The 124,479-nt window shown below is 43.8% G+C and overlaps 11 protein-coding genes across 26 annotated transcripts; 4 read left to right on the top strand and 7 right to left on the bottom strand.

Annotated features, from left to right (window-relative positions):
• Nucleotides 1-2,883: 2,883 nt before the first annotated feature.
• Nucleotides 2,884-23,035, bottom strand: LOC110538535 (ras-related protein Rab-37). Of its 2 annotated transcripts, none has more exons than XM_021625419.2 (9): nt 22,519-23,035; nt 16,205-16,315; nt 6,718-6,759; nt 5,758-5,824; nt 5,611-5,663; nt 5,186-5,251; nt 4,622-4,678; nt 4,291-4,367; nt 2,884-4,093 (listed from the first exon to the last, which is right to left on the bottom strand). In XM_021625419.2, the coding sequence occupies exons 1-9, from the start codon at nt 22,681-22,683 to the stop codon at nt 3,985-3,987; spliced, it is 747 nt and encodes a 248-aa protein (XP_021481094.1). In that variant the 5' UTR covers nt 22,684-23,035; the 3' UTR covers nt 2,884-3,984. The 2 variants fall into 2 exon arrangements, with proteins under 2 accessions (XP_021481094.1, XP_021481095.1); XM_021625420.2 differs by lacking the exons at nt 16,205-16,315; nt 22,519-23,035 and adding exons at nt 10,738-10,848; nt 14,381-14,979.
• A 380-nt stretch (nt 23,036-23,415) lies between these two features.
• LOC110538534 (xylosyltransferase 2) lies at nt 23,416-37,071 on the bottom strand. Its single transcript, XM_021625418.2, has 11 exons — nt 36,896-37,071; nt 31,945-32,476; nt 31,226-31,401; nt 29,945-30,147; nt 29,269-29,349; nt 28,313-28,529; nt 27,850-28,026; nt 27,464-27,720; nt 27,043-27,238; nt 26,433-26,766; nt 23,416-26,173 (listed from the first exon to the last, which is right to left on the bottom strand). The coding sequence occupies exons 1-11, from the start codon at nt 37,025-37,027 to the stop codon at nt 25,845-25,847; spliced, it is 2,634 nt and encodes an 877-aa protein (XP_021481093.1). The 5' UTR covers nt 37,028-37,071; the 3' UTR covers nt 23,416-25,844.
• A 2,129-nt stretch (nt 37,072-39,200) lies between these two features.
• Nucleotides 39,201-48,965, top strand: LOC110538533. Of its 2 annotated transcripts, none has more exons than XM_036938612.1 (5): nt 39,201-39,569; nt 42,071-42,162; nt 45,174-45,260; nt 46,668-46,838; nt 48,097-48,965. In XM_036938612.1, the coding sequence occupies exons 1-5, from the start codon at nt 39,362-39,364 to the stop codon at nt 48,289-48,291; spliced, it is 753 nt and encodes a 250-aa protein (XP_036794507.1). In that variant the 5' UTR covers nt 39,201-39,361; the 3' UTR covers nt 48,292-48,965. The 2 variants fall into 2 exon arrangements, with proteins under 2 accessions (XP_036794507.1, XP_021481092.2); XM_021625417.2 differs by lacking the exon at nt 39,201-39,569 and adding an exon at nt 40,690-41,167.
• Nucleotides 48,966-53,053: 4,088 nt separating this feature from the next.
• LOC110538527 (butyrophilin subfamily 1 member A1) lies at nt 53,054-57,142 on the top strand. Of its 3 annotated transcripts, none has more exons than XM_021625400.2 (7): nt 53,054-53,163; nt 54,732-54,812; nt 55,237-55,335; nt 55,456-55,557; nt 55,666-55,941; nt 56,060-56,138; nt 56,242-57,142. In XM_021625400.2, the coding sequence occupies exons 1-7, from the start codon at nt 53,059-53,061 to the stop codon at nt 56,826-56,828; spliced, it is 1,329 nt and encodes a 442-aa protein (XP_021481075.1). In that variant the 5' UTR covers nt 53,054-53,058; the 3' UTR covers nt 56,829-57,142. The 3 variants fall into 3 exon arrangements, with proteins under 3 accessions (XP_021481075.1, XP_021481078.1, XP_021481076.1); XM_021625403.2 differs by having other exon boundaries at nt 53,120-53,258; nt 55,669-55,941; XM_021625401.2 differs by having other exon boundaries at nt 53,120-53,258.
• Nucleotides 57,138-58,947, bottom strand: LOC110538532 (nucleoplasmin). Of its 3 annotated transcripts, none has more exons than XM_021625414.2 (6): nt 58,803-58,947; nt 58,057-58,172; nt 57,871-57,953; nt 57,525-57,735; nt 57,306-57,365; nt 57,138-57,206 (listed from the first exon to the last, which is right to left on the bottom strand). In XM_021625414.2, the coding sequence occupies exons 2-6, from the start codon at nt 58,106-58,108 to the stop codon at nt 57,187-57,189; spliced, it is 426 nt and encodes a 141-aa protein (XP_021481089.1). In that variant the 5' UTR covers nt 58,109-58,172; nt 58,803-58,947; the 3' UTR covers nt 57,138-57,186. The 3 variants fall into 3 exon arrangements, with proteins under 3 accessions (XP_021481089.1, XP_021481090.1, XP_021481087.1); XM_021625415.2 differs by lacking the exon at nt 58,803-58,947 and adding an exon at nt 58,293-58,748 and having other exon boundaries at nt 58,057-58,169; XM_021625412.2 differs by lacking the exon at nt 58,803-58,947 and adding an exon at nt 58,293-58,747.
• LOC110538529 (ATP-dependent DNA helicase Q5) lies at nt 58,597-75,157 on the top strand. Its single transcript, XM_036939533.1, is given in 16 exon segments — nt 58,597-58,640; nt 58,875-59,025; nt 59,027-59,065; nt 59,222-59,651; nt 59,654-59,733; nt 60,618-60,709; nt 62,149-62,231; nt 69,980-70,193; nt 70,540-70,648; nt 71,309-71,367; nt 72,269-72,362; nt 72,490-72,660; nt 72,897-73,531; nt 73,619-73,664; nt 73,792-74,186; nt 74,264-75,157. Coding segments are annotated over 13 exon segments (2,046 nt in total). The 3' UTR covers nt 73,377-73,531; nt 73,619-73,664; nt 73,792-74,186; nt 74,264-75,157.
• A 126-nt stretch (nt 75,158-75,283) lies between these two features.
• LOC110538526 (cerebellar degeneration-related protein 2-like) lies at nt 75,284-86,516 on the top strand. Its single transcript, XM_021625399.2, has 5 exons — nt 75,284-75,878; nt 81,758-81,870; nt 82,918-83,066; nt 83,385-83,549; nt 83,724-86,516. Exons 1-5 carry the CDS (start codon nt 75,800-75,802, stop codon nt 84,709-84,711), a joined length of 1,494 nt encoding a protein of 497 aa, XP_021481074.2. The 5' UTR covers nt 75,284-75,799; the 3' UTR covers nt 84,712-86,516.
• LOC110538530 (rho GDP-dissociation inhibitor 1) lies at nt 86,476-102,278 on the bottom strand. Of its 6 annotated transcripts, none has more exons than XM_021625411.2 (6): nt 102,174-102,278; nt 91,365-91,560; nt 89,715-89,798; nt 88,903-88,979; nt 88,628-88,691; nt 86,476-88,210 (listed from the first exon to the last, which is right to left on the bottom strand). In XM_021625411.2, the coding sequence occupies exons 2-6, from the start codon at nt 91,552-91,554 to the stop codon at nt 88,011-88,013; spliced, it is 615 nt and encodes a 204-aa protein (XP_021481086.1). In that variant the 5' UTR covers nt 91,555-91,560; nt 102,174-102,278; the 3' UTR covers nt 86,476-88,010. The 6 variants fall into 6 exon arrangements, with proteins under 6 accessions (XP_021481086.1, XP_021481083.1, XP_021481081.1 ...); XM_021625408.2 differs by having other exon boundaries at nt 89,715-89,801; nt 102,174-102,275; XM_021625406.2 differs by lacking the exon at nt 102,174-102,278 and adding an exon at nt 101,928-102,065 and having other exon boundaries at nt 89,715-89,801.
• Nucleotides 102,279-103,068: 790 nt separating this feature from the next.
• Nucleotides 103,069-106,503, bottom strand: LOC110538528 (THO complex subunit 4). The gene is made up of 6 exons (XM_021625404.2): nt 106,114-106,503; nt 104,510-104,665; nt 104,241-104,388; nt 103,802-103,868; nt 103,539-103,710; nt 103,069-103,384 (listed from the first exon to the last, which is right to left on the bottom strand). The coding sequence occupies exons 1-6, from the start codon at nt 106,357-106,359 to the stop codon at nt 103,370-103,372; spliced, it is 804 nt and encodes a 267-aa protein (XP_021481079.2). The 5' UTR covers nt 106,360-106,503; the 3' UTR covers nt 103,069-103,369.
• A 1,314-nt stretch (nt 106,504-107,817) lies between these two features.
• Nucleotides 107,818-110,900, bottom strand: LOC110486564 (mapk-regulated corepressor-interacting protein 1). Of its 5 annotated transcripts, XM_036938607.1 has the most exons (5): nt 110,165-110,579; nt 109,386-109,419; nt 109,097-109,215; nt 108,791-108,895; nt 107,818-108,685 (listed from the first exon to the last, which is right to left on the bottom strand). In XM_036938607.1, the coding sequence occupies exons 2-5, from the start codon at nt 109,388-109,390 to the stop codon at nt 108,621-108,623; spliced, it is 294 nt and encodes a 97-aa protein (XP_036794502.1). In that variant the 5' UTR covers nt 109,391-109,419; nt 110,165-110,579; the 3' UTR covers nt 107,818-108,620. The 5 variants fall into 5 exon arrangements, with proteins under 5 accessions (XP_036794502.1, XP_036794501.1, XP_036794504.1 ...); XM_036938606.1 differs by lacking the exons at nt 109,386-109,419; nt 110,165-110,579 and adding an exon at nt 110,594-110,900; XM_036938609.1 differs by lacking the exons at nt 109,386-109,419; nt 110,165-110,579 and adding an exon at nt 110,588-110,898.
• Nucleotides 110,901-117,196: 6,296 nt separating this feature from the next.
• Nucleotides 117,197-120,020, bottom strand: LOC110538524 (protein phosphatase 1 regulatory subunit 27). The gene is made up of 3 exons (XM_021625396.2): nt 119,144-120,020; nt 118,615-118,765; nt 117,197-118,331 (listed from the first exon to the last, which is right to left on the bottom strand). The coding sequence occupies exons 1-3, from the start codon at nt 119,646-119,648 to the stop codon at nt 118,211-118,213; spliced, it is 777 nt and encodes a 258-aa protein (XP_021481071.1). The 5' UTR covers nt 119,649-120,020; the 3' UTR covers nt 117,197-118,210.
• Nucleotides 120,021-124,479: the final 4,459 nt, after the last annotated feature.

Here is a 124,479-nt window from a genome sequence, read left to right as displayed (position 1 = left end):
TAGACTCAATGGGGAGGGAGAGCTAGATTCCAGGTACAATGCTGAGCCAGGTACAATGAGTAATGGGTGTTCTGCCTGGCACCACCATCTCCACTACAGACTCCACCATCCAGGTTGATATAGCCCTGCAACTCAGCTCAAACTGAACCTCTTTCGTACAGTACAGGTAAATAACCCTTTTCATATTACAAGGCTGTGAGGATTCCCATAATCTCACATTCATCTCTATGTAACGGATGTGAAACGGCTAGCTTAGTTAGCGTGAGCGCTAAATAGCGTTTCAATCAGTGACGTCACTTGCTCTGAGACCTTGAAGTAGTAGTTCCCCTTGCTCTGCAAGGGCCGTGGCTTTTGTGGAGCGATGGGTAACGATGCTTCGTGGGTGTCAGTTGTTGATGTGTGCAGAAGGTCCCTGGTTCGCGCCCGGGTATGGGCGAGGGGACGGTCTAAATTTATACTGTTACATCTATATGTGGTGGTTTGAAATGAACATGTTCCGTCTGTCTCAATAAGTGGATGTATTACTGGCTTGTTTTTTTTTATTTTTTATTATGATTCAGTAGGATGTATTTCACAACACAATCCATCCAGTCCCTTTGTGACTTTGTGTGTGTTTTGAGCTATTTGTGTGAAACAAATAACGAGTGATGATATTAAGGAGCGACTGCCTTTAAAAATAAACGAATCCATTTGAAAACGGCCTATGTGGCATTGATATGAATCAGAAACAGTGTATCAAAATTGACTACAAAGTGTAAATAGGATAATTTTGGTCATAAAGTCAGTCTTGTCTAAAACTGAGTGTGGAACATCCGTGCGTCACAACTGGTAATGAAGGTTGGGTTTTGATTTGACGAGTTTCATTTGCCTACTAACATGGGGTGAACAGCTGCAGCGGTTGCTCTCTATCCAATAGCAGAGACAGTGAGACAGGCCTGTCCAGCAGCTCCGACTTTGTTTACATAAGACAACGTGTGTTGCATTTCACTTGAGAAATATTGAACCACACACTTCAGTTAGACGTAAAATCACACAACTAAAACGTCCTAGGCAAAAAAACGTTAAAATGAATTACAGATTTCTTGAGTAATATTAGATTCATTATGGGGATTTTGAGGAAGTGAAATCGGTTTCTGATGGCGGACAAACATCATTAACCAAACGCGGAATCGGTCAGGAAACATCCCAAGACTGAAATCTTGTTTTTCTACAGAAAAATCAGCGTGTTCAGTGGCTCTTTAACAAGTAAAACTGAGCCAGCAGTGGTAAATAGCGTAACGCCCTATTATTATTTGAAAAGCAATGCTGTCACCTGGCGGGAGGCAACTTCAGTACATCACATCCCATTCACCTACAGCAGGGATCATCAACTAGATTCAGCCGCTGGTCGATTTCTTCTGGAGCGGTTGGTTGGGGGCTGGCACATGATTACAAATAATTTGTAGACTGCAAAAAGCCCAAACATACACAGTGTTTGACTAAAACTTAGTACTTTCAAACCTTACTTTCATTTGTATACGATCATGTGTCTCTATTATGCGTGGGAATACTTAATTACAGATTTCTTAAATTAAAATCACCTGAAGCTGGTTTCCTGGTATTTTTAGTATTTTATGTCCAACAATGAAAATTCTACCCCCCAAAAAAATATACACAGTACCAGTCCAAAGTTTATGAAATGCTTACTTAAAAGCTCTTAACCAACAATGCAGTTTTAAGAAAAACAAGTGTTAAGTAAAAAATAGATGAGTAACAAATTAAAAATACAAAAAATAATTAAAGAGCAGCAGTAAAATAACAGTAGTGAGGCTATATACAGGGGGTACCAGTACAGAGTCAATGTGCTGGGGCACAGGTTAGTCAAGGTAATTGAAGTAATATGTAGGTAGAGTTAAAGTGACTATGCATGAATCAGAAACAGAGAGTAGCAGCAGCGTAAAATAGGGGGGGGGGGGGGGGGGGGGGGACACACCAAGGAACTTGAAGCTCTCAACCTGCTCCACTACAGCCCCGTCGATGAAAATGGAAGCATGCTTGGTCCTCCTTTTCCTTTAGTCCACAATCATCTCCTTTGTCTTGATCACTTTGAGGGAGAGGTTGTTGTCCTGGCAACACACTGACAGTCAAGGGTTTCTTATAAGTGTCTGGGAAGATGGATGGAGCCAAATACAGGACCATTCTGGAAGAAAACCTGATGGAGTCTGCAAAAGACCTGAGACTGGGACGGAGATTTGTCTTCCAACAAGACAATGATCCAAAACATAAAGCAAAATCTACAATGGAATGGTTCAAAAATAAACATATCCAGGTGTTAGAATGGCCAAGTCAAAGTCCAGACCTGAATCCAATCGAGAATCTGTGGAAAGAACTGAAAACTGCTGTTCACAAATGCTCTCCAGCCAACCTCACTGAGCTCGAGCTGTTTTGCAAGGAGGAATGGGAAAAAATGTCAGTCTCTCGATGTGCCAAACTGATAGAGACATACCCCAAGCGACTTACAGCTGTAATCGCAGCAATATTAACTTAAGGGGGCTGAATAATTTTGCACGCCCAATTTTTCAGTTTTTGATTTGTTAAAAAAGTTTTAAATATCCAATAAATGTCGTTCCACTTCATGATTGTGTCCCACTTGTTGTTGATTCTTCACAAAAAAATACAGTTTTATATCTTTATGTTTGAAGCCTGAAATGTGGCAAAAGGTTGCAAAGTTCAAGGGGGCCGAATACTTTCGCAAGGCACTGTATATATATTATTTTGCTCTGAAAACTTGGGGGGGGGGGGGTCAAATAAAACCACCAGTGGGGAAACCCTGACCTATTTCCCCCTCCCCAGAGACTCAAAGAACAGATATACAAACACACACTGCAATAAAACACCACCATCTTCATTACAAAAAATAGTTTTTATATACTGTACGATAACAAAGCACTTTTCCATGGCACTTTGTGATCAATGTGACACCTCCACAGAGAGTGACAATAATTGTGACATCAAGCAAATTCAATAAGCAAACATTCATAATGAACCAAATACAAAGGAACATTTTACACAATGCAACCCATGAACAACCCATGTACAGTAGAGACACAACAACAACAATGTCCATTAATGATGACTGATAGAGGCTCCACAACAACAGTGTCTGAGGGAGCTCTCTCATTGGTGGATGGCACGTTTAAAAGCAAATCAAAACTCATGCTGGAACTGACCACCACCTCAATTAACATTTGACCACAACATTTCAGAAAATAATTTTAATTTTGAGTATAATTACAAAATGACTGTCATTAGACATATTTTTAGCCGGTAGAGGCCGCATCTGGGACAGGCTGTGTATGACACCACAGTAGTAGAGGGTACTCCTCATACAACATGTATAATGGCATTTAGTCCTGAATAGAATGTGGTGAAACATATGAAGCCGTGAGCCCCAAAAAATCTGTATTTTATTCCAGCTAACATCTTTACTTAAAGTGATCAGATCATTTCTTCATTTCTTTGTAAATATGGCAATATTGGGGCAAGAAATTCCATTTCGATTTCCAATCCTTCCTTATGGCAATAATGAGTACGGCCGACAGGCTGACAGGCTGACAGGCTGACAGGCTGCAGCATGTGATACACATGAACTAAATGATCTGAGCATGTTTCAAATATAATTTCACATTTTAAATACACTGGTAAAGGATTTCTATCCAACTGAAAACACTGACATGGTTTTTCTCCTGATCGGGGTAGAATGAGGGTTGTCTAGTTGCCATAGGCTTTCCAAGTAGGTGGTGAGCAGACCAGGTGCTCTCTTTTTCACGATGTGGTTGCTCTGCTCTTTTTGACTACTCGCTATCGGATGATGCTATTTTAGGGGGACTGTCTCTCTACTGCTCTATGTCTCTTTCTCTTTATTTCCCTCCGTAGATGTTTGTATCTCTCTCGCTCCTCTCTCACTGTGGCCTGGTGTGGTGTAACAGTTGGTGAGAGGTTCAGCTACATGTAGCCACCACAGCAGCCAGACTTCTGCTTCTCAGACGCAATGTAGTCGTGGATCTGGAACTTGGGCTCGTTGGGCTGCTGGGCAGCTCTGTGCTTCAACTCCCTGGCAGAGCGAGCGAGAGCGAGAGAGAGCAAGAGAGCGAGAGAGAGCGAGAGTGTGGGATGGAGCAGTGCAGAGCAGAGAAATTGAAAACATAAGGGAAAGAGAAGGAGAGATGAGGAACATAATTGGGCAATATGTCTTTGCCCTTTCACATACAGTGCAACTTTCATTTAGAAATAACATGAGTCGTGACTTACTTTGCTACAGCCAGGAAGGCCAGTTCTACGTTGACTCCAGTCTTGGCACTGGTCTCCATGAAAGGGACTCCATATTCCTGAAAAGTATCCAGGGCTTTTAATGGCACTACTCAAGTACACCACATTCATCGTATGAATGAACTCACTACCAAACACTCAGTGATACATCTCTCCATCACTTGAGGGAACATCAGTTCACAAGTACAGTATATAAATCAACATTTCAAGCTTGTTTTCATTTCACAGTGCTGTACAGTTGCTTTTGAAGAGGCTACTTTGTGTTTTGTGGTAGGAGAGTGGAGCAAACCCTTAAGTGTGCCTTGTCTCTTACCTTGGCCAGCTTCTCTCCCTCCTCACGCTTGATGACCCTCTCTCCGGCCATGTCCGTCTGTTTGGGCAGAGCAGAGGAGAGTCATGGACACAACTAGTCCATTAGATCCAGAGAGGCACCACTACATCAGCCCACACAAGCCACAGCAGTTCCCAGGGCAGTCTCCAGGCTGCCTGAGTCTCTGACCACAGGACAAACATTGCTCAGAGAGAGCAATGTTGCTCTCCCCAGCTCTGGGAATAAATTATGTCTGGGGGAACGTGACAGCAATGACCCAGTGTCTCTGTAGTAGCACCACCAGAGGGGGCACATGATCTATGGGTGCTGTTGAACTGGAGATGCCACCAGTTCTATTTGAAATCATCACAACACATGTAACGTTCTAATTCAGCTTCAATATAAACTCAGAGGCTGAGACACTGTGTGCGTGCATGTGTAATTAGGCTACAAAGTCAATAGCAGAGACAAATATGTTTCTGTGTGTGTTGTGTTCTTATTGTTACTTTTGGTATGATGACTTCTCTTGGAACACTCTACAAAACCAAAAGGATGTATAGCTCACACCTTGTTGCCGAGCAACATGATGACCACATCCTTCTGAGCATACTCATGAATTTCAGTCAGCCAGGCCTATATGGGAGGGGGGGAGAGAGAGATTTAAAACGGAGATTAGTCAGTAAAAATGTCAGTGCTAAAGGAGATCCCCTCTACAAAAACGTAATACATTTCTCTGCTCTGCTGCTTTGGTAACAATTCTCCATTCTGCCATTCTGAGCTGCACTTCCTCTTATCCCCTAACCTTCGAAAACTTAAAAAATGGCTTCTTGGAAATGTCATGAAATGTCATTGTGGAGTTCACTTCAGTAATGTAATGTGGAGGCCATATATTACTTGGCATGTCAAATTAATTCTGGGTTCTTCCTCTAAAAGGGGGCTTATGAGAAGACATGAGGAGATAAGAAGGAAGAGTGACATGACAGGTTTCTCACCCTGATGTTGTCAAAGGATGACTTGCTGGTGATGTCATAGAGCAGGAGGAGGGCTGAGGAGAGAAAGGCAGAGTCTCACACAGCCACGTGTTCTTAGCATTCTACAACACACACAACCAGGAAGTGTTTTAATAGAGCAGAGATTACCCTGTGCGTCTCTGTAGTAGGCGTGCGTGACACTGCGGAATCTCTCCTGTCCTGCAGTATCCCAGATCTGGGAGAAAGAGGTGAAACAAATTAATTATAACAATGTAATAAACCTGGAAAAGGGGACAATATCCCAACCAGCAGCAACCAATGAGCATGCAAGTCATAATGGTAAATACGTGAAATTAATTATCAATATATATTTTTTGATTTATATATATTTATTAATACATTAGAATAGTCAAGTGGCTTATTTATTTTACCAGGTAAGTTGATTGAGAACATATTCTCATTTACAGAACTGACCTGGGGAATAGTTACATGGAAGAGGAGGGGGATGAATGGGCCAATTGGAAGATGGGGATGATTAGGTAGCCATGATGGTATGACGACCAGATTGGGAATTTAGCCAGGACACTGAGGTTAATACCCCTAATCTTACGATAAGTGGCATGTGATCTTTAGTGACCACAGAGAGTCAGAAGACACCCGTTTAACATCCCATCCAAAAGACGGCACCCTACACAGGGCAACGTCCCCAATCACTGCCCTGGAATCTTTTTGTTTTAGACCAGAGGAAAGAGTGCCTCCTACTGGCCCTCCAACACCACTTCCAGCAGCATCTGGTCTCCCATCCATGGTCCAACCAGGACCAACCCTGCTTAGCTTCAGAGGCAAGCCAGCATTGGGATGCAGGGTGGTGTGCTGCTCAGACAAAACCCACCGAAGGCATTTAAATGTTTGGCACCTCTAAGCCAGCATTGTCAATAAAACAGGATATGATAACAACGTATTTGCAATAGATAAGCTACATAGGGACACTTGCGTGTTGACCACATACACCACTGCCCACTGTGTAATATTATGATACTGACTGTGGTTTAATGAATTAGACTGGTAGGGATAGGATCACAGGAATAGTGGCATCAATGTTGGGTGTAGAGGTCCCTGCTCTCTCACCTGGAGTTTGACCTTCGCGTTGTCCACCGTCACAACTTTATTCTGAGGAGAGGAAACAGTTAACCACAGGACTGTCTATGGGGGTCTTTTTGCATAATAGAGACACTCATACAAAACAATCACAGGTATTTAAATATTAAGAAGCTTCAGAAAGCAAGAATATTCTAAAGAACAAACAGACCGGAAATGGCACAGCATGCTGTATAGCAGTGGCGACCCGTCATTCAGTGCAGGTGGGCCTGTGAGCCCCACCTTTTTTGCAAAACATAAATAAATAAATATATATGTATATTCTGTTTTTTGGGGGGGCTTGCCTGTTTTGCATGTTATTTTGGCATTAATGTGTCACATAACAGTTTGCAAACAGTGTAAAAAAATAAAATAATAATATATATCTCATGGAGTTAATAAAGCTGCATATAAACAGGCAGCTCTAAAATGCAGGTGTTTCAGCCTAGCTCAGTGCTTTATGTGGTGGTGGGGCAGGCCAGCAGAAAATAGGAGCATTGCACTGTGATTGGCTCAGTGTTCTGTCACTCATAGGGACACACTGTCACCCACCTTTAGTAAGAACAGACATCAAGAATGTGAGCCCTTTGGGTTCTGCCATAGACTTAGACTAGAAGTGCCCTTCCAAGAAGGCTCAAGGTCATTGGCCACAGATAAAATGACGTCAAATAATGTTATATCTACAGTAGCTTTGATCGGACTGATCATGTCAACATCTTACTTTCAAAGTCTTAGCTAGCAGTCATCATCAGTTGTCATCAAGTCGACAATCTACTGGCAAATCCTTTTTAATCCTTGTCATATGAAGAGAAATAATTAAGAGAAATTATAGATAAAACGTATCGGTGCTCATCGGCCATTGGACGTAAAGATTACACAACAAGTTGGAAATCGCAAATTCAACAAGGAGTCGTTTGGAAGGAATCAGTGGCTGACTGCAAGCGTTGCAAAGAAACCACTAACGTTAGCCTGCTATTCAATGGAGTGGCAGTACCCTCCCCCCCCAGTTCCCACCATAAATCCAGAGAATGACAAAGTTTGATGACAACATTTGCGCCACCTTCACAAGGTGAGTCCAAAAATGTATTCTATGCTGCCGCATAAATTATGTAATATGCAAGGGAAACATGTATACTGTAGCTAAGAAAGTAATACTAAGTGTTTAATGTGTAGTAACCTGTTAGTAACCCATGTGCTTCACCATAATAATTTGCTGTATTTTCACCAACGCGGTATTGTAAACACATCATTCGTGGCCCGGTGTGTGCTTGTTTAGCTATTGTTTTGTACAGCTTTCACCCAAACGGCATTCAATGTGCCTCACCCTAATAATTTGGTCTACTTTCACCTCTTAATTTCGCCTACTGTTCAAACTTGGTGGTGCACATATAGCCTATAACCTGTTTTGGAGAACTGTAATCATTGAATGTTGTAAAAGCTTTCATTGTCTGTTTATATGTCCCCTTTTTTAAATCCTACGGTTCTGACTTGGTGTACAGGGAGTACACTGTAAGAATGGCCCATGTTCTGAATTCTGTCGCTGTACATTTCAAAAGAACTGAACAAATAGTTATATTGACTACGTCTGTCGTCGCTTGCTCATAAACATCTTAATCGGAATTACGGATTGCCCCTTATGCCATAGTTTGTACATCTCATTTGTCAGTAGAAACCACATTTGTTTAAGCAAGACAGCCATGTCTTTTTTAAAGGCAGTAAATGAGGCTGAATGAAGTGTTTTGCTGCCAGACAAGGCTCTCCGCTGAAAGCCAGGTGTAACAGTGGTAAGGTGTTGGGACTCCGCTGTTGGGACAGCTTTATGTAGGCCCTAACAGTTTGTGGGCACCGTTTGTCACCGTTATAGTGCAATTCATGTAGTGTTTAGTGTTGTGTTATGGCTTTGATGGCATGCATCCCACTTTTTTTTTTTTGGGGGGGGGGGGGGGGGGGGTACCAAGATTTACATGCTAAAATCGCCACTGCTATATAGACTCATACAGACAACATGAAAACTAAGAGGAGCTTCAGAGGCCAGCAAAGAAAGCCAATTGCTACACCCACCCCACAGAGGTCCTGGAATTAGACTTAATTGCACAATAGTGAGAAAGAAGACTGGCAAAATAACAACCCACTCCCCCGCTAATTTCCTGTGGCTGTCAGGGACACCATGTGATTTCCTGTATAGGCAGGATTCTAAAATAGTCATGAGTGAAAAAAAGAATATTAGCTACAGATATGGATTAGTGAAAAACATATCTTGTGAAAGGTGCTCTTCAAGACAATATAGAAGGAATATGGAAGATTGAGGAGGAATAAGATGCTTCCAAGTGAAAAACATATATTGTGAAAAATGCTCTTTGAGGGAGTATAGAAAGAATATGGAAGATTGAGAAGGAATAAGATGCCTAAGTGATGTGAAATGATGTGTCCCTTCTAAACTAAGTCCCAAATATGTACATACACCCACCCACCCACACATACACTCACGAACAAACCCAATGATACACATTCTAAAGGTCAACCAATAACAGCTTGTTGTAAGGTCAGTCGGCTGTGTAGGTGTCATTATTATGCAGGTAACTGAACCAGTTAACCTCAACCTGGCCTTTTAAACTTCCTGTTTGTATTTCAGGGGAAAACAGGAGGAAAGTCACTAAGTGAAAACATGACACAAGCAACAATGTTGAAATGAAGGAAGTGAACGCTACAAATCACTTCCTCTAAGCTAACCTCATTACTCCACTATCAGTACCCGGGTACTGTCAAGCCCCTGCCTTTCCTGTGAGCACACTGTGACAGACACACACTCTCTCTGAAGTGAGTCCAATCTTCTAAAATGGGCCCTCTCAATGGGAGTCACCACCCATTGAGACGTCCACCTTGGCCGAACGGACATGGTCCAACCCCTGCATTAGTTGCCATGGGTTTCCATTTTTCCCTCTAATTATTACGCAGATTGACAAGCCCGCATGCTGAGTAACTGCTACAAGGAAGCAGGGCCAAAATAGCCCTGCCACGTTAGAGCTAGTCACAGCAGTCTTCCCATCCACACAGGGTATTGACTGGTATAGCTGGAGGCTCAGCAAGGAACATATTGACTGATCCTGTATCAGTCTCAAAATCATCTCACCTTATAATCTTCTGTTCCATACAGATGCAATGCAAGTAGCCGTGGTGGTCACTGCACACAACTCATTGTTATAATGCACTTATTTATGAATCTCATGAATAGTTATTACCTGTTGCACAAGCATGGAGAAAATAATCTCCATTTGTCTACATAAACGCTCCACACATCCCTATCCATGTTGTACTCCCATCCCAGGCAGTCCTAATGTCTACACCATCAACACAGAGTGAGTGGTAATACAGTACTCTGCCTTAATGCAACATCATTTCCTCCACAACCGCCTTTTTACCAGCCATTAGATAGAGTGTTTTCTTTGGAGGGGGAGCGGGACCAAATCCACTGGTGCAAGAGTCTTTCTTTCTGTCCATATTCTCTCTCTTTTTGTCCATATTCTCTCTCTTTTTCCATCTCTCACTCATTTTCTCTATCTTTTTCTCTCTGTCTCTCCAGCAGCTGGTTGGTAGCTATGGAAATCTGTCCTCCACATGAGAGCTGCTTGTGACAGAGCATCGTTTGTGGGGGTAACAAAGTACAGCTCCTCCAGGCTGAAAACAATGATTCTGGAGCCATATGTGGTACAGTAGCAGAAGTGCTCTATGGACTTGACTGATTTGTGAAAGGGTTTGTACATTTTGAGCCATCACTGCATGAAAACACTTTAAAGTGGTTATTGGATTTACAGATTTAACTGAAATAGGATGGGAAAATATTTTATGTATGGATTCTTCAACATTCTAGCGTTTATCTTGTAAATAGACAATTTAGAAATGAGAAAGAACAGATAGAAACAGCAGACATAATGTATACATTATGAATGTATAGACACAAAGAACCTTCCAACCCTGAGTTAACCCCACTGAGTCTACTGACATCTCTCTCACCCTAAAGTCTATTCCCACGGTGGCTATGAAGTTGCCTCCCAAAAAGGCCCCGTCTTTAAAGCGCACCAGCACACACGTCTTCCCCACCGCAGAGTCTCCCAGCAGCATGACCTAGAGAGGCATCACAGCCAGAGGTCAGAGAGAAGGATTAGGGGTCATACCTGGGCCCAACACACTGACATCAACCCTCACATGACCAGAAGAATGGTAATAACTCCAAACAAGCTTTCACTGAACAATGTTTGGTCTTAAGAGATGAATCGTAGAGTTCAACTGGTTTATATGCAAATGACTTTCTGAAAGTCATCTGTTGATTATTTCATGATGCTGTGCATTCATGAGAAGTGAAAATTATAAAACTAGAATTTCACGACATCATGATGACTAGTGTTGTTAAGTGTCAAAGCACTGACTCATGATCCTACTGCAAAATGTTCTTGTTGTTTTAGCCTCATCTGAACTTCCTGGTTATTTATTGGGCGCCTGGTTTAGTTTGGATATTTTATCCATCCGTTGATTTCATCTTTATAAGGTTGTAGACTAAATGATGTGGTTGATGTGTGGGACTTACCCTTATTAATTTCAACATGAGTAGTGTTCTGCAGTAAAACAGCTGAGTGGATATGTATGAGAGATCATATTTGCACAAACCATCATGGGACTGATGTGAAACTACTTGACTATGTGAATGACCTGTTGTACTTCTGCTTGGTCTAGTCCATTAACCACTCCTGATTCTGATCAATCCCCAAACGCTCATGATTAAAAGTACAATGTAACAATATGCACCTTTACTGTAATTACATTTTAAATACAATAACATGGACTTTTCCCCCTAAGATTTTCAGAGAAATGTACTATTACGTGGTATGCAGTTAACCTGTATTACCAAGTGCTATATTCTTCCTTGAGCCAATATTTAGATATCACTAAGAATGGGAGGACTGAATAGAGTGATTCATATCAAATTAACCTGTGTCACATTGGATACATTATCCAGTTGTGTAAAGTACTACTTAAGTAGTTTTTGGGGGCATCTGTACTTTACTTTACTATTTATATTTTTGCCAATTTTTACTTCACTACATTCCTAAAGAAAATAATGTACTTTTTACTCCATACATTTTCCGATACATTTTGATAGGTAAATGGTCCAATTCACACACTTATCAAGAGAATATCACCGGTCATCCAAACTGCCTCTGATCTGTAGGACTCACTAAACACAAATGCTTAATTTGTAAATTATATCTGAGTGTTGGAGTGCGCCCCTGGCTATCCGTCAATAAAAAATAAAAACATTTAATTGTGTCCTCCCTCTGGTTTATACTTTTACTTTTGATACTTAAGAATCAAAAGTAAATGGAATTGCTCAAATGTACTTAAGTATATTTAAAACCAAATACTTTTAGACTTTTACTTCAGATGTATTTTACTGAGTGAATTTCACTTTTACTTGAGTCATTTTCTATTAAGGTATCTTTACTTTTACTCAAGTATGACTGTTGAGTACTTTTTCCACCACTGATATTATCCATAAGGGAGGGGTGAAATTGGTGTGCACTTGTGTGGCAAGGCACATAATTGATACTGGTGTGGTAATTAAGAGCAATGTAAACAGAATAGAAGCTTGCCACAATGATAACAGCTGTTCTTATTCCATGTGGTATATTGTGCTGCATTAAGGGGAAACTTCACAAAAGCAAGGGCTACCCTCTTAAAAAAAGGGGCTATCTAGAACCTAAAAGGGTTCTTTGGCTGTCCCGATTGGAGAATCCTATGAAGAAACCTTGTTGGTTCCAGGTAGACCCGTTTTGGGTTCCATGTAAACTCAGCAAAAAATGAAAATGTCCCTTTTTCAGGACCCTGTCTTTCAAAAATAATTAGTAAAAATGCAAATAACTTTGCAGATCTTCATTGTAAAGGGTTTAAACACTGTTTCCCATACTTGTTCAATTAACCATAAACAATTAATGACCATGCACCTGTGGAACGGTCGTTAAGACACTAACAGCTTACAGACGGCGAGCAATTAAGGTCACAGTTATAAAAACTTAGGACACTAAAGAGGCCTTCATACTGACTCTGAAAAACACCAAAAGAAAGATGCTCAGGGTCCCTGCTCATCTGCGTGAACGTGTCTTAGGCATGCTGCAAGGAGGCATGAGGACTGCAGATGTGGCCAGGGCAATAAATTGCAATGTCCGTACTGTGAGACGCCTAAGACAGCGCTACAGGGAGACAGGGTGGACAGCTGATTGTCCTCGCAGTGGCAGACCACGTGTAACAACACCTGCACAGGATCGGTACATCCGAACATCACACCTGCGGGACAGGTAAAGGATGGCAACAACAACTGCCCGAGTTACACCAGGAACGCACAATCCCTCCATCAGTGCACAGACTGTCCCCAATAGGCTTAGAGAGGCTGGACTGAGGGCTTGTAGGCCTGTTGTAAGGCAGGTCCTCACCAGACATTACTGGAAACAAAGTCTCCTTGGGCACAAATCCACCGTCGTTGGACCAGACAGAACTGGCAAAAAGTGCTCTTCACTGACGAGTTGTGGTTTTGTCTCACCAGGGGTGATGGTCGGATTCACGTTTATCGTCAAAGGAATGAGCATTACACCGAGGCCTGTACTCTGGAGTGGGATCGATTTGGAGGTGGAGGGTCCGTCATGGTCTGGGGCGGTGTGTCACAGCATCATCGGACTGAGCTTGTTGTCATTGCAGGCAATCTCAACGCTGTGCGTTACAGGGAAGACATCCTCCTCCCTCATGTGGTACCATTCCTGCAGGCTCATCCTGACATAACCCTCCAGCATGACAATGCCACCAGCCATACTGCTTGTTCTGTGCGTAATTTCCTGCAAGATAGGAATGTCAGTGTTCTACTATGGCCAGCGGAGAGCCCGGATCTCAATCCCATTGAGCACGTCTGGAACCTGTTGGATCGGAGGGTGAGGGCTAGGGCCATTCCCCCCAGAAATGTCCGGGAACTTCCAGGTGCCTTGGTGGAAGAGTGGGGTAACATCTCAAGAACTGGCAAATCTGGTGCAGTCCATGAGGAGGAGATGCACTGCGGTACTTAATGCAGCTGGTGGCCACACCAGATACTGACTGTTACTTTTGATTTTGACCCCCACTTTGTTCAGGGACACAATTCCATTTCTGTTAGTCACAGGTCAGTGGAACTTGTTCAGTTTATGTCTCAGTTGTTGATTCTTATATTCAAACAAATATTTACACATGTTAAGTTTGCTGAAAATAAACACAGTTGACAGTGAGGACGTTTATTTTTTTTGCTGAGTTTAGAACCTTTTCCACAGAGGGTTCTACATGGAACAAAATAGGGTATCACCTGGAACAAAAAAGGGGTTCTTCTATGAGGACAGACTTTTTTTTATTTATAAGAGTGTACTGGTGTGCAGAGTAGACAGGCTACTGTATTTTAATAGATTTTCCTTAATTTGTTTGAGAGATGGACACCTGTACCACCAGTGAAGCGTCTCAATTAGGCTACAGTCAATATTAATACCAGCAGGCAGCGCCATAACATGATCATAAGCATAATACTGTTAAGGACATAATAAACATAGCCTAATAATATATATCCCAATAATAAGAATAGCCTAATACAGACCTTGAAGGCAATATCAAAATACTCGCAAACCGAGGCGCATCTCTCCAACACATATTTTGATGTTCCATTTTTAGTCTCTTTATCCTTCAAGGATGCCTTCTTTGTGGACATCGCAATGACTATCACAGTATCACCGAAATCTGTCAGCGCGCCGCGCGATGTTCCTCCCGAGATGCCAGTTACTCAAAACCAGTTAAGACGAGCAATGAGTCCATCGGCAGTCATTTAGCGATGTCCAAAACCACCCAGCGCTTTCTGAGAACAATTTATTGACGCTGAGTCGTGGTTAAAACTTAAAGGGGGATTCTCTTGAGGACGCGGCTACATTCGTGGAGAAAATATGATCGATATGCGGAAACATTTCTCATTTATGCAGAACGTTGGAACGGATCCGCATCATTCTTTACGCGTTGGCAGATGAAACGACGTTGCTATTGTCATTTGTCCAATGAAGATAATGTTATTTAGGCCTATGAAATGAGGCCGTTTTTTGTCATTTTCATAAATGAAAACAACTAGGTCTTCAAACGAGCCACGGACGCAACAGGCAGTGATGGCACGAGTTATTAGTCACAGGTGGTACTGAACTCGTTGATCATGAAAGAGGAGGAGTTCAGCGAACGAAAAAAAAACGTCTGTCAACATGTTGCTACTGAAAAATACACTTTTCGGTTTCAATCCTAATGATATTCCAGTGATTTCAGAATTCTGAAAAATTCCTACAATTGAATCCACAACATGTCAGGTAGGTGGGCTTTCCTCACCAATGTCTACTTTTCAAAGGATGTTTGTAGCCTTGAGAAAATACACTATAAACAGACAGTGTTCATATGAGAATCTCATTTTCTTTCACTTAATTGACATGACATAATGTCAAAAATGTTCTCCTAATTGCCAAGCCATGTATGATCATGTGGATGGATACCAGCTGAATCTTTGACTAAGAGTTTGTCTCCCCCCAGTGTTCAAAAGAGAGAGACGAGCAAAAGAGATGTTTGTGGGTGTATCTCTCTCTAGCTCCATCACTTCACATTACAGACAGTTGTGGGCTCAGACAGACAGACAAACAGGCAGACCGAAAGACTGGAGAACCTTGCTTAATCTTCTATCCAAAGGTTTCTGCAAGTGCCACCAAACCTTTTTATTCCCACAGCATTTTCGTCACAACCTCTTACTGTATGACAAATCATTTTTCGTATCTCCAAGGTAAGCAGCTTTGTGTGTCCGTTTTCTGCATTGCTTTTGTGTGGCTTATATGCCTTCAGACAAACAAAGCCTTCGTCATCACTGTCTGTCACATCACGAAACAGTCAGGTCTATTTCTGAAAATAGCATCACCCTGAGCTTTATATCTTTTACAGTCCCGTTCTTTCTTTCTTTCTTTCTTTCTTTCTTTCTTTCTTTCTTTCTTTCTTTCTTTCTTTCTTTCTTTCTTTCTTTCTTTCTTTCTTTCTTTCTTTCTTTCATTTTCTCTGCGAATGGAAGCCCACCATACATCACCACAGTGATAATGTAGACTGTATATGCAGACAATCAATCACTCCAGTTCACATTCACAACAGTGAGTGATACATCTGTGAAACACAGCTATCCATCAGGGAACAGACCAACTGGTGCAACATTAACTGTAATCATACAGCCGCTATCTAGCAACACCCAACTGTGTGCTAAAGATCATTATGATTGGCACCTCAGACAACAGCATTCAGGGACCCTGGAAGGGAAGACACTTGTTGTCCCATCAATCCCAGTAACAAAGTGATCTGGTCCTTCATGGTCACTTGTCCCCTATGTCTCATGGCAGACAATAACGCAGAGACTCACCGTGAAGCCGATGCCCACAGTGGCAGAGAAGGAGCCGGGTATGAACTTGCCTTGGTCATACTGGACCAGCAGAGAGGTCTTCCCCACGCCGCTGTCTCCCACCATGATGGTCTGTGGATAGCAAGAAGAACAGAGAGCAGGTTAGCCACATCACACCACTACACAGCACTACACAGCACAGCACTACACAGAACAGCATAGTGCACTCTTATAAAAAGGGTTCTCAGGCTGCCCCCATAGCATAACCCTTTTTGGTTCCACGAAGAACCATTTTGGAACCATTTTTTGTAGAACACTCCGTGGAAAGGGTCCTACGTGGAACCCAAAAGGGTTCTACCTGGAACCAAAAAGGGTTCTTCAAATGGTTCTCCTATGGGGACAGCCGAAAAATCATTTTACTTTCTAGATAGCAACTTTTTTTAGCACAGTACAGAACAGCACAGCACACTGCTCATCTATAGGCCTGTACAATGAGTGGGTGTAGCGTACCCTACTGTATATGTGCATCTGTTGCTTAAAGTGCGGAACATGCCCTTGCCTGATGCCATATAATGTGTGTAATATAATGTGATGCTATGAAGGTCAGTTGGGTAAATACCCGGCGGGAGGAGGGAAATGGCAGTGGATGAGTCTGAATGTACCAGGGATATAAGGCAGCTGCAGCCTGAGCATCATGTCAGCCATGGCTACTTGGATTCAAGACGATGCTCTCTGTGCCCCAAAGGGAGCATTAAGAGATCTCTCCTTGCCCACTCAACTGAAAAACCTCTTGCACAATGACACACAGCACAGACAAACACGCATCAGCAGGCTACACACACACACACACACACAGTGGTGTAGTAGAGAGTATACGCAGGTATACGGTGTATACCCACTTATTTTTTAGTGTGCCTTGTGTATACTCCCTTCTTAATCCCCACGATGCATATCAAAGTAGTGTAGTGGAGGTATATGCTGTATCAATAAATAAGTCTGATTCAACAGATCTGAATGTTTTGCTTAAAATGTTGATAAACTATTATTTCTTTACATTTTAGGCACAGCAATGTGCACACGGCGGTAGGCCTATATTTAGAAAGAGGGGAGATCTAAAGATGTAACAACTATCATGGGTTGCTAATATGACTAGGATAATACCTTTGGCTGCTAGACAATGAAAGAAAGCTTAAAGAAAACCAATAGAACAGGAGTACGCATAAGAGGAAGTCTTTAGAAAATAATTACCTCTAGGTTTCTATGGTGGGATTTTGGCTATATAGGCTACTTTGAAGAAAGTAAGACGTGCCTCGTAATATAAAGTGATATCAGAATGATATCATGATTTATTTACATAAATTATTGCCATTTGTTTTGCGATCTCCATCTTGTGCTATATGTGCTACAGAAACACCACTAACCAAACAACAGTGCTAGGTGCCTGCACACTTGAATTAAAGGGTATCTACACAAACAAATCTAAATGTCTTACTCGGTTGACATCCTCATTTATCTTTCAATAGTAGGCCTACTATTAGCCTACTTGCACAGTACAGATTGGGTACCTGACTGTGAAAGACCAATATGGGATTGATAATTTTAGGTCAGTCAGAGTGTATGTCACTGTTTCTCATATAATTTTTCACACAGGGTGCCTTTCCTTCACTGGCCAGGACGTTTGGGAAAAGTTTGGCAAAATTAGAGTATACCCACTTCTCCAGGCACCTCTGCACACACACACATGGAGCGAGAGAGAGAGAGAGAGAGAGAGAGAGAGTCCTCTTATACGATAGGAATGATTTCCCATTGCTGTGGGTCATGCTTCATCCCAACGGGGATCTGCTGTTGATTTGAGAGGGGAGCATTGCACGTGGGCATCAATAAGGCCCTGTTGCTATGGTTATCAGGTTGGTGGCTGGCGTTGTGTGGCTAGCCTGGGGCTCCGTGGCAGCAGTCAGCAGACGCTCTTCGCCTCTTTTGTTGACATTTATCACCTCCCAGCAGGCGGCCCCACTGCCTCTTATCTGCTGGCTCATAGAGCCTCACAGCCCACTCAGCTCTCCAACACTAATCACTCACATCCCTTTCTCAACTTTCTCATTTTTTAGGCCTCAGAAAGAAAATGTTAATTTCTTCATTACTGTCTCACCAGATATGGTAGATTTAGCTAAAATACATTATTTCTATTCTTCACCCAGATTAACTCTTTCTCTTCCTACAGAATACTGTCTGGAGACTGGACTAGATATACAGTGCCTTGCGAAAGTATTTGGCCCCCTTGAACTTTGCGACCTTTTGCCACATTTCAGGCTTCAAACATAAAGATATAAAACTGTATTTTTTTGTGAAGAATCAACAACAAGTGGGACACAATCATGAAGTGGAACGAGATTTATTGGATATTTCAAACTTTTTTAACAAATCAAAAACTGAAAAATTGGGCGTGCAAAATTATTCAGCCCCCTTAAGTTAATACTTTGTAGCGCCACCTTTTGCTGCGATTACAGCTGTAAGTCGCTTGGGGTATGTCTCTATCAGTTTGGCACATCGAGAGACTGACATTTTTTCCCATTCCTCCTTGCAAAACAGCTCGAGCTCAGTGAGGTTGGATGGAGAGCATTTGTGAACAGCAGTTTTCAGTTCTTTCCACAGATTCTCGATTGGATTCAGGTCTGGACTTTGACTTGGCCATTCTAACACCTGGATATGTTTATTTTTTAAACATTCCATTGTAGATTTTGCTTTATGTTTTGGATCATTGTCTTGTTGGAAGACAAATCTCCGTCCCAGTATCAGGTCTTTTGCAGACTCCATCAGACTCCATCATTCTTCCAGAATGGTCCTGTATTTGGCTCCATCCATCTTCCCATCAATTTTAACCATCTTCCCTGTCCCTGCTGAAGAAAAGCAGGCCCAAACCATGATGCTGCCACCACCATGTTTGACAGTGTGTTCAGGGTGATGAGCTGTGTTGCTTTTACGCCAAACATTGCATTGTTGCCAAAAAGTTACATTTTGGTTTCATCTGACCAGAGCACCTTCTTCCACATGTTTGGTGTGTCTCCCAGGTGGCTTGTGGCAAACTTTAAACAACACTTTTTATGGATATCTTTAAGAAATGGCTTTCTTCTTGCCACTCTTCCATAAAGGCCAGATTTGTGCAATATATGACTGATTGTTGTCCTATGGACAGAGTCTCCCACCTCAGCTGTAGATCTCTGCAGTTCATCCAGAGTGATCATGGGCCTCTTGGCTGCATCTCTGATCAGTCTTCTCCTTGTATGAGCTGAAAGTTTAGAGGGACGGCAAGGGCTTGGTAGATTTGCAGTGGTCTGATACTCCTTCCATTTCAATATTATCGCTTGCACAGTGCTCCTTGGGATGTTTAAAGCTTGGGAAATCTTTTTGTATCCAAATCCGGCTTTAAACTTCTTCACAACAGTATCTCGGACCTGCCTGGTGTGTTTCTTGTTCTTCATGATGCTCTCTGCGCTTTTAACGGACCTCTGAGACTATCACAGTGCAGGTGCATTTATACGGAGACTTGATTACACACAGGTGAATTGTATTTATCATCATTAGTCATTTAGGTCAACATTGGATCATTCAGAGATCCTCACTGAACTTCTGGAGAGAGTTTGCTGCACTGAAAGTAAAGGGGCTGAATCATTTTGCACACCCAATTTTTCGTTTTTTGATTTGTTAAAAAAGTTTGAAATATCCAATAAATGTCGTTCCACTTCATGATTGTGTCCCACTTGTTGTTGATTCTTCACAAAAAAATACAGTTTTATATCTTTATGTTTGAAGCCTGAAATGTGGCAGAAGGTCGCAAAGTTCAAGGGGGCTGAATACTTTCGCAAGGCACTGTAAGTGCTGACATTAGTGTTGACCTTTTCAAATCTGGGATTGAAAATATCAGATCGATTTAAAATCTCAAATCATCCAATAGACCTTTTGAAGCGACTTTAAAATTCACTTATAGAAAGCTTTGGAATAACGTGCCATAACATTTCTTTGTATTTTCAAGTTTTATATTTTATTAAAGGTTAATTGTGGGGGTGGATGCTTAGGAAATGATAGCATTCATGGATACACGGTCACAACACCAACAACAGTCTGACGCAGACTTGCGGCTTCGTCTGATGACGCATGAAGCACAAACACACACAGTGGGTGTACCCTGTGTGAAGGCCTGAGCAACCAGAAGCCACTGTCAACCAACTACATTACTATTTATTGTCATCCTCATCCAACTTTAATGTCTGTATGTGGGGGGGCAACAGGGGGTGGGGAGAGTTTGGGAAAATGTAGAGGAAGTGGGGGTGTAGCATACCACAGGGGGCAGGGGAGCAATGTTTTTACCATAGCAACACACAAGCTCTCGTAGTAAGAGAGTACCAACTCCCCCCTGAGTTGTTTTAGTTAATCAGGCATGACCCCCTAACCCTGTCTGTGTACTCCGTTTCTTCCAACAACCAATGAGCAACTCAGCCGTAATTCCAGCTGCATATTGAAGGTAGAGATTGGTGACAGGCCAGTCTCTGTGGCAAAACATGTATTTTTTATGTAACCTTTATTTAACTGACAGGAGTGGCAAGGAGTGGAATGATAGATAAACAGACTGGTACCCAGACTAATAACCCCCACAGATGTCTCACAATTAACTAAGTCAAAATCAAACTATAAGGCTATGTGATTCTGTCAACCTAGAGGAAACACCCATCTCCCAGCACATCTCTCTCTTTCTAATATAGCAAAAGCTTGTTGTTTTCCTTCAGTTAATGAGAATCTACCTCTGGGGATGTCCTCATACCCCCACTGAGTCATTACGCTGCATTGTTTGTGAAAGTAACACAGAGGGTAAATGGAAACATTCAACATAAGCACTTTCTGTTCCTACACTGGAATATTCTCAGTCAGTTGGCGTGCGGGCTGGATTTATCTAGCTGCTTTGGGGAATGGAGTTGTTATAGAATGATCAAATTATTAGCATAACACTTGATGCCTATGGATAAATAATATATACTTTCTATTAATTTAAATACTTGCCCTAAAAATAAAGTGTTATGAAAAAGTATGAAGTTAATATTAGATGCTGCTTACTAAAGCAATTTACCCCAACAATGTTGATGAGTATAAGTGGGTGTATTGTGAAAAAAATGTGGCATTAAAGTGAATTTGGTCTCCAACTGTAAAGGAATAACATGCCCCAAGTCTCATCTTTCTTTCATGACATTTCCGCCCATCTACTTCCACCACACACCCACATATTTCCTGAGGTAAAAAAAAGTCATTAAAGATGCAAATTTCTCTAGAATAACTTAACGTTGGCATCAGTGCTAATGTCCTAAAAAGCAGCCTTGGTCTTTAACAGGAAGATGTTCTATCAAGGCTATGAGATTACACATAGGAAGCAACAGAGAACATACAGGAAGCATACATATCAGGGTTGGGGTCAATTTCCTTTTAATTCCAGTCAATTCAGAAAGTAAACCATATTCCAATTCTAATACCACATTTTTCTAATTGAAAAGCATTGAAGAGAATTGGAATTTGTATTTATGCGTACTTCCTGAATTGACTGGAATTTAAATGGAATTGACCCCAACCATGATACATATCCCTTTAATTTCCAAGTGTCCTCACATGAAGTACAAATAAAAATGCAGCCAATAATGACAAAGTATACATCCTATGAGTAGGCACTTGCTGGTGTATGCGTGTTGCTGTGGCTCACAAAAACAAAGGGGGAGCAGTTCAACCATACATTCCACGTTAGAAAGTGATAGTCAGGTTACATTTTCATGATGCAACCTGGAGGACAAAGTTCTATCTTTTTTTTATCCCATTGCCATTGGACATGTACAGCTGTCAGCCTGGCTGTCCAGGGCCCCTGAAACCTGGCAGGTGCTGATTCAGGTGAGAGAGATGAATGAAGTCATGGAAGCTGGCAAAGGGAATGGGTTCTCCACAAGCAGTCAACCCACACTGCGATGTCCCTGCAATGCGCAACCATTCCAAATTGCTTACCTACATAGTCCAACTTTGATATTATTACCTCTACATTACACATACAACTGAAATATCCACTCAAGTAGAATGCTGACGCTTGTAGGACCTCCCATGTCACATAATGAAGGCATTGTTCACGCAGACAGAAAAGTTTACTTGTATACTATTACACACTTAAATATTAAAATATTTATTTATAAAAGAGTACAATTTAAAAGGTAGATTCTGTATAGAGATAGACTTCCCCAGTAGAATTGGCAAATTTAGCATATCTTATGTAAGTTAGCCTAAGTTAAGTTGTGAAAAAGTAGCCTAATCACCTTGTGCATTAGGTCCTCGTTATAGGGGAAAGTGATCTCGAGGGGAGTCAGGCAGTCCTCTGTATCCGTGTCCACCGCAGATGACCCATAGGCACTGTCCGAGTGAAGCGCCTCGCCCTGGTCAACACATTCCATTTCAGGGGTATTCTCCATAATGATATCCATCTTCTTTTTTTGTTCCTATAGAATCTTTTTGTCAAGGCACGAGTTGAGAAGCTTTATTTTTTTTAATAAGCAGAGCTTTTAGACACGTCGCCGCAATAACTTTATCTCCCTTCCCCGCTCTCTCTCGTTTGCTGTCGCTCTTCTCTACACTCACCGCCCCCTCCTTGTCTAAATCCCTTGCACTTGCAGGTTTGATACTGATGCTCCTGGCAAGAACTATAGCCACCTAGGGGGATCATTTCCGCAGAGTCGAATAAAAATTTAAAGCAAAGCGCTCCTACTGGAAGCGGACACGGAGGTGTACTATAGTATTTATGAAACTATGTCAACTGTGTGCGTTGAAGTGGAGGACGTGCATAGTGTTCAGCACCATGGTGAGCGCCTTTCTTCAAACGCAAATCATCACGTGTCTTCTCTTTGGGATTACTGTGAATTAGCTATATACTTTTGAGGGATGGATGAGGCATATTTTGAGTCCTATCCTAAACCTGCTTTTAAACTAGTAATTGTAGCCGAAATATTGTATATCAATAACTAATTTCACACGTGAACACACACGACCCCTTAACGATTATTGATACTATCCAGCCTCTCAGAGCAATGGGAACCTGTTAAAATAATCCCATAAAGCACTGATATTACTCACTAGCAGAATACATTTCATTCAGCTATTTGAATTCAATAAACTAGTCAAAAACGAAATACCCCAAAAAAGCAAGACTGGACAAGATCTGATTTTTTTTATTTTTATTGTGCCACCAGTCAACCTGTTGCCATGTTTTACCAGAGGCGTTCTGTGATTGGCCAGCACTCCCCTCTCCAGTCCAGCACTGTCATGCCTCAGTCAGGGAGCCAGTGCCACTATGTCATCATCATCAGAGTGAGTCATGAGTGGGCTGTGGGGTGATACAGCGTGGACGGAAGTGACATTGAACGAAGTGTGATGTGTCCAAAAAAATAATAATATAAGTGGTTCTCAATAGTTTGACAGAGGAGTTGATATTGAATGGATGGACATATATATTTCTCAAAGACTAAAATATGAATAACCTATTCCCTTTACACTAAACGGTGCTCTGCTATTCTTTCTGTTAAATGGAAGCTTCACTGAAGCAAGTGTGCAAGGGAAACAAGGTCACTTGTAAACTCAGTGGCAGAAACTGAAAAAACAATAAAAGTAGGAGTTTCAGCCAGTTTAGTTTTAAAACATTACAATTAAAAACAAAAAAAGGTATAGGGTAGGGTTTCCGAATTTTCTAAAAAGGAAATAAGTGCACGTCTTGAAGCTATTCTCCCATTATAAACAGTTCATAATAACAAAGTAAAGGCAGCTTCGATTTCTTAACCAGACCGTGAAATAGTCATGTTGACCCCTCCTGGATGGGAGTTTCATTGTTGTAGAAATGCTTATGGACAACCAGTAACATTAAAGTGGTAGGTAGATGACAGAAGACTCTTCACTTTGTTGGCATACAGAGCATAGACCACATGGACAGTACTGCACTGCATATACACTGATACAGAAGAGGCAGCTAGCCCAGAGCCATGTACTTAGAGAGTTGGGCCAACAAGGTTTCTGCATTATAATATATTTGCATGACTGTCTAGTATTAGAACAATAGTCAATATTCTAAAAATTTGCCTAACTCTAAATATATGGCTCTAGCTAGGCCTATATAGCATAACTGTGACTAGACCCATTGAGAAGTGATGTAGTCCACTGTGAATGATGATGCCACACTGGAGAGGCAGGCCACTGTAGCCTAGAATATTACCTACATCAGTTAGGCACTTCCTCTGACACACAAAACCCCCGGTGGCATTGCTTTGCAGTGATCATGGACAACAAAGACATTTCACATCTCAATGTTCAAGAAACAAACAAAAATGTAAAACATGATAATGTCACAGTAAACAGAACTCATGAGAGAAGAGGACTCTCTCCCAACTTTAACTTGTCTCCCAGCTGGTAACTCAGAACATTATTATTCTTCCTCCTCCAGGTGAGCTAGCTGGGTCAGATATGTGATAGTGACGCCGCAACGTTCTAGCAGCACTTTTATACAAAAGACATGTAAGTAAGTGAAGAGGATGCCACGTCACCATTGTGACGACCTCCACCTTGACCTTTTAAGCTCCTAATCCTCCTCGTTGTCATTCTCCAACTACTGATCGACCCTGTCCTGTGTAACCTTAGTCTTACAGTAAAGTGCACTTCCCCCCCATCTGCTGTTCTGATAATGCTTGAAAATAAGCATGAAGATACTAGTCCAGAGGACCCACTGCCCTCTGACAACAATACAACACAGCATTTAGCCACTGTCAAAATGTTGGCCACTGCTTTAAATTCCTTAAAGCAGAAGAAAACTGTGCATTGAACAGAGTTCAAACATGTGCGGGTGGGGTTCTCCTCTTTCCAAAGTTCTACCCAGACAGACCCTGAATGAAGACATATGCAGTCGGATAACATAACAGAAATTGTCCATGTAACGAGAAATGACGTTCAAACACAAAAAAACCTTTGTCTTGCAGTCTTCATGTGCAAATTTCCAGCACGCATCTCCTCTGAAAAGGGCATGTAGCCTCTAAACTGGGAGCATAGCCACTCCTCAGCTTATGTAGAGAGAAGCCGTGTCTATTTATGTGCCTTATGAGTTAGCCTTAGAGACCAGAACCCTCTCCCCTCTTCTCAGGGCTTACATATCCTCCCCTCTTCTCAGGGCTCACATATCCTCCCCTCTTCTCAGGGCTCACATATCCTCCCCTCTTCTCAGGGCTCACATATCCTCCCCTCTTCTCAGGGCTCACATATCCTCCCCTCTTCTCAGGGCTCACATATCCTCCCCTCTTCTCAGGGCTCACATATCCTCCCCTCTTCTCAGGGCTCACATATCCTCCCCTCTTCTCAGGGCTCACATATCCTCCCCTCTTCTCAGGGCTCACATATCCTCCCCTCTTCTCAGGGCTCACATATCCCCCCCTCTTCTCAGGGCTCACATATCCTCCCCTCTTCTCAGGGCTCACATCCTTCTCTCTCTTCTCAGGGCTCACACATCCTTCTCTCTCTTCTCAGGGCTCACACATCCTTCTCTCTCTTCTCAGGGCTCACATATAATCCCCTCTCCCTCTACTGTAGTCCAGCATGCCTCCTGTCCGGGGGGCTACCTGATTCGGCCATCACCTTTGACAGGGCCAAGTTCTGACTTAGGGTCTGGGGCGAGGGAGCTCCAGGTGGACTTGGTACAGGGGCCCAGGGAAGGGCAGGGGCCCGGGGAAGGCAGGGTGGAGCACAGATCCCCGGTCACCCAGAAGGCCCCCACAGTGCGGTCCACCCAGGCTTCCAGGGGTTTGCCCACCAGCTGGGCCCTCTGCTGGGCCTCCTGCAGGGCGGGCTCCTGTGGGGGCAGCTTCAGAACAGATCTCAGCTGCTGGAAGCCCTGCTCCAGGTACAGGTTGCCTGGTGGCCCCGCGTGCAGCCAGCTGTCCTCCTCTGGATCAGGTAGGGTGGCAGAGAGAGGAGGAAAGGGATGGAGAGAGGACTGTTAGGGATCAGTTCGCAACATCCTCATCTGATACATAAATACATACTGAGAGTCTTCCAGTGACTTGAATACAGAGGCTGAATGGCTGCACTGAATCAAACAGAACACCAAAGGGGCAAACTACCCTGAACTACACTCCCCTTGGAATCACTTCACTTTCTGGTAAAAAAGTAATGAACTACCAGACCCTCAAACCACCAGGCTCACCTTGGCGTAGTGGTTCTCGTCCTTTGAAGGCCAGGGGCATGACGAGGAAGCGAGCCTCGGCCACGCGCTCCCAAAGCCTCAGCACCCTGACTGTCCAGGCCCCGGGGCGTAGCGGCCGCTGTAGCGGGGGCTTGTACTGCGTGTACTCTGCGTCCACATCCACACCGATGTCATAAGACGCCGCCACCGTCTGGGCGGGGTCGATCCACACAATGGTGGCAGTGAGGTTGGGCCCCCGAACCCACTTCTGTACCGCCACCGGCTCGTCCAGCGGCCCGATCACACCGCCAAAGTTCCGGAAGATTCTCTCCTTGGGGTCCCACTCTGTGCCCACCTGAGGGGGAAACATAAGCACAGAAATTTCACATCAATGTGGTAGGGTAGTCTTGTATCCTTGTTGTCCTATTGGTATTCTAACCTGCTCTTTTGTATCCAACATCTAGTCTACAGTATGTACTGGTATTTCATCATCAAACTAGCTCCACAAACTTGTTCACCCGTAGTCTCAGCCCTTGTCATACACCACTATCTAAACTGCAACAGCCTTGACTGTACACAATACCCATAGAAATACAGATAGATAGAAATATGTATCTCAGGTCCCACCCACCTCCAGGTTCTTGAGCCTCTCAAACTCCCTGAGGTTGTTCTCCAGCTGCATGGTGGCCTGAGGCACGGCCCACACCTCCACCGTTTCCCTGACCCTTGACCCCACTTTCTGCACCTCCTGACGTACCAAGTAGCCCTGGAAACGCTCGTCGTAGAAATAGAGGTGCACCGACACCGGGTAGCCTATTGGCTCATACCTGCACAAAAGGAGAAAGAGATATTTGAATAGACATGAGATGTGAGATGGTCAAATAAATTGAGATATCCTTTTAGTGTGTACATCAATAATTAAACCCAGACTTAAGTTGTCCTTCTTTTGAAGAAATCAATCTATTGAGTCTCAACTAGTCTAAGTAATAGTGAAATCTTCCAGTCTGAATCTACCATTTGGAAGAATTGTAGTATTCAGGGCAGGGCCTCACCTGCAGGTCTCCAGGCTGGTCTGGCTGCTCTCCAGGCTCCTGAGGCCCAGGCGGAAAAAGGAAGAGTAGGCCGTGAGGGCCACGTCACTGAGGGAGCCAACCCCGTCCGCCCGCTCAAACAGGCTCTCCCAATAGGCCTTGATGGCCACTGTCCCTGGGGCGTAGTGTCCATACAGGTGGGTGTCCAGGATGTCTATGGCCTCTTGGTTCACCGTGGACTCAAACTTTCGGGCAAAGAACGTGGGCCGGGTCAGTTGCTGTTTGGGAATGAACACATGAGAATCAAGGTTAAATATTACACTTGTTGACTGAGGAGGAGTGCAGCAGTTAAGGACACTCAATTTGAAGTCTCATGATAGGTACAACAGTGCCCTCTGCTGGCTGACCTGTATCCTGACGAGGTCCTGTGGTTTGAAGTCGTTGGGAGAGCAGCCGCACCAGTCCACTATGTGTTTGTACTGGCACTTACAGCCCAGCTTCCTGTTCCAGTTGGTAACACGCAGGTTGTTGTCCACCAGAGAGTCACACATGTGACTGTTCCCCAGCACTGTGTGGAAGAAGGACTGGAACAAAGAGGGATTATATTCATATTTCAAACACCGGGATGTGACATTACTGGAAATAGAATTGCAACATTTCATCATCTCCACAGGGATTCCTGAAAATCAATTATTTTGACTCTAGTGTACAACATTCAATATTAAGATATGACCTCAACCAACCCACTTTAACTGGCAGCTAAACTCTCCATGACCCCCTCTTCAGTCTAGCACCTCTACTGCCCAGAGAGGCTGTGACTTAAGCAGTCACATTGTCATCTTCACCATCGTCATTTTCCCTGTCCATTACCTCAGCGGGGAGCAGGGCGTAGGTGTAGAACTGTTTCAGGCCCGCCACCAGCTCATCCTGGGAGTTGATGACATACTCTACGAAGCGCCTGGTGAGGGAGAACCAGTCAGAGCCCCCAGACACCTCCAGGCCCTCTGGGATGGTCCGCTCACCCAGCCGCCACATGTGGTTGTCACACTCATGGAACAGCCGGTCCAGACCCTGCTTCTTTATGAACCTGGAGGTCATAGCCAGTGTTTGTTTCAGCAACAACTATGACAGAAGATATTCATTAACAAACTATTTTTCCTTCTTATCTGTTTTGTCCAATCATAAATATGCATGCCTTTACATAATATAATGCAATCTTCTCATTGGTCTTTCAGTTGCGCATTCTGATTAAGCTGATCAGCCTGGCTCTCCCACACACACAGCTACCAGGCGGCCACTTCAATCTAGAATTTTAAACTGATAACTAAAATTAGGAAGGATGAAATTACTCAAATTGGTCATTTTAGTAATAGTTAAAGCTATTTTAGTCAAAGGGCTAAATCTAAAATAGCTGCCAAAATTAACACAGCACAGGGAAGGACAGTGATTAAGAGTTACTCATTTATCTAACCACTATTTTACAAGTTCATTGACAACCTGTTGCCTTGTTTCCAAACTTCCGCAATAATAACTGATCTTAAATAGTTTGTCAGAGAGCTGTCCTTGACTATATGGGAAGTAAACATCAAACAGAAGCTTTACAAAATAATAATTCCTTTAATTTTCCCTTCCAACATCTTAGTCCTGTCCTCCAATATGAAAGCTTAACCATTACATCATCCTGAGTGAAGCTAAGCTCAATGAGAAGAGCAGTGGAGGAAAATCTCATCCGATGTGAGCAGTGTCAGACACTAACAGTGAGAGCCAAGTGTGTCAGACAGACTGACGAGGCTGTGAGTCAGAGGTTTCCTAACTAAGCTCCCTACCTCGCGTTCTCCCGCCCATGTGACTTGAGGAAGTTCTGGTCTCTGTGCTGTGACAGAAAAGCCACCAGTTCATCGTTGGTCCTGCCGGAAGGCAATAGGCCGGGGAGAAGACAGAAAGAAAGGAGTGAAGGAAAGAAGAGAGGATTAGGTTGGGAATAAAACGCTGACTGGAGCGTGGCGCGAGGAGCAGAGAAGGGGGGACGATGACTTTCCATGGGTGGAATTAGCCACTGCCGGCAGGATTTGGGAGGCAGTGGCGGCTCCTCTGTGTGCATTTATTCCCCCCTTTAAACCCTGGGATGGTTCAGGAGGATTGGCCACTGCTCTGGAAGCAGCTCAGAAGGGCCTCAGAAATCCACCCCAGAACTGATTGACAAGAAAGAGACGATTTAGGAGTCTGTCTCTGTGCATCAGTGACCAAAACAGTCCATGACAGCATGGGCTTTCATCTAGAAGGAACCGTGGCTCTCCTTTATCTTGTAGCTATAGGAGTCAAAGTCACTGCAGGTCAACGGAATATTTGTTTTTTTTTTCATCCAGAGCATGTTTCTTCTAAACAGACTGAGTTGTGTGGTAGGAGGAATACAGTCTTCATTACACACATGCCAATTAACCATCAAACATTAAACAATAGTTTCAAAGCTCATCATATGACAGTGGTGTTGTGGTCACTGACCTGGTGGGGAAGTCAGTGGCACTGAGGTTGATGAAGAAGTCCCAATTCCAGTCCAGCATGGAGAGCAGGTCCTGCATGCTGTGCAGGTAGGCCTTCAGCAGGCTGGCACCGCCCCAGATGGTCACCATGCGCCAGGGCGTGGCACGCACATTGGGGTACTGCTGGGCGATCTGCTGCACCTCCCGATGCAGGTAGTTGGAACGCTGGGGGGGGGGGGGGGGGGACACAGAACGTTTACATGCACAGTAATAATCTGATATTAAATTGATTATGGCAGTTGGCCGATTATGCATTAGTCACGTAATCGCCTTACTTATTGGCATACGGTCAAAATCAAAGTAGGCATACACCGATTAGAACACCTGGTTTTCTGATCAATCTCTCAAATTATTAGGACATGTAAACACCTTAAGGTAACAATCTGCCTACTGCCATAATCAGTTTCATATTGAAATATTAGTGTGCATGTAAACATACTCATTAAATCAAAAACATGCATGTGCATAGAAATCTCCTGGTATGAAATAGCTGTAGGTTCTTCTGGCATCAGGACATGAAGAAAGAATAAGAAGAACTCAGCTAAGAGGCTACTTCCAAACCGCAAAGAAGAGGATTAATCACTCAGAGGGAACGATGGATGGGGGCGGACTGCAGCAGGGTTGGTGACAAACAGGCCTGAGAGATCAGATTCTTGCATTGAGAAGAGGAGCAGGTAGAAAGTACTGTGACAGGACCCAGCTCCAGGCTAATACAGGGAGAGAGTGGCCTGCTCTGCTGGTACAGAGACAGAGAGGCAGAGCGAGAGAGACAGAGAGCGAGAGGAGGGCTGCCTGGTGGAAGGACTCTAGAACAGCCTGACCTGCTTTCCATCCTGTCCCATCCCTCAAGGCGCCTGCCTACCCGTCCCAGTGAGAGGAGCGATAAGGTGGTGGGCCTTTAGCGTCTAGCGTAGTCTCGACAGTGGGAGCCCATTGACTCCTCATTTATCAGTGCTTTCCCTTCCCTACTGCAGTGTTAAACTGTTGCTCCGAGCTCTATGGCTCTGCAGCTGTGTAGACAGCCACCTCTTAAAGCTCCCACACAGTAACCAGACAAACCCCTCTATCCTGTCTAATCCTCCAAACACTTCCTTACTTGAGGGTTATTTTAGACTCTACTACACACGAAAAACAGTGACCTTATCAAGCATGCACGAGTCAACGTTTTTTATCGGATGTTGTTATTCAAGATGAAATCCTTCTTGAAGCCATCACAGTAGTGTGTACGTCTGCCAGTAGTTACCTTGTCCACGTGGATGTAGTAGAAGTGGTCTCGGTGGTATATGGCTTTGATGAGGCGTTTGAGCTGCCTGATGGCCCGGCCGTGGACCACCAGGACGAAGGCCACCCTGACCGGGTTCTCCACCTTGGACGGGTCATTGTCCAGCTCATCAGCTGTCTGGACCGGGCTGGAAAAACCTGGCAGGAGGACACCATTTTTTAAATGTAACCTTTATTTAACTAGGTAAGTCAGTTAAGAACAAATTCTTATTTACAATGACGGCCTCCACCGGCCAAACCCGGACAACGCTGGGCCAATTGTGCGCCACCCTATGGGACTCCCAATCATGGCCGTTTGTGATATAGCCTGGATACAGCCACAACACAGGATGAGAGAGAGGATCATGGGAATGAGTCTCTGGATAAAGATTCTTTGGATGATACACATGGGACTGATTAACTGTCCAATAATGGAAAATATATAGTCCTCAAACCCCTGCGTTATAGGTGGATGGGGGGGTTGAGGACATCTTTTTACATTAAAACAAGAAATGGGACTGCAAATGAAATATTCATGCACAAATTTAGTCTTGGGAGGCACTTCAAGACACAAATAAAAAATGTACCAGGGAGAAAAAATATCCCATAGATCAGTAAGAGTCTGCAGTGTGTGGTCTGTTTGGTTGTGCTGCTAGTCTCTGATCTCTAGAGGAATGATGGCTAGGTAGGGGTGTGTCTCACCGTGCAGCGGGCAGAACTGAGGCAGTGCCCTTGGCATGAGCTGCCCGGCCTGATGCTGGCACACAATGTTGGCGATCTCCTGCCGGCACTGCCGCGAGCCTGCGCGGTGCAGGGCCGACAGGGCGTCCTTGCCCATGATGTCACACTTGGGCACAAAGTCGCTGCTGGGGGCTTGGGGCGCCCCCTCCACGCTGCCCGGTTCCCCTGGCATGGCTGGAGGGGGTAGTCTGGCCGCCCCCTCCCCTCCGCCCCGGGTATCAGTGAAGTTACGGCTACTGGAGGGGTCATGGGGGGGAACGCCATCAACTGCTACACCCTGGCCCAGGGGCATCTTCACCCTGATGGTGTGCTTCCCCCGGTGCTTGGTGCCCCTCTGGAGGGCGCTGGCAGCCGTGGCCCCCGTCCTCTCCAGCCTGCTGTTCCATCGGGCCCCGCTCCTCCCAGACAAGGCGTTCTGTCTCTCCCAGGCCACTGCCTCCCTTTTGGGGTCCTGGCTGTTGTGGTCAGGTAGCTTGGACCGCCGCGTTTTCCTCTGGGGAGGGGGGTGGGGGGGGAGAGTTATCACAGAGAAGATTCTCATTCTCCTTTCCTGCCGATACACTACACAACATACTGGGACCAATCAAATTACTAGGAATAGTGTTTGTGAAATGAGGAGATGATTCACCATCTAAGAACGAACAAAACAACAAGTCGACATCAGAGCAGGAGCACCAGAGGCGAGATGTGTTTAGAGTGCGTGTCGTTTCTTCTCTGGGTTATTTTTAGCCTCTGCCTTTTGTTGAAGTAATCAGGGAAAGACAGAGTTCAGAAAAGGCACAACATACAGATGGGTAATGAAGGCAGTGAAACCGCAGTGATCTCAAAAAAACACTCAGTCAGACCCTGGGCACAGTACAGAGCACACAGCGCATGCATGGACTGTACACATTCAGTCACACCACATGAAATTGGACATATGCTCACATCTACAATGAGAGTCCTTATCAGACCACTAAGGGGAGTGTGTGTGTGTGTGTGTGTGTGTCAGACAAAGAAGTTCTCTGATGTGTAATTAGTGAGACTTGTAAATGGGCAACGACAGGCAGGAAGGGGAGCTGCCACACTCTGAGCTGCCCAATAAGATCAGTCGGCCAGGGGCCAAGTGGCCTTATCAGCAGCCCCCCCTGCAGCCCCAGGAGCGCTCAGCGCTGCCCACTTCGCCACCCAGCCCTGAGCCCCTGCCACTTCAACTGCACAGTGCACAGCAATGGCCCTTCACCATCACTAGGACCAGGGCTACCTGGGGAGGAGGGGATGTAGTAGGTGGGGATGTATGTATGCGGGATGTGTGTGTGTGTTTTGGGTGGTGGGCAGGGACATTCATTTAGAGCAACTCTAGCAAATCACAACACAAAAAAACATCATGACTCTTCTTGCTTTAAGGGTGTTTCTGGTGGTTAGTGGAGATAAACAGGGGGGGGGGGAACTGCTCACCAGACTCTTATTGGAATGCAAAAAAAATGGGGCCTCCACAAATGGATGTGTCGCAAGAATCAAACCCCCAGCTATTTTCACTTCTGGCATGAAAAGATCACAGCTTATTGGAATTGTACAGAAAGGCCCCCAAAATATGCACCCGGAGAGTGGATAGAAAAACAGGGAGTGGGCCGTGCGTTTCCTGTCCCTGTCAGACGGCATGGCCCAGGGCCCTCGCCACACGCCGCTGGCACAAACACAGACCAGAGCAGACTGTGGGAACAGAGGCTATGGCCTGGGACAGACAGCACAGGGAGCTAGACCAGTGCCAATCAGCCAGACCAGTGCCAGTCAGCAGCCAATCCAAACAACACAGCTACTGATCACTCAGTGGACCACAAATGGTGTTCCAGTTTTTTTTTAAAACATTTGTCGACAATGATATTACAGCCCAGACCCATTGAATGTGTTTTGCGTCATGGAGTCTACTGAAAAGCATCACATTGGGCCAAAAAAAAGAGTTGAGTTTGGAGAGAAAAGTCCATATTTTAAAAGACTGTTACTCTACTGGTGATTCACTGGTTCAAAACTGCTACCAAATTGTAAGTGGATTTATCTGGGCAATGTTATGTTATCATATTGAAGAAAACCACAGCGATTTCAATTAAACTTTTCCCTATTTTTCATACTTTTTAATTAACGCCCTCACGTCAGAAATACTTCGACCCAAAGGCGGGTTTTCTTTTCTTTTTTTCGTTCTAATTAGTTGAAGCCATATCACTGCCATCACCATGTGAGGAGAGCGGACCAGCACGCCCCAGCAGCTCTTTATGAAGTCACTGACTGGGGACGACTGAACTGAGTGTGCGGTTTTCTTCACTTCTTCTCAAGTCATTTTCTGTAGGGGCTATAATAGGATGCATGTGGTTGTGTTCAAACATGCAGAGCAAGCAGCCAGCTTCTGATTAGAGCAGATGTGAGTTACATTGAGGCCACTGAGCAGAGAGGGATTCAGTCCAATCACTCAGCCCTACATAGAGTTGGGGCCTATACCCACTCACTCAAAAAAGCGAGGGCCACTGCCATTGTGTTAAATAATTGTTTTCCCATTTCAGTCATTTAGCAAACACTCTTATCCAGGGGGACTTACAGTAGTGGGTGCATACATTTTTCATACTGTTCCCCCAATCACGTTTCAAGCGCCATGCTCTACCAACTGAGCCACATGGGAACTGTAAAAATGCCTCCTCCTGCCTCCCTATTACCTAATTTATCACATGATTTACCTAACAAAAAAGTATGTCAGCAGTAGGTATAAGGTTCAAAATTATGTTAAACCATTGGGCAGTGTGCCTTTGTTTAGGCTGGCTGACTAAGGACTGAAGTGATAGCAAGAGCTGGATGCATCCTCGTGGAATGAACATGGAGAGTAACATGATTTAAAGCAATCTACTAGAGGTCACAATGGGAACATCCAGCTCTCAGAGGGATCTCATGTCATGTCACATTTCCTGTTTATACTGTGTCCGTCCAAAGGGAAATGCATTCATTGCATCTTGATTCAGACAGATGATGTAATGTTTCTACTGGTCCAAGTACTAACATCTTCTTGATTTTGAAAAAGGACGAAACATAGAAACACAATAAGCAGAGAATGGCTAATAGGGGGTTTGCTCCATGAAATAACAGATTTAAACCATCACCAGTGAAACACAGAGTCCAGAGAGTCCCAGAGCAAACCTACCCACCCTATGCAGAGTACCTCTTCTGGGTCCCTCAGATGCTCTCTCTCCCTCCAGGTATGCACAGCTCAGTGAAACGGCTCTGTGTGACCACCCGAGCCACAGGCTGTTCACCACAATACCATCCAGCACGAGGTCAGAACAGGTGCATCAAAGCTGGGACCGAGAGACTGAAAAACAGCTTCTATCTCAAGGCCATCAGACTGTTAAATAGCAATCACTAGCCGGTTACCACCAGGTTATTCAACCCTGCACCTTAGAGGCTGCTGCCCTACATACATACACATGGAATCACTGGTCACTTTAATAAGTTTACATACTGTTTTACTCATTTCATATGTATATATTGTATTCTACTGTATTTTAGTCAATGCCATTCCGACATTGCTCGTCCTAATATTTATATATTTCTTAATTCCATTATTTTAGATGTGTGAATTGTTAGATACTACTGCACTGTTGGAGCTAGGAACACAAGCATTTCACTACACCCGCAATAACATCTGCTGAATATGTTTATGTGACCAATAACATTTGATTTGATCAGTCTGGAGGGTTACGCACACACGTAACACAAGTCACATCATGAAAGGCAGAGCGGGACATTAGACTCTTTCAGCACACATTCCTGAAGCAGAATCTGTATCAATACCTTAAATGATAACTAAATGCAAGCCCCCGGGGCTAAATCTGTTGCCAGCTCACAATGACTTTATTTGAAGAAGAAATGGGAGGTTCCACGCCACTGCCTCTAGGGTAGTGTTCCAGGTGTGCATGTGAGATTGGAGAGCCAAGATTCCCAAGGATACGTATGCTACAGGTCGGTTCAGATGCTCTACTTCAATGTGCTTTAGAAAATATAGACCAAATTGGCTAAATGTGTTGTTTACCTAGAAATAGTTCAGGTGTAGTTTTATACTTGGAAAATATACCAGTCAATTACTATGCTTATATCAAGACCAATAAATTGTGAATCAAACTAAGAGAGTAAATTACTAAGATGACTATGGTATGAAAAAGACCCATGAGCCAACTCAGATAACTTGGTCCAAGGATGATAAGTAAAGATGAAGGGAAGCCTGACCGCACATTCCATACGCTCGCTCCAACTCCTTGCATGTCATAAATGTACATTATACTGGCTAGTCTTGACACCTACTTTGAATAATCACCGAATCTATTAACCCAGTTGGCAAGCCCGATAATCAACTTCGCCATGTATTTCCGTTCTCTTCATCACTACAAGACACAGTCACACAATACTAATTGAAGTGACAGTCGCAGAACCAATCAACATTCATCCAAGGACATGCCAAGTCACAACATAATGAAATGAGAGCCTAAACAATGCGACCTGTTTTTAAATATTTGCTTGCTAGCTGGTTGGCAGATTACAGTTTACAACACAATGACCTCATACACAAGTTCTTATGAGTACACTCGGGAAACGTCTAACCTGAATTCTGGAGACAGGTTGGCCAAAGAAATGGTTCACTAGTCTGGTGTGGTTTATCTAGCGAATTGGTTTAAATGTGCAATTCTAGCTATAATAAGCGGAATAAGCTTACTATGAACTAGCATTGGTTAACTACAGCATCTTTACTGTAGTTAGCTACAGAGTACTAGAAAAAGCTAGCTAACGTTTACGTTAGCATAGTACTGTACGCTAGCTTGCTAACTACCGCTACCAGCTTTACAGAGACCAAACATTATTTTAACCAGCTAAACAAAGTCAAATTAAGCTTTCTTACCTCTGCCTCGCCCTCTTCGAGACTTCTCAGACTCCATACTACTAGCCCTTGAATCAGAAGAATCGTTAACGCGGCGGCAATCGCTAGTTTGTATCGTCGGAGGAGCTTCTGCACTCTGACGCTGGCCACCATTTTTCCAATTCTAGTTTACTTGAGCGTTTGCTAGGGGAGGAGAGAAGCAAGTCTGAGCAACGCGCACGTAATAGACTTGCAACGCGCACGTCATAGACTTGCATTTCCTCAGGTTAGAAGTTGTAGGCAGGCTACTGATTGCACAATTTTGGTTTAATTCTGAGTTTAAGTCTTATACAATACGTTTGATAATGGTTTAAAATCATTGTTTGTTTTTTTTCTTTCAAGAATGTTATAGGTTTACAGCTATATAGTTCTATAGAACATGTGTCATTTATATGATGAACATAATCAAAGACCCTGTGTGAAAAAGAACAAATACAATTAAAGTCTATCATTAGTAATAACATTGCATTGAATGTATTTAAATGTTAATACAAAATGCTATTTGCGTGTTCCTAATTACATATAAGGATGAAAAGTGCGGCCCTTTCTACAAACGTTTTGTCAATCCTCTTATGGTTTATTCGATTATGAGCTAGTATGATAATTATGGATCCTTTTAAAAATATAATGATAATCAGATTCTATAATTTTGCTATAGCTTGTAGCAGCTCAGTGCCATATCTTTAGCTACAGTGCCTTCGGAAAGTATTCAGAAACCTTGACTTTTTCCACATTTTGTTACATTTTAGCCTTATTCTAAAATGGATTAAATAAACATGTTCCTCAGCAAACTACACGCAATACCCCATAATGACGAAGCGAAAACAGGTTTAGACATTTATGCAAATGTATTAAAAATAAAAAACTGAAATATCTTATTTACATAAGTATTCAGACCCTTTGCTATGAGACTCGAAATTGAGCACAGTGCATCCTGTTTCCATTGATCATCCTTGAGATGTTTCTACAACTTGATTGGAGTCCACTTGTGGTAAATTTAATTGATTGGACATGATTTGGAAAGGCACACACCCGTCTATATAAAGGTCCCACAATTGACAGTGCATGTCAGAGCAAAAACCAAGCCATAAGGTCGAAGGAATTGTCCGTAGACCTCCGAGACAGGATTTTGTCAAGGCACAGATCTGGGGAAGGGTACCAAAAAATGATGCAGCATTGAAGGTCCCCAAAAGCACAGTGGCCTCCATCATTCTTCAATGGAAGAAGTTTGGAACCACTAAGACTCTTCCTAGAGCTGGCCGCCCAAACTGAGCAATCGGGGGTGAAGGGCCTTGGTCAGGGGAGTGACCAAGAAACCGCTGGTCACTCTGACAGAGCTCTAGAGTTCCTCTGTGCAGATGGGAGAACCTTCCAGAAGGACAACCATCTCTGCAGCACATGACAGCCCGCTTGGAGTTTGCCAAAAGGCACCTAAAGCCTCTCAGACCATGAGAAACAAGATTCTATGGTCTGATGAAACCAAGATTGAACACTTTGGCCTAAATGCCAAGCGTCACATCTGGAAGAAGCCTGGCACCATCCCTACGGTGAAGCATGGTGGTGGCATCATTATGCTGTGGGGATGTTTTTCAGCGGCAGGGACTGGGAGACTAGACAGGATCGAGGCAAAGATGAACAGAGCAAAGTATAGAGAGATCCTTGATGAAAACCTACTCCAGAGAGCTCAGGACCTCAGACTGTGGGCAAAGGTTCACCTTCCAACGGGACAACAACCCTAAGCACACAGCCAAGACAACACAGGAGTGGCTTCGGGACAAGTCTCTCAATGTCCTTGAGTGGCCCAGCCAGAGCCCGGACTTGAACCTGATTGAACATCTCTGGAGAGACCTGAAAATAGCTGTGCAGCAACACTCCCCATCCAACCTGACAGAGCTTGAGAGGATCTGCAGAGAAGAATAGGAGAAATTCCCCAAAGACAGGTGTGCCAAGCTTGTAGCGTCATACCCAAGAAGACTCGATGCTGTAATCGCTGCCAAAGGTGCTTCCACAAAGTACTGAGTAAAGGGTCTGAATACTTATGTGAGGATTTACGAATAAACAATGGACATGAAACAGACCAGGAACAGCGTCCAGACAGGGGAAAAAATAATGACATCAATGCTGACACAGGGATCTGACGAGGAACAAACAGATATAGGAGGGGCAATCAACAAGGTAATGGAGTCCAGGTGAGTCCAATGAGTGCTGATGCACATGATGGTGACAGGTGTGTGTAATGATGGGCAGCCTGGCGCCCTCTAGCTCCAGAGAGAATAAGTGGGAGTAGGAGTGACCTTACACCCCCAGGGGCGCCACCCGGGGTCCCACCTGGGTGAGCCCGATGGACCGGCTTAGGCGTGGGAGCCCGACGAGCCGGCTGAGGTGTGGGAGCTTGACAAGCCGACTGATGCGTGGGAGGCCGATGAGCCGGCTGAGGCATGACGTGGGATGGGCGCCTGCCGAGCCAAGGCAAGAAAACCTTTCGAGCCAGCTGAGCCGACTGAGGCGTGTAAGCCCGACAAGCCAGCTGAGGCACCCCCGGTTGCATCGGCGACGGCACCCGGACCCGACGTTGCCAACAAAAACAAGAACTCCCTGATGCTTCACATATTGGTGTCAGCATTCTGTGAGGATCAACGCAGGAGACGAGAAGCAGGTACAGGGGGTGAACATTTAATAAACAACAGACATGAAACAGAACAGCAACAGCTTCTGGACAGGGGAAAATAAAGACATCAATGCTGACACAGGGATTTAACCGAGGAACAAACAGATAGGAGGGGCAATCAACAAGGCAATGGAGTTCAATGAGCGCTGATGTGCATAATGATGGTACATAATGTGTGGCCATGATGGGGAGCCTGGGCCTCCCGAGTGGCACAGTGGTCTAAGGCACTGCATCACAGTTGTTAGCTGTGGCACTAGAGATCCTGGTTCGAGTCCAGGCTCTGTAGCAGTGTCCAGGTTATGGGAGGGCTTGGTCGGCAGGGATGTCTTTGTCCCATCGCGCTCTAGCGTGGAGGGCCGGGCGCATGCACGCTGACATGGTCGCCAGGTGTACAGTGTTTCTTCCTACACATTGGTGTGGCTGGCTTCCGGGTTAAGTGGGCATTGTTTCAAGACTTGGTTGGGTCATGTTTCTCAACATTTGCCTCCGTATGGGAGTTGCCAATTGGATACCACAAAAAAGGGGTAAAACTATTATTTTAAAAAATATTAAACAAAATGATAGGCAGCCAGAGAGGAGGAACGTGAGCATTTACAACTTATGTAAAGGTAATATTTCGTTTTTTATTTTTTTTAAATAAATTAGCAAAAATGTCTAATAACCTGTTTTTGCTTTGTCATTTTGGGGTATTGTGTGTATATTGATGAGGGGGGGAAATATTGAATAGATTTTAGAATAAGGCTGTAATGTAACAAAACGTGGAAAAAGTCAAAGGGGTCTGAATACTCTCCGAAGGAACTGTACATGTAGCAGAGATGTGGTTTTGGACTCCACCAACAGGCTGTTCCCTCTCATGCACACTATCCCATCACAGGCATCTCCAAGGTAAACTGTGACTACAACGCTGGAATGTGATGTCCTCCTGGCTGATTTGGACCCTAATATTGGGATTCCCAACCAAGATAACTATTTAGGCTTCTTACTTTGTAAACTTTACGATATTATAAAGCGTGATGTTGTAAATGTAGTCAATAAGTTACATTTAATCAAATAAATAAACTATTTGCATTAGTGTGTTATATAGTCTGGTTGATGGTTAAGCCTATCTAGTCTGTCATGAAGAATACAAACTAGCACTCATAGCAGCACTCGGTGTGCTGCTATGAGTTCAGTGGCTACTTAATAACCAGTGTCAACCAAGTTGCCTCCTTGGTGACTGCGCGCGCGTGTCTATCAACATCGTACAAGGAAGGTTTGTTGTCCGGTGCCCCGCGACGTCACGGAATTTGGGAGCGCGACAGTGCGCCCTAGGACTCAAATACTGTGGCATGTTTACCGACGTGAGTTTTCCTGATCCGACTCTTGTTTGGAGCTCGTCTCTCTTGCATTGGAATAGTACAAGGGATAAGGAAAATAATCCGAATCTATGATCTCGGGCCCTTTGATGAAAACAGTCCCATTTTACCCTCCGACTTCATGATCCAATTGGGTGTAGATAGTCTATTCGCCAGAGATGTCCACCGCTGCAACTCCAACCACCCCCTCTCAGTTAACATCGGATCAACTCACGGTCATTGTGGCAGCATGTAAGTAAGATTATAATCTCTCAAAATGTCAAATTTTCCATGAAACTGATGGTGGCATTTGAGCATAGATCAGAATCAGATATAATCTTAGGCATGTTTTTGTAATTAACCCATCTGTAATGATAAACAGGCGTATTGGCATGTCACTTTTGCCTGTTACATTAATAGCAGTTGTATGTGTTCATTCGTTTTCTTTGGACAAAACACAACTATTGTAAAGTTGTAGAAAACTGCAACAGTGAAGCCTATGTGGACCACTGACCTATGCTATAGATCTGGATGGGGAGTCTGTTGCCTCAGCAGGTTGTTCACACCAGTGATGGATCCTTTTACTTCATCAAATCACTGCTGTGGTGGTGTGATAAGGAATATGTTGAATACACTGTTCGCCAGCTGCTGTCACTGTAGATAGCAGCCTATTTGCCTACCACATTAGATATGAAGCTTTCTATTTTTAGAACCTATCTGTATTATCTTGAAGCTACTAGTGTTCCTCTTGGACTTGTTTTGTATCAGAAGATGAATTACATGGTTGACTTCACATTTATATTTGATAGTAAATTAATTTTAAGTGTGGAAAATCGACTGCGACTAACATTATGATTGCCAATTATCCCTGTCCACAGATTGAGAAACATATTGTAAAACAGCGTTCCATTAAATAGTCTACGCAGTATGTCCACACAGCGTTTCAACTTAATTACCTGTGACCTGAGCAGGAAAAGCTCTGTCCCCTAGCAACTGCATATTACAGTGTTCTGAACACTACAATAAACTATTACTTTACATTCATTAGACTGAGGCATTACATAATGCACCTTTTGTACAAGTGCATGTCCATTATCATTTTGATGCATTGTTAACAGCGGGTGATGAGTTTTCTCTTCTCCTCTCCTTCACTAGTTTCAGGTCTGGTGTTCTTTGTGGTGATCGTGGTGCTGCTGTCCATATACCGGAAAGAACCTCACTGCTGCAAGGACACCCATGGAGACATGGTAAGGACCTTGAGCTCACTCACTATATTTCATTGAAAGATACAATTAATGAGAAAGTGTCACTTGTAAACAAACCATAAATTCAAGTTAGGCACAGATACAGATTAGATGTGACTGAGGCCAAATGTACCATGCAAAGTAAATGTAGCGCCATTAAGAGTTGGCACGTTTAATTTGCATGGCTAGGGGAACAGGCCCAGAATAAACTTGATATGATCACTGTAAAACCATGCATTTGCATTTCATGGAATTATTAACAGTGCTTTGGCTATGAGCTCCAGCTTCCATAACTATCCCTGAGTGCCAAAGCAATCATGGGCCATAGTGTGTGGTGAGGCAGCATTGACAAATGCTATTGATACCTGCGCCAATCTTGTGATGTGTCAACACCACTACAATGAGAATATTACAAACAGATTGTTTAGCTAAACATTTGACTCAAAACATGTTGTATGAAAACATATGAAAACATATGACTGGCTAACACAGGGCGGAGGAAAATCTGATCTTGACTGCAGACAAGCATATCCTGCACAGCCTACTGGCAAATCTCACCCAGAAACTGGATACAATATTCAGTGTTCCCCTGAGTGAGGAACACAAACACTGGCACAGAGGAGTCTTCTGTATCATGTTGACCTCCTTTCCCCTCCCTCCCAGAGAATGGAACTTAGCAGACAAGAGTATCTTATATGAATGGTACCATGATGGATGCCCAAAGTATGGAGGTTCATACATATCAATACCATTTAACAACTTCAAACTATGACCAATATTCAAGTCCCTAACTTGGTACAGGAAATAGGGAACAGGACGTATATACTCTCCATGGAGGTCAGTTTTTAGTTTCTGCCCATCCTCCATGTTTCCTCTTCCTGACCTGCGTCCCTGGGGTAGGGTTAGTATGTTATCTCTGGAGCACAGGGACACTACTCATACCTTCCAACTCTTTCCCTTTCTCAGAGAGACAGGAAACATCAACATATCCTTTGTCTCTGCTATGTTTGGCTCTGGCCTGAACAGATTAGAGAAAAGTTTTGCTGTCTCTTGTCAGGAATAGACAGGCTTGTCCTCTTGTACATGTCAGCCATTTTGACCTGCTGTCAGCTAGAATAACCCACACATGACACATCAGACAACATTGCTCGTCACTATTTCCTAACATATTGTCAGTGTGGGGAGTGGAGTCTAGTCTATATAGTAAACAGTGGGTGACAGGGTGTAAATATGGAAAGATCTTGGTGGGTATGGAGATGACCTCTGGGATCTGTACTGGGTGAAAGAATACACAGCTAGCTGGTGGTGTGTGCAAAGTAAAAAATCAAGTTTCCTGACGATTTAAGTTGTTTTTTATATAGAAACCGATTTGTTGAAATCAGTTTGTTGTTTTTGGTGTCCCTGTTATGTTGTTCACACATTCCCTGAAATCCTATCCAGTCACCCATATAGTCATAGTGACTGGTTAACTGAGGCATGTTGCAGAAGAGGGTGGTTTTGTTACAAGATCATTACAAGGACACCAACCTGAAGGCAAGCCAGATTGCGAGGGAGGCACACATGGAAAAAATCCTCTATTGTTTTCTATGGAACGTTTACTTTCCTCTATATGTGTTGTTGCCACATACCTTTCCCTGCTTCAGTTTGAATAATGGCCAGACCCTCCTGTGGGTGTTGGGAACAATGGCTCTCCTTCAGGTCGCGGCACTGAAAAAGGCACACTGCCGATGGGATCCTCCCCCCACTTCAGCTCTGATTTTACACGGTTGTGCTTTTTCACGCTGGGTGAATCAGAGGCAGTAAACAAAAGGACATTTCCCCTTTTTATCCTGAAGACTTTTTTCGCCCCTTGAAAGTGCAACCTAGCGAGGGAAGGTGACCTTTGACATCAATGTTTCTGTGGCGTCTCTCTGTCACATGCTGGAGGGGTGGTGACAAAGGTCAAACTGCATCACTGGGAATGTGAGTGATGTCCCTGTTCAGGCAGGCATCAAACTGGCCCTGATGTTTTGAAGGTGACCATTTTGTCAATATGAACAAGCCTACTTCCCTATGCGTGATTCGCAGTGGGGCAATTTTCCTATGTAAATTGCTACAACCGTTCTCCTACTCATCACGCATCCTGATTTTTATTTATTTTATTTGACCTTTGTTTAACTAGGCAAGTCAGTGAAGAACAAATTATTATTTACAATGACGAACAAACCCTAACTCGGATGACGCTGGGCCAATTGGGACTCCCGAGCATGGCCATTTGTAATGCTGGATTGAACTCTCTCAGGCAAAAAATTCCTTTGTTGTAATGCCGTCCAAATTAACTATGGGGGCCATAATGTGTATTTGAGCATGCTTGTTAAGAGGAACCTGTTACAGTTACAAGGAAAGAGAGAGATGCTGAAAAGGTCACACTGTGTGGTTTCTTGCTAGGGACCCTGGTGGCACAATAGGACACTGTATTGTCCCCAATACAAAGAGACTCATTTAGGCCCAGGGTAATCACCTAGTTTTCCGGCAGTGCTTTTGAAGAATTCCAGCACCTCATACAGTGTGAGCCTGCCTAATCTTGTTTGAAATGGGTGGGACTGGGAGGAGGCACAGAAACTGTAGGGTGGTCGTCTTATTGGCTAGATAATTTATGGTATTGCTAAAACAGTCAGGTCAAAAACGGTCAAAACGAATGAAACAAGGCATGACAATTGGTCAATGAGGCTGAAATTAGGGAATGTCTTCCTAATTGGGACGTTGGGCTAGCCTCGCAATTACCAGACTGATTACCACTGTGTTATCAAAACAGAATGTAACCTCGCAAGACTTTTGGGATGTTGTACAAGGTTAACGTTGGGCAGATCGTCGACATTCAATCTCTACTTTAATTAGATTCTTGTTGAATCTCAAATTTAAATGTAGGCTTGTTAGAAGTTGCTCAGTCATCTCTGTAGTTAATGTGCTAATGGAGGGTTCATCATACTATAGTCTAACTCAGATTAATCACGGTTCCCTCTGTCCTCCTGCAGGATGCCCCTCCTCAGTACTACAGCAGCAGACAGACACTGGTGGGAAACCCCTGTCTGGAACAGACTCACGACAATACACGCTCACAGGTAAAAAGGCCCAGCACTGGATGGGTCAATACATTTTCAGTCAATACGTTGTCAGACCCAGTGATACCTGTGTGTCAGGCGGAGCTGGGGGGGGGTTTATAACTTCCAAAGTAGCTGGTATCATAAATGCATTAATATTTGAATGGTCGTCAATCATCATTAAGTAGTTTATACCTGCACCGGGATTATTAAGCGCACAGATTGATACAAGGCAATGTGCAACGAGCAGACAAGTCAGAACCATGGATAAAGAATTAGGCCTAGGCTACACCTTGCTCTTTAGATAAGTCAGACAGTAAACTAAATAACATCAATCATGCATGATCAGGTAGACCGCAGTCTACAACATAAGCAGCAAACACATCCACATCAATTTGATAGGCTATTGCTCTCTGTAGTCAAGCACAGGGAACTGAATCCCATGTGTCTACTACTGTCATATAGTTCAACCTAATTATGTAATATAGAATAGACTACTTTTGCTTTCATATGCCATTTAAAAACAAGTTACAGGGAAGAACATTATAGTAAACCTACTCACCAAACAGATGTGTCGTGTCATGGGGTCATTCATGCGTAATCATGCAATGTAAAATTGTAAATACATTTTGAAATGTCCAAAGAACAGGCAGAACCTAATCCGAACTAACATCTATGTATATTGTCGAAAATAAGAAACGATACGGTTTATATCCCTGAATAAATTCTCTTTCAACTTTAAATTGAGCTCATGAGACCCTGCTCAAATTGTCACTCTTTTTAAATAGTAACCATTCCAGTCATGAGATGTGCATCTCACTTCGCACTTGCAAATCTTTGCTTTTCAAAAATATTATTTTCTATTTATTTTGTTATATATTCCATAATATTTTACTTATAAAATAGAGGTGTCTTGACTGTGATAAGGGCACAGGAATATAAAAGTGTATTTTCTACTAAATTAACAAACAAGGCTATTGCCAATGAAATTTCATATAGCCATAATCACCAGCAGCTAACCAGCAGCGCAGCGCCAGTCTCATGCCAGGGTCCCCTCAAGAGGGTATAGCGACACACATAAAATAAGCAATACCAGCTCAGACCAATTCCAAGATTTGATAAAATCATATTATACAGTATATCATATTATATATACATTTGTCATGTTTTATAATGTTAAATAATATTTATTTTATTTGTTTTTTTGGTACAATGTTTTTCTTGTAAAAAATCTCCAGGAACAGGAGGCCCCGCTACTGCTGTGTGTGGATAGGTTTATTGCTCTGATGTGTATAGTCAGCAGTGATGCACTGACAAGGATTCTCCATGACCAAACAGACACCAGCAGTATCTTCCATCAAAGTGTTTGTGACATCTCTCTAACTGTTCCATTGTGTTCCCCGGCTGTCTGCTTCTTCTCTCCATCAGTCAGGGCAGCTGTTCCTTATCGGCCTGCCCTCCAGCTACCGCCTGCCCTCCCTGGAGGCGCCCCTCCCCAGGCTGCCCTCCTACGAGAGTGTCAGGAAGAAGGACCGCCAGAGACAAATACACATGATGATCGCTGACCGTTTCGGCCTCAACGGCGCCATGCTGACTGAGGTAAGATACCGGGGGGTGGACGGGTAGCATTGAGATAAGTGACATGTGTCCTCATAAGTATTGAACGCTGCCTGAAAGTGTAGGTTATTGAAAGTTACCAAAGTCAATCTTTAGTCCATTATTAAAGAGCCTTACAAATATAATCTGTTGTTTACTCCTAAGTGCAGTGACCTATAAAAGAGAATAAATGAGGTTTTGTTCATTATGAATGTGCTGTCACAGGATAACTGGAGCTTGTTCTAAGATGAAACTACTCAGAACGCCGTAAATAGGAGCCCTATCATCTCATCTTCTGCTGTAGTGATGCACAGACTGCACATTCCCAGGTTTTACCGTGTTGATCTTTCGCCAGGGCTTTGACTTGCGTAATGCTCGAGCAAACAAAGTAATGAGAAAAAGGCAAATCAAACACAATTAAAGCTTGTGTCCTCAGTGTAAACAGTGGCAGAGAATGCAGCTTTGTGCTTTTTTCCTCCTTTACTTGTCTTTTTTTGCTCCTCTTTTTCTTTAGTAAACGTCCCAGTGAATAAGTGCCCTCCCATCAGTCCCCCATCCTGTCACCGGTAGCTCAAAGTGGCCCCTGTCAGACTTTAGAGGGGGTCTGATGTCCCATAATTGCCCTGTCTGTGCTGTGGCCGTAGGGGCTGGAGTGAAACTTTGTTGCATTGTACGTGTGTGGTGTTTTTATAGGCGCGCAGGGCTGTCCTTGCCGCCCGCGGGGGCCCCAAGCAATTAAAAGATAAGGGGTTAGTCAGGGAGTGAGGAGCTGGCTGATGACGGAGATAGGCTCTGTACTGGAGGAGTGATGCTAAAGGCAGCCCGGGTGCTGCCAACCTAATCTGTCATGTAAACGCTAACATGATGCCATTAGGTTTGATGTTAGAGATCATGTATCAGCCAATACACGCTAGGAAACACCTACACCTGGGAAATGGAGTCTCTAATCTTAGATGGGATGTAATTTTAGAAGGTCATGGGTTATTTTGTTGTGTGTGTGGAATATATAGCGTTTAACATTTTCAGTATTTTTTATAGCCTCTCAATTATGAGTGTTAGCATTTATTTATTTATTTTTTATTTAACCTTTATTTTAGGAAGGTGACTCATTCTAAGTGGCTCACTTTGTCACAAAGTATAGCTTGATATGATGAGCCGCGACCCACTCAAATCAAGCCATCCACTCACCCATTTGACACGTACCCACCTACCTTAGGTTCTAAAGCAGTGTTAACCAAAGCTTACTCTTTCTCTCCCACAGCCCCCTCCAACGTATGAGGAGAGCATCCGCCACTCCATTGAAGTGCCCTTTGACATTCTGGGGTCTGTAATAGACGCCCCTCATCCCCAGAACATTTACCCTGCGCACACTGGCACAGACCTTACCACTCAGTCAGAGGTAACCACTCAGTGCCCATCCACTCAGGATGCCAACAGTGCCACCCTACCAGTCTGAATCCTCAGACTCGCTACTGACACACGATGACAAGGACAACTGGAGTATTGATGCTTTTTATCCATCTTGATGTGCCAAACTGGTCAGAGGATAACAGACTGGGGAAATGCACACATTCTCAATAGGTTGAATCAGACCCAGCAGCCAATGGGTTGACTGTACTGTAGGAACATCCTGCAGTGACAGTATGCTGGAAGATAGTGAAATTCTACATTGCGGGTTACTCCATACTGACAAACTTGAATGTCTAAACACCTCTTGTCAGTTGTGATTTTAAACTGGAGCCTAAATAAGATTGATGAACTGGGAAGACTTGGATTGCCATTCTTCAGTGAAAAGGGAAACCGTCCTGTAGATGACCAATACCATGACAATATGTGTCTGAGGTGGCAGGTTCTAATGCCAAAGTTAACTGTAAGAGGAGACAGGCCAGGTAGAAAGACACTCCATGACAAATGTGCTGCTGAAAAACAAAGACTATTTTGCTGTGAACAGAAAAAGCACCAAAAAGGGAAGAACGATCTTTAGATTTTTTAAAAATGTTTCTCATATTTTCTACATTTGATCATTTTATGGATTAAAGTAATCTGGATTATTGTTTTTTAGGGAACTGTGTTGTAGCAAGTTCTTTTCTGAGTAAAACCACTCTCCTCTTTTAGTGCAATGTCCCAGCCGTTTTTTTTTATATCAAATCATTTATGGGTAACAATAATGTACCTTACTGTAATGGTTTTCCATTAAAATTATCAAAATAGTTTTTTTTGTTACTTTTAAGCATTAAATGTTTTAACAAGCAATAATTGTGGTCTGAGTGGGGAGGAGAAAAGGGAAAACTAGTTGTTATTGTTAGAGGTTTGGAACTCTTTATTATTAATCTATTAACTAATTTACCACCTGGTGATGTCACCAGGCAAGACGAAACTTCACCATGCAAAACCTGCTGTTTAGAAGGTCCTTTGTTTAATGTATTTTCAACCAGGAAATAATACTGATCAAATCTTGTTAGTTTCATCAGCTGTTGTACAATATGATGCAAAACACAAACTGAATTTTGACTGCACGGGGCCTTTAAGATACAATTCAGCATTGGGATTGTGGGAAGCGGTAAGGAGCTAGCTTTGTTTATTCAAGACCTCTGTGAACAGTGAATGAGAATAGTTGTGTAAAAAGCTTATTTTTTGTTGTTGATTAACTGGGCTGCCTGTTTTAACAGTCCCTGCACAAGCTTGAGAAGAAACCAGTATGAATGACAAGAAAAAGTATGTAATATTTCCCTCACATAATGTCTGAAACAAAAGTATGAGGTTTCAACAGCCGTTAGCAAGTTCTATTCAAAAGACATATAAATTCCTGTCTGTCACGTAAACGAATTGAGATGGTGGTGGCTTCTAGATAAAGACATGTTTAACATAGCGCCTGTGTGCTGTCTCTGTCTGGCCTTAATGTCCACTAGTTTCCTTTTCACCTCATTTAACACATGATTTACTTAACAAAAGGCACATCTCAATAGGTGGTCCAGGTATGACATGAACAAGCAGGGGGAGGGGCAGGTGGTACTTTCCTCTTTTGTTCTCTATTGTTGCTCAAACAAGGAGGAGGCTGATGACATCACATCTGACCATCTCCTTTTATTTTATTTATTTAAGTCAGTTAAGAACAAATTCTTATTTACAATGACGGCCTAGGAACAGTGGGTTAACTGCCTTGTTCAGGGGCAGAACGACAGATTTTTACCTTGTCAGCTCGGGGATTCGATCTAGCAACCTTTCGGTTACTGGCCCAACGCTCTAACTACTAGGCTACCTGCCGCCCCAAACCTGCCACTCCAAAATCCTTGAAGTTAACTTAGTTTGCGGTTGTCTCTAAAACACTATTTTGCTCAAAACATCTTTTTTTTAACCCTTTAGTGGGTGTATTTATACTTGGGATATTTGAACAGGAAAAGTAAAACAAAATCACTGGAGGACGTCTAACTTTCACTTTCCGAACCCTCTAAACTGCACTTTACATTGGTGGGAGCAGTGTTTTTGTGCATTTTGAATGACCCTGGAACCTAACGATTATACAAGTGAATTAATGACCTGTAAGTTTACTTTGAGCCCACCACCAAGTTACATCTGACCTGTACACACACATTGAACATATGTATGTAAATAATAAACTGTTATTCAATCCAATTGTATTAGCCACATTCACCGAATACAACAGGTATACCTTACAGTGAAATGCTTACTTACGAGCCCCTAACCAACAATGCAGTTGGATATACGGATAAGATTACGGATAAGAATAAGAAATAAAAGTAACAAGTAATTCAAGAGCAACAGTAAAATGACAATAGCGAGACTATATACAGGGGGGTATTTTATATTTTCTTAATCATGTAAATTGTTACTTGCAATGGGTGAATTGTTTTTAAAAGTCATAATGACAGTCTAAGGAGGAAAATGGATGCGCCTGTTTCTGTATTAATGAACATATGTTACCTCTGTGCCTTGTCAAAGTCCTTCTCCATCCATTGTCACTCAAAAGCTTGACCTCTGACATCTGGTGGCCAGCTATAGAATTGCAGTCTTGAAGATTACACCATATTAACTGAAAACTGAACGAACCCACCCCATACTTTTGAGACAATACTCTCACATACACATAACGATGTCACAGTCAGTAATATATAGAACTCATTAGATGAAGTGTCCACAAGGGTTCCATTGTCCTGCTGTTGGGTGTCTAATGAGAGAGAGAGAACAAAAAGAGGTCATTAAGCTCCTCACAGTTGGGCAGCACAGCTGGAAACAGCCTAAGGGCAGAATGAGAAGACACTACAGGATGAACAACTTCCATCACCGTCTTCTGACTGACAGACACAAAGTGCAACTGTTTGGTAATCCCCTTGAGCTCTTGTCCTAAAAGATGAGCCCCATATAGTTAATTAGGTCTTATGGTCGTTTGATCCCTTAAAATACAGACCACAAAAAGAGGTGACATGGGGTGCTCTCTTCATCATTCACATCTCACCAGCTAATTAAGCATACAGATTTGGCATTTAGGGGATTAGCACATGCTACATTGAAAGACAGGCTTTGTTCAATTTACAATTACTTTCTGATAACCCTTCAGATTTCAATGAAGGAAAGCAAATAGCAGTGGATTTTTTCTTCAATAAATGTCCTAATCTTTGTAGCCCTTTACACTCGTACCTGTATATGGATTGAAAATGACAGATTTGGGCACTAATAAGTGCCTAAATTGGAATGCAGTTACTGTACAGTAACATGCTATACATGACATCAGAGCTCTGGCTCTGAACTTCACAGTGCTGTATGGGTTTTGACTGACAGCCGTTCTGAACTTGAGCAACACGCGTGCCAGAGGTCTCCTCAATCACTCCCAGTAATTGGGCAACTTTTACAAATACTTTGTTGTCTGAGTGAGGGAAATTATGTAAATGAAGATGAATCAATGTATTCTGAAAGACGAGATGTTGAGGAATATAAGAAATACAGCTTTGATGTCATACGAGCAACACAAACATCCATGAGACCAAATGTGAACTTCACATTTCCAAATCATAAAACTGTGTCAGTGTTTATGATCACTTTGTTTGATGTATAGTTAGTTACCAGATGACATGGCATCATACCCTGATTTTTTTAACAGAAAGAGACGATTTGTTTGTTGGGAAGAATATTTGCCGCAGTACACACACCTGAATGCACTCATGAATATTTTCTGTGCGTACCAAGATTACAATCCGTTTCTCTGAATTGTCTTGTGAAAGCCTAACACTGTAAGATGTTATCTTATAACTTAGCTAGTCATGTAGGCAATAGAACAAGCTTTCAAATCATGCCCACCTGACCCAGATTGCGATTTATAATGGACCGTTTTTGGATTGCGTAAACAACAACAGTAATTGTGTGATGGCAGGAATGCAGGGTTGTGTTCCAAACTAAACAACTACAAGTGTGCTTGCTCTAGTTCCTCAACAGCACAGCTAGGAGAGCTAAACAAAATCATTCTGGTTGAAGACTCTTCTTTGACTCATAAAAGTGCATTGAAAATGCTTAGGAACTGTGCACACTTTGGAGAGGTGTGTGGCCACTTAGTCCTCTCGAACCTACTCACTCAGACCCTTGTAATTTTGGGGGGGTCTTATGTTACACCTGCCCCATATTCTCCAGGAATAGTCTTATCATGTTACAGAATGTATCCAGAGTAGTTTTAGATTTTGTTATCAAGAAATGCGTCAAAAAGTACAGTAAATGTAAAATGCACAGAAAATAAAGTGTAATGTTTGGATTCAGTCTTGTGTCAGGTGAACTGTTGCATCCTCACCTTTGATCTAATAATTTTCCCATCATCTCCAAGCTGTTCCCTTTCAAATGCAACCATGGTTATGGATATGCATTTCATATAATTTATATTGTACACACACACACACACACACACACACACAAGTATTTGAACCCACGTTTACCATGTTTATTATATTAAAGACACATTCATTCTCCTCTACTATATAAGTAGGACAGGGTGACATCCCGCCAACTTTGAGAAAAAACACTTTATATCAGTTGTCTCGAGATGGCTATGCATATTCATGAAATTAGGCTAGTAGCATAGTATCTCTCTCCATTGCATTCAGGCGTTAACAAATCTCATCGAATATTCAAAACGGGATTACAATAATGCTATGTATCCACCAATCCAAAGAAAGGATAGGCGGGAGCTAGACAGCCCGCAGTTCCACTTTGTGGACAACTGATGTACCACAACAATCATGGCGGCGCTGTTTGTCTGCCTTCGGATTCAGAAAACGGAGAGAGCCGAACCATCTTCGTTCCTAGGAAAATCTTGTATGTAAACAAGGTCAGTCATACTGCAGCACAGTCAACTTGTTCTCCAGTAGAATTACTCCTGTGTATAGAAGACACCAATCGGCTTACATTACAACATTGTGACAGGTATGTCTAACAAGTTTGTACGACTCAACTGCATGATTGTGTCAAATTTGCCATAAAATATAATAAATTAATTTCGATTGCATGAAAGTCCATAGACGTCACATAACAGCATGGCATTGTTTAGTGTCGCAAAAATAACTTAACTATCATGCATAGTGCAAAATTCGACATGTTGCAATGTCAACCAAGGATATATAGGATCAAGCTCTCTGGCAGTGCCGCAAAGTCACACGACCCTACTCATTACTTTGTGCGCAGACTGCGTGTGTCTAGACTGGTCTGTAACTGGGTCACTGTCACTCAAACAAAATATGTAATACACATAGGCCTACTCTGAATACCTGAACAATGTTTCCTGTTTTTGTTTTCATGATTTAATTTGCCTACTCACATTTTTGTTGCATTGTATTCCACTTCCTTCCATTGTATTTATTTGTATTCTATTAAAGGTTGACATGAGTTTACCATTAATTTTATAACAAATGCCACCTGGTTTTGCGCTCCACAATGTGAGCTGATGAATATGCATTTCATTTATCAATATTATTATTATTTTGCGCCAATCATTATTATTTGGTCTATATTGTGCTTGCCATCCTCTATCTGTTTGTGCTTGGCTGTATCAGGACCATAAACCCTGTTTGGAAGTCCTCCTACGTAATCTGCTAAGGGCTTCAGTGGCACACTGACCTAACTCACGTGCCACATTTACCCTGCTGCTGACAGCAGACTTACTGGCTTAGCCCACAAGGTGTGTGTTTGTGTGTGTCATGGAAAAACAAAGGCCAAACACATTACTGCTGGCAGATGAGACAGCAGCAAAGAGCATGCAGGGCCAGTCACGTTACAGAGGACCAAGTAACCTCTGCTCTGACTCATCACTGATCCTAACCAAGTTACTGATCAGTTGATGCCCCAGGCTCTAAAAGTGGGTAGGATCCCATGCTTACCTCACAATGATAATATGACTTTAATAACATCCACACAATAACTAGGTCAGAGTATCATTAAAGATACCAAAGGGGAGGTATTCTTCATGTTATGATATCCACAGAGGTGTTGCTGTTATGATTTGGTCCAGTACGATTAGCCATGTGTTGCCTGTCCTCCGCACGATGATTCATGATTTAAAGCAATCTTCTTAACAGGGGAGCTGCGTTACTCCTTTGGCCATGATGCCAATGTCTTTTATCTTGACTCGGGGCAGAATATAGGGCAGTAGGGTGGAACAGCTGACACATTTCTAATGAAAGTAGGGCAGGGGTAGTTTTAGATTTCAAACCATTTGAGTCCCCTTAGAGTATTTAGGTGGTCCTGCTACCACTGAATCAGATTAGTGGTGTGGTTTTAGTTCAGCAGTAGCACCTGTATACCTGAAATCCTTACACGGGTAGTGTATATTCTGTCAAGTAGAGGTTCCCTGTCTGTCAAGGTACATTTATAATGCTATTTCATCTGTCTTTTTCTTTGTAGAGTCTCAGCACAGTTTCCAAGATGATGCAGTGTTTCCACTTTATAGTCGAGCCGGTCAAGAACATCACAGCCAAGCTTAAGGTACAGTAGGTCAAACTCCTGTCATGCATTACAAATCCTCCAAACAACAAAAACACCATTTACATGTTTTTTTGTTCAAATCTTTTTTGCTACGGTCAGAGATTTTATCATAAAGGAAAGTCACCTTGAAACGGCTGTGGTGGGGTTGTCATGGTAGCGTCACCAGTCACATGCTTACTCAAGTAGATAGGTTTTAAATTGTTCCTGTAGTTTGATTTAATTACCTATTGATTTATATTTAAAACAAATTAAATCAAAGCTGATGGGTCCTTTTCTGGGTTGACCTTATTACTTTCTAAACCACTAGTAAAACACTCATTTCTGTCCTAAATCTGTTTCCTCTTTTCCTAATATTTATATTTCATTGCTACATTCTATGTGTTCTATGGCAAACTCTTTTCATTCTTTTTTTTTTGTCTGTCAGGAATCTCGCAAGAGGGCGAAGAATGAAAAGCGAGAGCCACTGGAAGAGAATCAGCTGTTTATAGTGGAGCTGGCTAGAGATCTCAATCGAGTGTGCCAGGTACACTGAAATATATACACACCTTTTGTAACATCCATTATACAAGTATCCACTGTCAGGTCTAGTTTGGAGGATAAACAAGTATCCTAAATCCCCCACTTGTCTATGCCCTCTCTGCAGAGGTCTGAGGTGCTGGAGAACATCTTGAAACTAGAGGACATCTGGCCCACTCCTCTTTGCAGGGCCTTCATCCTGGAGTGGGCATCTCTGCTGGAGAGCAAGGTATGGAGAGCAGGAGCCAATATACTGTAACAGCTATTAATATATACTGTATAGCTTGCAGGTGACTTTCTCCAAACACGTGTTGAATGAGTCTTCACCTGTTGTCAGCAGAATAGGCCCATGCAGTCGGATGGCTGGCCAGAGGAGAGCGAGTGGAGGGAGCAGGACCTGTTCAGTGAGAATGAGATGGAGAACGCTAAGAGGACCATCATCAACTGGACCAAGGACCTGAGAGCCCAACCTGAGCAAAGTGTGTGGCCTGGGGAGGCTGTGGCTCAAGTTCTGGAGGACCTCCAGGCTGCATGGAGGAGTCGCCACATGCCCAACCTCCTTACAGCCATGGAACTGCTCATGTGGGTCTTACTGACACAGGGCCTGGACAAGGTGGGGGCCTCCTTAAATATCAATTGTCCCCCTTTAATTTATTTTAATGTATATTCATGTTAACAGCTCTGATATTTACCAAAGCCGCTTTTCTCCCTCTCCATCTTTGTGCTTGCAGGAAGCCATCCCTCAACAGTGGCTCATATGGAAGCAGAGGACTCAGAAGATAGGTGCTGCCCACTACATTCCTCACTCAGGTATGCGATGCCTTGGACAGGCATTGACAGAGCCAGGTGTGATGTTCACAGAACGTATTGTTAATTTGACCATTTTTTGTTACTAATCTTATGTATATTCCAGTATGGGACTGGATCTCTAATGCAGCAGTGGAGATTTCCCTTGACCTGGACACGGCCAACCCTGACCTGCTGATCTCCAACGACGAGAAGAAGATGCGCTGCGGCTTCGAGAGAAAGGATGTGCCAAACTACCACCAGCGATTCGATGGCTGGTGGTGCGCCACAGGGGTGGAGGGTTTCAACTCTGGCCGCCACTACTGGGAGGTGGAGGTTGGGGAGCGGGACTTTCGGCTGGGTGTGGCCAAGGAGTCAGCCCTGAGGAAGGGCTTCAAGTCCCTGAACACAGATACGGGCTACCTGACCCTGCGCCTGGAGAGGGGCACGGAGCTCAAGGCCCTGACTGTGCCCTTCACTGCCCTGCCGCCTGGTCTCATCCCCCGCAAGGTGGCCGTCTACCTGGACTACAAACAGGGCCAGCTGTCCTTCTATGACGTAGACAGCCGCTCCCACATCTACACCTACAATGAGAGCTTCAACGAGAAGCTGTTCCCTTTGTTCGGCACGACGGAGATCATTAAGGACCTGGTGATCAAGTCCCCTGGGAGCAAGGCCTATTGCCTCTGTCCCTCCCTGTGCCTGTGGGGCTGAACTTTCCCTCTTAACACCATCCCTCCACCCTATGGTTACCCTCTCACCACTCCTGTAGAGTAATCAGAACCTTCATTACTGTAAAGAACTAGACCATCATGATATTGGATAGCTATGTGACCACTGATGCTGCTGCTTCTATGTGATTCTTTCTGCCTCTTCCTTACTCCAGTTATGCTATGCACTCACATGCTCTGTATTTTCGTACATTTGAAAGAATACCGTAGTATTATTGTAATCTATTGTGAAATATTAATCCTGCAATAACAATGCACTTTCCGTGATGAATAAATATACGAAACTCAAAGGTTCTACTTTTAGTGCTGTGTTTTATTGAAGTCCTTCAAATTTGATCATGTTATTGAAGAACACTGTGATCTGAAAAAAAACAACACAATAACTATTTCATACTGAACTGTACAATGTCATAAGGTAATCCTGTTATGAAGCTTAGAAGTTCTAGATTTGTTTACTTACCAAGTGGGGGTGTTGATGAGAAGACCTCCTCCTTCTCCTCCTCCTCCTCCTCATAGACCACTATGACAGCACAAAAATACCAGGTATCATTTGAATTGAACTTAAAGCCAAATAAAAAGCAGAGTCCCAGAATTGACATACAAATAGTTTCTGATTAATATTTATTTTCTTGCCATTCTCTCGACAATAACATCATTTTCTCATATCTCAATTACTTACATGTCAAATGCTGTCCAGAAATGAAGAGGGGGCCCTGCCCAGAGCGAAGGTTGAAGATGACAGGTGGGATGAGCTCAAACCCACTGAAACTGACCATAGGTTGGCACATAGGGTGAAGTGTGGCAATGGGCACTGGCTTGCAGCATTCCCCAACTCTGTCCTGTACCTCCACCACATGCATCTCCTTACTGGCCTCTGCACTCAGACACATCTATACACAAGGGGAGCAGAGATTAGGGGTTGGGCTGTCATTGGACTATGTTTATTTTTCAAAGTGATTTCAAAGTCAAAGTGATCTCTGCTAATGGGGTGTGTGGAGATGGACTAAAGACTTGAACAGACTGACCGTTCGGATAAAGAACTGATGCTCCAACAAATCCTCCGCTATTTCAAACACTGCCTTTCTCTGGGTGTCATTAAGCTCACAGCCTAGTCAGAGGAGAGAGGAGACCCTGGGTTTACAATACATTGTTGTGCATCTAGGTCACCAATTTCAAACCATCTCAAAGTGGCATTAACCTCAGTTACATACCCCAGAGCACACAGACAGTGTCAGAAACAGAGGGTGAAAGGGAGAGATCCATGGAGATGAAGTGGAGTGGAGTTATCCTCTTAATATTCTGCAATCCTTTGTCTCTTCTCTCCCTGCTTTATTGATAAATAAATCAGGGTTTTTGATTGTGTCAGTGTTTTTGGTTTGGGTGTTGATAAAGTGGTCTATGGAGGTCACCAAATTCAATTAGAACTCAAACGTAAATTGTAACTCACCTCACTGAACAAGACAACAAAACAATTCTAGCATTAAAATCTGTCCTGGCCTGGGTCGTGCTAATCAGGTGCTAATCACAGCGCATTCGACTCTCATTGGCCAGGAAAACAAAGGCGTGTACCCATGGATGATGTTGTTGAGTTGTGTGTGTTTAAAGTTTTTTGCACAAAACATAAACAGATCTGTTTCGGGCATTTGACATTAAATAAAAATCAATATTTAAAAGAAAACCGTAGATAAAATATGTTTATAGAGATTCACTGGTTAAAATATGGCTTCCTTTATTATGTGCCGACTGGCATGATGTCATCGATACGCGACGACGAGAGAATGAAGTTTGTTGTCAAGTTGGACGTTTTTCTGGATAAGAGATGACTTCCATTAAAAAGGCGTTAAAAAACAATTTTGGGTTCGATCAGCAAGTTCCGATCCCAGAAGCAGGAGGACGTTGTTACAGCAGTTGTTAAAGGTGAGACCATAATAGACATGTTGAACTTACAATAACTTACCTATGAACGGCTCATTGGCTGTTACCTACTACTAGCTAGCACGATCAGTTATTGTCATTAAACATATCTGAGTAATGCCGTTGCCCAAATCCGACTGTCGGTGGAATATTGTAAATTACTGCCCCTGTTGTGTGCAGGTGACGGGGATGTTTGTGTGTGCATGCCCACCGAGGCAGGGAAGTCCCTCTGCTACCAGCTTCCTGCAGTGTTGGCTAAGGGTATTTATTACCTTGGTCATATCCCCTCTTATCGCTCTCATCCAGGTCAGTCTCTCTTCTTTAGTATTTTCTTCTGTTGTGTAATTTGTCCTGATTACATGATTGATTCTGATATAGAATTGAGCTATCTTTAACTGCATAGCTAGCTATGTATTTAGGTTTATTCAATGATGATCCCTTTCTCTGTATCTACCATAACAGGACCAAGTGGACCACCTAAGGGACCTGAACATTCCTGCATGCTCCATCAACTCCAAGCTCCCTGCAAGGGAGCGCTGTCTGATCCTGGCCGATCTGGAGAGTGAGAGCCCCAGGTTGAAGCTGCTTTACATCACCCCAGAGATGGTGGCCTCCTCTGCCTTCCAGCCTTGCCTTACAGGCCTGCTCTCCCGGAGCCTCCTCTCCTACCTGGCTGTGGACGAGGCTCACTGTGTCTCCCAGTGGGGGCATGACTTCAGACCAGACTAACTCAAACTGGGCAGTCTGCGTGCCTGTCTGCCCGGGGTACCCTGCGTGGCGCTGACAGCCACGGCACCCCAGAAGGTGCAGGAGGACATAGCAAAGTCCCTGAGGCTGCGATCACCGCTGTCCTTTGCCACACCTGTGTTTCGCAGTAACCTGCATTATGAGGTGGTGTACTGGAGAACCCCTACAAGCACCTGCATGCCTTCATCAGGGAGGCCCTGACCATGGGGGAATGCCCCAAAGGACAGGTTGGTGGACTAGATTCCCCTCTGACTCTCTCTTATATGCAGTATCTCTTCCTACTCTATCTAATGGATGGTGTAATCAGTTAGGACTGGGCGATGTGGCCTAAAAATCATGTCTATTTTTTATTATGGGCGATTCACGATATATATCTAGATTTAATGGTCAAATACACTGCATTTCAAACAGTCAGCAATAACCTAATGAATTCAGGGCTTGTGATATTATACCTAGGGTTAATATAAGCCTTCCACAACCATAAAACCCACTAATAATGTAATTATTTTATCAAAATAGTTTAACCTGCTATTTTGCAATATTCACTGATCTGGCTGAAAATGCCCGTTTTGTAACAAACTGAACATAAATTTACCAGAATCAGTGTTCATTGATTCTCTGGTTTTAGTAGTGTCTCCTCTGCATGCAATTTGAGGAGTTGAAAGGTTAACTTCTCCTCTATTACAGTAAAATCATGGATGGTGTAATCAGAGTAATGTATTTCGGTGTCCTTATGACCGTTTCTGTTGGAATAAACCTTAAATGCAAATAGAGAGTTGAAACCACTTATCAGGGAAGAAGTGATCTGTCATCTTTGTGCGTGTGTGTGTGTGTGTGTGTGTGTGTGTGTGTGTGTGTGTGTGTGTGTGTGTGTGTGTGTGTGTGTGTGTGTGAGAGAATGGGAAGGTGCATAGAAGGAGCAAAGGAGAAAAGACCAAAAAGAGAAAAAGCAGACGTAAACGGTCATAAAATACAAAAAGTGATTGTTGCGATACAGGCATTTGGAAAATTGCGCTAAAACATAAATTCAAATGAATTCAATATGTCATCCAGCCTTATAATCAGTGCATGGTACTTAGCTTGGGATATTTATCTGTATGTCTTTCTTCAGGGTTGTGGAATTGTGTACTGTCGGACCAGAGAAGGCTGTGAGATGGTGGCTTACCAACTGACTAAGCTGGGAGTCCAAGCCTTACCATGCAGGTGAGACATTCCTCAAGGGCTTACAAACATTGTGGGGTAGGATGGTAAATGGTAAAGTTTAATAAAGACAAGAATCAAGCAGATTATTTTATTGATGGAGAGACGAGACATAACAAAGTGGGCGGCATAAATCTTGACCTTTAACTCCTGCTCGGGGCGAGACGGGTTGCCCTCTTCCTGCAGGATGTACTACTCCCCCCAGTTACTACCAGGAATCTGGGCATGCGGGGTGAGACGGGCTGCCCTCTTCCTGCAGGACGTACTACTCCCCCCAGTTACTACCAGGAATCTGGGCGTGCGGGCGAGACGGGCTGCCCACTTCCTGCAGTACATACTACTCCCCCCAGTTACTACCAGGAATCTGGGCGTGCGGGGCGAGACGGGCTGCCCACTTCCTGCAGGATGTACTACTCCCCCCAGTTACTACCAGGAATCTGGGCGTGCGGGGTGAGACGGGTTGCCCTCTTCCTGCAGGATGTACTACTCCCCCCAGTTACTACCAGGAATCTGGGCGTGCGGGGTGAGACGGGTTGCCCTCATCCTGCAGGATGTACTACTCCCCCCAGTTACTACCAGGAATCTGGGCATGCGGGGTGAGACGGGCTGCCCACTTCCTGCAGTACATACTACTCCCCCCAGTTACTACCAGGAATCTGGGCGTGCGGGGCGAGACGGGCTGCCCACTTCCTGCAGGATGTACTACTCCCCCCAGTTACTACCAGGAATCTGGGCGTGCGGGGTGAGACGGGTTGCCCTCTTCCTGCAGGATGTACTACTCCCCCCAGTTACTACCAGGAATCTGGGCGTGCGGGGTGAGACGGGTTGCCCTCATCCTGCAGGATGTACTACTCCCCCCAGTTACTACCAGGAATCTGGGCATGCGGGGTGAGATGGGCTGCCCTCTTCCTGCAGGACGTACTACTCCCCCCAGTTACTACCAGGAATCTGGGCGTGCGGGCGAGACGGGCTGCCCACTTCCTGCAGTACATACTACTCCCCCCAGTTACTACCAGGAATCTGGGCGTGCGGGGCGAGACGGGCTGCCCACTTCCTGCAGGATGTACTACTCCCCCCAGTTACTACCAGGAATCTGGGCGTGCGGGGTGAGACGGGTTGCCCTCTTCCTGCAGGATGTACTACTCCCCCCAGTTACTACCAGGAATCTGGGCGTGCGGGGCGAGACGGGCTGCCCTCTTCCTGCAGGACATACTAATCCCCCAAGGACCGGGAGCAGTTGAACTTCCTCATCCGCAATGAGGTGGCCCGCAAACAGGTTACGTGTAGACTACACTGTCAACCTGCCTCACAGGCTTGTTATTAGTATAGACATATGATGGTGCTGTAAATGCATGGGGATTGCAATTGGTGTGTAGAGTGTTCAAATCGTTTTATGTTTGTTTATTTAACTTTGAGCGAATGATTGTGTGACTTCTCTGCAGGCAAAGCGTGGCTCCGAGAAAGATCAGGACAAGGCTTCCATCACAGACTTCGAGGCCATGGTGTCATTCTGTGAGCAAGAGGGGTGAGTGTTATAAAACACAGGGGTTCCCAATCTTTTACACTCAGGCCCCCCCTTCCAGCATTAGGGAACATCTATCGCTCCCCCTGCGCTCGCGCGCCACGTCTATTTCTGTGACCACAAGCACTGTTCATGACACACCCCTCTTGTTGGAGGAGAGAAGATTTTGCAGGTTTATAAGCTTACAATATTTCCTGCAAATCTAAAAAAAAAATCATGGTGTGCAGAGAAACCTGTATGTTTTGTCATGTGATATTTGAGTGACTCACATTACAAAAAAATCAACAGGCTAGTTGATCTGGACATTTCTGACAAGTTATAAATGGCTCTCTAAAAGGTCTGCAATGACTGAGAAACTGATGATGCACTACATAATTATGAAATTGCAACTTGTGCATTCTATTATTTAAATGTTCAAGAGTGTGTGTGTGGGGGGCACAGCAGCAGCCCACAGTTTGGGAACTCACTACAATCATCTGCATTTTTGTTTTATTTCATGCAAGAGATATAAAAGCGTATTGCACTATTTTAGGCAGCCTAAGAAAATGCTTTTTCAGAAGGAAGAGATGCCCTTTTTAACCTATGCAACAACTATACGGAAATGACAGCATTACTCTTTTTCTGTTTTTGTGTATAACTGTGAAGCATATTACAAGGCTTCCTCACTGCCTCAGTTCCATGTTTGTACAGCAGAGGGCAGGCATGGTCCTCTGAATCGCCTGAGGAATGAGATAATGGCTTGTTTTTGCTGAACTAATGCTGTGTTCACGTGCTAGTCGGAACTAGGAAACAGACTTTTTCGACTTGCTAACTGGTTGTAGTTATCCACGTGCAGCGTTCAACCAGTTAGCAAGTCGGACATTTCTGAGTTTCCTAGTTTCATCTAGCACTTGAACAAGGCAATAAAGGAAAGGAAGTCCTTTACATAGAAGACATATGGCAACACTCTCACACAGTGTTTGGCAAGATGCCTCCATTTAAGTGAGTTGTTGATGGAAACTGCAGAGGGCTCTTTCTTAGAGTCTCTGAGCCAGTGGCAGAGGTTGAGTTGACACCCATACATCCTAGAACTGACAGACATTCATCTCCCCAAGCAGTCTCCTGTGCTTCTATTGGGATCTTTTAGCTACATGTCCAGTTGTTTGTATTACTTGATGCCTTTGTGTGTGTGTGTGTGATTCCATGCTCCTGTGTTCCTTGTGTCCTTGTGTTGTGTGGATCAGTTGAAGCCGTCCTAGAGGTCTAGTCTTGTCCATCTCTCACGTCAAAGACTGCTTTGTTAGCCAGCAGAGCCCAGGGATGCCCCTTGGAATGTTGATACTCCTGAAAGCCTGGAAGCCTGGCCTGTTTTGCTGCTTCTCAGGGAGGCTCTGTGTGTGTTTTATATGGAGGTGTGTTGTTCAAGGGCCGGGCTCCTTTATAGATGGGCTCCACACCCTCCCCATGGGTCCTCCTCATTCCTCCGTGGTTAATAGGCCCATAGAGTGCTTCTCCAGAATGTCTCTCCTGGTGATATAGTGGTGACAGAGGGTTTTCAGTTCACACCTCTCTGCATGGGTCCTCATTCTTCTGGGGTTTAGAGGTCCATAGAGTGCCTGTTTATAATGTCTCTCCTCATTATTGGGGGAAGTGGGGATTGTCTCAGGTTAGCTGACTATGTGGGCCCTTGGTTCTGGTTCTGTGACAGCAGCAGCACGTCAAACAGGTCATCAGCAGCATGAGCAGGAAGACCACTAGGAAAGAACACACCTTTTATAGTAGCTAGCCTACATATTTGAATTTTGTCCAGACAGGATGATTGATTTCACACTATCTAAAGTGTGAAATCAATGAAAGACCCAACTTTCAGCATGACAATGATCCCAAACACACCGCCCGGGCAACGAAGGAGTGGCTTCGTAAAAAGCATTTCAAGGTCCTGGAGTGGCCTAGCCAGTCTCCGGATCTCAACCCCATAGAAAATCTTTGGAGGGAGTTGAAAGTCTGTGTTGCCCAGCAACAGCCCCAAAACATCACTGCTCTAGAGGAGATCTGCATGGAGGAATGGGCCAAAATACCAGCAACAGTGTGTGAAAACCTTGTGAAGACTTACAGAAAACGTTTGACCTCTGTCATTGCCAACAAAGGGTATATAACAAAGTATTGAGATAAACTTTTGTTATTGACCAAATACTTATTTTCCACCATAATTTGCAAATAAATTCGTTAAAAATCCTACAATGTGATTTTCTGGATTTTTTTTCTAATTTTGTCTGTCATAGTTGAAGTGTACCTATGATGAAAATTACAGGCCTCTCTCATCTTTTTAAGTGGGAGAACTTGCACAATTGGTGGCTGACTAAATACTTTTTTGCCCCACTATACATACATACATACATACATACATACATACATATGTGTGTGTGTGTGTGTGAGAGAGGTGTAGCTTACCGATAAAGAGGACGAGGACAGCGAAGGCCCCCATCTCCAGAGGGCTGGCGGTGGGGAGACCCTGCAGTTTGGCCCAGAGCTTCTGTAGCAGGGTAAGCATCTCCTCCCTGGCATCCATCATGTCCCTCACACTGAGGGTGGGTGCAACTCTGTAGTATCTGGGTGCAGGTTGTGTGATGTGACCACTTTGCTGAAGCCACAAATAAAGGGATAAAGTGGATGAAAGATGGATTATTGATTATTAATAATGGATAATTATTACAATATATTGTTAGAATTATTAGAATCTTGGCATTTGTTTCATTCCTTATTCTTCACCCATAATGGACTGTGAGTCTAGAAGTCAGAGATGCTGTATGTTACTGTCTAACTCTGTAGATGACCTGACACCAATGGAATGTTGACAGACCATTGTGTTCATCCTTGAATATATAGGCGAGCTGCTAGTGCATGTGTTTCTGATGAGTAGGTAGGACAGAGCGAAATCAACTGATTCCAGCTCCTCCTATAAGAAAGAGGAGGATTGTGTCTGTTCCAGGCTTACTAGAGTAATTCTAGGGCTCTCCCAGCAGCATGGCTGTGGACTGACACACCACCGTTATCACAACTGTCATGAGACCGAGAGGAGGCTCCCACTGGCTGACTGTATAAAGGGAGGACTTTTATCTATGTTATTTCAAGGGCAGACACTGATATTTGACTTGTTGTGTGTTAAAATATTTTCTACGTTTCTGTCTATTCATTATGCACAAATGAGTAGGACATATGTTGCTGTTGCTATGGGAAAGTATGTTCCCTATAAACTGTGAACAGCAGTTGGGTGTGACAACTGATGCCAAGACAGGATCCTGTTCATATGAATTATCTCATGATCATCCCTTCACAGTTCTCCTCCTCATCACACTCTCTTTATCTTCTTCTCTCTAGCTATGCACCTAAACCACAGTGTTACTTCTCCTCTCCCAACCCTGATCACACTGTAGGCTACTTGATTACATTACATGTCAGTTCTCTTCATCACAACACTAGATTGACTTGGATTAGGATAGAATTTAATGTATTGATTCTATTAAAGGGGAAGTCTTTAGAAAAATGGAATAGTGCTTCAATTCATTTGACAGTAAAATGTTTTATTGACTATAGTTGTGGCATGTAAAACAGATACCAGACTGTTGGCTCAGTCTCTTTGTCCTGTTGTCTGTGTCCCTTTAAAGAGATTCTGTTCCTGTTGTGTTGCTGGACCAGACCGAGTCCATCGTGGTGGAATGTGTTCTGGCCAATGTATTTTGTATGAATTCCGCTGACAATAGTTTTTACTTTAGTGCTGTTTCCCACAGCTGCTCTGTCTCTCTCTCCCAGGTAGACTCCCACCAGCTGGTGTGGTGATAGATCCCAGTCAGACTGGGCTTTCACCAGTCTCCGGTTTCATGGCTAGGCCGGGGGGTATGGGAGCAAGTCTTCCCACAGTAGTAAAGTCTAGCTAAATATTCAGCTGTTAGAAATATCATTATGATAATGACATACAGGAAGAGTGCTCCCCTTCTAGAGCTGTTCCAACTCTGGTCCACACTGTGTTCACATGTAAATAGCCTCCCTATTAATACACAGCTGGAATACACTGATGACAACTAAATTACACTCTTCACATTCTTTTGGTTAGGCTATAAAGTATGCTAACACTGTTATTCTGGCCTGTATTTGCATGAATATAGGCTACATGTACACACTCACAACCACCATACACTCACCTGAACTGTATGGGTAGTTTGCAGATATGCAACAGAGTAAATAAAGGTGCTAAACTGTGCTTGTCTAACGAAGATAATCAGTGAGTGATGTAACAAGCACCAACACCTACCTGAGTGAGTGTGGAGAGCGAGTTCCCTGTGTGTTGCTGGGTGAGTTGGAGCCAGCAGTGAGACAGAGGTGGTGACCTCGCCTCCTCGACCCAGCGGTCTTTTCAGGATTAGGGTTAGCAGAGATAAGTCCTCAAGTAGCGATTAGCATCGAAGCCAAGAGATGACCAAAACCCCACCCGCTGCACTGCTGTCCTCTGTACAGTCTGTTCTGGGTTTCAGAAAGGAAACAAATCGGGCTCGAAGTGAGCTTTCTCCAGCTGTCATTGGTTTGCTTTCCACCGTCTCTTGCTCCACTCTTACTCTCTCCTTTTATTCTTGCTTCTCTCCCAGTTTGTAGTAGCTGTTGTCGTCTCTTGGTGCCAGTGGAAAAGGCAGTGGTTGTGCAATAGCAACACTGTTTATCTCCACTTACAAAGGACTCCTGCTGTGTTTTTGTGCTCTCTGCCTGTTGTATTAATATAGGCTAGTTCATCATCTCCTCCTTCTGCTGTGGGTCGTTTTCTTCTTCCTTCACTCCTCCTCTGGAAAGACTGTTGCTTCATGAGCTCTGTCTCTCTCTCGCTCCCTGTCTCTCTCTCGCTCCCTGTCTTTCTGTCACTCCCTGTCTCTATCTCGTTCTCTCGCTCTCTCTCGCTCTCTCTCGCTCTCTCTCTCTCTCGCTCCCTGTCTCTCTCACGTTCTCTCTCTCTCGCTCTCACTCTCTCTCTCCCCTCCTCCCTTGGTGAGACTGCCTCTTTGGTGAGACTGCCCCTTCTTTGAAAACTGTGGAGACTGGGTTTCCATCTGAGGTAGTCTTACTTTGTGTGTTATGGAGGTGTCTTGACTAGTATTCCTCCAAGAGACACTAGCCTGTATGAATGTGTGTGTGTATACATGACATAATATTGTGTATTGAGTGAAAGCGCAAGCTGTTATACAAAGAAGCGGAACAGCCATACTCTAAAGGTGAATAGACATTCAGATGTTGAAATCTATTTAAAAGTCATTTAGAACAGTAACATCCTCACCACCCATGGCCAATCTCACTCACCTACAAGTCTCCTAAATGTTGGGTTTGCTATTCAGACTAGACTCTAGGGAAGCAGTTTATTTTATAGAACCTCGTCTCTGTTTCACATTATTCAAACGAGTCATTCCACACCCACAACCCCTTTTTTCTCCTCATCAATCAAGTTTGTCAGAATAGAAGGGAGTGGTGTGTCTGAGTGATCAGAAACCGCATCCAGTTCACAGACGTATCGTTAAACGGGTGTTCTTTTACTGGAGAATACACTTCACACTCCTGCAGAGTCACTGCATTTGATTTCCATAACTGTTTGACCACACCCATTTTGATTTGAATAAAACTTTCCATACATATTTGCCCATGTTAGAAGTGGTCAGAAAGTGTCTTTTTTTTTGGGACCTGAATGCCAAAACATTCTAGCTCAGAGTTACCCATTGCTCAAAGTGGACCCGTTTTGCGTCCCCCACAATTCAATGAGACATCCATGTCTTCATTCCTGGAAAAGATAAACAGTTGAGTTTTAAATCATTTAAAAGCTTACAAAAAGGGTTGTCAATGTATTTGATAATTTCTTCGGTTGAGACACAACATGCTCTTGAATACAGGGTGGGTGTCATTTCAATCATAGAAATATAATTCATAGAATGTGCCTATCCCTTCAGACCCCTGCAATTAAGCTGATACACCATTGACATTTTAAATGTATTTAAAATGTTTACTTCCAATTCATACCATAAAGATGGCTGCTGGTCCACCCACCATTGAATGTCAACTTAAATGGGAATGTCTATTCTATGCTCTATATTTCTTTGATTTCAATAGGTTTCCTATGGAAGGTTGACAGTGTTATTTAAACAAACTGATATTCCCATTCTAGTCAACATTCTCTGATGTGTGGACCTCCAACCATTTTAAAAGTTGACATTTTTATTTTAGTCACATTTTAGTAAATGTATCAGCCCAAACATGACAACCACCCTGTATTCAAGAATATGCTGTGTCTCATGGCAGGCACAACACACAAAAACCTCAGATGAGGAAAAATAGGGTCTACGCTACAACATACGGGAAAATTAGTTTTTGCTGTTGAGTTTACACGTTTTTAGATGATTGACATCAAAGGTAAGACACGTTTTGGGAACAAATAATCAAATAGTTTGACAACCCTTTTTGTAAGCTTTTAAATTATTTAAAACTCAACTGTTTATCTTTTCCAGTGATTTTAAGACATTGATTATTTCTCATGTTATGGTGGGGTATGCAAAATAAGTCAACTTGAGCACCTATATCGCTTAAATGTTTTGGCATCAGGTTTCAAAAAGCAGTGGTCTAAAGGACTTAAGTAAAAATACTTTAAAGTACTACTTAAGTAGTTTTTTTTATTTTACTTCACTACATTCCTAAAGAAAATGTATGTACTTTTTAATCTTTACATTTTCCCTGACACCCAAAAGTAGTCCTTACATTTTGACCGCTTAGCAGGACAGGTCAGGAAAATTGTCCAATTCACACACTAATCAAGAGACCATCCCTGGTCATCCCTACTGCCTCTTATCTGCTGGACTCACGAAACACAAATGCTTAGTTTGTAAATGATTTCTGAGTGTTGGAGCATGTCCCTGGCTATCCGTAAATGTAAAAAAAAAAAAAAGATCATAATTGTGCCGTCTGGTTTGCTTAATATAAGGAATTTTAAATTATTTTGATTACTTAAGTATATTTTAGCAATTGCATTTCCTTTTGATACTTAGGTATATTTAAAACCAAATACTTTTACTCAAGTAGTATTTTACAGGGTGACTTTTACCTGAGTCATTTTCTATTAAGGTATCTTTACTTTTACTCAAGTATGACAATTGGGTACTTTTTCCACCACTGCCAAAAAGTCACTTTCTGACCCCTTCTATCATGGGCAAATATGCATGGTAAGTTTTGTTCAAATCAAAAGGGGTGTGGTCAAACAGGCATTCAAATCAAAAGGGGTGTGGTCAAACAGGCATTCAAATCAAATGGAACCACCCCTCTCTGCTCAAGTGTGATTAACATCTAGTGATAGCGAGTAGTGTCAAAGCCTTATTTGGCCAGTTGAGTTTGACCTTGTTTGATCACACGTCATGCACACACACACACACATCGATCATAGACAGTAATGGGGAATCTGTTACACAATGGTAGCTATTGATCAATGATGATCCTCTTTTGTCATTTCTCCATGACACAATCATTTTATAATTCCTCCTATTCAGCAGCATTAGCTACTTTTCTGATATCATGTACACTTTTCTGTATTGTGAGTCTTAATGAGGAATGCACAATATCTTGGCTCTGAGCATTTTGAGACGCTTTGGGCTCTACTGAGCTAATCTGTAAATGCTAGGCCTCCTAGGGTTTTGACCTCTATCATGTCTGTGCAATATGTTTGTCTCTCTCACACCTGTATTTCTGGGCTCTCTCAGCTGCCGCCCTGCCACCATCTCCAAGTTCTTTGGGGACCAGAAGCCAGACTGTGCGGGGGCCTGTGACTACTGTCGTGACCCCAAGGCTGTGCGGGCCCAGCTGGAGAAGGGGGCTACTTTGTGCACCAAGACTGGAGCAGCTCGGAGCACACAGCCCAGGGGCCCGTGACCGTGACCTCTACGCCAGGGGGAGGAAGGGCTACGGCTTTGAGAGGTCAGAAATGCAACGGTCTAGTAGCCTGGAGGCCAGTCTAAAGCAGAAATAGACTGGCATCCAGGCTAAAATGTGTTGTAGTTTTTAGTTGCTAACAGGGCAAGAGCCTGTAAGTAAGCATTTCACTGTAAGAATACCTGTTGTATTCGGCGCACGTGACAAATAAACTTTGATTTGAGATGGGGGGGGGGGGGGGTCTTCTGACTTGCTATTCATGTTTTGGTTGCACTATTTGGTTGAGTTAGAATTATTTTCAAATGTATTGTTGACTTTAAAATGTGTTTTCTAGCTGTCACTCATAGACATAGTGGGAATGCTGAGATCTGTGGTGATGTCATCTCCTCAGGCATGATGAGGAGGGCTGGGAGAGTGGAGGTGATGATGATGATGATGGCTCCGAGCATCGGAGGAAAGAGTTTGGAGATCTCTTCAAGAAACAAATGAACCTGCGCAAGGTGAAACCTCGCATTCATGTACAGTGTACATGCACAGCCCTGCTGTCATACTGTTATACACAACATCTGACTCATAAGCGTTCCATTGCTTCAGTAAACAAACCTTCATACACTGTAGCAGCTTCCTCTCTCTCCACATCTGTGTTCCAGCTGTGGTCAGCCAGGCAAGGAGGCTATGGGGCTAGGGGCCCCTGTAAGGCACCATGTGGTAAATCTCTCCCATATGTGGAGTCAAATCAGCACAACAGGGCTATTCAAATCCATACTATTAATCCTGACAAACAAAAGACGTGTTGAGTTGAGCCATTATTTTGAGACTGTTGGTTTGAGATGCTGCCAGCAACTGCATGGGGCTTGGAACACTGAAGCACTAGAAACTAGGTGAGAGAGGCAGTGGTCTAGTGCTGGAGTGAGGAATTTGAGGGGCCCTCTGTAGGTTCTCTGCTCTAACTGACAATAGAAGTGTGATGGGGGTGTCTTATTTCCCTTTGTTTACTTCTCTCTCTTTCCTCTGTAGGTGTCTGAGGGACACAAAGATTCATTTATCCCCCCAGGTGGGTTCTCTACTGTTGTAATATCAGTGTAGACAAGCAAAGTGACTGGCTAATAATACTGTTATGTGACTGAATGGGTTTGGATGTTGTGTTCAACTGTCTGCAGATGATAACTGCCCACTCAGGGAGGCCAGCAGCCAGAAAATCCCCAGGCTCACTGTCAAGGTACAGCTCTAGTATGGAAACGTCTCACACACGCGCATGCTCACATGCCTGCTCACCTACGTGCAAAGCAATATGCACATTTGCATGTTTTTGATGTTTAATGCACATGTGCTTGTGAATTCAGTGTCTCCACCATCATGAGCTCGTTAGAAACTATTTATTCATCCATAATTAAATTCTGCTTTAAATCGTTCACCCAACAAGATGCTGGCTTATCCCGGTCCCACTCTCAATCTGTGATCTAATGCACAGAGCACTGAACATCTATGTTTGCAGATCGAGGGAACAGAAAGGGGATTGTACTACCACTGTGGTTCATACATGTATTACAAGAATAGCCATTTTCAAGGAAAAAACTTAGCCCCATTTATATTTTTTTAGCGGTGTCTGACTGATTGTATGTCATGATTTTAAAATAAATTAAATAATAAATAATAATACATTAAATAAATGTATGTATAGTGTTGATTTTATTCTGGAGCTGCTACTGACCAGTTCTCCCTTGTAAAGACATGCTTTAAATCTCAATGACACTTTCCTTTTAAATAGAGGATGAAATCAAATGAATACTTCTTCACTTGCCTTTAAAAAAAAAATAGTTTTGAGGAGAGTGTGTGCCAAATGTGTGCATCAATTCCAGGCCCGGGAGCACTGTGTGGCCCTGTTACAGGAGGCTCTGAATAACCACCAGGTGGCAGCAGCACACACACACACACACACACACACACACACACACACACACACACACACACACACACACACACACACACACACACACACACAGGTACCAGTCACTACTAACCACATGCACCTAAAATACCAAGTCACTAATGCCACTGGGACAGCTGAACTGACACTTGGATTTCTTTCTTTGCCTTTTTCCCTCCCGCACCTCACCCAGCTCTGACACACTCTCCTTGGCAGTGGATATTGAACATGAGGTCTTCAAGATCACCAAGTCTTCCAACCTGTACAAAGCAGCTGTCCTGAAGAGAGTAAGTAGCTCCTGACTACTGTCTTGTTTATTGTACAACACTAAAGTCACTTTATGTATCGAGTCCTATGGAAGCTATTTTTTTTAAAGTTATTCTTTCACTCATCTAACTTCTCTTGTTCCTGAAGGTATCAGAGATGAAGAAGGGAGGGGCTGCCTCTGCAGGAGGAGGAAGAGAAAGGACCAGTGGCTCTGAGGAATCCACAGAGATAAAGACTGAATCCAAAGACGAAGCAGCCTCCTCTTCCTCCTTGACTGAGGAGCAGCAGGGCTTCATGCCTGCCTCACAGATCTACTCAGTAAGGCCCAACACCACAGCACACAGAGGACTCTGCTTTTACTTTGCCTTAGAAAATACTGTAGTGCTCCTTTATAAGCAGCAGTAATGACTAAATATGTATCTACTGGCTAATGCATTGAGACTGCCTCAGCCCATTTAGTAACAGGATGCGTCAGTGTTATTGTGAGTCAGCCTCATACTGGGTTCTATTAGTAACTAAGCATCCTTCCTTCTGTGTCTCCTTCTCTCCACCAGCTAAAGCGGAAGAGAATAGGAGCAGGTCTGAGGGGCTCCTCCAACCCCTTCCAGACTGCCAGTGAGCTGCTGAGGGCCTCTAACTGTGTGGGCTCCACTACAGGTCCAGGGGCAAACAGGGGGACAGGGAGCGGGGGCCCTGACTGCCTGGCTGGGTCCGGAGAGTCAGCCGGTGAGGAGGAGAGGGGGAAGAGGAAGGAGACAAAGACTGGAGATACAGCACCAACCATCAGCTCCTCCATCAGAGCTAAAGCCAGTGCAGTCTCTGCCTTCCTGAACAGTCCCACCAAGACAGGAGGCAAGGCCCTGAGCAAGAAGCAGAAGCTAGCAGAGGCTGCTAAGAACTCCCGCAACATTACCCAGTACTTTGGGAAGAAACCGATTGAAAAGAGTCAAGAGGTGGGGATAAGAACCAATGATGTGTCATCTCAGGCCTTTTCAATACCACCCCAGTCACTCCCCTGCTACTGTCTCCATTGATACCATCCCTATGGACACTAGTCCCATGGAAATCATCCCCACGAAACCATCCCCATTGAAACTATCCCTATGGACACCATCCCCACAGAAATCAACAACTTGGATAATGATGAGGAGGAGGTTAAAGAGGAAGCTAAACTGGACTCTATCACAGTGTAAGATGTCCCTCTGAAGTTGTAGATAGTCTTTGACTGGTTTATTCTTAGCCTCTCTCTCTCTAAACTCCTTTGTCTTATTCACAGGCAAAATGCACATGGAAACAAGGCTAAATCGTTGCTAAAACAAAGGGTATGGAGATCAATATTATATTGCCACAACAGTCTTATTGTGTCGTCCATGGTTTTTTAACAGTAATGTAATGATGACATCATTGTTAACATCTACCACATGTTCTGTGTGTGTGTGTGTGTGTCAGCTATGTGAGGACAGTGAAGAGAGGGAGGCCCTCCCCCCAGCCAAATGTAGCTGCCCCCTACAGGACAGCAGGAAGAAGGTGACCTTTAACCCAAACATCCAGGAGACTGTACTGGAGCCAGGTAGCCCAAGCAAAGCCCCCAAGCCTGTGTCTCTGAAGGAGGTGGCTGACATCGTGGTGCGCTGTCTAGACCCTTTCTATACGCAGGGCAAGTTGGCCATTAAGTTGAGGGAGAGAGGGAAGGGGCATAAGCTGTGATTAAGATATTTAGTTCTTCATTTATCACTTTTTCAAATTGTAGTATTCCAAATGTGAAATCTTCCTTGTTGTAGGAGCTATTCAAGTAATTTGCCAGATACTTGTCTCATCTACTAGCAGAGGGGAGGAGTGTCAAGGTGAGGAAGATAAACATTGTGTGTGCGCACTAGCGCAAGCTGCCTTTTCTAATAATGAACTATATTTGTGTCCACAGTGAAAAAGCAGGCCAGGAATCTGATATAGAAGTTCTTCAGCGGTGTGAAGCGCTGTGAGAGTGAAGCAGACTGGAAGCACCTGAAGGGACCACACAGCACTGAGACCGCTGAACACAGAGGGATGGGAGGAGGCGGGACTATGAACAGAAAGGTGGAGGAGGATAACAACCTGGGGGTCTGATCCCTTCATCCACTCTCTCTCTCCAACTGATTCCCTCCCTCACATCTCTCCCAGGCCGAGATACTGAGCCGTTACAGAGATGATATGCTGCTATGCTGTGTCAACTCCAGGCTCGTGCTGTCGTGGCTTGGAGAGCTGCTGTAATGGCGGCTATTAAACATGTACTGTATACAGCATGTCTGCTGGTGCTGCTATGGAACAAGTAGTCATCCCTGCTCAACGCCGAACAGAGGTGGCTCTTTGTTTGATGTTAGCACCATGTGACTAGGACATGGATGCTATGGTTATACCAGGCCAAACTCTGCTGCTACCTGGTCTGTCATTCTGCCTGACTAAAGAGGACAGACAGCTGGATGTGTAACAACCACACTAGGAGCTGTAATTTCATGTCTTTTTGTTGTTGTTTGTTATTAGTTGTTTTCATGAGATTCTCAATGAGAACTTTTGTTTATCCTGAGGAATCCCCCAAAATATTAATTTGTTTTTTCTCTTGCCCATATGGTACAAAGTTATCTTGTCTAAAAAGATCAGAGCTGGCCACATCTGCCTGTGCAGGTTGGTGACTGGGTGGGTGACTTTTCAAACATGATGGAATCCAAAGAGCACTTGATGCACCAATGGGGAAAAACTCCCAGCCATCACAGAAATGTATCCAAAAAACCCAGCCTTCACACACTATTGCTCCATGTGAGACCTGTTTACAATAAAATCTCTAACACTGAATGTCTAGTGGCTGGTACTAAATGGCTCATGGGCTGTATACAATTAGATTAAGTGGAAAGACTGTTTTATGGAGCAGCATCTTCCCCTGTATAGGGAAGGGGGTTGGGGATCGTTGCAGAATGGATCTGGAGAGATGTCGGTGCAAAGCACGAGTGAGTGGGGGCTTGTAACAACAGCTGGAGGCCTACGTAAATCACAATGGCGGGGAGGAATTATGAGTGGCATTTGCCAGTGTCACACATTTGTTCAGTAAACGTACACGTCTCAATATTGTACAATTCTTTCCTACGTTATTCTCTATTTTTATTGTAGGCCGAACGTGCTGTCGTTGCGTATAGGGACTTGGTCACAGTGTTCAGTTTGTGCGTACATTTGTCGGCCTTGAGATATTAATTTAGTGTCAGGTGCGGTACATTTCTGTCACATTCGAATGGTTCATTGCAGAATGTTGGGGGCAGGTGCGCCCGCGGCTTTCCTAGTGAATGATAAGGGTCGCTGAATGGGTTACGGTTTGGGAGGCTGCGCTGTTCGAGATTTCTTGATCATACGAGGCATGCTTTCGCTTCCGGGCGAGCGGTCAGAGATGTTACAGAGCGCACGGTGAACAGCCTCAACGATAGACCGAGCATCGATGCTTCGTGCAGTCAGGATGGAGGAGTTTGTTACGGAGGAAGATGAGCCATGGTACGACCAACGGGATTTGGAGCAGGGTGAGTAGACTGACACACCATTGTTGTTACTTTGTGACCGTGGTTATATTTGTTGCAGGTTTTGTTTAGCCTTGAATGCGAATCATTCCGATACAATAAAAACATTCCCAGCAAAAAGCAGCTGATGCTGGCTACCGACCTCATCACTGTCATTTAATGCAACAACCTGAAGATGTATCAAAGGATGCTAATTGACCCCTCAAGAAAAGAAGACTATATTATTGACTGTTCATTTGAAGAATATATGACATGTTCCGCAATTTTAGCTCGATATACAAGCGTGCGTGTCTGGAACGGACTACTGTCTTCATTGTCGATATTATCCTTGATATGATCAAACTGAAATGTTCTGATTGCGCTCATGCACTTTAAAGACGTACCCCACATCCCAAGTCCCATACATTTGAGAATGAGGCGTGGGATCCATCGAAATTCTGCTGCATGTTTCACCTGTCAGACCATGTTACACTCTGTTATTCTCTCGTGTGTGTGTGTGTGTGTGTGTTGCTCTCTGACACACACACAAGCCTACTTCCATTTCTCTCATTTCCACCTCTGTGTATAGTCACTGCTCTAGACTTCCCCTTTATCCATTATCGAGCTCTTTGCCAATTATTCTGATATTGTCAGTGACGTGCAGTGTTCTCAGAATAACCCTGCTGTCTGTCTGACTTCACCCTCCATCTCTCACATCATATATGATGAACGGTCACGTGCCATCCCTCTGCCCTCGGTTATTTTCCTCAAGTCACCAAAATGCTGAGTTGTGGTTCTTTCTTGCATGGGGATGTGCTGGTGAGGTATTAGGTGATGGAGCCTGACTTCAGGCTGACAGACTGAGAGATGATTTAAAACAAGTGGGATATTCTGGGAGACAACTGGTTGACATTCGCAGGATTCTGTGGAATTTTGAACAAAGATCCTATGCAGTTGCAATCTCTGAGTGAGGAAAATGTCAGTTCTGTTTTTTTTTTTTTTACTGGCTAGACTGAAGAGACAGGACATTTACTAACCTCATGTCTGTGCTCTGATAAATCATAGGGATCAACAATGGAGACGCTCCCAAATAATCTGTTTGGAGATGCTTGTTGAAAAGGCACATAATACACACAAACTTTTCCATTCACCCAGGGCTTAGTCTGATAATACATCCCTCCTATAGAGTGACACACCCCTTTGTATCTCTTCCTCAACTGTTTTATTTAGTTAACTCAATTGGACCCCATCGTCTGTCTCTTCCTCCACTAATGGCTAGATAGACACAGATGAGGGCCTGTGTAGTCTCTGCTCTCACTCCCTCTGTATTGATCTGTCCAGAGCAGCGTCTCCCACCTCTGGTCTTATCCCCATATTTCGAAACAGAATGGGAAAGAAGCTATTGTTTTAGCATTTTAAATGTCCCCACAAGTTATGATATAGGTCAAAGCCGTATTTTCCTTGCAATCATTAATTGTAAAGGGTAAGGTTGGTATATTAGGATAGTAGGCGGTGTGAGTTCCAGATTGTGGGATGAGGTACAGTATATGTCCTTCCCCAGACCTCGTCCTCCACATCACCCCATTGACTGATGACTTCAGAGAATAAAAGCAGCTTTGCGTCTCATCAGTGTTTCCCTGGTCAGGGTTTGGGAACCAGGTGGGTCCTGCTGTTCTGCAGCCAGCAGCAGGCTTGATCTCATCTCACATCGTTTTCCAAAATGGAGAGTCGGAGCATTAAACCCAGCTGGATGATCTGTTTAGGGGGGCCTCAGACATGGCCTCTCAGACTGGGATCAGAGATTTCAGCCTGGGGGTTAGAGGGATTTGAGGTGACACGGCATGTAAAATTGTAATAGTACAGTTTTAGCATGCTGTTCCAACCTAGGGAACAGCATGCTAAAACAGCCAGCAGCATACCACCCTGCATACCACTGCTGGCTTGCTTCTGAAGCTAAGCAGGGTTGGTCTTGGTCAATTCCTGGATGGGAGACCAAATGCTGCTGGAAGTGGTGTTGGAGGGCCAGTAGCAGGCAGTCTTTCCTCTGGACTAAAAAAATATCTCAATTCCCCAGGGCAGTGATTGGGGACACTACCCTGTGTAGGGTGCCGTCTTTCGGATGGGACGTTAAACGGGTGTCCTGACTCTCTGAGGTCATTAAAGATCCCATGGCACTTATCGTAGGGGTGTTAACCCCGGTGTCCTAGCTAAATTCCCAATCTGGCCCTCAAACCATCACGGTCACCTAATAATCCCCAGTTTAAATTGGCTCATTCATCCCCCTCTCCCCTGTAACTATTCCCCAGGTCGTTGCTGCAAATAAGAACGTGTTCTCAGTCAACTTACCTGGTAAAATAACGGATAAATAAAAAATAAAAAGGGGTCATATTGTATTTGCTATGGTCTATTTCCACTCACTTTCACACAGAGTGAATATGTGATTATTATGGAAGTGATCTGTATTCAGGTCTGCTCACCTATTGCACTCAGTGGTCATAATCATCAGCTCAACATGTGAATCCTGTCTGTCCAGGTGGTAGGGTATGATGTCATAGTTGTATCAGCTGGTGCAGTGTGGTTGTGATGTGCTTCACTAGATGCTATATGAGTTCTACACATCAGAGGGCATAAGGATGATTCATAGCCACACGTGCAGAAGGCTGCAGTGCACATGAGCTGTGTGTGTGCCAAGGTTGCCATGGGGAGATGTCAGTTTCAAAGTGTCATTGCTTTGTCCTGTTACAATTCTTATGTTATTCACTTGTATTCAATGAAGTGGGTACACGATTTCTCTTATTTACCGGGATATCTCTTACCCTCTCAGCAAACTCTGATTCGTATCCGTTTGCCAGCACAAACAACCGTTGTGCGGCAGCGTTTTGATTAAGGCACAACCATAAGATTACATAACTTTTAAGCTTAAGACAATGTGTACCAGGCACTTTTGTGTTGGTCACGTAGCGTCTGTGTTGTAGTGATATATTTGGAATGCTCGCTCTATTGTCTCACACACAAGAGCTGGTACTGTTTATAATACAGACCCTTATCACTCTTCTAGTTCTCTCTAATGGTCTGTCCATTGTGTTAAAACAGGAAGATATGGTAGCCTACAGATGAGCTAATTACATTTTTAGCTACAGTACCAGTCAAAAGTTTGGACACACCTACTCATTCAAGGGTTTTTCTTTATTTTTTCACTATTTTCTACATTATAGAATAATAGTGACGACATCAAAGCTATGAAATAACAAATATGGAATCACGTAGTGACCAAAAAAGTGTTAAACAAATCAAAATATATTTGAGATTCTTCAGAGTAGCCACCCTTTGCCTTGACAGCTTCGCACACTTGGCATTCTCTCAACCAGCTTCACCTGGAATGATTTTCCAACAGTATTGAAGGAGTTCCCACATATGCTGAGCACTTGTTGGCTGCTTTTCCTTCACTCTGCGGTCCAAGTCATCCCAAACCATCTCAATTGAGTTGAAGTCGGGTAATTGTGGAGGCCAGGTCATTTGATGCAGAACTCTATCACTCTCATTCTTGGTCCAATAGCCCTTACACAGCCTGGAGGTGTGTTTTGGATCATTGTCCTGTTGAAAAACAAATGATAGTCCCACTAAGCGCAAACCACATGGGATGGCTTATCACTGTAGTCATGCTGGTTAAGTGTGCCTTGAATTCTAAATAAATCACTGACTGTGTCACCAGCAAAGAGCCATCACACCTCCTCCATTCTTCATGGTGGGAACCACACATGCGGAGATCATCCGTTCACCTACTCTGCGTCACACAAAGACACAGGGGTTGGAATAAAAAATCTCAAATTTGGACTCATCAGACAGATTTCCACCGGTCTACTGTCCATTGCTTGTGTTTCTTGGCCCAAGCAAGTCTCTTCTTCTTATTGGTGTCCTTTAGTAGTAGTTTCTTTGCAGCAATTTGACCATGAAGGCCTGATTCTCGCAGTCTACTCTGAATAGTTGATGTTGAGATGTGTCTGTTACTTGAACTCTGAAGCATTTATTTGGGCTGCAATCTGGTGCGCAGTTAACTCTAATGAACTTATCCTCTGCAGCAGAGGTAACTCTGGGTCTTCCTCTCCTGTGGCAGTCCTCATGAGAGCTAGTTTTATCATATCGCTTGATGGTTTTTGTGACTGCACTTGAAGAAACTTTCAAAGTTCTTAATTTTCCATATGTATTAAATTAATGATGGACTCATTTCTCTTTGCTTATTTGAGCTGTTCTTGCCATAATATGGACTTGGTCTTTTACCAAATAAATACTTGGTCTTTTACCAAATAAATATTCTGTATACCACCCCTACCTTGTCACAACACAACTGATTGGCTCAAACACATTAAGAAGGAAAGAAATTCCACAAATTAACTTTTAACAAGGGACACCTGTTAATTGAAATGCATTCCAGGTAAGTACCTCATGAAGCTGGTTGAGGGAATGCCAAGAGTGCAAAGCTGTCATCAAGGGTGGTTACAATAAAGAATCTCAAATAATATAAAATATTTTGATTTAACACTTTTTTTTGTTGTTGGTTACTACATGATTCCAAATGTGTTATTTCATAGATTTGATGTCTTCACTATTATTCTACAATGTAGAAAATAGTAAAAATAAAGAAAAACCCTTGAATGAGTAGGTGTCCAAACTTTTGACTGGTACTGTATGTGTTGAAGACAGGCCTCTTGTCCTCTGCCTCTGTCCCTTTTGAATGGTTAGCTCCTGTTGCCATTCATTGCATTATCTCTGATACACACACAACCACACAGCTACTGCTCCAGACAGCCATACTATAATTCAACTCATGTTCCTTAGATGTGTACTGTGCAGCAGCATGGTGTTCCCCACTGTTGTGTTCCTGTTAGTGCTGACACCATGCACTGTGCTGATTTAAAATGCTGCATTCATGTTCTGTAATGGAGGTCAATTGTTCTCCGTTTAACACCCCCTCTCCTCCCACTGTACTGTCATGGGCTCTGAGTAGTGGGGCAGGCATGTTGGAGCCAGGAGCCAGCACAGCTCCCCTCTTCATCCTTACTCTCAGTCCAAGTAGACCTCGTCACTGCAGCACCCGATGAATAATGGATCCATCAAGCTGCTGGTGGAAACCAAGTGACTCGCTGCCCTTATCCCTCCCAGGTCTAAAATGGGATCATGTTTGTATGTGTGTTTCTTTGTGGAAATGTCTGTCAAAGCAGATTGAGAGCAAAGATGTGCTGGAGTTGATTTGGTTTCTGGGGAAAATGTTAAACAATCTTGTTGTGACAATAAAGATGTATGTGTAGCAACCAGTGCAGCTAAAACCTTTACGCTTGTATGTACAGAATGTACAGCCACTCTTCTTTTTGGAGTGGGGTAATATGAACTAAGAGGGATATCTCTGTCATTCTGACCAGGAGTAATGGTAAATGAATTCTGAGATGACCTGTATTGGTGTTTTGCCCTGTGTAATCCAGACGGAACCTAGTTAGCACAGGCTTTCTCCCTTATCCTCCTCCTTTCCCCTGCAGTCAGACTCCATTTTCTTGAGCTGATCTTGGCAGAGATCACAGTAGCTGGTCTTAATCAGAGAAGATGGAGGATTATTTTTTTCTTTACTCCAGCAGGGGGAATTGAATGAGGGGATTTTCTCTATTGCTCGTTCTGATTTAATTTGAAATGAGGGGGTGAAGTCTTAAATTCATCACTTTAAGGAAAGCCAAAAAGCATTGCATTAATGGAGTTAAAACATTCCATAATGATCCAATGCAACACTTTAACTGAGCTGGGCTAATGCAGCAACTGCCAATATTACTGGTGGATGAAATGTGAATGAAAGAGTTAAAATAGTTTATCTGTATCCAGACCAGTACTCTCTCGACCTCCTCTCTGTCCCCTCACAGATCTGCACCTGGCAGCTGAGCTGGGGAAGACCCTTTTGGAGCGCAACAAGGAGCTGGAGGACTCCCTACAACAGATGTACATCAACAATGAGGAACAGGTGCAGGAGATCGAGGTATAGCATCATACCACTTTCACTAACTATGTGAGTGTGTGTACATGTCGTGATTGATGCTGATGTCATGAATGATCCTGAAAAGTGCCCTGCCCTACCTCTTCAAACCGTATCTTAAATAATCCTCCTCATTACCTTGACCCCCCCCCCCCCCCAAAAAAAAACGGAACCAGCACTTGATCCCTCCCCCCTTTCTAGCTCTGACTCTACTGATAGCTACTTTATTGAGGAAACATTTACTTTCTATGCCTGTATGTGGTTGTCCCACCTAGCTATCTGAAGATGAATGTACTAACTGTAAGTTGCTCTGGATAATAGCGTCTGCTAAATGATTAAAAATACAATTAAATGTTGAATTGCTGAGAGGCCATATTGTCAAGCATGGCACCGGACTGGTGTGTTAGCTAGAGTGTGTGGGTTTTAAACTACTGACAGTGCACTTCATGATCCTGCAAAGTGGCTCTTCTCTCTAGGCTAGCACAATTACATTCTCCTTGATGCGCCATCAAGCCAATTAAACCCTGCAGAGCTCTGATAGGAGTGGAGCAGAGTGCAGCTGCATGAGAGAGGGATAGCGAGCGTTTGTTTACTTCGTGTGCAGCTGTGTGGGAGAGGGGAACCCACTGACTCCTCTGACTCTGAGCCAGATCTGCCACCTCATTAGACAACAAAGACTGGCCTCCTTATTAGGCAACAACAAAGCTGCCTGCTAATGGCCGACTCAACCAATCACACACTTTCATCTGCTGGAGAAGAAGAATAAAGGGGATCCACACTTGTTTGTGTAGTCGGGAATTAGGAAACTGTGATGCTATTTTGCTTAACCATCATGGAATACTGTCATATCTATGTGACTGATTTAAAACATTTTTTACAGCAGTCTCTTGCATTGGGCGTGTCTCAATAGTCTAAAACGGCTTCCTCTCCTCCTCTCCATCTGCACTGATGTAACCTATAGATGTCCAGTTATTTTATATCCGTTTAGACTCTTTAGATTGTCTCCCTGTAAGGTCCATGTCTTCATTCACATGTCTATTCCCCCTGCAGTACCTGTCCAAGCAGCTGGAGATGCTGAGGGAGATGAACGAGCAGCATGCCAAGGTCTACGAGCAGCTAGACGTGACGGCCAGAGAGCTGGAGATCACCAATGAGAAACTGGTTATAGAGAGCAAGGCCTCGCAGCAGAAGATAGACAGGTGAGGGTTAATACTCTCCCGAGTTGTTCTCGCTGCTATGATCTACAATCTGAGCATTCACTCTATGTAAGACTGTACCATGACCTCTTTCTTCATGGTGTTTATACCAAGGATTTGTAAGAAATATTTGGTTTGGTATTAACAAGCTTAGTTCTTGAATGGTTCCTACTGGTCATAGTAAATGAATGCGTCTCACCTTTGTTTTTGTAACACAGGCTCAGTATAGTCACGGTACAGTATTGTACATTATGTTGTGATGTAAATAAGATTTAGTCCACTTTCGTGTGTGTGTGTGCGTGTGTGCGCGTGCGCTTACAGGTTGACGGGTACCATGGAGACACTGCAGGCTCAGGTGGATACCATGACAGCTCGTGTGGAGGAACTACGTACACTAGAGAAGCTGAGGGACCACAGAGAGGAGCAGGAGCGACGCAAGACTGTCCACTCCTTCCCCTGCCTTAAAGAACTCTGCACTGCACCAAAGTACAGTAAAGAGCAATGCTCTATGTAGTCTCTCTCAAAAGTCCAAAGTACTGTATGTGAAAATATGCTGAGTACATTTGACAAATGACCTGAATGTATGGTGTTCAGATTACATAAGAATGCAATCACTCTGCTGTATCCTTGTGCTCCTCTGTGTGGTGTATCGCTCTCCAGGTATGAGGATGGCTTCCTGGTGGCCAACCCCGGCAGTGTGGACCTGGTGTCTGAGCGTGAGCGCCGGCCGCTGGACGAGGAGAACGAGCGTCTAAAAGGTGTGGTCTCCTCCCTGAGGTCCGCCATGGTGGCAGAACGGGGCCGGAGGGAGGGGGCAGAGAGGGAGTGCACAGCTGTGCTGCAGGAGTTTGAGCTTATGGAACAACGCCTCCTGGGTGCTGAGGGCTGCCAGCTGCGAGTGCAGGAGCTGGAGGCGGAGCTACAGGAGATGCAGCAGCTGAGGAGGTCACGGGTCTGTCTGTTGGATGAGGGTCTGGAGCAGACCCTGCTCAACAATGCCCCCGAGACCGACACACCCGAGGAGGGACCGGGGCAAAAGGAGGGAGGGGAGGGGACGGGGGAGTCCGGGGGGACAGGAGGAGGTGGGCAGCAGGGAGGCCCCGTGAGGAAGAGCTGCAGCGACACAGCGCTCAACGCCATCTCGGCCTGCGACGCCTCTGGCAGGCGACAGGGCAGCTACGCAATCCACGCCAACGGCGTGCGCAAGCGGGGCATGTCCATCCTGAGGGAAGTGGACGAGCAGTACCACGCCCTGCTGGAGAAATACGAGGAGCTGCTGGGGAAGTGCCGGCGCCACGAGGAGAGCATGTGCCACGCGGGGGTGCAGACGTCACGCCCTGTCTCCAGAGACCCCTCCATGAAGGACTACAGCATGGCCACCCCCGGCCCCTCAGCCATGGCTGCTGCACCCCCCACCCTGCCCCAGACCCCCTCCACCCCAGAGGCCCTGGAGGGCATCAGCCGGCAGGTAGACCAGGTGGACAAGAGGCTGGGCCAGAACACCCCAGAGTACAAGGCCCTGTTCAAAGAGATCTTCTCCCGCCTGCAGAAGACCAAGAGTGAAGTGAACTCCACCAAGGGAGTCCCCAAGGGTAGAAAGTCCCCACGGGTTGGAAGTCCTAAGGGAAGAAAGTCGAAAGACAAATGAGCTGCTTTCGTGATACTAGTGAACAATACCTCTCCTGATACTAGTGAACATGACCTCTCCTGATACTAGTGAACATGCACTGAAAACAATGGGTACAAAAGCCACAGATTTTCTTTCAGAATTAGTTTTGGTCACTTGATGACAGGTTACCTGTACTTCTGCACTGGGGAAATGATACAATATACTGTGGATGATCCCTCAGCTGTTTTATCCATCTCTCTGGATACTGCCACATTTTATCCATCTCTCTGGATACAGCCACGTTTTATCCATCTCTGGATACAGCCACGTTTTATCCATCTCTCTGGATACAGCCATGTTTTATCCATCTCTCTGGATACTGCCACGTTTTATCCATCTCTGTGGATACAGCCACGTTTTATCCATCTCTCTGGATACTGCCACGTTTTATCCATCTCTCTGGATACTGCCACGTTTTATCCATCTCTCTGGACACTGCCACGTTTTATCCATCTCTCTGGACACTGCCACGTTTTATCCATCTCTCTGGACACTGCCACGTTTTATCCATCTCTCTGGACACTGCCACGTTTTATCCATCTCTCTGGACACTGCCACGTTTTATCCATCTCTCTGGACACTGCCACGTTTTATCCATCTCTCTGGACACTGCCACGTTTTACCCATCTCTCTGGACACTGACACGTTTTACCCATCTCTCTGGACACTGACACGTTTTACCCATCTCTCTGGATACTGCCACCTCTCTGGATACTGCCACGTTTTATCCATCTATCTGGATACTGACACGTTTTACCCATCTCTCTGGTAACTGACACGTTTTACCCATCTCTCTGGACACTGACACGTTTTACCCATCTCTCTGGACACTGACACGTTTCACCCATCCCAATATGAATGAATTGTACAGCTGACATTCATCATCTGGATAGATGAAATGCCTTGATTCTTGACCTAATTTAAGATAATTTGACAACCTAGTTGTGCACTAAAATCTGTTTGCCCTGTCTTTGTTCAAGACAATCCGGTACAATGTTTAAATGACTGAGTGTGTATACTGAGACTGCACTAATTCTATTTAAAATGTATAAATAATTGCTATTTAATGTTTTTGACGACTGACAATGAATAATATGTGCAGAGCTATTCATAAAATGTTTTCAAAAACAATCTAGTTAAATATTCCTGATCTCAATAACACTGTTGCCTTAACATCTTAGGCTTCACGTATGCATCTATCCAACATATACAATGGTTTTGAAATCAGTAGGTGAAGCCAGTAGACTTCAATTGAGGGAGCCCATGGTACTCAAGGTAGTAACTTGTTCTAAAATAAATACTGTATATAAACTGTGAATTTACCTCTGTAAATTAGGTTGTCCAAGCTAGAGAACTGAGGACCTGATGATGCACTGCATAGAAATGGAACTCTCAACCACACTTGACTAAGCACCGACTCCTTGTTTTCTGGACTGCTTATTTCAAGTACACAAGGGGCTCTAGCTGCCCTCTTATCAGTACTTTGGCTTTTCATTTTAATATTTTCCTTGTTCTCTTCTGCTCTTCATTGTGTACAAACGTCATGTGATATGGTCTTCTATGCATTTGTAGACGACCATCTAAATGTCTAACATGGTTCTGTGAGAACGGTTGCTGGTGTGTTAGAAGGAGCATGCCTGATAGAAGGGTTGCTGGTGTGTTAGAAGGAGCATGCCTGATAGAAGGGTAAAGATGGTTTACAGAATGGTTGTACTTTAGAGCTGGATCAATAACAGAACAGTGTAAAAAGTAACATGACTTTATTGATTAAAAAGACACTGGGACCTCCAGTCTGAAGACTTTCATGTGACAGGTGAACAGTGTTCTCCAGGTGGCACAGAGGAGTAGATACAAAGAATCAAAACCATACTGAAATAACGATCCATTGCAACCAAACAAAGCCCGAGCCCGACATCACAAGTTATGACGTTGAAAAATGGAGTGTAGAAAAATATAACACGGTTATGTAGTAGTAAGAGGTCTTGGCTGTTCTCGTTCTACTTGAAACGCTGGGTCTGTGCACAAGTTAGACCTGACCTAAAACATCAGGTTCAAATAACTATTTCATGTTAAGCTCCCATTCTGAAAGTCAACAGACCTTAGCAGAGAGCTGCTGGTGGTTGTAAAGGCTAGAGGCACAGCCAGTTTTGGTAATCCTGGAGTTGATTCATACTCAAGGTGAGCAGATTAACAACCCTTGTGTGACATTCCTCTCTGCTCACAAGGGCCACCAGCAAGGCCCCATATGAGACGCTACTGTAATCGAGTTAGTGACTGGAAGAAGGCCTCAAGGTCTGCTTAGAGGGCATTTGACAAGGAGCTCATTTCTTAGTCTGCACTGAGACCACCTGATGCTGTGAGGAGGGAAGGGAGCAGAGATGGCTGCTGTTCACTTTCATGGTCTACTTCTACTGGCTAATCTGGAAAGAAGGTACAAGCATCTCAATGGTCTGATCATCTGTTCACACATGCACTCAGCCTAAAACTATTTTACTCAAACCCTGTAGGAGGCTCTCGTAACAATCTGACAGTTCTGTTCTAAAGGCAAATGGCTCTTTGTGATCATTTCCTTCATTGTTAGTTCTACGGGAATCCTCTTTAAGGCCACATGGCTGCTGAATGAACTAGGTAGGGAGGTGAAAACCTTGACCAGGAAGAGGCACAATTGCACCTTCAGCAGGTGGTCACAGTGCCTCTGGTGGACTGCCGGTAAGTGCTGTTCATGCCACCTCTTAACGGTTAGGAATTCACACTAGTTCCAGAATAAACTGATTGTGTGGACTCTGGTACATATAATCTGCTCAAAGGCTTTCCACTGACAGAGGGCAACGTCCCCAACAAAGAGTACAGAGTGTGAACCTACCACAGCCTTTAACACACAGCAACACCTTTACAAGGCAGATCATGGTTGTATAAAACAATCAGCAGGAAGGGAAAGGATGGAATTCACACAGTTGATTGACATCCATATCAAGAGCATTAACAAATCAATCTTTCATTAAAAAAAAAAAGTTTATATACAAGCTAACCGAAACAAATTCATGATTGTGCACATTATTTGCTTTCTCCACATATTCAATACTCAGCATCACAAGGAGTGTGTGGGGGGGGGGGGGGGGGGGGGGGTGAATGGCATGACAACGTGACTGGAATGAAACTACTGCAGGGATTGGGGTGGACGAGAGAGGAATTTACCTTAATTACTTATCACATTATTATGAATTCAAAATAATGGAGGGGGAATAAGAAGATGGGGGAAGAATTAAGTTGACGGGGACTCAGTCTTTCCACTCTTTCTTGATGTTAAGGTTCCACTCCCAGGAGAGGTGGTCGTGCTTATCGTCATCAGTGAACTTGGACTTGATGTTGTAGGTGCCGCGGGCCAGCATGCCTTTAGGAGCCTCCTCCAGAGGGGTCAGGAACTCATATTCTGCCGGCCGCGGCCCGTAGCTCCCCACCATGTAGTCTGACTTGTCAACTACACAGAGAGAGAGGAAAGAGAGAGGCTTAGATTTCTTTTCCAAAGTTGCCTCTTGACAAAAACTTCGCTGCGTCATCAAATACAAATACTATGGCCACTCCGGAACTATTAACAAGTCATTTAATGACCGTCTAAGAATGCCAATGTAAATACCTCATCTACTAACTTGACCTATTTACTGTGCACAGGTGAATACAGTCACCTGAGTTGACCAAGCCACTCCCAGATACATCCCTAACCCCTGTTTCCGATGCACTTGTTGTGGACATCTGAGATAATTGGATAAGTATAAGCAATATGGTCATATCCCCATGTTGTCCTCTAGATGGAAGGTACACTATATTGCTTAACCTTATCCGGCCTTCTCAAATCCTCACAGTAGACAGAGCAAGAAAATGAAACAGCAGAACTTACCCTTGACTCCTTTCCTGTAGGTCTGCTGGGCATACTTCAGTCCCGACACAATCTCCTTGTTGACCTGCAGACAGAGACAATCAGTGATGAGGTCACATCCTCTTTCCACATCCACCCTTCGGATAAGACCGCAGCCCTTTCATGGTGTGTATTCAGCTTACAATTGAATTTCAATGTCCAAAATAGCTTGATAGTGGCCAAGCTGACACTGGTCATGTTAGTTTGATTGGATAAACAGACATAACACGTTGTTGAAGAAGGCCAGACTCATTCACCTTGAAGCTGATCTTTATCTTGTACTCCACGCCTTCCTTCAGGACAAAGGACTGTTTCTTAAAGGACTCCAGGTCTCCTGAGGAGGATGAGCAGAGAGAAAGAGGAGGCCAGACCACAGAAAGAGAATGTCAGAGACCCTCAGGCAGAGTGAATGCAGGAGGAGTCTATCATTTTGTTCCAATATATGCAATGTACAAAGTTCTCCCCTGGAAGTAATTGTGTTAGACTGGATGGGTGAAAGGTGTCAGATCAGTGATTCAGCATCTTTAAAAATGCGAGCACAACGGCAGGGTTTTCTAAGTGTTCCAACAGGGTTGTAGCCTGCTATTATAGTGTCCACTAGATGGCGCTTCCCTGTATGTGAGTTCAGCTCTATGGCCCTGGTTTCTTCCCTGTAGGTGGCTCTACAGGCCATATGAGGGCAGAAGAGTCTCAAACCAGCAGAAGAAATGCCTCATTAACTGGAATAATACAACCAATCCATTAGGAATGGCCCATGGAATATGCCTGATATGTCTACTGGAAAACGTATGTTTGTAAACCATAGGTGGCCGGCCAGGTGTTGCAGCTACTATGCACAATTGCAGCTGCTATGAGGCAATGTCTTTTGTCCCCCCCAATGGTAAGCTTTAGTTCCACCCTCACACATTCATATGGAAAATATTACATGTGCTCACTAAAAAGGCTTCTTTTCACACTAAAACACATTAGAAGTCTTTCAATATGGAGCCTTTTCTCAAAAAGTGCACCTCGGTGTATTCTGAAACACACCCTCTAAATACCAGTACAACCACTGTGCTGCTCTACTCACCCTGTAGGTCAAGGGTCAGGGGCAGCGGCGCCGTCTCACACATCAGGGTCAAGCGTGTCACCTGAACATTGGGAGCGTTGGGGTCTACTGGGAGAAAGGGAAAAAAAACAAAGCAAAGTACAAAAATGTCAAAATAGTTCATGGTAAACACAAACATTGACTATTATAAGCAGTGCATGTTTAATTCTTTAGAGTCTAAGACATTGTGGGGTTAAGATGCTCATACTATGGATCATTTAACTATACTATTTGATTTAGAATTTTAGGACACCTTTAGCTATAATTTTTTTTTAAATAACATTTTGATTTAGGCCTTTAATACTAAAGCCCATAGAAACGCATCGAATAACACATTCATGAATGGAAAAAAGGTCAGTCAAAAACAAAATCATAAGAAATAAGGTTTTAAAGTGTCAGTCCTAGATCTAGGAGATAGATAAAAAATATTTTAAAACTCTGGAAAAAAAAAATATATATATATATATATATTTAACCATTTTTATGGGTAGGCACATTCTTCATACTTCCATTTGTTTTTAAAACCGGTGACACAAAATGGAGAATCTCCCCTTTCAATGGCTCCCGAATGTCGCAGCGGTCTAAGGCACTGCATCTCAGTGCTAGAGACGTCACTACAGACCTCGGTTCGATTCCAGGCTGTAACACAACTGGCCGTGATTGGGAGTCCCATAGGGCGGCACACAATTGGCCCAGCGTCATCTGGGTTGGGGTTTGGCTGGGGTAGGCTGTCATTGTAAATGAGAATTTGTTCTTAACTGACTTGCCTAGTTAAAAAAAAAAAAGAGTGGTCATAGGTCAAACTGTTCCGACGCTACAGACATTTAACGTGAGAAGACATTTTCCAGATGTCTCATGGTCTGACAAACATTATTCAAGCTGTGCCAACTTTCAGATGCGGAAGTACGACATCGGAGGATGTGGTGGATTGAGATGCATCCAAATCCAAAAAAACCCTCTCTAGCTTAAATTGAATGATTTTGATGGGGATTTTTTGTTATGCACCGGTGCGTCAATCAACTCAAGGGGGCTAAGTCAATAGGCTAAAGCAGAAAACTACAACAGTTCATGAAGAACAGTTCAACTGTGAATAATGACATTTGCAACAGATGGAAATGAGTATCAGACATAAAACAACGTGAAAATATTTCTACCAGCGATCAGTGGTTCATCGCAGTCTTTGCTACCGCAGCTCTGAATAAAGCCCAGGCGGCTTGGCCTCCTTTCCAGTCAGCAGCCTGTATCTAGTTCACAGACTGTTGCAGGTGTCAGCTACTGACCCGCCTGGGGGGGGGGGTAACTCTGTCACTGCTGTACCCACTGAGCACCAAGACTGCCAGCCTGTTGCCCTCTCCCACCCTCTCTTATGGTATTTGCAAACTCATTCAATTAAATCCCTGAAAACAAAGCCTGCTGAAGGACTTGAAAGTAGGAGGGAATTATAAGAAAATAAACAAAGATGGTTGCACGAGATATGCATTGTGGATGTGGGTTTGTTTGTTAATCAGGTCGAGAGGGAGAGAGAGAAACAGTCTGCAGGGCTGGTGTTTCAAAATTACATGAGTATGTCTGCAGAGTGTGTGTATGTGTGTGTGTCTCTACAACGTGTGTAAATGGAGCAGCAACACAAACCTGCAGCCGCGGCGGCGTTCCCCAGCAGGGCCTCCTTGTACTTGCGCAGGCTCTCGTCGTCCTTGTCCAGCTCCTGGATCTCCTGCAGACTCTTCTGAGCGGGGGGCTTGTAGTTGACCCCGCCCTCCGCTTCCTCGTTGGCCGCTGCGATGGCCGCCAGCTGCTCCGGGGTGGGATCCTGCTCTGCCATAGTCTACTGAGAGCGAGAGAGACACAGGTCAGGAGGTTTGGTCCAATACGTTGAAAATAGATCAACAAACTGCAAGGCAAAACACTGTAAAACACAGTTGTTACATAGTGAGCACAAAACACTGTAAAACACAGTTGTTACGTAGTGAGCACAAAACACTGTAAAACACAGTTGTTACGTAGTGAGCACAAAACACTGTAAAACACAGTTGTTACGTAGTGAGCACAAAACACTGTAAAACACAGTTGTTACGTAGTGAGCACAAAACACTGTAAAACACAGTTGTTACGTAGTGAGCACAAAACACTGTAAAACACAGTTGTTACGTAGTGAGCACAAAACACTGTAAAACACAGTTGTTACTTAGTGAGCACAAAACAACCCCCAAGGCTCTAAAACCCCCCCAAGGCTCTGTCTTACCGAAAAATGTACACGCCTTTATTAAGTTACATCGCAGGAGGACAAGATTAAAAACAGCACGCCTGAGCGTACTCCCTGAATACCTTGTCAGGGTGAAAAATGTGTCCTCCCTACAGTACCTCGTCTTCAGGTAAACCACTGGTCTGAAATGACTGCATTGGTAAAAGACGTGTAGTAGAGACCTCACATGCTACTAACTAATGAATCATGTGAGATTGGTTACTTTTACAAGGGAGGGAGGAGGTAAGGATGTATATCCAAACTATTCAAGCAGGGCCAGAGTTTGAATGATGGTAGCAGCAAAGATGGTTTAGTATGAGCCAATAAAAATCCCAGATCATGCTTGTAGGCGATGTCATGGCGACATTGGCTAGCTAAGCTCATGCGCAGAAACACGTCATCAGGTCTAGCGGTCATCTAGCGTGGATGCTGAGGATGTGCAGGACATCAAATCAAAGGCACTTCTTCGATATAAAGTTGTTTTTGACAAAAATGAAAACGTGTCACTTGGTCGAGTAACAACTAAGGAATACTTTTAAACTTCTCAAACCCTGGTCTGGCCTCCAGTCTGCTTCGCATGGGTTCCCGGAAGTCGTGTGATATTGGGCCTCTGGGTTTAGTAACTCTGTGGTAGCAGTCAACACGCCACTTCCCAGATGCTCATTGGGATCCTTTAAATCAGGGGTGTCAAAGTCAAATGGACGGAGGGCCAAATAAAAAAATCAGCTACAAGACGAGGGCCGGACTGTTCGAATGTTCATTGAAAAATTTTTAAATGACGCATATAGTCTAGTGAACCTAATTGAACCTACTGAAAACCTAACAAATATATTACAATATGATCAGATAAATAAAGCAATATTTTCTTATGGCTCTGTCAGTAATCTTTAATTTTCAACAGACACAAAAGACAAATTTCCTTTATATAAATATCCCCATAACATGAACATTAAATGAAAGAAACCGGTATTCAAGGCACCATCAGTAGACTATATTTTCTATTTTAGCAAAAGTGGGCTAAATTTACTTCAAAGAAAAAACAATAATAGCAATTTTCTATCATCCACTCAACTGAAATATTTTTAAAATATAATTGGATTGAAATACAAAAAAATAAAGTGCAAAAATCTATTAATCAAAAACAACACTTTGTTTAAGGAGAAGTAACATGCAGTGAAAACAAATATTAAATTTTAACTTTTAAACTTGAACTGAGTAAAAACTCTAAATATGTGATTGCACAGTAATGTTCACTTGTTTGAGGTTGAGGGTGATACTTGGTGGTGTCCCATCTTTTCCACAAGTTCATCAATGTTCGGGGTAAGGCTCTGAGCTGAAGAAATCCTCAGAATTGAGTGGAGGTGTTCAGCAGTAAGTCGACTTCTGTGTGATGTTTTGTTCAGGTTCATCAAAGAAAACAGTTGTTCACACAGGTATGTGCTGCCAAACATAGACAACGTTTGAGCAGCCTGGATGCGCAGCTTGGGCATTGTGCCGGGGAGGAAACGGGCGAACTCCGCAGCACCCACTGCCGCATATTTTGCCCTCAGTGCATCATTGCATTGGAGGTCAATCAACTCCATTTGGAGGTTTGGTGGTGAGCTTTCCACGTCAACAGCAAATGGGTTACCGAGCAGTTCCAACCTGTCTGAAACACCACACACAGAGCCAGGGCATGTGACTGAGCCTAACCAGAACCTTCTATTGCGATAAAGATCCCTTGGCCTGACTCACACGTCCTGGCTTGGACTACATTGGACACAGTCCCAGCATGGAGGTCAGACCAGAGAAGGGCCAGCGCTGTACACGCGGGGGGGAACCACAGTGGGCTGGTTGGTCGAAAAGCAGAGCTTCATCTCAACTCAAACCCTCTCCCTCCCTCCTCTACCACGCTGTAGTGAGCTACAGTCAAGCTTCTGTGGATCAAGCAGATAACAACATGCTAATGTGGGGAGCAGCACCCAGCTGCACTGCATTACCAGTCAACATCAATTAGGGTCTGGGGAGAGTGATGCTACGCAGGAATCAGGACAATGATATTAGAGGGAGGGTCCTCTTGCCAGAGAGGTGGGTGTCGTGAGGAGAGAGCGGTTGGTGTTGAAATCAACCTTTCCCCACAGATGGGGAAGGGAAAGGGGATACCTAGTCACTTGCAAAACAGAATGCATTCAACTGAAATGTGTCTTCCGCATTTAACCCAAACCCTCACAATCAGAGAGGTGCGGGAGGGCTGCCTTAATCGACATCCCTGTCATCAGCGTCCAGGAGCAGTTGTTGTTGGGGGTTAACTGTCTTGCTCAAGGGCAGAACGGTAGATTTGTCCACCTTGCCAGCGACCTTTCGGTTACTGGCCCAAAACTAACCACTAGGCTAGGGGTTCACTTTTTACTCAGGCCCTGTTCCAACATTGGGGAACATCCCGCACCACCCCTATTTCTATGGGTACAAGCACTATTCATGACACAAACTGTTCACACCCCTCTAGTTAGCGAAGATAACATTTTTGTTGGTTTAAAGCTAATTTCCTACAATTCTACACATTTGGTCATGGGTACAAAAATGTTGTTGCAGTTTTAAAGCTAATGTTCTTGCAATTCTATACATTTTGCCATGTCTAATGTTTATTCATTTGTTCTGAGTCACTCAGACATTACAACAAAATCTATGTGCTAAAAAACCTAGCTAAAAAATCTTTAGCCGACATGGCCCAGTTGATCTTTGGACATTTCTGACAAGTTATAAATAGCTCTCCAAGGTATACAATGACTGAGGAAAACTGATGACACACTACTCAATTTCGAAACCGCACCTTGTGCATTCTACTATTACAGCGGACACCCCTTACCCCACAGTTTGGGAACCACTGCACTAGGCTACCTGCCAGTTAAGTACTGTAGTAAAATAGAGGCCTACGTCTAGCTGGTGTAATACCTCTGCTACACCGAGGTGATTTCATAACACTGCTGCTCTGTACTTTCTGTCTCCCTTCATGAAGACTGGCCTCCTTGTTCTTCGTGGTATTGTGAGTGATTGGCACAGAGCGCCTCTCTGTATCCGTGTACACACCACAGACAGTCAGCAGCGTAGTCTTCAGTGGTAGCAGTTCAGCGTGATGGCGCCAATGCCATGCTGCATTTTCTACTGATGCATTAGTGATTTACTGCAGTACTGCATCTAATACTTTAAAAGCTTTACTTTACCACAGACCAATAGTTTTTTTCCCCACAGCAATAAATGACAGGCCTATTCCTTCTCTGGGTAAAAATCTTAAACTCTGCACTGACAGGGCAGGTCAAGGCTACTTCTAGTGCTTTTATCAGCTTACTGTACTTTGTTAAGTGGAATTTCAACTGAGAGACTGTAAATCCATTGACTCAATGTGTTACTGGTGAACTGACACCAGCTGGCCCCAATTACATTGCAACAAAGCAAATCAACTCGGGGAAAAAGCTAATCAACTTGGCCTGTGCTGTAGCACTGTGTAATTACACCGTAATACACAATTGTGTATTAGTGTAATACAATCAATTAACTGAGCAACATTGAGTATCTCTGATGAATTGTAAAACAGAAAATGGCAAGAGCAAGAATACTACTTTGACAAAGGGCCCTGGCAGACCTCCACAACACAGAACGTTTGTGGATGTCAGTCAGTTCACAGGAAACCACCTAACCAACAACGAGACAGGAAGCCTAGGCTATGCTATATATCACACACTGTCATGCTCATGCAGCAGTCGAGTTTGAAACACACTTGTTCAAGGACCGTAGTAGCTCACACATTCCAATATAACGAGAGAAACCTTAGCAATGGTAGAAAAACATAACAAAACAGGCTAAAAAGCCACGTAGAACGCCTTGGGGGATGTGTGAAAGATGTTATTATTGGGCTACACACAAACACGCAACTGCAAAGAGAAAAAAAACAAGTTCAACATTGATGTTGTGCCATGAGCAAGACTCCAGATGTTGAACACAGACGCCGGTATTACCTTGGTGACATAACACACCATAAAAACCCCAGCTCAACACCAATCCCAGCAATAGTACATTAAAATCACATCACTGCAAACAAGGGCTCCTGTCTGGCTCTCAAACCTCTCACCACACTAACCAGTTCCACCCCCCTCCTCGCTCTGTAATCCTCTCCCTCCCTCTGCCCCTCTCTGTTTTGCATAGCGCCTGACAGATGGACCTGCGCCAAGCAGGAACAGGAAGCACGTTGCACCATTTTTCCGCAAACAGGGCCTCTCCACGTTCTCATTAAAGCAGAAATTCCTGTTCTGTTAGCAGTGGTGCGTTTTGGTAGCTCAGCTGTGCAAATGTGTGTGAAGTTGGAGCAATAGTGAGAAGGACTCGTTGTTAGGAGTGGGAGGACGGACCAGATTCAGGGATACTGTGCCATCTTTCTCACGTCATCTCTATTCATCTCTAGTCGCTCCTCCTCATGTGCTAGCCTAGATCCAGACCTGAGCCTTGGTGGACTGCCGCTACATACCGAGTTGTCCCCCAGGATTGGTGTGGTGATAAATGAGAGGGACATACTTTAGGAGTGCTATATTTCTCTGCTGCTAACGCACACCACAACACAGCCCCTCATGACTGGCCTGCTTTTGGGTCAAGCGGCTTCAGCTGGAGGGGATGTGTGCTTCAGAATAAGTGGATAGATAAAAAGAGGGGGTGAGGTGGGAGACATCAGGAAATAGTGACAAACAAGAGGGTGAAAAACAGAAATCATACTGTTGAGAGTACTAGGTTGTGAGTCAGGGTGGCTAGAGTTTTAAAAAATAGTACAATGCAACAATTATCATGACAACCTTAAAGAAATACATATTTTAGTAGAAAGTTACAACGGATATGAGGCACCATCCGAGCAGTGACCCACTTCAGTCTCACACGTTTATCAGTGTGGCCATTGCTTGGCATGACTGCCTAATGCCCATAGGCAAACAAGTAGACTATAAATACTGTTCAATAGTTGGCAGCCATCTCATTCTCAACACAGTTTGGCTTGCATAGAATAAGTTATTGGAGCACGTTCAGTTTCTGGCTTGACCAACCACGTCAAGATAATGATTCATATGCGATCTTCACTAAGCACGAAATGGATGATTGGGTCAATTATAGGTCCACTGAGCTCAATGAAATAGATTAGGGCAAGTTTCAACAATAGCATAAGTCCCAATACACATTTATCCAGCAGCTGACATTACACAAATACTGACTACAGAAATAAATAGGCCTTGTTCACTCGTCACTGCTAAGTGACATGTTTTGGTGTAACTGAGGTATATATACAGGTAGTGATCGGCTTATGTGTCAACATTGAACCCCTCACACTGGTTCTTACCACTGGTTGCTAAATAAATACCAATAGCTTTAATTGGAGGGTTATCCCCATTTGATCAGGTTCAGGAATAGTCATCCAAGCACTCTGGTTTCTAGAGTAGCTGACACCCAGATTAGGGCTGTTCCTTAGCAACAATTAGAGCAGTAAGATTATTGTGACAGAGATTACTGCTAATAAGGCATTGGGGAATAGCAAAGGGGAAGTGTTTGGGGGTGTAAGTAGTGACACATCAAGAGGATTCCACTGACAAACCTCTTTGGTGTCCTATAGAGATTCAAGGGCCTTCATTACCAAATTTAACAAAGGCGAGACACGCCTCCTGAGATGATGAAAATGGCTAAAGATATTGTGGTTGATGGAGGCTTTCTGTAAGCAGGACACAAACAAAGAAATTCAGCACAGGTCAGTTGGAGGAAAAAGTGACAGGAACTCAAAGACAACGCCTTAAGTTCCTCTTTTCCTTCAAAGTTAGATCCGTTTAATCTTAAAATCAGAAGATTTCTTGGTCAGAAACCAGATCTTAAGCCCCCAAAAAAGGCCAACAAGAAAGGGTTCCTCAAGAAATGTCCAGCTCATAAATCATTCTTCTGTAGTAAAGGTCTCATAGCTGTCTTTTATTTTTTTGTCCAACTAACCCATTCACTGTGTACTCTCATAGGACTTCACCTTTGACATTTCACAGGGAAGAGTACAGGAAAAGGACAGCACAAGGCTGACAGCAATTTGAACAGAATTTTGATAGATGATAAGATACATTACAAATGCTAAAATATAAGCATTTACTGCAATCTAGTGTCTCAGCCATGTCCCAGTTCTAAGGCAGGGTAAAAAATAAAAAATAAAGTGATCACCCAAGTGTATTCTGCAATAAAGAACAGCTGGCATTGTCCAAAAGCTACAATTAGCTTTAAACCACAGAGGGGGAGGAGAAATGGCAATCAGGAAATCAAGGATTACGTAATCATTCATTGGGCTGAACTCCAGCTCCAGGCAGGTCTCTGATAAACCTACCTAATCACTGACACAACCGCCTCCAGGAACGTTGTGCTGTACCAACCTTAGATTTGGCAAGCAGCCTGGATACTCTTTTTACTCTGACTCCTAATGTCACACACAAAACATCTATGGCTAGTTTGATCCGCTCTGTTCTGTCTCCCTCCTTGCCATAGACCTAGATCTGAGAGTGAACTTTAGCATTTCTCCCTTTCCTCCCCACAGGACGCACCGTTTCATGTGTCCTTGTGATGTAGCTTTGTGACGCCCTTCTAGACTTATGTGCCATTCACCAGAGTGCTTGACTTCCTTGTGCTCTGCAGCACTTTTGTCAACTGTGATTGTATGTTTCCTTCATGTTCTGCCGACAACATGACTCACATCCGCCAATTAGAGAAGAGAACTGTGTTTAACCACATGTTGGACTGCACTTAAACACACATAGTAATGCAAAAGGCTTCTAAATGATCCCCTTGACTTCCCCTGTAAGCCTTTCTCCACCTGACGTAAACCCCATTGCAGTCTTGATTTGTTAGCAGATATTCAGGTAAGCAACACTGGCTTGATGTAATGTCAACAGACACACGCTGGGCTGCTGCACAAAGCAGAGGATGCAGCACTAAATGCAGAACAGTGCCTTCAGGAAGGAGGATTGTGCCTGGCAGAGCTGATGCAATGCAGGAGGCACTCATTTCGACAGAGTGAGACATGAATAAACAGAGCAGAGAGGAGTCAAAATTGAGGAAGTATCAGACGAAAGAGAAAAAATATTCTACCTCAAGGGGGAAAAGCTAGAACAAATACGGTCTGAGCATTAAATAGCCGGTCTGAGAAATCACTCTGTATAGACACAGCAGGAAGCTGAGAATGAACGGGAGTGCCAAGGTGCCAGATGAAAGGTCAGGGCTCTCTCCCTGCACGGTGGGGGGGCTTAGCGAGTAGCGACACATGCCCAGATTATGTCTGCCTCCCTTGGTAACAAGGCAACAGCATCCACTATGGACAGTAATAAGCCTGCTGTTGTATGGTGGCTCCATTCAGTTGGGCTTTTTAATGTGGCGTCCCTGACAGAGCAATGACCTGATGATGGGTGGTACACTTGATGGCACTAGTCATGTGGTCTGAGGAACATCTCAACATCTGCAACAAGAAACTAAATAGTATGCAGAGTAACATTTGCCCTCTGGTGGATGATAGCAATGACTAAATAAGGACATATCCAGCATGAAGGGAAACCATTTCCTTTTGAATGAGGTGTATGTGAAGGCTGATATCCCCTGGGGGACATTTGGGGGTTGTGTGGTCTGTTGTTCAGTCTAAGCCACAGTACAATGAGGACGAACAGCAGAAGAGAAGAGCTACTCTTTAACACTGGTGTATGTGTGGAGATGCTGGCCAGTGTCCTCGTTTCTAGTCCCTTGCGAGTTACAGCAAAAACAGAAGGGACCGACGTGCCACTTAAAGGCAGTAAGAGGACAGATAGCCAAATGGCTCTGAGAGGAAAGGAGTCACCATCAAGCCTGGTTCTTGTCATGACAGGCTATAGGAGGGGGTGGAATGTGTGGGAGGCGTCATTAAATGCCTCCATATCTTCATTGTGGCGAGTTGTCTTTATGTAGACTGTGTGCTACGTAAAGTAGGCCATCAGATGGTGCTGTGCTCAGCCCTGAATTTAATCTCCTTTGGTTTGCTACAATTTCCCCAACCAGATCCCCTGCCTTAATGCAGAGTGACAGGGAAGTAGAGACAAGGAGAGAGAAGCGTAGTGATTACCCACAGCCATGTAGCCTATCCTGTAATGGAGGTTAGAAATCAGCCAGGAGATAGATGGAAGCTTGCTCACTTTTAAGAAGAAAAATAGCTGTGCATCTTGATCAAAAATCAGGTTAAGATTGGTTCCTGGAATCATGTGGAGTAATGTCCAAGGCATGTGGTTGTCGAATGAGAAGTTAACTTGCATCAATCCAGAGGCTGGAAAATTCTCTAAAAAGTCCTATTAAATAACATAGCTTAGAAAACATGAAACCAATTATTGTTGAAAGGGGTTTACTGAAAAACATCACATCAGATTTCAAATCTCTAGTCCTACTCAAAACAAAAAAAAGCCTGTAGAAAAACAGCATTTCAGATGAGAAAGCAATGGTAGTTGCAGTGGTGAGCTGCCATTGATTGGATAGTGGTAAAGGGGATAGACGCCCAAAGTATCTCTATGGATCAATACCGCCCTCTCTCTCTACATTGCCACAAACTGACAGGGAAATACAAGATGTCACATGAACTGAATAACAGACTAGTGAAGCCCTAAGGCTGAAAATATGAGGACGCTATTTGGCTTGAAGTGTATATCAATTAAGTCAACATTACATGTCCCTGGACCTCTGGAAAGATAAATATTAATATGTAGAGTTAATGTTTTTATTCCTGTTGCATAGAACATTGTAAACTGGTTAGGTTAACAAAAACAAGGCTAGGGGACCTTTGAGCTGCTGAACATCCAGCAGATGCTATAGTGTTCTTATGTAGGTCGATAAGCGCAACAATTGGAGCAGCCAAGCTGTTGAAATGTTGGTATGTTTGGTTTACCTTACAGATACTATAAATCGTTTTACTTACAGTGAGTGAACTACCTGTAAATGGATAATACTAGGAGGAACGGGTTAAGTTTGGTGAAGACCTAAGACTCGCCCTGGCCTACTCTCCAACAGAAGGAACTAGAACTCTACCGCGCCATGCGTCAGAAACAGGAAGGAAAGGCTTCACGTTCGGAAAAAGCCAGCCCCCGTAGTTTTGCAAGCATGTCACCACCAGTCTATCGGGTTACAGGGCTTAATGATTTTCAGAAAAGATGCACACGTTTGTATGCCATAAAAACACGTCCTAACAGATCGGTTGACTGGGTTTAAAAGTTGCATTATTTGAAGTGTGCCAGTCAGTTGGTGAGTCCTCCTGGATCCGCCAGTCAAATCCGAACTTCACTAGGCCTATTTTAAATACACATCTGTATTAAACTCACTTTCAGAGAGGGTATATAAATATTTGTAGCAATTTACAGGATTCGCTAATTCCCTTCAATCAAGTTTAAGAAAAACATGTTCAATGATGAATCACCGCGGAAAATGAACTTGCATTCCAGGAAGTGTCGTCTGCTGACAGAACGTGAGCAACTTTCATGCGATGAAAAGTTAGCCTATACATACCCATTCATTGGGTCTGATAAACAACTTTTTTCTCTTGAATAGTGTTTTGAAATTCATTTGACTTGCTTAGTCAACAGGATCTAATCATAGATCAATTTAGTGGATATTCACAAGGATATCCTACCTCCATGGAAAGAGATGACTTATCACTGTATAATTAAACTGGTAGCAACCGCAGAGCAAACATCAGTGACATCAGTTTCTGGTCTGCGTCACAATTAAAATGAGTAATCTACACTAGTCGAAACTACACATCATGAAGTTGCTAGTTAGCATGTAACAAGTTGCACTAGTAACCAGAACTCGTGACTTTGTACTACCAAGAATTGACGTACAAATGAGCGATCAGCGTTTTAACTTAAATGTATAGACAAATGTTTGAAAAGTTGATTAAACATTTTCTCGGACCTTACCGTTATGCTGCTGCTGCTGCGACACTGGAGTACGCGCCACTGAATGGTGAGAAGGGAGCAGCTCAAATCAAACGCACAGCACACTTCCGGGAATATTGACTCGCACTACAAAGGCTGTAAGAACGTAGGCGGGCGCTCAGCAACAAGCCTGGTGTAAAGTGCACTAGTCAGGTAAATGCTCGTTACTAATAAACTCGCAAATGTATTGTAGACTAGAATACAAGTATAGTAAATTAGTGCAATTACCTTAACAGTATGAAAATTCGCAGCCAATCACGTCATTTGAGAGCTCAGACGGGACATGAATGACCTTCTCAAGTACACGGAGTAAGAACAGACCAACAAGTTTTTAAACATCAGTAATGGACAGACTGCAAAATTGACAAAGTAGCCTTAGCAAAGCAATGTTCACACTCAATGGACTTTGCGGCCATCTAGTGGTTTAGCCTAGGTAATCCAGTCACTCATATCCTTTGGATCTGGGCGACATGCAACAGCTTGCTAATCAATTTGTTCGCAGTTGCGTCAATTGGCCGAATTCTAGTAAACCGACAGGATATTTTACGTCGCCAAATGACAAACCTTTAGTTTCCCCATGTCCTAGTGCACCGTTGGGTGCAGTGCACTTCAGCTAAGATTTGCATGACAACCTCAGTACTTTGTGTCCGGCTGTGTTACACAATGTTTGGAACCAGGAAGACATTTAGCACTGCAAAACTATTTGGCGTAGAGCCCTCCAAGCCATAAGCAAGCAAAATAGTTAGGACTACACTGACCATCTTCATTGCCCCTTATATTTTTTTAGCTCCATGCACACTTGCTCACACTGACCCAACACGTTCTTCTGCTTTTTATCATATACCCTATCGCCTAATCACCTTAACGCTACCACTAAGATCCCATTCCCTGCACATTGTAAATATGGTATTGGCACTAACCCAGTAGAAAGCTTATTTTTGTTATGTGTGGTACCGATATTGATCACTGCATTGTTGGATTGAGCAATCAAATCACATCTTAATTGTCACATGCTTTGTAACCAGGTGTAGACTATGTGAAATCCTTACTTGCAGGCCCTCCCAACAATGCAAGGGATTTCACTGTACTTGTGCACTTGACAATAAAAACAAAGCCGTCAGAGTATGGTTAATATGTACTGCAGGGTTTATTACAATGATCTATGGGGAAAGGAATCAGATCAACAGGGAAAGCCCCACCCACCCCCTTAAACCTACAGTCAAAACCAATATTTTTTTCCAAAAAACAAAAATTGGTAAAAAACACATCGGAGCATTTAAAAGGATTGATACACAAATTTAAATCACATCAGAAGACATCCAAGTGTAAAATGTCCTGCATCTTCAACGCTGTAACAACTGCGACTGTCCTCATGTTCAGCCTGGAGTGTAATGCAGCCTGGAGGATTCACCTAGGCTTTGCTCTTAGCTTGTTTCCATCTGGGGTGGGTGGAGGAAACGCATCAGATAAGACACATGCTACCATAGTAGGCCTGTCCCAGCATTAATTTCCAATGCTATATACATGTAGGCAGACAAATGTTTGTTTTTTAAAACTCTATAACCCCTTTCTCATTTTCAAACCGAGACTCACCCTGGCATTGTAGGCATCTAGCTGGGCATCCAGCTCTTCAGCGGAAAGTGGCTTAGTGCTTCCCCCGCGGCCACCTCGGCCCCTGCCTCCTCCACGTCCTGCTCCACGTCCTCTCTGCATCCCTCTAAACCCACCACGACCCCTGTTCATGCCACCACCTCCTCGGTTCATACTGTAGAACATCTGAACATTAGCACCTTCCATTCATGACACTTATCATTGGCTCAGGTTGTTTTGGAAAACAGCTCAATCTTAACACTTACCCCTGCATGGGTGGTCGTCTTTGTGTGTCGATTTGTGATGTGACAAGTTGTATGTTCATGGGACGCCCTGCAAGAGAAAGTATTCAGGTTATCACCAGCAAGAGTAGTGTGCTGAAGAAAGATAAACATCCGTATGGCGCTGTAGTTCTTTGCATCAGTGTCGACTCCAGCGGTATGGTTATTTGTTTAAAGAGCTGGCTTTGATGAGTTAAACGGCCATTTTCTGAAAGAAAACTAGCAAAACAGGCTAACTACATGGCCTGAACATGGATGGCAACCACCCATTTTTGAAAGTTAACGTTCAGCATCTTGAAGGTTGGATGACTATAGTGTCAGCATGGTGAAAGACACCTCAACAGCATAAAATTAAATGTTTCAGCAAGGTAAAAATGAAATGATAATATTTGTGGCAACTGTCAAAGCCACTTGAGAAACCTACCATCAAGTGGTACACCGTTGTACTGTTTCATAGCTTTTAGAGCATCTGCCTTCCTCTCAAAGTGGACATCTGCAGTGCCTAAGCTCCTGCCCGACCGGTCATAGTGAACAGCTGCCTTCTTCAGTGTACCAAACTCTGCAAAGAGCTCCTGTAGTGAGAGAAACCATGTAGTGATTGTATGTGATTTCAAGTGCCATTTTGGAAATGCTAAGCCACGGTAAATACACAATATCTAAAGAGTCAACCAAGTCAAAGAAACTAAGCTGTACCTGAATATCCGCGTCTGAAACGCCAAAGTCGAGATTGGAGACAAGAAGCTTCCCTCCGGTTTCCACACCAGCGCCACCCCCGCCGCCCCCAACACTGGCATTGAAGCCATGATTGCCGTACATGTCGTGTTGCCATTTATCAGGAAGCTGCTTGGGCTGCAACAGATGAAAGAGAACGAACCTGCTGACTTCAGGCTCCCCTGTCTCTGCCAATCACAGAGTCCAGTCCACACAGCTGGGTAGGTGCTGGGGAGATCAGGGACTACAGCCAACAGGGCCAGGTGGTTGGCACACTACTACCCCGTGGAGATTCCCAGCATTCCCCACCCCATTACTAGAAGCAAGTAAACCAGTGCAAAAATAGGACACATGGCAACATATCAATTCTAGATACTAGACCAAGCTAACAGCCCATAAAGCATTTAGCTAAAATTGATGGGCCCTAATTGTAAAAAATGAAACATTTCCCATACTAGAATGAAGAAACGTATGCATTGACGTCTGTTGACGCTACTTTGAGCAACATTTAGCAGTAAACAAGTCATTAATAACAGTACACATTTACTCGCTACCATCTGCACTCCGCTCCCACCCCCTTGTTGGCTAACTAGGCTAGCAATGTCGCCCACTGTTCTCTTGCCATCTGCTCCTCCACCAAAGGCTCTCCAGGCGGCCATCCCCCAGCGAGAGTAGTATGCTGAAGAAAGTCATCCATCCGTATGGCGCTGTAGTACTTTGCATCAGTGTCGACTCCAGCTGTGTGGTTATTTGCTTAAATTGTTCTTTAAAAGCCACGAGTTAGCTTTGATGAGTTACATGTCCATTTTCTGAGAGACAACTAGCAAAATAAAGTAGACCAACTACCTGGCCTGAACATGGATGGCAACCATCTGAGCGTCCATTTTGAAACCACGCCATTTTGATTGAGTTGTGACGAGTAACAACTAGAAATGTAGAGATAAAAATATGTAATAATAAGAGGGGAAAGTCCACTGCTCCATCCATAAAGGACACCATTCTGTGTTGATATGGTGCTGCTCAAAGGGGATTGTGTTAACCCGCCAGCCACTCCCAAATAAAAAGAAAGGAGTGTAGGATGAAACTCCCCAAAAGTTGCCTCTGCTACAAAAATCATCCAACTGCAACGATATTATTCGATGCAGTGCCATTCGGTGGTCCAACAAGTGACTTTCTGGGACGAAAGATACTGCGACAGACCATGAAATAAATATTTCATTGATTGAAGATGCTGAATTCAAAATGGCGCCGTCTGGGCCTTGTAGGTAAGCAGCTACTCCAGAGTTAGCAACTAGCTAACCTGCTCCAAAAGCTTATTCTCAAAAAGTGGTAACAGACATGGGTTTGGGTGGACAAGGACACGTTATGTGCATTATATTTCCATATCAACCACAATTTAAAGGGTTTCCCTTCGTTAATTCGAGAGAAATTCGATTAGCTAGCTAAGTGCCTCTCGACTAGCAAGCTAGCCATTGATTGCATTGGGAGCAGCTAGCAAGCCTGAAGATTAGAGGACGTCGAGCAGGCATTTTCAGGTTACGAGGCGTTTTCCTTTTTCTCAGCCCATTCCTCTAAATTTCTCATACCCTGCTGTATGGCGTAGGTCTTGCTCTGCCACGGCTCAGGTTCGGTCGGTTCCTCATGGGGCCCGATCCTCCACCTCGGCCCCCAAAGCCTCCACCAGCTGCTCCACGGCCAACACCACCACCTCGGCCCCCGCCAGAGCCTCCCCGGCCACGGCCTCTTCCACCACCACGGCCTCCTGCGCCCCCTCTCTGCTGCCTGTTCTGCTTGATGATGTCGTCTAGCGACATATCCATTTTATCGGCCATTATGAAGTTTCAATTACGCTAAGAAGAACTGTTAGCGAACTAAAAACTAGCCTGACTGAGCCCTGCCTTAAGTAAAAACCTTGTTAATAACCCTGCGGTACTACTCAGCTGCGTGAGAAAAAAAACACGCTAAAATGGAGCGCAATCTGTCTTTATAGCCACGAGCACGTCTCGTTACGTGAGAACGGATGACGCTGTCAGTGTCCGCTTGTTGTGCGCCGCCCCTTCCAGTTTACTCAGGTTATGCTGTCAAATCAAGAAGGGACCATTTGAAATTGATCCCTTGAGTCATATCACTACAAAGACCTGTGCTGCTATTATCAGTGCAGCAGCGCAATGGTCTCGAATTTACTGTAGTGCTGGTTATACAAAAATAGATCTGACATATTCCTTGATAGTTGGTGCAACTCGGCTTGGCCCCTCAGCCATCCAAGACACGGCCTGGTCACCCATCTAGAAGGCAGAGACAGTACAGGTGCATCAAAGCCGGGACCGAGAGACTTTAAAACAGCTTCTATCTCCAAGCCATCAGACTGTTAAATAGTCACCACTAGCCAGTTTCCCCCAGTACACTGCCCTGAACTTAGGGCACTTTTACTAGCCAGCTACCTTAGAGACTACTGCCCTATGTACATAAGTCATTGAACACTGGTCACTTTAATAACGTTTACCCACTTCATATGTATTCTAGTCCAGAATCATCCTATAACTACTGCTGTACACACTGTTCCTGTTCATACCGTATACTAGCCATACTGTCTATATGTAACCGATGTGAAATGGCTAACTAGTTAGCAGTGGTGCGCGCTAATAGCATTTCAATCGGTGACATCACTCGCTTTGAGACCTTGAAGTAGTGGTTCCCCTTGCTCTGCAAGGGTCGCGGCTTTTGTGGAGTGATGGGTAACGATGCTTCGTGGGTGTCAGTTGTTGATGTGTGCAGAGGGTCCCTGGTTCGCAGCGAGGGGACGGACTAAAGTTATACTGTTACATTGATGCTGTACAAGGTGCCTCGAACATTGTACGTCCAACCAGCCTCACAACCGCAGACCACGCATAACCACGCCAGCCCAGGACCTCAACATCCGGCTTCTTCACCTGCAGGATCGTATGAGGGGGGTGTGGAGGGGTTGCTGAGGAGTATTTCTGTCTGTAATAATAGCCCTTCTGTGGGGAAAAACTCAGTGGGTGGGCCTATGCCCTCCAAGGCCCACCCATGGTTGCATTCCTGCCCAGTCATGTGAAATCCATAGATCAGGGCCAAATTCATTTATTTAAATTGACTGATTTCCTTATATGAACTGCATTCGGTAAAATCTTTGAAAATGTTGCATGTTGCAATTATATTTTTGTTCAGTAGCCTATTGCACTGTTTTCAGTAACAATGCACAAACAAAAAAAAGAGCATGAGACAACAATTTACCATCCTACTGTAGGTTCTGTGATGTTTGTACATACATCATTGGGGATTATACAGGTAACACATCCAAAAAGAGAATTTAGGTCAGAACATCTATGACCAATGATTTGAGAGTGAAATATTGTAAAAGTATTTTATTCAAAAAATGTTTTCAAGGCTGAGAAGTCAATGTGGAGATGTCTACTTTAAGTCCATTTTAGGGGAATGAATGTATATGAAAAATGTTGGCATTTATCCTAAACAATTTTTGGTTTCCAAAACTCGCCCGTACAATCGGATTCCATTCCAATATATCTACAATTCAGCTATCTTCCAAAAAAAATAATGTCAGCCCTTCAGCATTATCCTTTGCAGATTGAAAAGAAAACAGTTTATATTTAAGACTGCAGTCCTTTAAAGTGTCCCATGAAGAATTTGTACACAGTCTGTACTTCGGCATCAGGATGTCAGCATATTTCATTGAAACTCTGCATCAGTCCCATTCGCATAAAAAAAAGAGAGTGAAAATGAAAAATGAATGGCTGTAAAACCAAGAACCGGAAGAGAGAATCCCTGGAACTCAAATGCCAGCTTTCCACGTCAACCAGATGAGAGGTAGGGTAAGAAAATATTGAGCCCGGACAGAGAAGGGGGGGGGGGGGGGGGGGGTGGAAAGGGACTCCAAAAATGTTTTGGTTGTTAGGACATCAGCACCCTGCTGTTGAATGGGCAGGCTGTTAGTCCAGGTGGGCAGAAAGAGGACCGGCATTCTGGGCAGGACAGGATTCTGGCCGACAGAGGAGGAGAAAGTTCTCAAGGATAATTAGTGCAGAAAAAAAGCTGTTGACTATAAAGAGAAAGACTAGGACTTCTTGGAGTCCTGTGTGTTGCGTTTCCTGAGGTCACTCAGGTCAACTGGTGTGAAAGCTGCAAGAAAGGATCAAAAATAACATTACTACTCTGTCTTTCTGACAAATCTAGTAAATAGCCTGTTTAAATGACAAACATAGTCAGATCCATCAAGTCACTTACAATTTAAGTTGGGATTTGGGTTCTTTTCCACATACTCCTGTGGTCCACGGTCTTTGCGTTCGCTGCTCTGTGGTGACCGGATGTCTCTGAGCACACACTGCCAGGCTGTAAAGAAGCATACACATGCCAGCTTTCAACCATCTCCTTACATACCACATTCCATCCAAATGGCTCATCTGAGCTCAGTGGTACAGGGGCTCTGTAAGGAGCTTTGGATCATGTTGATGGCCAACATATAAGCCTACTCAGGTGAGAGACGTTCAGGGCTAGTCTTAGTAAGAGATCGGCCTTATGAGGCAGACTCACTGTCGTGGATGAAGCGCACATTCTCTTCATGCGCTGGAGTGAAGAGCTCCCCACTGTTCGTAGGAGACCGAGGGCTGGAAGTCCGCTTGTAGTTGTTCACCATCCTGGGAGCAGATGAGCTGTAAAGCAGCAAAGATACAAATAAAAAACAAACAGCAAGAAAGAATGAAAAAAAAACAGAACAGACAGGCTGGAAAATAGAACATACGTTTTTCTGGCATGCAAGATACAGCTTGACATACAGTTAGCACACAACACAACCATAACAGGTAAACAACTCTCTTCCAACCTCATTCTGTGTGCAGTCTGTCTCTTGCTCCTTTCTAATGAATAGTTGGGGGGGGGGGGGGGGGGTTGAGAGAATATGAACCTTCTTTATCTGTCGGATAGCTAGTGGTGGAAACAAGGCGTGACATGATTCATTCTAAATAAAGACACCAATCACAAACAATAGAGGAATGTTGACATTTGAAAGCTAGCTAGCTAAAACAGACTGCAAAATACAGTTACTTAACTATACAGCCAGAAAGCTACATTGGATGCAACACTATCGGCATTAGCTTGCTTATTGATGTTACTTATGCTTCAATGTTTACATGTTTGTATCTGACACTTCACGTAACACAAGCGAGCTAGCTAACGTTAGCTAAGACAGCTAACAATAAATTATACTAGACAACCCATTTTGACCAGTGACTCGTAAAACATAAAGCACCTACCTTGCTAACTAACGTTACCCAATATCGTATATTTTAAATTGACATTTTTGTTGGTTAGAAATTAGCTTGCGGTTGAAGTAGTGGGTGACAGATAAAGGATAACGTTCGCTAACTAGCAAGCTAACGTCAGCTTATTCGGTACCATAACGTTAGCTATCTAGCGAATGTTTGCTACACGTTAAACAACATCTAATATTATTAGCTAAGCCATTTAACTTTATCTAGCTGAATATATCCAGACAATAGTACAAATTAAATGTTTCCAACAGCAGTGTCATATTAATTAATAACGCTATAGCCATCTTGAAATAATCCGAAAATGACCAAGATGTAAACTATGTTTACAAACCAGTCTTTAGATTCGGCTTCCTTTCCCTTTCTTTATTCAGCCAACAAGATGTAACTAGCGTTAGCGAGCTAGGCCTCCCATCGGCTAAAACGGTTGCCAATGCCAACCAATCATTTCTGGGCAAGTCATTTAAAACGGAAGTCAACAAAACTTAATAGGTTTGTTGGTTCAAAATAATGCTACAATCCCAAAAGAATGCTTCTATGAATGCCTTCTCCCCAACATTTACCCTCTCTGCTCGGATCTTTTTAGTACTTGTTTAAATAAAACAGACCATGGACCAGTTTGCGAAGAAATTAGAAAAAGCATTGGCTAAAAATACCCTTACTTGAGATTATAGACCCGAACAAAATGCACCCTAGCAATTAAAAAACATCATAATGCACCATAGTTATTAAAAATATCACAAAGCCCTAGTCAGACCATTACTGTTCCAGCTGGCTTATAGGCGTTATTAGGTAGGTAGCACAGATCATTTTCGACCAACTTGACGATGCTTCCTCAGTTCCCGACTTGGAAGAACGCATTTCTTCTAAATGTCCATGTGTAGTTGCAGGGGGGTTCGTTTGAATTTAGAAATTGATCCAATATTATATTAAATACTTTTTTTGGGGCTCCATGAAGTAATCAAAAAAGTGTGTACACCCCCATCTTGTCTGTTTAAAATATATTCTCATTGATTGAGAAAAGTGTGTTGCTTTCTTCTTCTTCGTGTAGTTTTCCGGCAGACTAGAAGACACTTTGTTGCGTATTGCTGCCTTTCACAGTTTGGAAAGTGCATTGCACATTTGTTCACAATAAAAGGAAACTAAACCGCCATGTAACCCTATATTACCCCTGTAGTGGCCTACTACTCAAATTACATTTTATTTGTCACATGCTTCGTAGACCAACAGTGAAATGCTTACTTATAGGTCCTTTTCCAACAATGAAGTGTTAACGATAACAAGTTTTTTTTAAATAGCCAAGGGCTAAAATAGAAGTCATTCCTATTTCTGACGCAGGTCACGCTGCAAGTCCTGCCTCTCCCATCTCCTCATTGGTTTATAGAAGCAGGTACCCACGTGCCATCTCCTCATTGGTTATACCCATGTGGGTGATTGTAAGACTAAATATTTTGCAGGTTGTTGTGGTAATACTATGAACGTTTAGATGCCAATCACCATATAAGTTCAAAGATGAAAAAGCTTGGAAGGAGGAGAGATGACTAGAAACGATTCGGTTGGCCGTTTTATGTGTGGATTAATTGTCGGAGTAGAGGACCTTGTGCATTTCAGGCAAAATAACAACTCAATGTTTATATCCCAAGACAAATTAGCTAGCAACAGCAATCTAGCTAAATAGGACAAATAAGCTAGCAAGTGCAAGCTAACTAGCTAAATTGCCATACATGTTTAATGCTTTTCGACCTGTCCCAAAATTAAAGTCATTGGTTCAGAGTTTGTTTTGATATTTTAACCTGCGTGTTGTGATCGCATTTGGTGTAGGGGGACAAAATAAATGTATGCACGATAGCGCACAATGGAGCACGCGCGCAGCCGGTTTGGGTTCCGTGTTAGCCAAATACATTTAAACTCACTTTTTCACAATTCCTAACATTTAATCCTAGTAAAAATTCAGTGTCTTGGGCCAGTTAAGATCACCACTTTATTTTAAGAATGTGAAATGTCAGAATAATAGTAGAGATAAGGATTTGTTTCAGCTTTTATTTCTTACATCACATTCCTAGTGGGTCAGAAGATAGCATACATCAATTAGTATTTGGCTAGCCTTCCAAAAGCTTTCCACAATATGTTGGGCAAATTTTGGCCCATTCATCCTGACAGAGCTGGTGTAACTGAGTCAGGTTTTTAGGCCTCCTTGCTCACGCACGCTTTTTCAATTCTGCCCACAAATTTTCTATGGGATTGAGGTCAGGGCTTTGTGATGGCCATTCCAGTACCTTGACTTTGTTGTCCTTAAGCCATTTTTGCCACAACTTTGGAAGTATGCTTGGGGTCAATGTCCATTTGGAAGCCCCATTTGCGACCATGCTTGAACTTCCTGACTAATGTCTTGAGATGTTGCTTCAATATATATCCACATAATTTCCCCTCCTCATGATGCCATCTATTTTGTGAAGTGCACCAGGCCCTCCTGCAGCAAAGCACCCCTACAACATGATGCTGCCACCCCCGTGCTTCACGGTTGTGATGTTGTTCTTCAGCTTGCAAGCCTCCCCCTTTTTCCTCCAAACATAACGATGGTCATTATGGCCAAACAGTTCTATTTTTGTTTCATCAGACCAGAGGACATTTCTCAAAAAGTACGATCTTTGTCCCCATTGGCAGTTGCAAACCGTAGTCTGGCTTTTTTATAGCGGTTTTGGAGCAGTGGCGTCTTCCTTGCTGAGCAGCCTTTCAGGTTATATCGATATAGGACTCGTTTTACTGTGGCTATAGATACTTTTGTACCTGTTTCCTCCAGCATCTTCACAGGGTCCGTTGCTGTTGTTCTGGGATTGATTTGCACTTTTCTCACCAAAGTACATTCATCTGTAGGAGACAGAACGCATCTCCTTCCTGCATAGGAGGCTGGTTCATAATAATGTCAGAAATTGAGAAAATGGAATGGCATCCAACATATGGAAACTATGTGTTTCATGTATTTCATACTATTCGTCTGATTCCGCTTCAACCATTACCATGAGACAGTCCTCCCCAATTAAGGTACGACCAACCTCTTGTGGTTTGTAGTAAGTGTGAAAGCGAGTGTGTGGCGTCAGTATGCATGTGTGTGCATGTTGTGTGTGTGTGTGTGTGTATGTAGTGTCTGTGTGTTGGGGTGTCAGTGTGAGTGTGTGTGTAAAGTCTGTGCAAGAGAGTTAGTGCAAAAAAGGATCAATGCAGGTAGTCAATGTAATCATTTGATTAGCTATTTAGCAGTCGTTTCGAAGTCTTATGGCTTGGGGGTAGAAGCTGTTCATGGTCCTGTTGGTTCCAGACTTGGTGCATTGGTACCGCTTGTCAGCTTGGGTGGCTAGAGAGGTAGAACATTTTTGGTGCCTTCTTCTGACACCGCCTCATATGACAGGAAGCTCTCAGCCCCAGTGATGTACTGGGCTGTACGCACTACCTCCTGTAACGCCTTGCGGTCGGATGCCAAGCAATTGTCATACCAAGTGTTGATGCAGCCAGTCAAGGTGATCTCGATGGCGCAGCTGTCAAACTTTTTAAAGATCTGAGGGCCCATGCCAAATATTTTCAGCCTCCTGAGAGGGAAGAGGCGTTGTCTTGCCCTCTTCACGACTGTGTTGGTGTATTTGGACCATGATAGATATTTAGTGTTATGGACACCGAGGAACTTGAAGCTCTCAATCCGCTCCACTACTGTCCCATTGATGTGAATGGGGGCGTGCTCGGCCCTCCGTTTCTTGTAGTCCACGATCAGCTCCTTATTCTTACTGACGTTGAGGGAGAGGTTCTTGTCCTGCCAGGTCTCTGACCTCCTCCCTATAGGCTCCCTATCATCATCGTCAGTGATCAGGCCTACCACTATCGTGTCATCTGCAGTCGTGGGTGAACAGGGAGTACAGGGACTAAGCACGTACCCCTGAGGGCCCCCGTGTTGAGGGTCAGCGTGGCGGATGTGTTGTTGCCTACCCTCACCATCTGGGGACGGCCTGTCAGGAAGTCCAGGATTCAGTTGCAGAGGCAGGTGTTCAGTCCCAGGGACATTAGCTTAGTGATGAGCTTCAAGGGCTCTATGGTGTTGAACGCTGAACAGCATTCTCACATTGGTGTTCCTTTTGTCCAAGTGGGAAAGGGCAGTGTGGAGTGCTATAGAATTGCATCATCTATGGATCTGTTGGGGCGGTATGCGAAATGCAGTGGGTCCACAGTTTCTGGGAGGATGGTGTTGATGTGAGCTATGACCAGCCTTCCAAAGCATTTCATGGCTACAGTTGTGAGTGCTACGGTACGATAGTCATTTAAACAGGTTATCTTGGCGTTCTTGGGCACAGGGACTATGGTGGTCTGCTTGAAACATGTAGGTATTAAAGACTGGGTTAGGGAGAGGTTGAAAATGTCAGTGAAGACACTTGTCACCTGATCAGCGCATGCTCTGAGTACGCGTCCTGGTAATCCGTCTGGCCCTGTGAATTTTAACCTGTTTAAAAGTCTTACTCACATCAGCTATGGGGAGCGGGATCCCACAGTCATCCGGAACAGCTGGTGGTCTCATGCAAGTTTCAGTGTTGCTTGCCTCAAAGCGAGCATAGAATATATATTTAGCTCGTCGGGTAGGCTCGTGTCAATGGTCAGCTCGCAGCTGGGTTTCCCTTTGTAATCCGTGATAGTTTGCAAGCCCTGCCACATCTGCCAAGCATCAGAGCTTCTGTAGTAGGATTCGATCTTAGTCCTTTATTGATGCGTTGCCTGTTTGATGGTTTGTCGGAGAGCATACGGGTTAGTGCGCCACAGTTGTGCCATCAGAGACTCTGGGTTCGCGCCCAGGCTCTGTCATAACCGGGAGGTCCATGGGGTGACGCACAATTGGCCAAGTGTCGTCCGGGTTAGGGAGGGCTTGGTCGGTTGGATGCGCGCTGTGTTAAGAAGCAGTGTGGCTAGGTTGGGTTGTGTATCGGAGGACGCATGACTTTCAACCTTCGTCTCTCCCGAGCCCGTACAGGAGTTGTAGCGATGAGACAAGATAGTAGCTACTACAACAACTAAACACCACGACATTGGGGAGAAAAAGGGGTAAAAAAGGTCTGGCCTTTAGCTCAGTGCGGATGTTGTCTGTAATCCATGGCTTCTAGTTGGGATATGTACGTACGCAAGCCCTGCCACATACGACTAGCGTCAGAGCCGGTGTAGTAGAATTCGATCTTAGTTTTTTATTGATGCTTTGTCTGTTTGATGGTTCGTCGGAGGGCATCCTGGTTATGGTCCCACTCCTTGAAAGTGGCAGCTCTAGCCTTTAGCTCAGTGCGTATGTTGCCTGTAATTCATAGCTTCTGGTTGGGATATGTACGTACGGTTACTGTGGGGACGACGTCGTCGATGCACTTATTAATGAAGCCGTTTACTGATGTGGTAAAACACCACAATGCCATGAATCCAATAACATATTCCAGTCAGGTGATGTCAATTTTTTGCCCTCTAGTTGCACAGGTGACATGCTGGTAGAAATGAAGTAAAACAGATTTCAGTTTTCCTGCATTAAAATCACAGCCAGTAGGAGCACTGCCTCTGGATGAGCTATTTCTTGTTGGCTTATGGTCCTATATAGCTCGTTGAGTGCGTTCTTAGTGCCAGCATCGGTTTGTGGTAGTAAATAGAAATACTCACAGGGATCCTCTCATGCTCCCTCATACTTTGCCCATCAACCTCTACTTTCCCTACTGTCTCAGCATATGACACTTTCTGCACTGCTCTCACCCTGGAAACTTCCATCTGTCTCACTTGCACAGGACATTTCTGATCCCCAGCAACATGGCCACCCCCACAATTGAAATAATCCCCCAGCCCACTCCCATATGTACACTTCTCACATTTAGGAATCTCCCTCCTACATACTGCTGCAACATGACCATAAACTTGGCACCTGAAACACCATAGTGGGTTCGGAACAAAAGCTCTCAATTGGAAAATGTAAATACCCTAGCATGACTTTATCCGGCAAACACTCTAATCTGCGCCGCACTAAACAACATATGTCACAAACACCGGGGACCCCCAACTTCAGTTGATTCACTCAACCCCACCCCAGCTATCACTCCTGTCAGCGGCGGTCTGCTCCGGAGATCAGTCCCCAGACTAGAAATGCGCAATGACCTTTCCCTCTGAGCAGCAGACACACAAAAAAATCAACACAAGTCCATCTCTGGATACTTTGACCGAATTGACATAACCCCACTCCTTCACCCAGCCTGATACCACAAACGGATTGGCTAAAAGGCATGGATCCACTTTCTCCATGAATTGTACTCCCACTGAGCCACTGAGTCATCTCATGCATTTTCCTGATCATTGCAGTGAGGCTTGGAAGTCTTCACCTCACCTGATGACGCAGGTTCTTTCGCCTCACTTTTGTCAGGATCAATTTCAAGTTCATTATCCGTTGACTGCTCAGGATCTTCAGGTGCGTAACATGCATTTTTCTCTCCTGTACTTGACCCAAAGGAGAAAGTACTCAGCTTGTATTTCACCGTCAGTTCAGGTTTGCACCTCGCACCCTTCTTTCTGCCTCGCTTCTTCTCGCCATCCATCCTCTTGCTCGCCCAGTCCTCTGACAAAGGTGTGTTACTGTGTGGTTTCCAGCAGAGTAGACGCTCTGTTGTGTATTGCTGCCTTTCGCAGGTCGGAGTGCAGATTGCACATTTTGGTCACAAACAAAAAAGGGAAAAGGGAATGGGAAAATCTTAAATTGCACCACCATCTAAACCTGCACCTATACACTATCCCCCAAAACCCACCACCCCATCCGACTACTTTGACCCTAAACTAAATAAATGCTTTCTCATTGGAAGATACATGATGGAATTTTGTCATTAAAATTGTATGCTTGTATTATTATATACCTGTGTAATTGCATCATTTAAGTCATGAGTGTGTCCCGAAGTTGATGGGTTTACTTGGTCCCCTCGCCACTTTTGAAGTCACACTTGGAATTTGATCAGTAACACGTAAAATTGAGGGCTCTACAAATGAGTTAGTTGGTAGGGGCGAGGGCTTGGTTTGGGATTCACCATACGACTTGAGGGTCGTTCAAGTGAAACTTCCAAGTCAGAACTCCACACTTCAGAGATCTCTGACAGCATGTGAATGCCACAGTAAGTCTAAACATAAACCTCAGGTTGATATGAAATGACTGTTCAAAAAACGTAAAAACATTATTTTAATGAAATGATGTAAATTAGCAGCTCGTTACCCTTTTCCTCTAGGTGATCCTTATCATGACCTATAATAGGCTACGTAGATTTTTACATCAAGGGTCAATCAGTGAGATAGAAAAGAGTTGTGTCCCCACCAATTAATTTCATCAATATATATAAAAAGCACCTTTATTTATGAAAATATTTTGTAAAAAAATAAGACTTTCATTGGTGAAATTCATTAGATTAGTTGAAATGGGCAGAATACACTGTTAGCTATTTCAGAAAATAACAACTGCCAAGCATAATAGGAAAAATGCCAATACAGCAGCACCAGTGCATGTATGGCATAGTAGCTATTTTCCAATGATCTCTGGCCTACCAAATGAAATGTAATTTTTGATGTGAATTGTTATTGACGCCCTCTCTCTGCTCAGCAGAGATGATACACACAACTTTTCCCAAGCCATAAACACACAGGCTAAGTGCAGAGAACAATGTCAAATACAGTCTGTACTCTATCTGTATTTTGGAAGCAGTGAGTTGAAAATAGTCTCTGCCCATATGCAGGAACTATCCTTAATGCTGCGTAGTTTTGTGGAAAATTCAAGCAATGGACAGTCAGATTTTTATAAGATTGATCACAAAATTGGGCTGGATGATCTCATTGGGTAATCAGAATGAAGACATACCCTATTGATTCATTACACAGATTAAATAACTGTTTACTGTGGTGTGTCACACTGTATTTTTTGGTATGTGGTGCTACATGATCTGGGAAACTGAAAGCTGCTGGTGCTATGAACAGCCTGAGATGCTGTTTGTGACAACTAAAGTGACAAGACTGGTTTGCATGTTTTTGTGGAAAAGCACCAAACAAAAAGTAGCCAACTTCTTTTAAGCAAAGAATGAAAAAGATACAAAAAATAATAACCTTTACAAAGCATTGTCCAACTTGATATACAAAACCTCTCCAAAAAGCATTGTGAGTCACAATTATGCATTTAGCAAAGAATAGGCTACAAGTGCTCTGTAGCAGGAAAAGTGGGCTGGTCCCTTGTCCCAGTCTTTCTCCTTCTCTCTGGCTGGGCTTTTCCATTCCAAGAAGCTAGTCTCAGGACCAGGGTACACTATCCATCTGTCCACATCAAGCTCCTTCAGGTCCTGTTCTGTAGGTGGCCAGTGAGTTACACACAGCCTGCCTCAAATAGATTGACCAGCTCCTTACAGTCTGGGTCAATGAGGTCCACTGGCTTCTCCCCGTTCTCGTTCTCTGCAAATGCACTGGCACCAAGAGAGAGCAGGTAGCTAAGGAGGGACAAAATACAGTGTTGTTCAGCACAAGTCACATTCACACAAGGCATCTTCATTGTCTATATTCACACTGGCTATGAAATGCTGCATGTCAGGTTCAATCAGGTCACCGAGGTCAGTATGGTTCACTACCTGCTTTTTGTCAGAAGAGTTATTTCTCAAAGAGGCAGCAAAGTTGCATGATAGATAAATTGAATGTTGTGTTTTGTGGTCTCCGTACTGTAGGGAAATATTTCTGTGGACGTTTTATGAGTTTGTGTTTCATTTGTACACCAACCCGGCGATTTCGGGGAAGCCATCACTGCAGGCCATGTGCAGCGGCGTCCAGCCGTCCTCATCTCTCTGGTGGACATCAGCTCCATATCTCACCAGCAGCTTCACGCAATCCAGGTTCCCTGTGAGTACGGCCTCATGGAGTGCTGCCATACCTGTACACAGAGCACCATACATGGGCACAGTCAGAAGAGGGCTCAGCTGCACTGTACATACCCTTACACTGCTTTTCTGTCATTTCAACCTCTGCTTTTAACTTCAGAACTTTTCAGAACTTTCTCTATGCATTTGTCAAACAATTATTTCAAGCTTTTATTCTTTTACTGGTTTAGAATATAAATAAATATTTGAGACCCTTTAACTTCTCAGTAGTTTTATATTTGTCAACACAATATCACTCCGAAAAAGAAGCTGTTGTAGTTAGTGACTATATTTTCATGCAGACAGTTGTAGGTGCCATTGCCTGCTGTGGTAACTCCTGTCAATCTCTCAACACTTTTCCTCTGTCTTTATGTATTTGTAGATTCACTCACCAGATGGGAAGAGGGTATGCAGACGTACTTTCTTCGCTCTCATAAAGCGTCCAATCTGCTCCATCTCACCATGTCGGACAAGGTCCTGGAAGATAATGTCATTGGAGAAGTGTACAGCCCGGACTGGCTTGAGTGGTAGAGGTGCAGGAGTCTGCTGTGCAGGTATGTGTGCTGTGTGACGTGCAGCAGCACTGTAGCGTGTTCCTTTGCTGTACGAAGGGGTGTAACTGGAACTGGTTTTGTGTGTAGGTGTGTAAAGTGATGGGGTGTAGCTTGTGGGGGTGTAGTGAGTTGAGCTGTACTTTGTTGAGGTATATGAAGTGGGTGTGTATTTGGTGGGGGTGTAGTGCGTAGGTGTGTAATTGGTGGGGGTGTAGTGCGTAGGTGTGTAATTGCTGGGGGTGTAGTGCGTAGGTGTGTAATTGGTGGGGGTGTAGTGTGTTGGTGTGTACTGACTATATCGCGTGGTGTACGATGACACTGGTAGCTGGTAGCTATACTTCATCCCTGCGGTCAATACGGTTCTTCCTCCCCCTATGCGCTCAGCCCAGGAGGAGGGGTGGGAGAAATCCAAGAAAACTTTGCAATCCAGTCAGGGGAAACAATTTCCCTTGTCCTTTTCACGCTTATCGTCCTTGACTTCTTTCTGATCCTTGAGTTTCCAACCAGAGTAGCACGGCTACTCTCTCTGCAGAGTACCAAAACTTTCCCAAAGTCAATTCTCACTGGCCAAACTTCCTCTTTTTATTTCTTTCCTTCTGGTTCTCTGAATTTCTCCCTCGTGCCTCCTGTCTTGTTTCTCCAGTCCTTTTGTGTGTCACTACAGTTTCCTCTGGCTTTGTACAGGCTGGTGGTCTGATGGAGCAGGTGGGAGAGGGTCCCTATATACACTCTGGAGGGCTATTTTGGTGCCCGTCATCCCTCATATCGAGTGACTTTAGCTTGGAACGGAGTGGTCTCTGCCAGGCGAGGCTCCTCCCACTATGCGGTCACATGACCCCTGACACTGCCTCCACCCCTAACCCCATAGCACAAACACATTGGGGTCTTTATTGAGCTTGCCCAACATGTCTAATACCACATCACATCAACATGTCCATGATCAACATCAGCAGAGGAACAAACTGTCATTAACAGTTGAGGGAAATGAAATGTTTACAGTTCAGTGCAAATGTGTTTTATGGCCCTTGGGTTCAGGTCAGGCAGCCTTTTTTGGAATTTCACAAGCGACAGCACTGACACATGGTCATGGTGGTTAACAGTGTGAGAGTTACATGTCGAGTCACATGGCTTGTATGTGATTTTCAGAATTAGTGACATTATGTTTTTGTTACTTTGGAAAGGTTCAAGAACTCTCGCCTCAAAACAACAAAAACCTGAATACTTGAACTATTTCAACAGAGGTAATGTACGAGAATTTAGGACACGTTATTTGACATTAAGAAAATAGCAGACAAACAAGGTCCTCAAAAGTTATTTTATTTGCCATGAAAGGATAACATACTTTTTGGTTGCTTGAACAACTACTGTATCTATTCTTATTGTGACAGGTCTTGAAACTTTGGAAGGATCAATATTTTGACCGTAGCATCTCTGCTATTAGAGCAAACAGTAACCCCATCACATGGTTGACATCTGATCTACACTCATTTGCCTGGACCCATTGGACCAATAGTAACTTGCCATACAGGACGTTCAGGAACCACTGGGCCAATAATATCCAGCCATTCAGGGAGTTCAGTGCAGGAGCGCAGTCTTGGCCAACAGTTGTGTCATAGGGACATAAATCTATGCTGCGAAATGTAACCCATTTCTCTAGATGGCATTAAAAGATCAGATGGTTTTGGTGTAAAAAAGAAGGCCCTTTACAGTGCAGTGATCTTTCAATCTGTGTGACCTTCAATCATATTGGAAAATCTGAGTAGCTCAAATCCCCAATTAATGTTTTGAAATGTAGTAAAGTTGGTACTGTGGTTACTCCATTTTCATGTCATATGATTTTGTGAGTTGGAAGTTGTGCATGTGAACCGTGACAGCCGGGACATTGTGCCAGTGCCAGCTGTTCTCATCAGACAGGCAGGAACTTCTAAGAGTGGCAGAGCTGGTTCAAGCTGGATTTCAAAGGCTTTGGACTTGGACATTTCACAGGAGCTGCTCCATGCTAGCTAACAGAAATAGCATGGCTACCATCCCACTGGTTTTCTCTTACCAAGGTCTCGCAGGGTAGACTTTACTGTGCCCTAAGGGGCAACCTTTATGGTTGACTAGAATCCGCAACATAGGCTTCATTTTACTATCAGGCCTGGCTTGAGAAGCAGTGCATTCTACTGTAATGTACATCCTGTTATGTGTGTCCTGCATCTGTCATTAGGTACAATTCCACTATAAGGATCCACTGGCTCACTTACCATCAAGATGTCAATGCTTATTGTATATCTCATCATGGCAAATTGTATTACAATGAGGGAGGAGATATAAGCTTGTTGCAAAACCATCCTTCTTCTAGAACTGTTGATTGTAATTAGGGGTATAATAGGCTTGTGTATTCAGTTACAAATAAATGAAGTTACATACACCCATTAACTCCATCCATTACCTAACTGGAGGGGCCCTTTAAACTCATTATGATTATCCACATTTGTCACGACCGTTGTCTTGAAAATGACCTGACCAAGGTGCAGTGTGTTGAGCGTCCATTTTTCTTTATTATGAAATGTCGCCAACAAAACAACAAACACAAAGCTTACTAGGTCTAACACAGGCCACTACTAACAAAGATAACTACCCACAAAATACAAAAGGAAAAAAGGCTAAGTATGATTCCCAATCAGAGACAACGATAGACAGCTGTCCCTGATTGAGAACCATACCCGGCCAAAACATAGAAACACAGAACATAGAGTTTCCCACCCGAGTCACACCCTGACCAACCAAACATAGAAAATAAAAAAAATCTCTACGGTCAGGGCGTGACAATGTTGGGATTGGAACTGCATGGGTGACTTTACCTTCGGATTAGAACTGACCCCGGCCCTGAACATAAACCTTTTTTAGCCCTGCACTGTCTCCACCCAGCACAGCTGACCATTCTGCACCGAGGAGCTGGTGGAAAAGTCTTAGAGCTCATGTCTAGACAAATTGAGGTGAGAGTCATTTATAACCGCAGCTCGGGGAAGAGACTTTATGCACTGATTATCGAGTTCACCAGTCTCTCATAAAGAAGTGTGGTGAGAGGGTGGTGGAGTTCCATGAACTATGGTGCTACCCCTTCCCAAAGCCCCTACCCACCCAAGACTGAGAAGGGCCTCATTTGGTGGGAGTTGTTTGTTTGTTGTCCTCTTGCATCACCCTTGGATACATGCCAAAATGATTGCTCACGTATCTGTAGGGGTTGAATCACCCTCCTCCACTCAGTGTGCTATACATAGATACAAGCCCACCTCCCGCATGCCTTATAGGGCACATACAGTATTGCATACTGTCAATTACCACCAAGCAGTTCCATGTTAAAAGCTTCCTGGTGTGTGAATCGCTGTAGTGTTTCAAGTTAGTAATCACAATAATCACTATAGCAGTAGCGTATGTGGTGAGTGGGTCTGTGCATGGTGATGAGTGTAAGTGTGTGGTGTCAGTTGTGAGTGTGGCTGCATGTGTGTGTGTATGCCTGTGTGAGAAGAGCGTCAGTGTGTGCCTTAGTGTGTGCCTGTAGGCGTGTGTGCCTTAGTGGGTAGACATAGGCACACACACACACACACACACACACACATACACACACACACACACACACACACGCGATAACAGCAGCTAATGGGGATCCATAATAAATACCTGTGGATGAGCATAGAGTCCGTGCAGGTAGTACAGTGGTAGCTGTCTATTGAAAAGTCTTATGGCTTGGGGAAAGAACCTGTCTCTGAGCCTTTTGGTCCGAGACCCAATGCTTCGGTACCGCCTGCGGGACGGGAGCAGAGAGAACAGTCCATGAGAAAAGAGAGAACAGTCCATGTTTTCCAATTGCAGCTGTGTCATGACTTTGGCAAAACCTTTATGTATACAGTTCATTCGGAAAGTATTCAGACCCCATGACTTGTTCCACATTTTGTTACATTACAGCCTTATTCTATAATGGATCAACAAAAAAAAATTCCTCATCAATCTATACACAATACCCCATAATGACAATTTATTTATTTTTGCCCAAAAAATGTATAATAAAAAAATGAAAAACGATATTTACATAAGTATTTAGACCCTTTACTCAGTACTTTGTTGAAGCACTTTTGGCAGCGATTACAGCCTCAAGTCTTCTTGGGTATGACGCTACAGACTTTGCACACCAGTATTTGGGGAGTTTCTCTCATTCAGCTCTGCTGATCCTCTCAAGCTCTGTCAGGTTGGATGGGGAATGTCGCTGCACAACTATTTTTAGGCCTCTCCAGAGATGTTCAATTGGGTTCAATTCCGGGCTCTGGCTGGGCCACTCGAGGACATTCAGAGACTTTTCCCGAAGCCACTCCTGAGTTGTCTTGGCTGTGTGCTTAGGGTCGTTGTCCTGTTGGATGGTGAACCTTCACCAAAGTCTGAGGTCCTGAGTGCTCTGGAGCAGGTTTTCATCAATGATCTCTCTGTACTTTGCTCCGTTTATCCCTCCAATGATCCTTACTAATCTCCCAGTCCTTGCTACTGAAAAACATCCCCACAGCATGATGCTGCCACCCCCATACTTCACCGTAGGGATGGTGCCAGGTTTCCTCCAGAAGTGATGCTTAATATTTAGGCCAAAGAGTTCAACCTTGGTTTCATAAGACCAGAGAATCTTGTTTCTCATGGTCTGAGAGTCTTTAGGTGCCTTTTGGCAAACTCCAACCAGTCATGCAGCCTTATGTGCCTTTTACTGAGGAGTGGCTTCAGAGATGATTGTACTTCTGGAAGGTTCTCCCATCTCCACAGAGGAACTCTGGAGCTCTGTCAGGGTGACCATCGGGTTCTTGGTCACCTCCCTGATCAAGGCCCTTCTCCCCATCTCTAGGAAGAGGCCGGCTGTAGGAAGACTCTTGGTAGTTCCACATTTCTGGTCGGAGGGAGAAAAAAAAACAATTTAATCAATTTTAGAATCATGCTGTGACGTAATAAAATGTGGAAAAAGTCAAGCGGTCTGAATACTTTCCAAATGCACTGTATAGTTTAAGATCTATGTTATAAATGACCTGGTAATGCACATTTTCCTTCTATAAATAAGCGGTTGAAACAGTCAGGTATCTGTACCCACCGCAAAGTATTAGGATCCTTATAACGACAGACCTTCAATAACAGACCAAAGGTTTAGGACACAGCCG

Source organism: Oncorhynchus mykiss, chromosome 12, assembly GCF_013265735.2.
Source record: "Oncorhynchus mykiss isolate Arlee chromosome 12, USDA_OmykA_1.1, whole genome shotgun sequence".
In the NCBI taxonomy this organism is placed as follows: domain Eukaryota; kingdom Metazoa; phylum Chordata; class Actinopteri; order Salmoniformes; family Salmonidae; genus Oncorhynchus; species Oncorhynchus mykiss.
This window is presented reverse-complemented; position numbering and strand designations above follow the sequence as displayed.

Bases quoted from the DNA above. Each gene is read 5' to 3' on its own strand.
- LOC110538535 (XM_021625419.2), bottom strand. From the start codon at position 22,683: ATGGATATCATTATGGAGAATACCCCTGAAATGGAATGTGTTGACCAG. The intron at 5,252-5,610 runs GTGAGAAACCTG...CCTCCCATATAG, and splicing joins CATCCTTTGACAACATCAGG to GCCTGGCTGACTGAAATTCA. The intron at 4,368-4,621 runs GTAAGAGACAAG...GATACTTTTCAG, and splicing joins AGGGAGAGAAGCTGGCCAAG to GAATATGGAGTCCCTTTCAT.
- LOC110538534 (XM_021625418.2), bottom strand. From the start codon at position 37,027: ATGGTGGCCAGCGTCAGAGTGCAGAAGCTCCTCCGACGATACAAACTA. The intron at 32,477-36,895 runs GTAAGAAAGCTT...CCCCCTCCCCAG, and splicing joins TCGAAGAGGGCGAGGCAGAG to AGGAAAACGCGGCGGTCCAA. The intron at 31,402-31,944 runs GTGAGACACACC...TCCTCCTGCCAG, and splicing joins TCAGTTCTGCCCGCTGCACG to GTTTTTCCAGCCCGGTCCAG.
- LOC110538533 (XM_036938612.1), top strand. From the start codon at position 39,362: ATGGGCGCCTGCCGAGCCAAGGCAAGAAAACCTTTCGAGCCAGCTGAG. The intron at 45,261-46,667 runs GTAAAAAGGCCC...TCTCTCCATCAG, and splicing joins ACGACAATACACGCTCACAG to TCAGGGCAGCTGTTCCTTAT. The intron at 46,839-48,096 runs GTAAGATACCGG...TCTCTCCCACAG, and splicing joins ACGGCGCCATGCTGACTGAG to CCCCCTCCAACGTATGAGGA.
- LOC110538527 (XM_021625400.2), top strand. From the start codon at position 53,059: ATGTACCACAACAATCATGGCGGCGCTGTTTGTCTGCCTTCGGATTCA. The intron at 53,164-54,731 runs GTCAGTCATACT...TTTTCTTTGTAG, and splicing joins AAATCTTGTATGTAAACAAG to AGTCTCAGCACAGTTTCCAA. The intron at 56,139-56,241 runs GTATGCGATGCC...TGTATATTCCAG, and splicing joins CCACTACATTCCTCACTCAG to TATGGGACTGGATCTCTAAT.
- LOC110538532 (XM_021625414.2), bottom strand. From the start codon at position 58,108: ATGGATCTCTCCCTTTCACCCTCTGTTTCTGACACTGTCTGTGTGCTC. The intron at 57,736-57,870 runs GTCAGTCTGTTC...CCTTGTGTATAG, and splicing joins ATCAGTTCTTTATCCGAACG to ATGTGTCTGAGTGCAGAGGC. The intron at 57,366-57,524 runs GTAAGTAATTGA...GTGCTGTCATAG, and splicing joins TTCTGGACAGCATTTGACAT to TGGTCTATGAGGAGGAGGAG.
- LOC110538526 (XM_021625399.2), top strand. From the start codon at position 75,800: ATGCTTCGTGCAGTCAGGATGGAGGAGTTTGTTACGGAGGAAGATGAG. The intron at 81,871-82,917 runs GTATAGCATCAT...TTCCCCCTGCAG, and splicing joins AACAGGTGCAGGAGATCGAG to TACCTGTCCAAGCAGCTGGA. The intron at 83,550-83,723 runs GTACAGTAAAGA...ATCGCTCTCCAG, and splicing joins GAACTCTGCACTGCACCAAA to GTATGAGGATGGCTTCCTGG.
- LOC110538530 (XM_021625408.2), bottom strand. From the start codon at position 91,554: ATGGCAGAGCAGGATCCCACCCCGGAGCAGCTGGCGGCCATCGCAGCG. The intron at 89,802-91,364 runs GTTTGTGTTGCT...CCTTTCTCCCAG, and splicing joins GAACGCCGCCGCGGCTGCAG to TAGACCCCAACGCTCCCAAT. The intron at 88,692-88,902 runs GTGAATGAGTCT...CTCTGTCTGCAG, and splicing joins AGATAAAGATCAGCTTCAAG to GTCAACAAGGAGATTGTGTC.
- LOC110538528 (XM_021625404.2), bottom strand. From the start codon at position 106,359: ATGGCCGATAAAATGGATATGTCGCTAGACGACATCATCAAGCAGAAC. The intron at 104,389-104,509 runs GTACAGCTTAGT...CTCTCACTACAG, and splicing joins TTTCAGACGCGGATATTCAG to GAGCTCTTTGCAGAGTTTGG. The intron at 103,869-104,240 runs GTAGGTTTCTCA...TTTCTCTTGCAG, and splicing joins CAACGGTGTACCACTTGATG to GGCGTCCCATGAACATACAA.
- LOC110486564 (XM_036938606.1), bottom strand. From the start codon at position 110,691: ATGCGTTCTTCCAAGTCGGGAACTGAGGAAGCATCGTCAAGTTGGTCG. The intron at 109,216-110,593 runs GTAATGGTCTGA...GCTGCTTTACAG, and splicing joins CCTATAAGCCAGCTGGAACA to CTCATCTGCTCCCAGGATGG. The intron at 108,896-109,096 runs GTGAGTCTGCCT...GCTTCTTTACAG, and splicing joins TGTGCGCTTCATCCACGACA to CCTGGCAGTGTGTGCTCAGA.
- LOC110538524 (XM_021625396.2), bottom strand. From the start codon at position 119,648: ATGAAGTATAGCTACCAGCTACCAGTGTCATCGTACACCACGCGATAT. The intron at 118,766-119,143 runs GTGAGTGAATCT...CTCTGTGTACAG, and splicing joins GCATACCCTCTTCCCATCTG to GTATGGCAGCACTCCATGAG. The intron at 118,332-118,614 runs GTTGGTGTACAA...GTCCCTCCTTAG, and splicing joins GGCTTCCCCGAAATCGCCGG to CTACCTGCTCTCTCTTGGTG.